The sequence below is a fragment of the Mustelus asterias genome, chromosome 4 (assembly GCF_964213995.1).
Source record: "Mustelus asterias chromosome 4, sMusAst1.hap1.1, whole genome shotgun sequence".
NCBI lineage: Eukaryota > Metazoa > Chordata > Chondrichthyes > Carcharhiniformes > Triakidae > Mustelus > Mustelus asterias.
The window spans coordinates 94,711,698-94,825,947 of NC_135804.1; the positions used below are offsets into that span (position 1 = coordinate 94,711,698).

The 114,250-nt window shown below is 43.6% G+C and overlaps 1 protein-coding gene across 1 annotated transcript; it reads left to right on the forward strand.

Moving 5' to 3' along the window:
* The first annotated feature begins 32,968 nt into the window (after nt 1-32,968).
* Nucleotides 32,969-113,672, forward strand: zc3h12b (zinc finger CCCH-type containing 12B). The gene is made up of 6 exons (XM_078211377.1): nt 32,969-33,218; nt 102,956-103,740; nt 106,636-106,775; nt 108,748-108,982; nt 110,335-110,441; nt 111,509-113,672. Exons 1-6 carry the CDS (start codon nt 33,048-33,050, stop codon nt 112,933-112,935), a joined length of 2,865 nt encoding a protein of 954 aa, XP_078067503.1. The 5' UTR covers nt 32,969-33,047; the 3' UTR covers nt 112,936-113,672.
* The last annotated feature ends 578 nt before the right edge of the window (nt 113,673-114,250 follow it).

Below are 114,250 nucleotides of genomic sequence, written 5' to 3' on the forward strand. Positions count from 1 at the left end.
TGTATCCCTTGTTTAAAGTACCCAATATGTTCCTTGCAGGGTGCCCCCGATGTGTCAATAATGAATAACTCTTGTGGGAGCCACCCTGGTGTTGCGATGAATAGGGAGTTTACTGATCGCGCTGAAGGGTAACAAGCGGTCCTATTCCCATAGATCTGGATGTGTGTTTTCAGGAATAGGTTTTCTTCCATGATTGGTGGTTCTGCTCCCCTAACCCCCATGTGTTGGAGCGTATTTACAATGGTCATGGTTATTATCAAATATGTCCCTGTTCCCATATCGTTTTTTTTTTCAACAGTATTTTTACAGTTATAGTATATACAGAAAATAAACAGGCAATTAAATTAAAAGTAGTTTGTTCCGACGTCTTGATAGTAGATCTGGTCCTGGTTCCTGTGGAATTTGAACGAACGAAAACGGTATCTTTAGTTCATTTGTCTTCATACAGCTTTAATTGGGTCCAATGTTTCCAGACCCCCTGTCCCCTTATATCTAGTAAGAAGTTTAACAACACCAGGTTAAAGTCCAACAGGTTTATTTGGTAGCAAAAGCCACAGCGCACACAACAGCGGATACAAGGAAGGTGTTACCCTTATATCTATACAGGCACAGGTATCTCCGCTAATAATGACCTCGTAAGGTCCATGCCATCTTGGGCAAATCCTGGTTTTGCAGGAAGCACTTTTGTTAATACCCGGCTCCCGGCTTTTGGGACCTCTGGTAATATTTCTGAGTCCTCCTCTGTATCGACCTGTGCCTGATTAAAAATTACGGACCGGCGCATCCCCTTCAATTGGGTGCTAAGGTCTCGGATGTATTGACGGATCTTATCCTTTATCGGACCCACATCTGTCCAGCCTGTAATAATGTTTTCGGGTAAGTGCATTGTTCGCCAGGTCATCAACTCGTATGGAGTCAAGCCGGTAGTTCGATTTGTGGTCGCCCTAAGCCTCATCAGAACTGCGGGGAGGACTTCTGTCCAATTTCTACCTGAGGATTGCATTGCTTTTGCCATGGTTATTTTTAGAGTCCGATTCATCCTTTCCACCATCCCGGAACTTTGTGGGTGATAGGGGATGTGAAATTTCTGTTTTATTCCTAATAGTTGGCAAATGTTTTTCATAACCTTTCCTGTGAAATGTGTTCCCTGGTCCAAATCAACTTGAATTGGCATCCCCCATCGGGGAATGACTTCTGCTGCCAATATCCTGGCTACCGTTAGGGCTGTACAATTGGTTGTGGGGAATGCTTCTACCCACCTGGTGAATTGATCTACTATTACCAGGCAGTATGTTTTCCCGTGAGAGGGGGGGCAATGGTCCTATGAAGTCCATTTGTATCTGTTCCCAGGGTCCCTTTGGTCTGGGTTGGTGTCCCATCTTTACCTTTATGGGCTTCCCGGGGTTGTGCTGTGCACATATAGTGCATCTGCGGCAGTATGCGGCCACATCCCGTCCCAATCCTTTCCACCACCACTCTCTCCCCAGGCTCTGTATCATTGCATCCCTGCCTGTATGGGGAAGTCCGTGGTGTAGTTCCAGTAATGTGTTCTGGATACATCCTGGTGCCAATACCCGGTCATCTTTTCTCCACACCCCGTCAGTCCCTTTAACTGCGCCCAGCTCCTCCTATCTATCTCGTTCTTGTTGGGGAATGTCCCCATGTAATTTCTGTATGTCAATTTCTTCCAGTTCTACCACTATCGCTGCAAGGGGCAGGCTTTTAATGTCGCTGTTTTCTAGTGCTTGCTGTGCCGCTGTGTCTGCGGCTTGATTCCCTTTGAAATGAATCCACCCCGGGGTGTCCCTTCCGGGTTCCCGCTGGTGGGCTTTTATTTTAATTACTGCAGCCTCTGTAGGCTGTTCACTAGCTGCTAGCATCGCCTTTATCTGCTGTTGGTGTTTAATGGGGGTACCTCCTGTAGTAATGAACCCCCTTCTCCCCCATGCGGACATGTAATCATGGATCACACCAAACGCGTATTGGCTGTCTGTATACACATTTACTGTTTTCCCTGCTGCTAATCTTAAGGCTTGGGTGAGGGCAACTAATTCTGCTACCTGAGCGGACTGACCCCTGTCGATCCGTCCTGATTCTAGGGTTTCCAGGTTCTGGTCTACTACTGCCCACCCTGTCCTTGGTGATCCGGATACATATTTGCGGGACCCATCCACATAGAAGGTCTTATTTGCTGTTGGAAGGGGTTCGTCTCTAATCTTTCCTTCCTTGCTATCTTCGTCAATTTCTCCACAGCTGTGCGCTTCCCCAATATCTAAAATTCCTTCTGCGGGGTTTTCTCCCATGTCCCTAATGATGGTGACTGACTTGTTAGGTGGTAGGAGTGTGGCCTCCCACCTTGCCCTCCTTATATTTGAGACTGTTTTGAGGTTGCCCGTGTTTAGCATTTCTACCAATGTATGTTTTGTGTGTAGCACAATATCTCCTGTCATGACAATGGGCTCACTTATGCTCACAGCCCATGCTGCACAATCTAGGGCGGCTATGCACCTGAGCATCCCGGTGACTACTGGTCCCTCAGCCGTTGAATAATACCCTACGGGTCTCTTTCTAACTCCATGAGTCTGTGCCACTATGGCAGAATAGAAGCCGTCCTGGTTATCACAGAAGATGTGGAACTTCTTGCTTCCATCTGGCAGTCCCAGCCCTGGGGCTGAAACTAACCTAGCTTTCAACTCTGCATATGCTGTCTCTTGCTCTTGTCCCCACTCTATACTTTCCAAGGCTGGCTTTCCTCCCTTCACTAGTCTCTGAATTGGCTCCGCGATTCTTGCGAAGTCAGGGATAAAACTCCTACTGTAATTGAATAGTCCTAAAACTTTTCGGACCCCTCTTACTGTAACTGGTCGCGGCATTTCTTTAATCACGGTTTTGCGATCTGCGGGCATTTCTTTAATTCCCTGGGAAATTAGGTGTCCTAAGTACAGGACCTGGGGTTTTGCAATTTGTGCCTTATGTAGGCTGACTTTCAGCCCGGCTTTTGCCAATCCTTCTAGTACTGCATACAGGGCTGCCTTGTGCCCTTCTTCTGTTTTGGACGCTATTAACACATTGTCCACATACTGGAGGACCGTATTGTCCTCATGCAATTTCACTCTACTCAGGATATCGCTCATTGTTCTGTGAAATATGGCAGGACTGTTATGAAATCCCTGTGGGAGGCGAGTCCATGTATACTGTTTCTCTCCCACAGTGAAGGCGAATTTGTTTTGGGATTCTATGTCCAGTGGAAGGGACCAGAACCCATTTGCTATATCTAGCACCGTGAAAATTTTGTGGTCTTGTGCCAATCCGTTTAAAATAGTCGAGGGGTTTGCCACAATGGGGTGTAATTTAGGTGTTACCTTGTTCAAACCTGTGTAATCGATGGTGAGCCGGTAGCTCCCGTCAGGTTTTATAACTGGCCATGTGGGGGAATTGGTGGTACTGGTGGTTTCCCTGAGGATTCCCTTTTCTATTAAACCCTTGACTATTTCTACCACTGCCCCTTGCGCTTCTCTCTTGATAGGGTATTGTCGGTGGGGCTTGTGTTCCGGTCCTGGGACTTTTATCGGTTCTGTGTCAGTTAGTCCGGTATCTAATTTCGTCCTAGCCCAGGCTTCGGGAATGGAAGCACAGATGGCTCCGAACCCTTCTTTTTCCTGATCCCAATCTCGGGCCACGATGGTGGCTACCCCAACCGTCCCCAGGTGGCTAGCTAATGTCCCTATTCCGGTCTTCCTACCGTCAGGTTGTGGCCAAATTAGTTTCCCTTTCCCACAATCTATCAGCACCTGGTATTCCCTCATTAAATCGTTCCCCATGATTGTGCCCTCATTATTCTGACAAATGTAAAATTGCATTGGAATATACTTGTGGTTGATTTCTACTAGTGTGGTTTCGCTAAGATAGGCGGGTATTCTCTCTCCCCCTACCCCGGTTATGTGTATTCTTTTGTTGGTCAGTGGCAGGGGTAGGTTTGTAATTGATATGGCTGCCCCCGTATCTACTAACATGTGGCATTCCCTACCCCCTACCAAGGCTTCTACATATATTCTCTCCCCCTCTTTCCTGTTTTGGATGGGAGCTACGGGTTGTGAGACTTCGACCAGTGTTGGTCGATGAGTGTGGTGGACGGACACCGGCTTCTGTCGGGATTCACTGTCTTCTGTGGGCGTGGCTACACTAATCCTCTCTTGTCTCCCATCTCCCTGGTTTGGGGTCTCTTCTAGTCACCCTAGTGGATTCCGGGAATGTGGTGCCCCCGGGGTTGGTCTATAGTTGTCTTGGGGTCTCCCATGTTTCCCCCAACACGTTGCCTCGGTGTGCCCTGCCCTGTGTGTGGTGGACCTCAGTTGTGCCTTTGTCCTATATGGACCACCGTTGTGTGTGTTTGTCATACCTGGACACATCCCCTTCCAGTTTGGTTCCTCCCCTCAGCACCTAGTATAAAGGTGGCTGTCTCCTCCCCCTTGTTCAGTCCAGGTCGGTTAATTGTTGGGATCTGCTCCTGATTCTGTTGTGAATAAAAGCCTACACTTATATTGGCATATCGGTAGTCTTTCGCCTTATTGATAGCGCTTCACTGTGGCAGTGGTCACAGCGGGGCCCGCCATTCTCGGGTTTCCCTTTGAATGGTGCTTCCCTGCAGAATCTAGCCATATGCCCTGGCTGGCCACATGTGTAGCAGCTGAACCCGGTTCTCCCCTTATCTCCGTTATGGGGGGTTCCAGTTCTCTCTCGTCTGGGCTTTGCCTGGGAAACCTTCCCTTCGTTTATCCCGCTAGCCCACTCGACTAGCTCGTCATAGTCTTGGGATGCTATCACCCCCATCTTAAGGATTTCTTGGTGTACCTCTGATAGCCCGTCCTTGAATGCCTGGATAAAAGCCCTGTCTCTCCTATCCACATTGTCCTGTCCTGAACATTCCCTATATACCTGGAATAATCTCTCTCCAAATTCCGATGCACTTTCCCCCTGTCCTTGTTTAGTATTTGTGATCCTGCTCCAATTAGTGGGGGAGTTCCCTAAGACCCGTTGGATTTCGGTCTTAAATAATGTGAAGGGTGCCTGCTGGTCGTCTATCTCAGCCGTTGTAGCAATGGCATGTGTCCACCTTCCTCCATTATAGTCCTGTGCTGCTTGGGCCGCTGGCCCTCCTGCCACCAACCTCCATTTATCCGCTGGACAGGCTGCCCTGACCAGCTGGTGTATGTCCCTTAAATGTAACTGGTGTCCTACCCAGAGTGAATCTAATTCGCCCCAAAATCCCAGGTTTGCACTTCTGGGTTTTAACTTCCCCAGGGATGCCATAATCTGCTGCCTTTCCCCTGGGGTAAAAGGCTTATAGGTTGCTTTTGGTTGTGCTAATGTCCCTCCTCTGGTTACTGGCGCTAGATTATAATTTTATATGTCTCCTTCTGATACTGGAGCGGTTGTATGTTTCTGCACTGACTCGTATGAGCGCCGAGGGTCCGTTTCCTCTGATCTCTGTGTTATCTCCACAGTGTGGCTTCTGTGTTCTAATTCCCTCACTCTCTCCTGCAATACCTTAATTTGTTCTGTCTCTTTGTGTCTCTCCTCCATGGAGGCATTTACCTTCTCAATTAGTCCAGCTAACTGAGTCACTAACATTACTCCCATTACTTTTGTTTTGTCCCGTTTAACTCCGTCTACCCACTTTCTCTGATCTTCTAAAGTTTGTGATGCGTTCCACCCGTTCCGTTTCATCTTTGCAACAATCGCTTCTCTGGCTAACAGATACTTAAAAATGAGAGCTACTGCAGTTTCTCCCTCAATAACGTGGTCTGCCATTTTTCTGTCTAGCAGTCCTGCAACCCCCGTATGCTGGTTCCAACAGTAAAAGTGCCCCAACTCTCTCTCTCTTATCTCCTGTCACTGATACTGCTCCAGCACCGTCTGTATTGCTGTAGGGTCTCGTAGTGGGGTCCCAGTGGGTCTCTTCCCCTGTGCTCCCCCAACTATTCCTGACGCCTCACGCTTGGTCTATTTTATGTTGTCTTATTGGGATGTGTGCTGGTCTTTTAGTGGGTTTGTCGGCCCCTGTCCCCAGCCCCTTTAAGTACAACGCCTCCCGCTTGGCCACCACCTCCACTAGCAAGGTTGATCCGTTACCCCAAAAAGGGAGTTTCAGCTCCCTGGTACCCTGCTATGGACTGTGGTGTTCCCTACAGACGAACAAGGTTATCAAACTCCACCCGGGTCCCTAATGGATTCTCCGTCGTTGTGTCTCTTGGTCAGGATGGATCGGGTCCCCTCTTCCTCAACACTTACACATATGTATCTGTTATCAAAGCCCCTGTTATAATTAGTAACTGTATCGACTCTGAGGTTGTTCGTCCCTTCAGAGTCTGTGTTGTTACCCGATTTACACTGTCCGTGCCTTGCACCCTGAGTGCCTGTGCCTCTTAGCGCCCGCTTCAAAACCCAACCTTAGCGTGGGAGATTTCTCCTCTTAACGTCCAGTTTAGGGTAGGGCACCTTGAGTCAAGCACTCCCTTGTCCTATTGCCTTGACACAGACAGCGGTTTCGTGTACAATCCTGGGTTAGTTACACCAATTAGTTCTGCATGCGGTTCTTATCTTTATATTAGTCTTAATTCCTTATTCCCGTTATCAAATAGCCCAAAACCTGTTATCTTTACCTCTGGTCCTCTATTTCTATTAAAGTTACTTACCTTCTTCCACGCGGTCGTCCTGACCTATACCTCTTTAGTGCAGAATTCTGTTTCAATTTAAAAAACTTAGGCAAGATTATACAGTTCTACAAGACAACAATATTTAAAACAGACAAACCCTAACCCTTAAAGGTACCTCACTTTGAACGGAGACTTGTACTCGCCCTTGACTGCTCTGGATTTTTATCAGATTCGTTTAAATTTGATCCTGGCTTCCAGACCGTGGCCACCAGTCAGAAGTCAGATATCAAATCCTGAGCCGACTATGCCATTTGTTGTAGGGAAAAATCCCTTGTACCAGTGCATTCAAGGAAGTCGAGTCGCAAGGCAATGTTCAAAGCGTTTTTCTTTATTGTACAATTACTGGGATCCCAGGGAGAACAGCGTAACCAGCTTAGAAACAGTGCTTGGCCACGTTGATCTCAATAGTTATACATTTGCTCTGGATATTTATAGGGATCCAAATTCGAGCGGGAACAATTGCTCATACATTTTTACAATACTTATAAAGTGGCCTGTCTGGTCAGGAAGTTCCCTGAGAGACTTGTCAATTTGCATCTGTATGGTGTGTGTCCGTGTTAATGGGACTGCCTGTTCTTGCCCCGGTGTTTTAATGTGTTTCCCATTATCCTCTCGATGTGTCCCCTTATCTACATCGACCTCTACTGTTTTGTGTCTGTATTCTATGCTTGCGAGATTAGGTGTTAATGTCATTTTGTCCTGCTGTGTGTAGGGGGATTTAATCTAATCTTTTATTCTTTTTATCCTAGTTTATTAAGTTTCTTTGCCTGCCTTGGCCATTTTATTCCTGTAATATTTTATTGACAGTCCGGTTATGCCATATAACCCACTCCAGGTCTTGACTCGCAGATATCCCGATCTTCTGGCCAAAGGCCGGTTTAAAATGCAGCTTCGTGCTGTTGCTGGGCAGAATAAGGATCTTTTGTCGGCTTTGAAATTAAAGGTCTCTCAGCTGTGCAGAGGGGGATTTAAACGAATGTCCATTCGGGTGTTCCCCTCTGCATTGTGGGCACGTTATGAATGGTGCCAATCAGTCCAATAAATGAATATGTTTAATGAGGTGAATATTGATGAGATAATAAAAATATGGCTTTTGGAAAATGGCCTACTTCATTTTACTTCCCAACTTTCTAATCTCAAGGAAATTACAGACCAAGCTCATGTGTCTTGGAATTATAAATTAACCCTTTAAACCCTAAATTAATTCTGGTAAACCTGTGCTGCATCTCATCCAAAGCCAAAATATCTCTTCTGAGGATTGATGCCCCAAAATGAGCACAGCACTTCAGATGTGGTTTGACCAAGGGTTTTGTACAACTGAAGTTTGTACAACTGAAGCGTCATTTCCTTGTTTTTGAATTCCAATCCCTTGAGAAGAGGGCAATATTCCACAATGTTTTTGATTATTTTGTGTGCCCATGCATATGTTTTATGTACATGGGCATTTAAATCTCTTTTGCTACTCCACAGCTTCTACTCTTTCACCGTAAAGAAAATGTTATGATTTGTCTTTCCTCAGATATATATAGGTGACCTGCCATTTCTCCATATTGAACTCCATCTGCTTTAGTTTTTTTCACACTCAACTATTCTGCCTAGGTCCCTAAGCTATAGCTGAGCCATGTCAGCTGTGGCTCAGTTGGTGCTAGACCTGCTACTAAGTGAGAAGCCTCTGGGTTCAAGGCCCATTCCAGGACTTGGGCATAAAAATCAAGACTGACATTCCAGTGCAGTACTGAGTGCTATCTTTTGGATGAGACATTAAATCAAGGCTCTAGCTACCCTCTCAGGTGGATGTAAAAGATCCTCTGCTATTACTATTTCGGAGAAGTGCAGGGGAGTTATCCCTGGTCAATAATTATCCTTCAAACAACTTGACAGAAATAGATTACATGGTCATTCATGAGTGTGAGAACTTGCTTTGTACAAGTGCATGCTTGCTAGCCAGGCAGCTGCCATGATGATTTCTTTCCCAGTCAAGGGCATTGAGCCTTTTATGTCAGCAGTAAGACTCCACGGATAGATTCTAGGTGACAGAGATATTCCTTGAAGAAATGGCTATTTGCTCCTATACCCTACCCTGAGATGGAGGTATACAGGTGTAACAACTGAAGAAACCTATTCACAAGGACTACCATCAAATAAGTCATTAAGAAGTGGGTAACGGGGCTTCTGAACATGCAATACCAGTGCCTGAACTGACTGGGCCAATACACTCATATAATGTGGTAGTCTGCTGTCCTCCCAAAAACATGGCTCTCCAGAGAGGTCTGGAACTTGAAGAAAATTAAGTACTAGATTGACAAAGTTCATTGGAGAAAGAGGAGGAAGATACATCTTGAATTTTGTAACAGCTTTGGCTTTGCGACATCCATCTCCTCTGAAGACCCTAGTGATTTTGCTGCAGCACTGGCATATGGCCCTGTGGGAGATATAAGAAGGAGATCTTGAGAACCCTCTAATAGCAGATGCACTGCAGGTCTCAATCTTTCCAATGCAGCTGAAGTTTGGGCACATTGTCAGATGAGGAGGAATTGTCAGGAACATGATTTTTTTTGTCTGTAATATCACAATCATATTCTCATATACTGGTAAAAGGAAACTTTTAAAGGATTTTAGGAAACAATAAAAGGCAAGATCAATGGGGAAAAACAGATTTAAGAGAACATTGAAGACTGTGCGGGTGTGGTGGCTGGTAAGATCTCAAAGACAGTATGTGGTGAAGCCAAACCTGGGAGAACCAGTTTGTTATCATCCTCAGCGAACCCTCGAGCAGCAGGGCATTGTGTGGTAAAGTTACAGAAATTTTATAGATTACAAAATCTATCAGGACTATTGCCATCAAAAGGTTTAGCTCTGAGTTATTTAAGCCAAGATCTGTTTGGAAATGTTTAGAAATTACTTTAACTGTGTCAAGGTGTTCTTGTGTTTACAGTGTAATGTTTTCCTTTATTTTAAATAATTTTAATTGATTTGTAAAATCAGTGCAATTGGTCTGAAAGTTAATTGTTGACTTCAGAAAATCCCCTCATATTACACAAATTGCAAAACTGTTTTGATAGATATTTCAAGTTTCCCTTTGGGATTTAGCAGTTCAGCATTTACTATCTGTCATGCCATAACAGAGCGTACTCCACCCCCTCCATCTACAGATTTAAATGTTTATTCACCCTCTCCTGCAGGTTTAGTATATCCCCGTTACCCACTTCTTAATGCGAGACCACCCTCATGATGTCCAGTGCCACTTCCTCCATTCGAGTAAAGGTAGCAGGCTGGACACTCCTCCGTCTGTCTGAGCCCTCTCCCTAGCATTGTGTACCCCCATCTCCTGCAAGAACAAAAGACAGAGAGGGATTCGGCAAACCCAACCTCTCTCACCAATTCCACTGACTCATTTTAAATACATTTATCCGTGTTGCCATCTCCCTATTAGAGATTTGAGTCTCATTTACAGTCATATCTACATCTACAGATCACATTCTGGCTTTATTTTTCTTAATAAATTGGTACATTTGAAATCTCTTGCAATTTTTAAATGTGCCACTTCTTGTACCTCTTTTATTTGTATTCCTTTGTTGCTTCTGTAATCCTCCAGTGAATTTCCATGTTTCCTTGTATTCGTGTACCCACTGGTGCTGCTTCATCTGTTTAATGATCTTTGTAATCTACAATGTGCTGCATTTTAATCTTCATTTATAGGAGCTTTTGATTTCTCTGAAGAACCTCAAGTACCACTCAGCTTTCACCTAACAGCTCTCCTTTCCTTTGCAGTTACCTTAACAGGACCCTGATTACTGGATAAATGCTTAGCAGATTTTAGCTTCAGTTTGTTTAGGCTGTCAGATGGTTAGACAAGGAAACCATTGGCTACGTCATCTCCAATCAAATTTGCTCTATCAGCAATCACAAATCCCAGCCTTTGTCATCACTATAATCCTGAGCACCTTAGCCTGATTGTCCATATTAATTTGATTGGCTGTCACCTTTGTCAATCAGTGCAAAAAGACTTCTAACATGTTTAAACAATGCAATTGAAAAGCAAAGGACATTCACGATTATATGATTGATTACTGAGTCAATCTGGATTTCCTACCGAAACAATATAATTGGTGAATCCCAGAACAGAAACGTAGCCCATGATTATCCTTAGGATTGCACCATATGTTGGAAACTTTAAATGTATTCCAGTCACCTATGAGGATCATTGGATAATCAGGAAACCAATCTTTGAGATAATCGATATGCACCTAGATATGGTTCTGAGCACCAGACAGCTTTGAGAACTGCATCAATTTTTTAAGGAGAATTTTTGCTCAGACAAGGTTCACTAAAAACATCTCAACTTCCACTGCAAATAGGTCTGAGTCAATGATGAGGGCCATGCCATGGACATTATTGACACAGAAACTATTTGATAGCTAGTAGAGCATTGGTGACAGTTTTAACCACTGCAAGCAATTGTCAGTTATGTCCACAAATTCATTCTTGGGAAAAGAAGATCAAATTTCAGAATTTGTCCCACCTAAATAATTGGTTATCAGCAGGAACCCTTCATAATCTTATACTTTTTGGTGGGTTGATCATTGAAGCAGATCAAAATATTGCCTGATATGCATCCAGGTGAATGTGCGTACCACCCTTTTCATAACTAACAACCTTAAATGCACTGAACACAAAAGTTTACAACACCAGTCCGATCCAGATGTCAAACTCTGAATGTTTCAAGATCTTGCTGCTGTAGTTTCCAACCCGCATCACATGCAACATAATCATTGCACCTCTGCAATACATGATGTGGCGATGCCGGCGTTGGACTGGGGTAAACACAGTAAGAGTTTTAACAACACCAGGTTAAAGTCCAACAGGTTTATTTGGTAGCAAATGCCATTAGCTTTCGGCGCGCTGCTCCTTCATCAGATGGAGTGGATATCTGCTCTCAAACAGGGCATACAGAGACAGCCTTTTCTCCTACTGGTGCAGCCAGGTTTCACACAGGTCAGTAAAGTTGCTAAGAGAATCACTGCAGTTAAAGTAAAGAAGGCCCAAACTAAAGATAGTTGCCATACTCATGGTTTCTCTCTTGGTTCAATGCAACTGTGTGATAAATGTTTGATTTGGATTATGCTTTTTATTTACTATACCAATTAGAATGAAGAAGACGAAGAAGAGTACCAGCAACAACGGCATGGGGAGGGAGGAGCTGCACGTGTGCAGCAGAGAAGGCAGTAAAAGAATAGACATGGGCATCAGACAAAAACAGAATCAGACGCAGACCAGTGCAAGCTTCTTGACTTTGTGCAAAGTATCCATCCAGATTTACACATCAGGAATGACTAGTTGGGTGAGTGCAGATGATTGCAGTACTTGTGAAATTTGAAGTCACTTAGCATAAGTTAGGTCCTTCAGAAGACAGCATGACGAATTCAACTGTTTGAGGACTAAATATTTTGTCATCTCATTCAAAAGGTGAGTGTGCCCAAAGGAAGTGTGCCCAGGCGAATAAAATTTGGATTGTTCAAATTATGCGTTAACGTGATCTAGATTTGTCAGGTAAAAGTAAAGTTTATTTATTAGTCACAAGTAAGGCTTACATTAACACTGCAATAAGGTTACTATGAAATTCCCTTAGTCTCCACATTCCAGCACCTGTTCGGCTCAATGTACCAGTCTTTCAGATTGTGGGAGGAAACCGGAGCACCCAGAGGAAACCCACGCAGACATGGGGAGAATGTGCAAACTCCACACAGACAGTGACCCAAGCCGGGAATCGAACCCAGGTCCCTGGCGCTGTGAGGCAGCAGTGTTAACCACTGTGCTACCGTGCCACCCATATGTAGGAAAATTGATGTGTGGTTTTCTCCTTTGTGTGTCTGTATAAATTGTTTATAACCCCTTTGAGGTTTTTTTTTTATTATACACACACATTGAAGTTTATATACATTCATTATGTTTAGGAAAATAAAAAATAATAAATTGATAAAGAGAAGGAGCTGAATACAGAATTTATACCCTCTAAACAGCCAGTTTGTAATCAAATCATAAGGTTAGGAAAGTTCCAGATTTGATCCTCAGCCTGTAATAATTTAACCAATTTTAGCTCAGGCAGCATTTGGGAAGCCAAAATTAGTTTTATTGTTCCTGGACTAGGAATGTGGAAATTAGCCAAGTTTCCCACCCTGCTTGGTATTCAGCAACTCTTGTCAGAAAGAAAGAATCTGTGGACATTCAGAAAGAATACAAATGAGCTTTGACATAATACTTCCCAAAATTGAATGGGTTCTGGTGCCTGTGATCTACCTTCACCCTTCCCTGATGCCTCAACTGCATTACAAACTCCAAAGAATTACTTAAATGTACGGACCACGTGTTAGTTAGTGTCATTAACCCATTTTTGTACAAGCACATTCAACACCTAAGGAGCACTGTACAGGATCATGTTATTTCTGGTTTAGTCTTCCATTTCTATATACAACTGAATAGGAAATATCTCTGAAATGGCTTAAGCAATCAAGGAAATTCAGATGCAGCAACACTGCTTTGTAAAACTGATGTAAATCTCAGAATGTCTCAGGAGAAAAAGAACAACCCTACTCCTACACCATAGTTACATCAAAACTTACTCAGAAAATTCCAGGCCAATAATTAATTAAAACTGAGTTATAGAAGGCCTACCAATGGGTGTGATGCATTCCAAATACAATGATGTTATACAACAGGTGTTACATTATTGTTATATATCAATTATAAAACAAAAATTATATTTTGGGTTCATTACTTCAAATAAACAAGTTGCACAAAGTACTATTGGAAACATATGGAGAAGTTCACAGAGCTTAAAGCACGCATGTAGTCAGCGCATATCAGGTGGAAATTACTGTTTGAATATTATTGGATGAACATTTAACATATAAGCCATTCTTCTGTCCACATTTTAGTCAGGTAACTAAATCATTTAAAATAGTGAACAGAGGAAAGTTGCATGAATGCATTAAGTCTTTACTGCTAATGTTATTTTTTGGAAATGATGGGCGGGATTTTATGGCCTCACTTGTCCCAAAACCGCAAAATCCCGCCCGAGGTCAGCAGACATTTCCATTGTCCGCCCCTCGCTCGCTCCAATTCCATGGCGGGCGGGGTGGTAAAATTCCGGCCAGTAACTTTCTGTACCCAAGCCTCATTGCACAAACAGTATAACTTCCCATGTTTGAAAAAATGTATTATTTGTTCTTGGGATGTAAGCATTACTGGCAAGGCCAGCATTTATTGCCCATCCCTAATTGATCATGAGCAGACATTAGTGGAACACATACAACTGAGTGACATGCTAGACCATTTCAGAGGGCAGTTAAAGGTCAATCATACTGGTATGGGTTTGGAATCACATGTTGCAGACCAGGTGAAGATGGCAAGACTTCCTCCCCTGAAGCACATTAGTGAACTAGGTGGGATTTTACAACTATTTAAATAGCTTATCAATCATAATTAATAAGACTAGCATTGTAATCCAGATGTATTAATTAAATTGGAATGAAATGCTATGGTGGGATTTGAACTCATGTCTTCAGAGAATTAGTCTGGGCCACTAGTTCAGTAATATTGCCACTACGCTCCCATCCCTGTGGCACTTCCACTGCAATCATACTAATGCTTCAGTCTAATCAAACAAGAATTTTTTACACATCTGTAACTTGCCAAAAGATTCTGCTGCCATCTTGAAAAATCTACCAGTAGAGATTAAAAATAGTCATGAGCAGATGTAATGTCATTATCAATATATTTCTGCAACCTGTCACAAATCAACTTTAAATTTGTTGACTCTTTGACATTCTACATTTTACAAGGATATAAATAAATACTATTATTGCCCGCACTGCGCCTTATCAATAAAAATAACTGATGACAAGCATAAGCACAATTCCACTTCATTGTCTAATCTATTGAATTCAGATGTACATTTTCTGATAGCATTTATGTTATGTTGTTATAATGATATTTAATTTACTGTACAAGACACAAGGCATCAGTCATTTATAAGGGATTGGATAAACACATTGTGAGTTCATTTATTGAGACTAGACACATGAAAACACTGATACATAGGTATAAAGCTTGAAGACATATTGTTGTGTATGTGCTTTGCTCAAAGCAAAAATGAAACTAAGACTAGATCACATGACACATTTACCTCCTAAGAATGTTCTGCTGATATCCCTTAAAGGCATATTGGAATAGTTTATTACTGATTGGGTTACAAAACATGAGATCTAAAGCACTGGGAGACTGAGTCATGCAGATAAGTGGTATGGAAGCATTATATTACAAGGGCTTGAATGAAGAGAGATCCTCAGCACAGAGAGAGAATTTGATTCAAGATCATTGACAAGAGGAAAGAACCTGGCCAGACTTCACCTTATCCTGTGTCTTCATGTGATGTCCACTTCACCTGTGTCTTCGTGTAATGTCTATGATGTTCAATCATGGCTCAATTATACCACAATATGGTAAGTGGAAGTGACCGGCCCCAGGAACTAACAGCCAGTATGGCAATTGAACCTACCATTTTTAAGCAGCAGACTCTAACGAACAACTAAATGCCCCTACCCATGAATAGAAATCTACTCCCCAAAACTGCCTCTGATATGACATGATGTGGAAATGCCAGTATTGGAATAGGGTGGGCACAGTAGAAAGTCTCACAAAACCAGGATAAAGTCCAACAGGTTTATTTGGAATCACGAGCTTTCGGAGCGCTGCTCCTCCATCAGGTGAGTGGAGGTAGGTTCACAACCATGGCATATATAGGCAAAGACACAATTGCAAGCTAATTACAGATTGGAATATGAAGAATGTTTGGAATGCAGATCTTTACAAGTAATTAAGTCTTTACAAGTACAAACAGTGAATGGAGAGAGGGATAATCACAGGTTAAAGATGTGTGAATTAGCTCAAGCCAAGACAGTTAGTTGGATTCTGCAAATTCAGGCAGTATGGTGGGGGGTCACATGTATTGTGACATGAACCCAAGATCCCGGTTGAGGCTGTCCTCATGCGTGCAGAACTTGGTTATCAGTTTCTGCTCGACAACTCTGTGTTGTCGTGTGTCTTGAAGGCCGCTTTGAAGAATGTTTGCCCGAAGATCGGAGACTAAATGCCCTTGACTGCTGAAGTGTTCCCCGACTGGAAGGGAACACTCCTGCCTAGCAATTGTTGCACAGTGTCCTTTTTATCGTTGTCGTAGCATCTGCATGAACTCACCGATGTAGCACGCCTCAGGACATTCTTTCCCGCAGCGTATGAGGCAGACAACATTGCCAAGTTGAATGAGTGTACCTGGTGGATGGTGTTCTCACGTGTGATGGTGGTATCCATGTCGATGATCCGGCACGTTCTGCAGAGGTTGTTGTGGCAGGGTTGTGTGGTGTTATGCTCACCGTTCTCCTGAAGCATGGATAGTTTGCTGTGAACAATGGTCTGTTTGAGGTTGGGTGGTTGTTTGAAGGCAAGTAGTAGGATGTGGGAATGTCTTTGGTGAGGTAAACCTTCGCTGCACTCCTTTGAGAGCAAGAACATCCTTCCTCAGAAAAGGAGACCAAAACTGCACGCAATACTCTAGGTGTGGCCTCATCAAAGTCCTGTATAATTGCAACAACACATCCCTGCTCCTGTACTCAAATCCTCTCACTATGAAGGCCAACATGTCACTTGCCTTCTTGACCACCTGCTGCACCTGCATGCTTACCTTCAGTGACTGGTGCACAAAGACACCTAGGTCCCACTGCACACTCCCTTCTCCCAATTTACAGCCATTCAGGTAGTAATCTGCCTTCTTGTTTCTGCTTCCAAAGTGAATAACCTCACATTTATCCAAATTATACTGCATCTGCTATTGATTTGCCCACTCACCCAACTTGTCCAGATCATTCTGAAGGATCTCTGCATCCTCATCACATTTCACCCTCACAACCAACTTGGTATCATCTGCAAACTTTGAGATATTACATTTTGTTCCCTCATCCAAACCATTAACATATATTGTGAATAGCTGGGGTCCCAGCACCATTCCCTGTGGCACCCCACTAGTTACTGCCAATTTGAAGAGCATTCATTAATTCCAATTCTTTGTTTCCTTTCTGCCAACCAGTTTTCTAACCATCTCAATACATTTACCCCAATTCTATGCACTTTAATCTTGCACGATAATCTCTTATGCGGGACTTCGTTAAACTCTTTCTGAAAGTCCAAATATACCACATCGACTGACTTCCCCTTGTCAACTCTACTAGTTACATCTTCAAAGAATTCCAACAGATTTGTCAAGCATGATTTCCTCTTCATAACTTCACGCTGAGTCTGTCTGATCCTGCCACTGCTTTCTACCTGCTCTGCTATAAAGTCCTTGATAATGAATTCGAGAATTTTCCCCACTACCAATGTTAAGCTTACTGGTTTATAATTCACTGTTTTTGCTCTACCTCCCTTTTTGAATATTGGAATGACATTAGCTACCCTCCGATCTGCAGGGATTGTTTCTGAGTCTATAGAATCCTGGAAGATGACCACCATTGCATCCACTATTTCTAGAGCTACTTCCTTAAGTACTCTGGGATGTAGATTATCAGGCCTTGGGTATTTATCCACCCATCAATTTTCCCAGCACCATTTTTCTACTACTATTGATCTCCCTTAGTTCTTCCCTCTCACTAAATCATTCTCCAACATTTCTGGCATCTGATTTGTGTCCTCTTTTGTGAAGACAGAACCAAATTATGTATTCAGTTGCTCGGCCATTTCTTTGTCCCCTATTATACATTCCCCTGTCTCTGTCTGTAGTGGACCTACATTTGTCTTCACCAACCTCTTTCTCTTCACGTATCTATAGAAACTCTTAGTGTCAGTCTTTATGTCCCCTGCAAGCTTACGTTCATACTGTAATTTCCCCTTCTTAATCAATCCCTTGGTCCTTATTTGCTGAATTCTAAACTGCTCCCAATCCTCAGACCCATTATTTTTTTTGGCCAATCTGTATGCTTCTTCCTTAGATTGGATACTCTCTCTAATTTCCTTTGTAAGCCATGTATTGGCCCTCTTACCCATTTTGCCTTTGTGCCAGACAGGAACAAACAGTTGCTGCAGTTCTCCCATGCATTCCTTGAATGTTTGCCATTGCAAACTGTCATCCCTTTAAGTAATTCTTGTTAAGAGTGTAACCGGTAACCACTTTGTATTGGTTGTAATGTGACCAATGGGAACAAGATATAAGGGTCAGCTGACCAGTAAACCATGGAACCAATTACAGAGTGATGTAATAGTCAGCTGACCAGCTGGTTCACAATAAATAAGAAACCATGTAGAATTGCTGGGAGCTTGGAGTGGCCCAGGCTGAGGCCCCAAATTTGGAGTAATGATGTTTCTTTATTAAACCCTTTCTTTGATTTATAAATTGGAGTAAGTTTTGTTGCATTTTCGTTATCTGCACTTCTGAAGAGATCCTTCTGGTGAAACATTGGTAGCAAAGGAAAACCCATCCTAACTTGGTGTTTGTTTTTGAAGAATTGCTATAACCGTGGCAGAAGGTAGAAGTAAAGCAGTGGGATTTGATTGCCCCCCTGTGTTTTCAGATGTCGAACCATATCGGCAATGGAAGGCAGAGGTGGAAATGTGGACCCTTGTCACCACAATATCGAAAAAAAGCAAGGTATGGCATTAGCTTTGTTGCTTCCAATTAGGAGCAAGATAAGAAGCAAAGTATTTTCCGACTGGACAGCAGATGCGTTAAATAAAGAACGGCTACAACTCCTGCTATGGTACTTAGATAAGTTTTACCAGAAAGATGAGTTCTTGGAGAAATATGCAGGATGGGTGATGTTTGACAGGATAAGGAGACAAGACACCCAGTCCACGGAAGAGTATATCATGGATTTTGATAGGCTAATGAAATTTAATTTGGAGATTCCAGGTGCAGTATTGGCCTTTAAGTTGTTGGACTTTGCATGTCTGTCGCAAATGGATACTCTTTTAGTAATGACTGGAGTACAATTAAGTGGAACAGAGCCCCTCTTTGATCAGATGACAGCATCGTTAAAAAAGTTTTTCGGGAAACAAGCTTTCCCCGCCACCTATTCAATACAGACCGGAATGCCATAGTGCCCAGAACGGAGGAGTCAATATGGTGACTCAACCGCATGCCAGACCAAATGGTACATGAAGGCCTTTAAACAGAGACAATTACGTTAATAACAGACCTCGTGTCGAAAACGGTTATAACCGATTTGAAAATGGGGAAAGAAGACGCACTGATAAAAAATGTTTATATTGGAGGAATGCTAGAGGGATTGTGAATCGCTGTTTCCAATGTGATTTCCCATACCACTACATTGTAAACTGTCCGAAAAGAAGAAATTGTGTCTTTGAAACCACATGTGCCAGGGAATACGTGGAAACCGACAGTGACGAGGATAAGGACCAGGAAGGCATTGTTTTGGTGGCGGAAAAGTTGAGTCCCATAATGAGCGTTCTGATGATAGACTCTTTCAACTGTGCTGTTTTATATAGTGGATGTACGTCCACTGTCTGCGGCCAAGATTGGCTAGATTGTTATTTCGGGTCTCTTGATCATAAAGAGTGAAATAAAGTAAAAAAACATGATAGTTCCACCTGCTTGAGATTTGGAGATGACAACACTCTAATGTCCTCCAAAAGGGTGATACTTCCCTGTAGGATTGTGGGAATCAGTTTATTTTTAAGTACAGATGTAGTTTCCAGTGATATACCTTTGTTGTTAAGCAGGTCTGCGATGAAGAAAGCTCAGATGACCATTGATTTGAAACAGGATAAAGCTGTGGTATTTGGGAAAACCGTGGACCTACATTTTACAAGATCTGGTCATTATTGTCTTCCTTTAAGTGAACTGAAATGATCAGACCAAAGGATTCATGAGGCATTAGTGTCACTAACAGACAACAGCATAATGGACAAAAAGAAGATTATTCTGAAACTCCATAAGCAGTTTGGTCATCCAGCACCACAGAGACTGAGAGCACTGCTGCAGGATACAGGTGTGTTGGATAAAGGATATAATGATCTCATAGAACAAATATCAGCCCACTGTGAAATTTGCATTAAATATAGAAGGACACCTCGGTGTCCAGTTGTGAGTCTACCATTAGCACGGGATTTCAATGATGTAGAGGCGATGGATCTAAAGATATGGGACAAGGACAACGACGTCTATCTATTGCACTTTGTGGACTTGGCCACCCATAGCATATCCACGGTGATTTACAGCAAAGATAAAAAGACCATTATCGATAAAATTATGACCCACTGGATTGGAACCGGTTTGGGGGCACCGTCTAAATCTTTGACGGACAATGGGGGGTGAATTCGCAAATGATGAGTTTCAAGATATGTGTGAAAATTTAAATATTGTAATAATGCACACTGCAGCAGAGAGCCTATTCAGCAATGGCCTCTGTGAAAGGAATCACGTAGCTATAGATGACATGTTGCATAAAATTTTGGCCGATCAACCAGGCTGTAAATTGCAGGTTGCATTCGCATAGACAGTGCACGTGAAAAATTTGTTACAAATGGTGGGGGGCATATACCAGTTGCTTTAAGGGAGGAATCCAAAGTTGCCGTCAGTATTAACAGATGCTCCCCCGGCGCTAGAAGGGACAAGCATTAGCTCCATGTTTTCTGCATACTTAAACGCTATGCATGCAGGGAGAAAGGCCTTCATTAAGGCTGAGGTTTCAGAACGGATAAGAAGGGTCCTAAGGCATCGCATAAGAACATCGGGGGTGTACTTTGAGAAAGGGCCCATATAAGGGCCCTATAAAAGAGAGGGCAAAAATGAGTGGAAAGGGCCTGGGAAAGTGATAGGAACAGACGGCAAGGTAGTTATAGTACAACACGGTAACCAGACAGTGCGGGCCCACTCTTCGAGAGTAGTGGGACTTGGGTATGAATTTGGAGCATCTGAGCAAGTTGCAGAAGTACAGGAGGCACCTTGTACCTCACATGCACATACCCTGAGTTATTATGAGGATCAGTCAACAATAGATGAGAGGGAATCTGATGATCAACAAAGTACCAGTGAAGCAGAGGATGAAGCTGCTACTTCAAGGGTTCAGCTACACAAAGTAGGCACAGTGGTATCATACATACTCGAAGGGTCAAGCGAGTGGAGGGATGCCACTATAATTGGGAAAGCAGGAAAATACAAACACTGGCTCAACATCCAAGAGTGAGGGCAAGAAGCCAAAGCTATAGATTGGGAAAATGGGGTGGACAGATTGTGGTAAACCACTGTTATCTGTTATCTGTTGTGGTTAACCACTGTTAGTTAGTATCTACTATCACCTGTATATGTGGCACATCCCTGTTGGCTCCGCCCAAGACTCCTCCCCCTGGTCCGGGTATAAAGGCGATGGCTCCTCCCCCTAGCCTTTAGTACAGACCAGATCACTGACAGGGATGGCTCCGAGTTCTTGTGAATAAAAGCCTATTTGTCTTGCATACAACTAGTCTTGGCTTGATTGATAGTGCATCAATTTTATTAACAAGATTTTTAAAATGGAGCAGATGTTAATACCCGACAGACTGAATCTGGATCCTCAAACTGTAGGAGCGTCAAACATGTTTGATCACTGGCTGAAATGCTTCGAAGACTACATCAATGCCTCCACTGCTGTCCGTAAGGATACCGACAAAATACGGGTGCTCCACGGCTGGGTAAGCGACGTAGTATATTCTACGATTCGGGACGTGGAAAATTACAAGGACGCAATCGAACTTTTAAAGGGCCAGTATAACAAACGGCCTAATGAAGTCTACGCGAGACCTCTCCTAGCTACGTGCAGACGGCAGCCAGGAGAATCGGTTGACCAATTCCTGCGCGCGTTGCGACTGCTTGCCCGGAACTGCAACTGCAAGACTGTGACTGCCACCCAATACACAGAGGACTTAATCAGGGATGCCTTTGTCACGGGCATCGGAACTACCCATATCCGACAACGGCTACTGGAACAGGGTGCACTGGACTTAAAGAAAACGGTGGAACTGGCTGAATCCTTAGACGTGACCTCCCAATATCTCAAGGCCTACTCACCTGACCACGTGGGCGCATCATGGACACCACAGCCGTCGCTACCAGGAGGGCCACAGACCTACGCCGCACCACGCCTCACCGGTGATCTGGCCGCTGCAGCAGCCTCTGGAAGCCCGAAATGCTACTTCTGCGGCCTGGGTAAGCACCCCCGAAAATGCTGCCCGGCGAGGGAGTCGTTCTGCTCCGCGTTTGGGAAGAAGGGGCACTATGCCAAAGTCTGCCGTAAGTCCACCTCCAAATCCACGAGCGCCACGTGTGACCTGCGGGGGCCGCCATCTTGGATGACCCGGCCGCGTGCGACCCACGGGGCCGCCATCTTGGATGACCACGGCCACGTGCGACCCGCGGGGGCCGCCATCTTGGACGACTCCAGCCGTGTGCGACCCGCGGAGGCCGCCATCTTGGATGATGTCATCGGCCGCCGGCAACCCGCGGGGGCCGCCATCTTGGACGACTTCGGCCGCGAGCGACTAGCAGGGGCCGCCATCTCCTACCTCATCAGCCCCCTATGGCTATCTGCAAGGTCCAACGGTGGCGTCAGTTACCCTGGACCAGTCCAAGCCTCATCGACTCGCCAAGTCCATGATGGACATCAAAGTAAACGGGCACAGGGAGCATTGTTTGTTCGACAACGGGAGTACGGAGAGCTTCATTCACCCTGATACAATACGTCGATACGCCCTTTCCGTGCGGCCCGTCAAGCAAATGATCTCCATGGCATCGCAGTCCCGCTCTGTAAATGTCCTCGGGTGCTGCCACATCTCTGCGCTGCTGTACTCCTGAGGCTAGATTTCATGACCCATCTGAAGAGTGTCACCATACAGTACAATGGGCCTTTTCCCCCGCTCTCCGTCTGCAATCAGCGGCGTCCAAATTGCCCACCGCGCACCACCTGCAGTCTCTCAAACCTTAAAATCGTCCCTCCCTCCTTGTTTGCGAATCTCACTCCTGACTACAAACCCATCGCCACCAAGAGCAGGCGGTATAGTGCTGGAGACAGGGCCTTTATCAGGTCCGAAGTCCAGCGGCTCCTCAAGGAAGGGATCATCGAGGCCAGTACCAGCCCTTGGAGAGCACGAGTGGTAGTCGTTAAGACTGGGGAGAAACACAGAATGGTCATTGACTACAGTCAGACCACTAATCGATTTACGCAGCTGGACTCGTACCCCCTTCCCCGCATATCTGACATGGTCAATCAGATTGCACAATATCGGGTGTTCTCCACCATTGACTTGAAGTCGGCATACCAACAGCTCCCTATCCGCCCGGAGGACCACCAATATACGGCGTTCGAGGCGGATGGTCGCCTTTACCACTTCCTTAGGGTACCTTTTGGCATCACCAATGGGGTCTCAGTCTTCAGTGCGAAATGGTCCAAATGGTAGACCAGAACAGGCTGCGGGCCACCTTCCTGTACCTGGATAACGTCACCATCTGCAGCCATGACCAGCAGGACCACGGTGCCAACCTCCACAGATTCCTGCACACGGCTAGTCTCCTTAACCTGACCTACAATAAGGAAAGTGCGTGTTCCGTACACACCGCCTCGCCATCCTCGGGTACGTAGTGGATAATGGGGTCATCGGCCCCGATCCCGACCGTATGCGTCCCCTCCTGGAACTTCCCCTCCCCACTAGCCTCAAAGCACTGAGAAGATGCCTGGGTTTCTTCTCGTACTATGCACAGTGGGTCCCAACTGTGCGGATAAAGCCCGTCCGCTCATAAAATCCACCTCTTTTCCCCTGACGGCAGAGGCCCGTCTGGCCTTCGACCGCATCAAAGCTGACATCGCGAAGGCCACGATGCACGCTATAGACGAATCCATCCCGTTCCAGGTGGAGAACGATGTGTCTGACTTCGCCCTAGCCGCCACCCTTAACCAGGCGGGCAGACCCGTGGCCTTCTTTTCACGAACCCTCCAAGGCCCCGAAACTCGACACTCCTCTATCAAAAAGGAGGCCCAAGCCATAGTGGAAGCTGTACGGCACTGGCGCCACTATTTAGCTGGTAAACGGTTCACCCTACTCATGGACCAATGATCCGTTGCCTTCATGTTCAACAATACGCAGCGGGGCAAGATCAAGAACGGCAAGATATTGCGGTGGAGGATCGAACTCTCCACCTACAATTACGATATCTTGTATCGTCCCGGGAAGTTCAATGAGCCACCTGACGCCCTGTCCTGTGAAACATGTGCCAGTGCGCAGGTGGACCGGTTACAGGTTCTCCACAACGACCTCTGCCACCCGGGGGTCACCAGGTATTTTCACTTCATCAGAGCCCGTAACCTGCCCTACTCCGTTGAGGATGTCAGGTCTATAACTCGGAATTGCCAGGTCTGCGCGGAATGCAAGCCACACTTCTACCAACCAGACAGGGCACAGCTCATAAAAGCCACCCGCCCCTTTGAACGCCTAAGCATCGACTTCAAAGGCCCCCTCCCCTCCTCTGATCGCAACATATATTTCCTCAATGTCATTGACGAGTACTCACGTTTCCCCTTCGCGATTCCCTGCCCAGATATGTCCTCGGCCACAGTCATCAGGGCCCTGCGCAGCCTCTTCACTCTGTTCAGTTTCCCCAGCTATATCCATAGCGACCAGGGATCCTCCTTCATGAGTGATGACCTGCGACGGTACCTGCTCTCCAAAGGCATAGCCTCAAGTAGGACTACTAGCTACAACCCCCGGGGAAACGGACAGGTGGAGAGAGAGAACGCAACAGTCTGGAAGACCGTTTTACTAGCGCTACGGTCTAAAGGCCTTCCAGTCACCCACTTGCAAGAGGTCCTACCGGAGGCACTACACTCCATTAGGTCCCTCCTGTGCACGGCAACCAATGCCACCCCCCACGAACGGATGTTCGTGTTCTCCAGGAAGTCTTCCTCAGGGACTTCACTACCGTCGTGGCTGGCATACCCGGGCCCTGTCCTGCTTCAGAAGCATGCCAGGACCCATAAGTCTGACCCCCTGGTCGAAAGGGTTCAACTCCTCCATGCCAACCCCCAGTACGCCTATGTGGCGTACTCCGATGGACGGAGGACACGGTATCTATCCGTGACCTCGCACCTGCAGGTGACTCAGGCACCACTATGGCCCCCAACCCCTCACCCCCAATCCCCAACCGTGTCGCTACCACATCAGAACCACTATTCACTCCTCTCACCCCCGTATACAACTCGCCTGAGCCCCAGGAGTTGTCACCACGCACTCGACGATCGGACGAGACTACGATGACAACAACGTCCTGGCGCTTGAAACGACACCGCGACCTGAACCTACATCGGAACCGGCACTACGGCGGTCGCAGCGGCAGAGCGAGCCTCCAGATAGGCTGAACCTGTAAATATTGTAAATATTGTTCACTCTGCCTCACCCACGACGGACTCTTTTTTTAAACGGGGTGAATGTGGTAAACCACTGTTATCTGTTATCTGTTGTGGTTAACCACTGTTAGTTAGTATCTGTTATTACCTGTATATGTGGCACATCCCTGTCGGCTCCGCCCAAGACTCCTCCCCCTGGTCTGGGTATAAAGGCGATGGCTCCTCCCTCTAGCCTTTGGTACAGACCAGATCACCGACAGGGATGGCTCCAAGTTCTTGTTAATAAAAGCCTATTTGTCTTGCATACAACTAGTCTTGGCTTGATTGATAGTGCATCACAGATGGAAACAAAAAAAATGAGATCTAAGTCCTGAGGATGAGACAGTAAGCATTCGTGAACCCAGGAGAAAGTCAAGAATCTGTGTCCGAAGGTATGTCAACAGAGAACAGCGGTCTGAGAGTAGCAGCCCTGACAGAAACAGACACGGCAGCAGAGGCCGCAGTTTAATGAGGAAGGCTAGGAATCAAACCAATGATAGGAATAGGAGTAGAAGCCTCCGTGATAAGGAAGTATTGATAGCTGCAAACAAAATGGAGCTCGTGGAAGTAAGAGAGGACAAACAAAGGGAGCTGGACAATTGGAAGGAGTTTGGAGTGTATACCGAGGTACCAGATGAAGGGCAGCCTGCTTTGTCCCATAGGTGAGTTTGCACAGAGAAAGTTTTGCAAGATGGAATGTATAAAGCTAAAGCCAGATTAGTAGTCCATGGGTATGAGGAACATTTGGATGGGAGAGACATTAGGGTTGATTCACTCACAGGAGGGAAAGTGACACTGACATTTTTTTTCACTGTTCTAGCATCTCATAATTGGATGTGTAAATCAATTGATATCAAAGTATCATTTCTGCAGGGCGGAACATTTCAAAGAAAAGTTTTTTTGAGGCCACCCAAAGAAGCAGGTAATACACAGGGACATTTGTGGAAATTAAATAAATGTGTATATGAGTTAAGTGATGCATCAAGGGTTTGGTATTTCTCTGTACGATCTGTATTACTGAAGACTGGCTGAGTCCAGTTAAAAGCAGGTAGATCAATGTTTTACTGGAAGGCTAAAGGAAAATTAGCTGGAATTTTTATAATGAATGTGGATGATTTCCTATGGAGTGGCATAGAAGAATTTGAAAAAAGGATAAGTGAGAAGCTGAAAACAGAATTTAAAGTAGGAAGTCAAGCAACTGGTGCTTTTCGATATCCGACAAAGTACATCTGGTGTACTTTGATGTATATCTAAACAGTTTTGACCCCATTCCCATCACCAGGGAAAGGTCAATGGAAAATGAGGAATGGGCCAACGAAAAAGAAACAGAGTTGTTGAAGAGTATGATAGGACACCTAAATTGGCTATGCCCACAGACAAGACCGAATGGGAGCTATGATGTTCTAGAGCTCAGTAATATGTTGTGGTGTGCCAGAGTCAGAGAGATCTTGCAGGCTAATAAATCATTATAAAAGTTAAAATTAGAGGAGTGTGTAATTATATTCCCAGCACTAGGAGAACCAGAAGATATGAAATTGGTTGTGTTTAGTAATGTTTCACATGCCGATCTACCAAATGGACATTCAAGCGATGCTGGATTCATAATATTCCTGGTAGGTAAAGAAGGAAAATGTTACCCCTTGGCTTGGGAAGCAAAGAAAATAAAAAGGCTGGTCAAAAGCACATTGGCGGCTGAAACCTTAGCGTTAGTGGAGGCGTTATGGGGATTTATTTATCAGACACATTACAGAATTATTTTTTATGGGCACATCGGGTAAAAGAAGTACCAATTGAGTGCTATGTGGACAATCGGTCTTTATGGGACAATGTTTACTCAATAAAAAGTGTAGTGGAAAAACAATTAAGAATTGATTTGGCCAGCATTAAGCAAATGCTGGAAAACAAGGAAGTTTCCAAACTTAACTGGGTCGGTACAAATCTGCAGGTATCCGACTGTTTTACAAAAAAGGGTGCAGGTACTGGTAAGTTATTAAGAATACTGGAGGATGGTTGTCTTAAATTATTTTGAAGAAAAAAAAATAAAATAAAAGGAATCTGTTAGAGTGTAACTGGTGACAACTTTGTATTGGTTGTAATGTGACCAATGGGAACAAGATGCAAGGGTCAGCTGACCCAGTAAACCATGGAACCAATTACAGAGTGATGTAATAGTCAGCTGACCAGCTGGTTCACTATAAAAAAACATGTAAAATTGCTGGGAGCTTGGAGTGGCCTAGTGTAAGGCCTGAAGTTTGGAGTAATGATGTTTCTTTATTAAACCCTTTCTTTGATTCATAAGTTGGAGTAAGTTTTGTTGTATTTTCGTCATCTGCACTTCTGAAGAGTTCCTTCTGATGAAACAGCTCTGCCCAATCTATCAAGGCCAACTCACACCTCATATCTTCATAGTTTCCTTTATTAAGATTCAGCACCCTAGTCTCCAAAATCAACTACTTCACTTTCTATCTTGATAAAAAATTCTATCATGTTATGGTCACTCATCCCCAAGGGGTTTCGTACAGCTAGATTGGCGATGATTCCTTTCTCATTACAAAGTACTCAGTCTAAGATGGTCTGCTCTCTAGTTGGTTCCTCCACATACTGGTCAAGAAAACCATCCCGTATACACTCTAGGAATTCCTCCTCTATGGCATTGTGGCTAATTTGATTTGCCCAATCGATGTACAGATTAAAATCATCCATGATCACTGATATTCCTTATCTCATGCATCTCTAATTTCTAACTTGGAATCTCTAACTTGTGGTGCAACTTTTACTGATGGATGTATTTTTGTCAACGATCCCTGTGTTCTACTCTATCAAGATTTGTAGCTTCCAAGTAATAAATGCCCTCCCTATTCTTCCTACTAAAATGTATAACATCATATTTATCTGCGATTAACTTAATTTGCCAATTATCAGCCCATTTGGCAAGTTTATTAATGTCCTGGAATTTTTTTGCAGTCCTCCTCATTATTAATGACACCCCCCCCCCCCCCCCCCCAACACATACACACATACACATGCACAATTTGGTGTCACCCACAAATTGAGAAATTGTGTTTTTGACTCCAGAGTCCAAATAATCATTAATGCAATTGAAAGGCAGAACAGGCTAAAGAAGCTGAATGGTCTACTCCTGTTCTATGTTCCTAAACGTTTAATGCATTCACAGACTTTCCTCTGTCCGTTATTCCAACAATGGTCATTTGATTTGATTTATTATTGTCACATGTAAAAGTTAAAGTTTATTTATTAGTCACAATTAGGCTTATATTAACATTTTTGTAATGAAGTTACTGTGAAAATCCCCTAGTCGCCACACTCCGGCACCTGTTTAGGTACACTAGCATGGCCAGTGCACCTAACCAGCATGTCTTTCGGACTGTGAGAGGAAACCGGAGCACACAGAAGAAACCCATGCAGACACAGGGAGAACGTGCGATCTCCGCACAGACAGTGACCCAAACCAGGAATCGAACCCGGGTCCCTGGTCCCGTGAGGCATCAGTGCTAACCACTGTGCCACCGTGCTGCCCTAGTATTAGTATACAGTGTAAAGTATTGTTTCTTGTGCAGTATTTAGACAAAGCATACCATTCATAGAGAAGGAAAGGAGAGAGAGTGCAGAATGTAGGATGACAGTCATATCTAGGGTGTAGAGAAAGATCAACTTAATGCGAAAGTCTGATGGCAGCAGGGAAGAAGCTATTTTTGCATCGGTAGGGAAGTGTCCTCAGATTGTTGTATCTTTTTCTCGACGGAAGAAGGTGGAAGTGAGTGTGTCCGGGGTGTGTGAGATCCTTAATTATGCTGGCAGCTTTTCCGAGACAGCGGAAAGTGTAGACAGTGTCAATGGGTGGGAGGATAGTTTGAGTAATGGACTGGGTGTCGTTTATGACCCTTTGAAATTTCTTGCGGTCTTGGATAGAGTATGAGTCATACCAAGCAGCGATACAACCAAAAAGAATGCTTTCTGGTGTATCTATAAAAGTTGGTGAGTGTCGTATTGGACATACCAAATTTCTTTAGTCTTCTGAGAAAGTAGTGGCATTGGTTGTCTTTTCTTACAATGAATATATTATACTTTATGAAAATGGTCGACAGATCACCTCACCAGTCAAGATTTCTCGGCTCAAAATATTGGATGGTATAATGGGGGTGGGTCTATTTTGTGGAAACAAGGTGGGTGGACACTTAACTGCACTGGAGCCATCGGGACCTGACCTACTCCATTCCCCATTTTAACTGGCTTCACTCTACGGCAGCAAGAACACCCCCAAATCTGTGATTTTAAAAATGTGTGTTTCAGGTCCTTGTCATGTCACCAGCATCCAACTGAAATTTTTACTCGGATGCTTTAGCAGGAAGCCACAGTGAGGTTAACACGAACGAAGATCAAGGCTAGAAAAGGCTCAAAAAGAATAAAGAAATATCGATGAAAGGAATGGCAAAAGGGTTGGAAAAGTTTTTGAAATAGAAAATGCAGATGGCCGAGGCTTAGTTAAGAAAAAGCAGATTTAAAGAGGGTCTAAAAGGAGGGCAGGTAGAAGGGTTTGGGAGAAAATTCCAGAGCATGGAGCTGAGGTAGCTGAAAGCATGTTGGGTGAAGGAATCAGCATAACTTATCTTCATGTAATTTTTTTATTCGTTCATGGGACATGTGTGTCGCTGGCTGGCCAGCAGTTATTGCCCTTCCCTAGTTGCCCTTGTTCAGAGGGCAGTTGAGAGTCAACCACATTGCTGTGGCTCTGGAGTCACATGTAGGCCAGACCAGGTAAGGACGGCAGATTTCCTTCCCTAAAAGACATTAGTGAATCAGATGGGTTTTTCCAACAATTGACAATGGGTTTCATGGTTATCAGTAGATTCTTAATTCCAGATATTTTTTAATGAATTCACATTCCACCATCTGCCATGGTGGGATTCGAACTCAAATAAAGTATCCAAAACAGTGAATATATTGGCCTTCTCCATACCAGTTGATCATCTTACTTGGCTTAAATAATATAGTTCATAACTGTTCACTGAAAGCTAAATTTCTGAGCCTGGTGAAAAGAAAGCAAAAACTACTCACATTTACATAGTGCATTTCATAACCAACATGCATCTCAAAGCACATTACAACCAATGAAGTGAAGTGGGCTGTAGACACTCTTGTAATGTCAGAATTGTGTAGCCACATTGTGCACAGCAAACTCCCACAAACAACAATGTGATAATGACCAGATAATCTGTTTTAGTGATGCTGATTTAGGGATAATAATTGGTCAGGACATAATTTTCATGCTATTTGTTATGACAACCACAAAGGCCACGAGGGATCATCAACAGATCTACCCATGGGCTTTGTGGAGTATGAGCTGCCTTATTGAATGCACAGAGGCTCACCCAATGGAAATCAGCCAGCAGGGGTTTTTAAGCTTGTAACTTTACCCAGACCTGAGTGTAGGTCCGAAGGTGAAACTACCTGACTGTAAACTGCGCGAGCGGCCTTTTCCATTGGTGCACAATAAAGGGTGTTGGTGACAGCAAACTGGTGTTTGGCTCTTCTTTTGAATTGTGCCATGGGATCTTTTACATCCACCCAGGCAAGCAGATGGGGTCTCGGATGAATATCTCATCTAAAAGTTGGCACTTCTGCTTCCCTCTGAAGTGCCAGTGTGGATTGCTGTGTGGTACTCAAACCCAGAATTTTGTGCATCAAGGCTAGAGTGCTTCCAACTGAACCACAGCTCTTGCAGCTCAGAGTTTAAAATCCTGACTGACTTCCTATTGTTTCCAGCTCTTTCCCCCCCCCCATTGTCTTCACAACCCAAGTGAAGGACCAATACATGCTAATCTCTCCTGAGCACCTGGAATCAAGGACCTTCCAAAACAATGGGTATAGGATGTTTAATGAGTGCTGAGACAGGCTAATTAATCACTAGAGAGAAAAAAAAGAGATAACGGCCAGGTCATTTGTTTAGAAATATTGGTTGAGGTATTAAATATTGGCCACGACACCAGCTGTTCCTGAGAGGTTACATGAGGCCTTAATTTAACATCTCCTGTGAAAGACAGCAGCTCGGATAATGCTCTATTTCCACAGCACAGCACTGAAGTATCAGCCTAAATTATGTGTTCAAGTCACTGGAGTTGGACTTGAATTCATAATCTTCTCATTTATAGGCAAGAGCTCTACCACTTAGCCAAGGCTGAACACTGAAGGACTCATGGTGCTACTTTTAAAAATTAGGAAGTTTTTTGGCATCCTGACCAACCTTGCATTAGCCAATACTACCAAACACAGGTTAATTGGTTATTCATTGCACTGCTGCTTGTGGATCCTGCTCTGTATAAATAGTGGTTGCATTTGTCTATACAACAGGGGTCGCTGCTGGATTTCAAGATAACATTTTATACGTAAGATGAAATGTTTCTACAAGGTGAAAACATGAGTATTTCTTTCAAACTGAAAAAATTTGTAAATCCTCCAATTTATTGAAATCCTGCCCATTTCAATATTTCAAGGTTGACATTTCAAGGTTGAGAGGTGGTAAATTTAACAAAATGAGAAGGAACTACTTCTCACAGAGGGTGGTGAATTTGTGGAACTCACTGCCCATAGCGCGGTGGAGTCTGAATCGTTGAATGGTTTCAAGGAAAAGATAGATATATTTCTAATTTTAAAAAGGGATAAGGGGATATGGGGAACGGGTGGGATGGGGAATTTGAGTCCAGGGAAAGATCAGCCATGATCTGATTGAATAGCGGAACAGGCTCAAAAGGGCTGAATATGCCTATTTCTGCTCCTAATTCCTATGGCATCAATGAGGGCAGCATGGTGGTACAGTGGTTAGCACTGCTGCCTCACAGCGTCAGGGACCTGGGTTTGATTCCCAGCTTAGGTCACTGTCTGTGTGGAGTTCATACATTCACCCCGTGTATGCGTGGGTTTCCTCCGGGTGCTTCAGTTTCCTCCCACACTGCAAAGATGTGCGAGTTAGGTGGATTGGCCATGTTAAATTGTCCATTAGTGTCGGGGGATTAGCAGAGTCAATATATGAGGTTACAGGAATAGGTGGATTGGCTATGCTAAATTGACCTGAGTGTTAGGGGGATTACCAGGGGAAATTTGTGGGGTTACGGAAATAGGGCCTTGGTGGGATCGTTGTCGGTGCAGGCTCGATGGGCCAAATGGCCTCCTTCTGAACTGTAGGGATTCTATCTATGTACACTGGTCATTATTTTGATCAGTAAGATGTGAAACTGATCAGGCTATTCCAATATATCGATAATGTGGAAATTGAGATTGTGGATGAATACGATTTATAAACATAATCACAGGATTGCAGTGTTAACATGAGATACACAAATGCAGACAAGCACACACACATATTTTGCTTTGTTAATATACAATTCACCATGGATTTTATCACCAAGGCAAGTTTTGATTTTCCTAAAATCTACATTTTGCAGCTGGCCAAGCAAAAAGAAAATGGGCAAGTCAGTACGTTGGGGTTGTAAACAAATGGGCAGATGAAGCTGGTTTTGTGCCTGTAGAGGGAAGTGTCGAGTATTGAAGGTAAGGGGGGGAAAAGGCAAGAGAGAGAAAGAGACGCAGGATCATGAAGGAGGGAGGGAGCAGTGAGGGGAAGAAGAGGCGGAGGAGGAGGCAGAGGATGAGCCGTTTGCTGCTGTAGTCATCCTCTTGCTGAGGGAAAGAGCAGGGGGGGTGGGGGGAGGGGAGGGAAAGGAGGGAGGGGGGGGGGGGATTCATCTGTCTCTTGGGGGCTGTCATCCTTTTGAAGGAACACGGGCCCCGGCTTTCTAGCGGATCGGTGGAGGTGGCTGGGCCAGAGGAAGAGGAGATCATGTTGGATTTCGTGATCCCGCTGAGTGCCAGCGCCAGGCTGGAGAAGCTGATCCCTCACATCGAGAGGCTGTTCAGGGTGAGGATCAGCGCCGGGCCTGCGGCCGAGAGCAGCCGGTGGATCCACATAGAGCAGGCGGCAGAGGCACAGGAGGGGCTGAGGAAAGCAAAGGTGAGTGAGTGAGTGTGTCCCCAGAGAGAAAACAACATCGCTAACCCCTTTAATCCCCCAAAATAATGATCATCTACTTAATTCATTTTTAACTGTCCCTTTCCTTTTTATACCTGAAATTGTCTGCCAAGGTTTGAGGGTGAGGAGGGATATGAAACTGTACTTGTTGCTATGAGACGCACAAATAGCACCACCGGGGCCTTTTTGTGCTGCATAAGTCATCCAGGCCTCTACTGTTGGTTATTGCTGGATTTTGCTCTTTGTGCTTGAGCTTGGAGGAATAAGCAATACATTTAGATTTGGTCTTTGTATATGAGCTTGGAGGAATAAGCGATACATTTAATGAAATACAAACACGGGTGGCACAGTGGGTTAGCACTGATGCCTCACAGCGCCAGGGACCCAGGTTCGGTTCACAGCCTTGGGCCACTGGCTGTGTGGAGTTTGCATGTTCTCCCCATGTCGGCGTGGGTTTCCTCAGGTGCTCTGGTTTCCTCCCACAGTTCAAAGATGTGCTGGTTAGGTGGATTGGCCATGTTAAATTGCCCCTTAGTGTCAGGAGGACTAGCTAGGGTAAATATATGGGGATTGGACCTGGGTGGGATTGTGGTTGATGCAGACTCGATAAGCCAAATGGCCTCCTTCTGCTCTAGGGTTCTATTCTATGATTTCTATTTTTATTAGGATGAAGGTAATTATTTATTATTTTGATGTATCGTTTCAAATTTTGCCTCTGTTTCAGATTTTGTTTGGAATTATCGAAATGTATGCTTCAGAAAAATCTTATTTTAATGCAGTTACTTTTTTTTTATCTGTCAAGATGGGTTACAGGACCTTTGAAATGCCACAATATTTTTTTTAACTAGACGATAGTTTGAAAAATCAATGCAACAGCTGGCTATCCTGCCAGTAGAACTATCACATCTTTAAAAAATACATTTTGAAAATAACACTTAAGTTTGAGTATTTGTATTTATTAAAGATTCAGAGAATATTAATTAGAAATCAAACTGTGAGTGATGTTAAAAAGTGAAGTTGATAATGACTTTTTATACTTCATATCCTTCAATAGAGGGAGAGAAAGATGTTCTTCGAGATTAATACAATTACACTATCGTTAAGATGGAATCTTGCACGTGGAAAGATTATGGGTTTATTTTGTATAAGGTCTGAGGATGAGGTGATTTGTTTATCATTTTTGAGTTTTTTGTCCGAAATCTCCTTTTTTTGTTCTTTCTTGGCATATGGGTGTTGATGGCTAAGCCAACATTTTTATCGCCCATCCCTAATTGCCGATGAAGGTGGTGGTAAGCTGCCAGCAATGTGGTGAAAGTACACACATGATGCTGTTAGGAAGGGAGTGCCAGGATTTTGACCCAGTGACAGTAAAGGAATGGCAATATAGTTGCAGGTGTGGCTTAGAGGTATACTTGCAGGTGATGGTGTTCCCATACATCTGCTACCCATGTCCTAGATGGTAGAGACAGTAAGAAGTCTCACATCACCAGGTTAAAGTCCAACAGGTTTATTTGGCAGCAAAAGCCACACTAGCTTTCAGAGCGCTGCTCCTTCGTCAGGTGAGTGGGAGTTCTATTCACAAACAGGGCATATAAAGACACAAACTCAATTTACCAATATAATGGTTGGAATGCGAGTCTTTACAGGTAATCAAGTCTTAAAGGTACAGACAATGTGAGTGGAGAGAGTGTTAAGCACAGGTTAAAGAGACAGGACAGTTAGTGAGATTTTGCAAGTCCAAGCAAGTCGTGGGGTTACAGATAGTGTGACATGGACCCAAGATCCCGGTTGAGGCCGTCCTCATGTGTGCAGAACTTGGCTATCAGTCTCTGCTCAGCGACTCTGCGCTGTCGTGTGTCGTGAAGGCCGCCTTGGAGAACGCTTAACAAAGAACAAAGAACAATACAGCACAGGAACAGGCCCTTCGGCCCTCCAAGCCTGCACCGCTCATGTGTCCACTAGACCATTCTTTTGTATTCCTCTATTCCCAGTCTGTTCATGTGGCTATCTAGATAAGTCTTAACTGATCCCAGCATGCCCGCCTCAATCACCTTGCTTGGCAGTGCATTCCAGGCCCCCACCACCCTCTGTGTAAAATACGTCCCCCTGACACCTGTGTTGAACCTTGCCCCCCTCACCTTGAACCTGTGACCCCTTGTGTTCGTCACCTCCGACCTGGGAAAAAGCTCCCCACTGTTCACCCTATCTATGCCCTTCATAATTTTATACACCTCTATTAGGTCGCCCCTCATCCTCCGTCTTTCCAGGGAGAACAACCCCAGTTTACCCAATCTCTCCTCATAGCTAAGACCCTCCATACCAGGCAACATCCTTGTAAACCTTCTCTGTACTCTCTCCAAAGCCTCCATGTCCTTCTGGTAGTGTGGCGACCAGAACTGGACGCAGTATTCCAAATGTGGCCTAACCATCGTTCTATACAGTTGCAACATCATATGCCAACTTTTATATTCTATGCCCCGTCCAATAAAGGCAAGCATGCCATGTGCCTTCTTCACCACCCTCTCCACCTGCGCTGCCACCTTTAAGGATCTGTGGACTTGTACACCCAGGTCCCCTGTGTGTCTATACTCCTGATGGTTCTGCCATTTATTGTATAGCTCCCCCTTACATTAGATCTACCGAAATGCATCACTTCGCATTTATCTGGATTAAATTCCATCTGCTATTTCTCCGCCCAATGTTCCAGCCTATCTATATCCTGCTGTATTCTCTGACAATGTTCATCACTATCCGCAACTCCAGCTTACCCGAAGATCAGAGGCCGAATGCTCATGACCGTAGAGACCATGGGTTTGGAAGGTGCTATCAAAGAAGCCTAGGTGAGTTGCTGCAGTGCATCTTGTAGATGGAACAAACTGGTTAGCACTGCTGCCTCACAGCACCAGGGCCCAGGTTCAATTCCAGTTTCGGGTCGCTGTCTGTGTGGAGTTTGCACATTCTCCCTGTGCCGGTGTGAGTTTCCTCCAGATGCTCCGGTTTCCTCCCACACTCCAAAGATGTGCAGGTTAGGTTGATTGGCCATGCTAAATTGACCGTAGTGTCAGGGAGATTAGCAAGGTAAATGTATAGGATTGTGGGGATAGGGGCTGGATGGGATTGTGGTCGATACAGACTCGATGGGCTGAATGGCCTCCTCTGTACTGTAGGGATCCTATGTATGCCGGTGGCGGAGGAGGATGTTGAATGTGGTGGATGGGGTCCAGTTAAGTGGGCTGCTTTGTCCTGGATGTTGTCACACTTCTTGAGTGTTGTTGGAGCTGCGCTCACCCAGGCAAGTGAAGACTATTCCATTGCGCACCTGACTTGTGCATTGTAGATGGTAAACAGGCTTTGGAGGAGTCAGGAGGTGAGTTGCACTCCACAGAATTCTCAGCCTCTGGCCTGCTGTTGTAGTCATGATGTGGAGATGCCGGCGTTGGACTGGGGTAAACACAGTAAGAAGTTTAACAACACCAGGTTAAAGTCCAACAGGTTTATTTGGTAGCAAAAGCCACACAAGCTTTCGGAGCTCTAAGCCCCTTCTTCAGGTGAGTGGGAATTCTGTTCACAAACAGAGCATATAAAGACACAGACTCAATTTACATGAATAATGGTTGGAATGCGAATACTTACAACTAATCAAGTCTTTAAGAAACAAAACAATGTGAGTGGAGAGAGCATCAAGACAGGCTAAAAAGATGTGTATTGTCTCCAGACAAGACAGCCAGTGAAACTCTTCAGGTCCACGCAACTGTGGGGGTTACAAATAGTGTGACATGAACCCAATATCCCGGTTGAGGCCGTCCTCGTGTGTGCGGAACTCACAAGTTCCACACACACGAGGACGGCCTCAACCGGGATATTGGGTTCATGTCACACTATTTGTAACCCCCACAGTTGCGTGGACCTGAAGAGTTTCACTGGCTGTCTTGTCTGGAGACAATACACATCTTTTTAGCCTGTCTTGATGCTCTCTCCACTCACATTGTTTTGTTTCTTAAAGACTTGATTAGTTGTAAGTATTCGCATTCCAACCATTATTCATGTAAATTGAGTCTGTGTCTTTATATGCTCTGTTTGTGAACAGAATTCCCACTCACCTGAAGAAGGGGCTTAGAGCTCCGAAAGCTTGTGTGGCTTTTGCTACCAAATAAACCTGTTGGACTTTAACCTGGTGTTGTTAAACTTCTTACTGCTGTTGTAGCCACAGTAAGAAGTTTAACAACACCAGGTTAAAGTCCAACAGGTTTATTTGGTAGCAAAAGCTACCAAATGTGTGGCTTTTGCTACCAAATAAACCTGTTGGACTTTAACCTGGTGTTGTTAAACTTCTTACTGTGTTTACCCCAGTCCAACGCCGGCATTTCCACATCATGACTGCTGTTGTAGCCAAAGTATTTACATGGCTGGTGTTTAAAACAACTCAAACACTAAGCCTTCCTAAATACAAAATATAACTGCCTCATTAACACTTTGTTTTAGTGAGAAGTAAAAGTGAAGGCCCAAAGTGCAGGACACCACTGAGGTTAAATTAAAAGAGAAAATTCATCACATCAAGAATTATCAATTGAGCTGTGTCAAGCATGTGTTTAAATGCTTGGGGTTTATAGAAGCAAAGAAAGAAGTGCAGAGGTCTGTGCTTTGAGGTCCTGCATTAGTTATAGATTGCATGATAATCGATGAGTACCATGGAGTTGGACTGACTGAGGTGCAACCAGCAACAATCACCACCCCACTTCCCTGACAGTAAACAAAATGGTTTGTTGGCAGACTCTGAAAATTAATCAAAAGAGTCATATTTGTTTGTGGTACATTGGTTAGTGCACTTCAGATCCTTGAAAGAATTGGCCTCTGTACATTGATTGCAATGAAGACTGGTTTCATTTTTATTGAAGTTTTTTCTCTAATCGCCACATTCTGTTTAAAGGAGATGAGCAGTGGATTCTCAGAATTAAACATTGAAGGACTTGATTAATTATTCGATCTTATCTTCTTGTAAGGTGCTCAAGTCTTAGAGGCTGTGAGGCTTCGCTGAGCGGTGAATAGTTGAAACAAAGATAAATGTTATGCGCAAAATGTAGATGGGAATAAATGGCAAAATTGTTTGACTGCCTTGTTGGGTTTTTGCTCAGAAATGTTTTGAAAATCATTTGTAAAATAATGTGTTTGCTTCATTATAAATATTGAAACTATTAAGAACAATGATGATTTGAAGAGCTCTGAGTAACATTAACTGATAGAAACAACATACTTTGGATCATTGGGAAAGAATATAAAATCTTCCAAATTTGCATATTTCCAATCTGTGAACATAAATACAATCACAAAGGTCTGCTGTGAGATTTCACTTTGAAACTGTAGGTAAAAATCAGAGGTCTTTGAAAATTCCTGACAAGTATGATCTTCATGATGTGGAGATGCCGGCGTTGGACTGGGGTAAACACAGTAAGAAGTTTAACAACACCAGGTGAAAGTCCAACAGGTTTATTTGGTCGCAAAAGCCACACAAGCTTTCGGAGCCCCAAGCCCCTCCTTGAAGAAGGGGCTTGGGGCTCCGAAAGCTTGGGTGGCTTATACTACCAAGTATGATCTTAACAGCAGTTAATGTAGCTGTTGTGAAGCCTGAGTAACTTCCCATCTTGTCTGTTTTACTGTCCATTCTTAAATGTTACCGTATTTTTTCTATGCCCTGCATTCACCTATTTGAAGTTAGCAGATCTGCAGATTTAGTAAGTTCTTTCCTCACTGTTACTACAACACTGACAGGTAAATCCCAAATGCTTTTTAGCAATTTCTCAGTCTTGTCCTCTATAAAGCAGGGCATTTTCCATTATGTATATTTCATTTTGATCAAACTTTGTTAAGGGCAAATCATGTTTAACTAATTTGCTTGAGTTTTTTGATGAGGCAACAGAGATGAATGTAATGCTGTTGATGTAGTATTATATGTTTACTTCCAGAAGACATTTAACACAGTGCCATGGACTCGTGAGCAAAATTATAGCTCATGGAATAAAAAGAACAGTAGCAACAAATATACAAAATTGGGAGAGTGACAGAAAACAGAGAGTAGTGGTTAATGGATGTTCCTCAGACTGGAAAAGCTGACATCGTGGAGTTTTCCAGGGGCCTGTGTGAGGAGGCAGGAGAAGAGGAACCTGGGTGCATTTGTGCATAAGTCATTGAAGGTAGCGGACCCAGGTTGAGCGAGTGGTTAAAAAAGTATTTGGGCAATAGGGCATATAATATAACAACAAGGAGGTTATGTTAAACTTGTATAGAACACTGATTCAACCTTAAATTGACTATTGTGTCCCGTTTTGCCCACAGCACTTTTTAGGAACAATAAGAAGTCTCACAACGCCAGGTTAAAGTCCAACAGGTTTATTTGGTATCATGAGCTTTCAGAGTGCTGCTCTTTCATCAGCTGACTCATCTGATGAAGGAGCAGCGCTCCAAAAGCTTGTGATACCAAATAAACCTGTTGGACTTTAACCTGGTGTTGTGAGACTTCTTACTGTGCCTATCACAGTCCAACGCCAGCATCTCCACATCATCACTTTTTAGGAAGGATATGAGGGCATTCGAACAAACGGAAAAGATTCACAAGGTTGGTTCCAGGGATGAAGAACTCCAGTTATGTAGATAGATTGAAGAAGCTGAGACTATTCTTCTTGTAGAAAAGAAGGTTGAGAGGAGATTTGATAGAGATGTTCAAAATCATGAGAGGTCTGGACAGAGATGGAGAGAAATTGTTCCCATTGGCATAAGGATTAAGTTCCAGAGGGCACAGATTTAAGTTAATTGGCAAAAGAAGCAATTGTGACATAAGGAAAATCTTTTTCATCCAATGTCAACATCATGCACTTCCTCAGGCAGTAAAATCCCTAGACTCTTCCACAACAATGTAGCTTAATTTCAATCTTGAAGGAACTCCTGCTATTGCAGCATTGTGATATTTATTTTCCATATACAATATCCTTTTCTGGTGAAGTTAGTGGCAGTTTTATGCCTAGTTCCATGTCTCTGGAAACGAGGCCAGCAGACCGAGTGGACTACTTCTATACCATTAGAACGTAATGGATTTGGACACAGGCAACAGAGTTAAAAGTCAACGCCTAGTCAGCTACTTTTCCAAATTTCTCCAGATACTTCATTCCTTATGGGAGAACTATCAAAAAGCAGGGAATATTATTAAAGGTTGAGAAGTACAATTTCAAAGTCTGTAAGTGACTGAATTTTATATCTACACGTACATCATTGCAGTCATATGCCAAAGCTTCTACTATACAACTCATACTTGCTCTTTTTACCACATAATTTTAATTTGGTGAATAAAATGAATGAGACAACAATACACTGTCCCACTATTTGGAATCTTGCATTCTTATCTATTAAATGAATCCCAGGAAGCTCATCTGGTTGAGTATTGGACTTCGGGCAGAGAGGGTGCTGATTGAAACCAGAGAATACAGAGCTAACCACAAGTGATGTCTTTGGATTCTTAGAGCCTTTGGCAGTGTTTGCCCTGTTTGTCTTAATTTTCTAATATAATGTGCAGAACTGCAGTTGGTGGGCAGCAAGTCAGGCGTTATAACAGACCTATGCCTCAAACTGCTGTAAGTGACTCTGTCAGAAGCAGCCCTCTGTTGGATTGTATAGAGAATAATATAAACCTCACAATAAAGCTTATCAATGTGTGGAAAAGGGATGCTGTCAAAATATCAGAACAAAAGTCCAAATGGTTTGTAACCTTAGATTGCAATCTTATTGTTGGTTCTTGAATAACTGTACATTTTTGTGATCTGTGTGATTGAGCTCACTCACATCATTGAACAGGGTTTTTTTTTCCCCTTCCCATCTTCTCTGCCAAATGTGTAAGCTCAGGCTAGGGTAGGTTCACAGGTGCTAACTATACAATCATAGTAGTTACATCCCAAAAGGAGGATATTTATCTTTTGTTGGTGTCTGGTCTTCAGCTGGAGATGCCTACTCAAATCACATTTCCCTGCCCTATTTTCTGTCTCATTTTACACCCTTTGAGTACCTTTCACTTTTCTTTTACATAGTATTATAATCTCTGCTTCCATTTTCACTTGTAAAGCAGCCTAATCTTCAGTACATACATTGTTTTGTCCATTGTTTCTTATGATGATCCTCAGTCAGTATCCTTTGTACCAATTCACCAAATACTGGGAACAGTCAGTCACTGTAATGTATTAGATTCATTGTAATCTATTAGATCCCTTTCAGCAATATCTATTGCAATTAAAATACTATAGCCACTTATTCTTGTAGTGAAAGTAATTCTCCACTTTACATTTTCCATGGCTCTAATATTCTCCTATAAGAGAAACTCAAAATGGCATGCAATGCACTAGCTGTAGCCAAAGCCTTGTACAAATTTAACAATAACTTTTGTATTTATTCATGCATATGAAACCCAGAATGCCAATTCCCATTTCCATCTGAATAATGGTCTTGGAAAATCCGTGTATTAATATCTGTAAATTTCTCAGTTCTTCAACACTATTAAGAATCTCGTGTTCTGAAGATACTTTTCCCAAAACAAGCTAATTCAAATTTCTTTGCTTTAAACTGTCTGCCACCTTCCTTCTCCTCACTCTGCTAACCTGACTGTTTCTGCAATTTCCTACATTCTCCCTCACAATTCATCATGCTGCTTAATTTGATGTGGACTGTGAACTTTTGCTCTTGACACAAGAGGAATGATATCCATCCTGAGACTTGTTTATTACTTGGGGCACACAATTACTATCCTCCCATTTGGGATGAAAAATAACTCTACTTATGGTTCCTTTCTCTCTGGGTTTATTTCAGTCCACGTGACTAGAATCTCTTTAATATCATGTATCTATCATTTCATACCTCTGAACATCCCATCATATTCTTGTTTTTTTTACACTCTCAAGAATGCATGATTTGCCCTTAAAAAATCATTGCTAACTCTCACTGACTTGCCCATAAATGTTGACTAATCTTATTCTTGATATCACAACTGAGTCCAAGACTGATTGGCCATGACTTCCTAACTTATCCCTTTCCTGAACAATGTGCTCCCTTCAGTGGCACCATCTTGTAGGGACTTCTTCCACCATTGTGGAATGCAAACCAACTTGACTTGATGACTCTACTGCTTTATAATTTGACAATTTGTAGTATTTGAAGAATTGCAAATGATGCTGAGCATTGTGCACTCATCAGCGATCACTCTCGCATCTGACCTTATCATGGAGGGAATGACAGTGATGAAGCAGCTGAATTTGCTCGACTGTTGGACACTATCCTGAGGTACACCTGCAGCAGTGTCCTGGGACTGAGATGATTGACCTCCAATCACCACAGCCATCTTCTTTTGTGCTAGGTATGGTTCCAACCAGTAGGAGTTTTCTCCCCGATGAGTTTTCTCCCAGTTTTGCTCCTTGATGCCACACTTGGTCAAATGTGGCCTTGAAGTCAAGGGTAGGCTTGACCTTACCTCTTGAGTTCTACTCTTTAATCCATGTTTGGACCAAGCCTGTAAATAAGGTCAGGAGCTGAGTGGCCTTAGCAGAATCCACACTGAACATCAGTGAGCCGGTAAAAGCAAAATACTGCGGATACTGGAATCTGAAACAGAAAACAGAAAATGCTGGAAAATCTCAGCAGGTCTCACAGGTGTTGTCAGACTTGCTGAGGTTTTCCAGCATTTTCTGTCAGTGAGCAGATTATTGCTGAGTTTGGGTTTGGCTTGCTTCTTTCACAATAAGAGTTTTAACAACACCAGGTTAAAGTCCAACAGGTTTATTTGGTAGCAAATGCCATTAGCTTTCGGAGCGCTGCCCCTTCGTCAGATGGAGCAGATATCCACTCCATCTGACGAAGGGGCAGCGCTCCGAAAGCTAATGGCATTTGCTACCAAATAAACGTGTTGGACTTTAACCTGGTGTTGTTAAAACTCTTACTGTGTTTACCCCAGTCCAACGCCGGCATCTCCACATCATTGCTTCTTTCAGACAGAACATGCCGTGGCAATTTTCCATATTGCTGGGAAGATGCCAATGTTGTAGATGTACTTGAACAGGTTGGCTAGATACATGGCTAGTTCTGCAGCACAAGAGTTCTGTTGCCAGAAGGGGTTGTCAGACCCTGTAGCCTTTGCAGCATCCACTGGGGGCGATTCTCCCAAAAAAATTCCAAGTGTTGAATTCATGTACAAGCTCTAGTAAATCCCGCTGGTTTTTTCAGCAGGATTTTCAAAATGAATCGCCCACAATCTGTGCGCTTCAGATTGCACTAGCGTGAATCAGGCTGAAAATGCTATGGGCGGGGTTTATTCCCGCTGGAGAGGCCGGCAGCAAAGTGCTGAGTGGGCCACTGTGCATGCGCCGATCTATCAGCGCCGATTGCTGATCAGCCCCGCATCGCCAGCCGTGCAGCCCTGCCACGGCCCAATCGCTGGCCCCCTGAACATGTCCGGGCCAGCCTTCCCCACCGATCCTGAATGCAGATTGGCAGTGGGACCCCCTGCCCCCCATTAGGTCTCTCCCTGTCCCCATTAGGCCTTGCCCCCTTGGCACTGCCCATTACCTGGTGAGCAGTGCCAAGGTGTCCCCTGGGCATTGGCACTTTGCCCGTTGGGCAGTGCCAGGGGCCCAGGCTGGCACTACCAAGGTGCCAATGCCCAGAGGGCAACCCAGCCCATGCTGGTGGAGAAGGTGGTGAAGAAGGCATATGGTATGCTTGCCTTTATAGGACGGGGTATAGAGTATAAAAGCTGGAGTCTGATGATGCAGCTGTATAGAATGCTGGTTAGGCCACATTTGGAGTACTGCGTCCAGTTCTGGTCGCCGCACTACCAGAAGGACGTGGAGGCATTGGAGAGAGTGCAGAGAAGGTTTACCAGGATGTTGCCTGGTATGGAGGGTCTTAGCTATGAGGAGAGATTGGGTAGACTGGGGTTGTTCTCCTTGGAAAGACGGAGAATGAGGGGAGATCTAATAGAGGTATACAAGATTATGAAGGGTATAGATAGGGTGAACAGTGGGAAGCTTTTTCCCAGTTCGGAGGTGACGATCACGAGGGGTCACGGGCTCAAGCTGAGAGGGGCGAAGTATAACTCAGACATCAGAGGGACGTTTTTTACACAGAGGGTGGTGGGGGCCTGGAATGCGCTGCCAAGTAGGGTGGTGGAGGCAGGCACGCTGACATCATTTAAGACTTACCTGGATAGTCACATGAGCAGCCTGGGAATGGAGGGATACAAACGATTGGTCTAGTTGGACCAAGGAGCGGCACAGGCTTGGAGGGCCGAAGGGCCTGTTTCCTGTGCTGTACTGTTCTTTGTTTTGTTCTTTGTATGCCAGACCCTCTAGGGGGTCCTCGATTACCTGGCCCTTCACTCGAGCAGGGATGGGCCGCTAGCTCCCCGCAAATGGGCAGATGCTGTAAACCCCGCTGGAGTAAACCACTCTTGGTGGGGGGGAGATACTAGCTGGCTGCTAATGGCATTGAAATTACATGCAAATTACCTGATGCATGATGCATTAAATTCCGCGCCTATTTCTGGTGCAGAGCTGACAACGCCGGATATCTGGAGCTGGGAGGCGTACTCAGGGCCGGGCGTCCAGCGTGGATTGCGCTAATTGAGCGCTGCTTGAATCTCCTGGCCTGCTGCGCTAAAAAATTAGCGCAGCGTGATGGGAGAATTGCCCCCACTGAGCGAATTGAATTGGCTGAAGATTGGGATCTGTGATGCTGGAGACCTGAGGTAAAGATCGAGATGGATCAGCCACTTGACACTTTTGGCTGAAGATTGTTAGAAATGCTTCTGTCTTGTCTTGCACTGATGTGCTGGACTCCCCCATCATTGAGGATGGGATTTTGTGGAATCTCATCCTCCAGTTAGTTATTATTATCCAACACCATTCATGGTGGCACAGTGGTTAGCACTGCTGCCTCACAGTGCCAGGAACCCAGGTTCGATTCCCAGCTTGGGTCACTGTCTGTGTGGAGTTTGCATGTTCTCCCTGTGTCTGCATGGGTTTCCTCCGTGTGCTTTGATTTCCTCCCACAGTCTGAAAGAGTTGCTGGTTAGGTGCATTGACATGAACAGGCGGCGTAGTCTGGCGACTAGGGGATTTTCACAGTAACTTCATTGCAGTGTTAATGTAAGTCTTACATGTGACTAATAAATAAACTTACTTACTGAATGCAGCAGGAATGCGGAGCTTAGATCTGATCCATTATTTGTGGGATTGCTTAGCTCTGTTTCTTGCATGCTGCTTCTAATATTTGTCATAGTTCTCGGTTGTAGCCTCACTAGTTTGATACCTCATTTTTAGGTATGCCTGGTACTGTTCTTGGCAAAAACTCCTGTACTCTTCAGTGAACCAGGGGTTGTTTCCTGGCTTGATGGTAATGGTAAAGTGGGAATATACCAAGCCATGAGATTGGGCGGCACAGTGCCTCACAGCACTGGAGACACGGGTTCAATTCCAGCCTTGGGTCACTGAATGTGTGGAGTTTGCACATTCTCCCCATGTCTGCATGGGTTTCCTCCAGGTGCTCTGGTTTGCACCCACAGTCCAAAGACTGTGGGTGCAAACATGGCTTGGGTGGGATTGTGGTTGGTGCAAACTCGATGGGCCGAATGGCCTCTTTTTGCACTGTAGGGATTCTATTACAGATTGTGGCTGAATGTAATTCTGCTGCTGCTGCTCATATTCTGCAGCATCTCATATATACCCAGTTTTGAAATGCTAGATGTGTTTGAAATCTATCCCATTTAGCATGATGGTAGGGCCACACAACATGATGGAGTGCATCTTCAATGTAAACATGGGACTTTGTTTCCATAAGGTTTGTGCGTGCAGTAATTACTCATACTGTTATTGTCTTAGACAGATGCATCTGCAACAGATGGATTGGTGAAGTTATGTTGATGTTGTCAATGAAAGTTATGTCAAAGATGTCAAAAGGCATTTGATACAGTGCCACATAACAGACTTGTGAGAAAAATATTTGCTCATGGTATAAAAGGGAAAGTAGGGACTTAAAGTTTATTTAGTAGTGTCACAATTAGGCTTACATTAACACTGCAATGAAGTTACTATGAAAATCTCCTAGTCACCACACTCTGGCGCCTGTTCGGGTGCACTTAGGGAGAATTTAGTTTGGCTAATGCACCTAACAGCACGTCTTTCAGACTGTGGGAGGAAGCCCACACAGACATGGCAAGAACATGCAAACTCCGCACAAACAGCGACCCAAGCCGGGAATCAAACCCGGGGCCCTAGCATTTTGAGGAGTGACAAGAAGCAGAGAGTAGTTATAAATGGTTTGTTGTTTTTCAGATTGGAGGAAAGTTTATAGTTTAGTTCCCGGGGTCAGTGTTGGGAGCCTTACTCTTCCTGATACATGTTAATGACCTAGACTGTGGTGTTCAAGGCATGATTTCAAAATTTGCAGATGATAACGAAGATTGGAAATGTTGTTAACTGTGATAAATAGCAGATGAATGAAGTTCAATACAGCAAAGTGTGAGGTGATTCATTTTGGTAGGAAGATTATTGCGAGACAGTATAAATATATGTACAAAAGTCTTTGAAAGGGCAGTGCATGTTGAGAGACCAATTAATAAAGCATTTAGTATCATAGGTTTCATTAATAGGGTCGTGGAGTACAAGAATGAGGAGGTTATGAACTTGTATAAAACATTAGTTAGGCCTCATCTGGAGTACTGTGTCACATTCTGGGTGCCTTACTTGAGGAAGGATGTGAAGATGTTGGAAAGAGTCCAGAAGAGATTCACAAGAATGATTACTGGGATTAAGAACTACCTATGAAGATGGATTGGAGAGATTGGGATTGTTTTCCTTGGAGAAAAGAAGGCTGAGAGGAAACTTGATAAATTGAAACTTGACAAGATCCTGAGGAGAATGAACAGGGTAAATAGTAAGAAACCGTTTCTCCTCAAGACCGGACTAGAGATAACAGATTCAAAATAATTGGCAAAAGCAGTAAAAGTGATGCGAGGAAAAACTTGGTGGTTGGAGTCTGGAATGAACTTCCCAGAGGGTGGTGGTGGCGGGTTCGATCGAGGTGTTCAAAAGGGAATTGGATTGCCACTTGCAAATAAAAAATGTACAAGGTTACTGGGTTAAAAGGCGAGTGGGACTAAGTAGAATGCTCTCAGAGAGCTAGTGTAGACTCAATGGACCAAATGCCTCCTGTGCTGCAAACATTCAGTGATTCTGAGTCTTGCCTGCAGAATAGCAAAAACCGTAGAACAATGCCCGTGATTACCCAAAATTCCACACTAGTAACTCTGGATTGGTCAAAATTGTCTGAATGTGTCAAATTATCACGCCGACCAATCAGAGTGGAGTTAGCCCATACAAGACTGTGTGGAAAAAAAAAGTGCAAAACCTACAGGCTAAACCTGTAAGAAAATTAAAAGTGTTGTTTATCAGAGAGAAGATGAACTTGTTACAGAAAGTGAAAAACCGTGGTGTGAAGAGGGAAGCGGATATCGCGAAGGAATGGACGATTCCACCATCGAGTTTGCACAGCATTATGAAACGCAACACAAGGATCTTGAAACAGTTTGATAAACGGGCATTCTCTGCAGCAAGGAAGAGGATAAGAATGACTGCCAATGAGTCCAATGCAGGTTCATTTGCTTGTTTCCCTAGCCAAAGCTGCAAAGATGTGGAGATGTCGGCGTTGGACTGGGGTGGGCACAGTAAGAAGTCTCACAACACCAGGTTAAAGTCCAACAGGTTTATTTTGAATCACGAGCTTTCGGAGCACTGCTTCTTCATCAGGTATACTCACGTGATGAAGGAGCAGCGCTCTGAAAGCTTATGATTCCAAATAAACCTGTTGGACTTTAACTTGGTGTTGTGAGACTTCTTACAAAACTGCAAAGGCGGGACATTTCAAACTGCAGCCCAAAAACACTGAGAACATGTTTGACTGCATTAACGACATGGTGGACTGTATCGCACATAGAAAATAGAAAAATAGGTACAGGGGTAGGCCATTCGGCCCTTCGAGACTGAATGTCTAAAGACAACATGTTAAGTAGAAAAAAGGCGACAGTTTCTCCGGAGCTAGCTCACAATATTTTGCGATGCAAAGATCTCTTTTTTTTACAAGGTCAGGCCACTGTAAGGTGTGAACAATTGAATAAAGATCTTTTTGTACTTGCAGATTTACTGTGTGGCATTTGAATCTGTTGTTTTTGACATAGATCGCCTTTGTAGGGATATCAGGTTGCAGAGAAACTCATTCATGTGGGAATGGGGCCTCCTCGGCTATCACAAAGCTCCGCTTAATACCGATTTGTTGGGTATTGAATTGATTCATCAGGATTTTATTATAAGGGCAAAGGGTGGTGGCTAGGTTGGCAAGAATTGACATTAAATTGGCACAGAAACTGTAAGAGGTCATGGGGGTGGTTGGGGGAAAGAATTGGCATAGATGGGGACATGGGAGATGGATGGGAGGTGAGAGGGTATGAGGGTGAGAGTTACAAGGCCTAATATTTAACAAACAACTGGGACAAAGTCCGAGAGAATCAAGGGAGGCTAATTAAACAGCCTGGCTTAGCACAGACCAACTCCGTTCTGCATCCACCCCATCGTCCTCCCTTCTCTGTTTCCTCTCAGCTAACCAATCCTCTATTCATGCTAATGTGCTACTTGTGGCACCATGAGCTAGTATCTAGTGCAGTAACCTTTTTATGTGGCACCTTATTGACGTTTAGAATTCAAATACACTACTTCTATTCGTTCCCCATTACCCACCTTGCTTGTTACTTCCTCAAAGAACCCATAAATTAGTGAAGCGTGATTGCCATTTTCACCTAATTATATTGTAATTTTCTAAATGTCCAACTATTACCTTCTTAATAATGGATTCAAATATTTTCCCTATGACAGATTTTAGTTTCCTGTTTGATGTCTGTCTCCTTTCTTGAACGGAGATGTTACATTTGGGGTTTTCCAATCCACTGGGACCTTTCAGAATCCGGGAACCAATACCTCTGTTGCCTCTGCTGTCATGGGAGGCCTTATGAAATGCAAATTCATGGTGTTTAGATCTTTGTGCCTGAACATCATGGGTAGGACATTTTTGTGTTTGGTGTTAGTTTCTTAATTAACTCGGTGTAAAGTGATGAGATTACTGAGCTCTGAGATGCAGAAGGATCTAAGTGTCTTAGTACATGAATCACAAAAGGCTAATTTGCAGTTTCAGCAAGTAAATAGGAAAGCTATTAGAATGTTGCTGTTTATTGTGAGGAAAATTGATTATAAAAGTAAGGAGGTTATGCTTTAGCACGAATTAGACCACATCTGGAGTATTGTATACAGTATCGGTCACATTTAAGGAAGGATAAAAATGCATTGGAAGCATTTCAGAGAAGGTTTACCAGACCAATGCTTGGAATGGGCATGGTATCTTCTGAGTAAAGGCTGGACAGGATAAGTTTGTATCCATAGAAGATGTTTCCATTGTGGAAGAATCTAGAACTATGGGTCACGATTTAAAAATGATGGGCTGCCCCCGAAATGAGGCAAATTTTCTTCTGAGGGTTGTGAGGCTTTGGAGCTCTCTTCCTGAAGAGGTGCTGGAAGGAGAGTCTTTGAATGTTTTTAAGGCAGAGGTGAGATTCTTGGTAAGCAAGCAATGGGATGATAGGTATTGGGGGTAGGCAGGATGCAGATTTGAACTTACTATAAGATCAGCCATGATCTTAATAAAATGGCAGAGCAGGCTCAAAGGGCCAAATATGCTATTCCTGCTCCTTGTTTGTATGTTCTTATTATATGTGATCCCTTAAATTCCGAGGAGAAAGATGAGTAGAGATGTCTATACTGCAATAACTATTAGGACATAGAATGCATTGACAGAGGAAATAGTTAAGGAAAAGACCATTTCCATGAAGCATAATGAATCATTTGATGCAGAGGAAATGATCCAGAACTTTGATGCTTAGTATTCTTCCGTCTGATAGTATTGTTCATAGCACAATTATGTTCTTTTCAAGCTGGAAACAATTTCTCACAGTCACGCTAAGCTTATAATTTCTTTCTTTCTCCTTGACAATTTTCCAAATTTCTATTCTTTTTCTGAAATAATTGATTCTTTGAAGGTTGTTGTGATTTTTTTGCTCTACCTGGCCAAGTTCCTTCACTGTCAGATGTCCTTTAGTATCATACCAAGTGGCTATTGTCCACATTCTTATGATCCTAGACCAGGCTTCCAAATTTTTGGTAGGGACCAATAACAGTTTGTTTAAAGTAGACAAAGTTTTGAGATCCCTACTAAGAAAATAAAGCCGCAAGATTCCACAGGTTTTGAACAAGGAAAAGTAAGCCTTATTGTACAAGATCAGAAGGTTAGGACAATTTACAATATTCATCTTATACACTGGCATTCAGGGAAAATATGAGGCACACAGGAATTAACAGGCAAACTATCATTGAACATACCACATTGCACAATAGATGGCAGATGAAACCAAGGCAGATTGTACAGATTTCTCATCAACCCACCCAGATATCAGTAGACACTGTGAGTCAACCAATCTCATGAAACCCTACCTCCCTCAAGAGGGATTCTACTCTTCCCTCTCAGACAGTGTCAACGATGGGTCTCCTCACAGGGTTTCAATCTTGTTTTACGGAATTCTATTCCACTGTATTCCTGAGTATCCATTCCTAGAACAATTCACAAGCACAACTTTGGTCCTTTGACCATGCTGAGCAAATCACTGCTGCTCCAAAGGAGTTTTGTCCCAACGGAATCACCAATCTTCTTCCCTCTCCGATTGCCGGGACCTCTCCTGTGTCCTCTCTGATTGCTGGGCCCTCTCCTGTGTCCTCTCCAATTGCCGGGCCCTCTCCTGAGCCCTCTCCAATTGCCAGGGCCTGTCCTATGTCTTTCCTGAATACTGAATTGTGTGTATACAGCCTATTCCTGGTCTGCACATGAATGGAAACTCTGGTCTGCCAGGATGTGGAGTTCCTGACCTCTACTCTCGACGATGGCCAAGTTGGCTTTCATAGCAGAATGTCAAGCCAATCTTTGAAACTTTGGTACGAGTAAATAATAAAGATTTTTAAACCTGAATTCTGTTTTTATTTCTTTTAAATTCCTCTTCTGTCTGAGCTACTAACGACATTGCCCACTTAACTAATATCCATATCTTTCTCTCGATAGTGCTAATGTACTGACATAGGGCTGGTATAGGACTTGTGAACTTTAATGGCCATTTGCTTGATGTGTAATAAGCTCCCAAGTTTTGTTTGTTTTAATCAAATTTCACCATGATTTTGCATGTTCTGTTAATTGTTAGGCCACTTACTTTTCCATTTCAGCGAGAACTTTGTTGTGAGCATTGGCTCTAGAACCACTTAACTCTGTCCTAGTTGACCTTTGATTGCTGGCATGCAGCTGTGTTACAGCTTCACTATAGTTTGTGCCTCAATCTCAAGTTTGTCAGTTGGTGCTCCTGTCATGTACATTAACAATCTCCATTGAACCATTGTTGGTTTCCAAGCTTAAAGTTGATAGAGTAGTAAAGGACTCTATGTCCTTCAGGACTCGGTAAGAAGTCTCACAACACCAGGTTAAAGGCCCAACAGGTTTATTTGGTAGCAAAGGCCACTAGCTTTCGGAGCGCTGCTCCTTCGTCAGGTAAGTGGGAGTTCTGTTCACAAACAGGGCATATAAAGACACAAACTCAATTTACAAAATAATGGTTGGAATGCGAGTCTTTACAGGTAATCGAGTCTTAAAGGTACAGACAATGTGAGTGGAGAGAGGGTTAAGCACAGGTTGAAGAGATGTGTATTGTCTCCAGCCAGGACAGTTGGTGAGATTTTGCAAGCCCAGGCAAGTTGTGGGAGTTACAGATAGTGTGACATGAACCCAAGATCCCGGTTGAGGCCGTCCTCATGTGTGCGGAACTTGGCTATCAGTCTCTGCTCAGCGACTCTGCGTTGTCTGCGCTCCGAAAGCTAGTGGCTTTTGCTACCAAATAAACCTGTTGGACTTTAACCTGGTGTTGTGAGACTTATTACTGTGTTTACCACAGTCCAACGCCGGCATCTCCACATCATGACTATCTTCAGGACTCGGCCAGCTCAGTTAACTGTGAGACCACTGAGTCACTCTTGGTAGACCTTGGATCATATAAACTAATTTCAAAGCTGCCTAAATTTATGATATTTAACATAAAGGCTGGAATTTTACCGTTTTATTTCTAAGTGCTGGGCGGGCGACGAACTGAGAGAGTTTCTGATCCGTTTTTTGGGCACGTTTTCAGGCCCCCGCCCCCTGAGTCTGGGTGCAAGTCTTTTGCTCACTGCAAAAGCCTGTGGGCGGGGCTTAACACACCCGAAAGCCTGGAGAGGGAGCTAGAGCGCATGTGCTGCACATGTGCGTTAGCAGTAGCAGGGGTCTGACAGACAAAGAGAGCTGTTAGGCCCCTGCTACAGCAGGCAACCTGAAGCAGCTTCCCTCCCCCATCCACCCTGCAATCGCGGGGGCCCAAAGCCCGAGATGCAGCCCCTCCCCCGCTGCCCTCCCTCCACCAACCACTGCAGAGTGGCAGCAAGCCCCCTCTCCCTTCCTCCCTCCATTGATTGCTGCGGAGTGGCAGCAAGCCCCCTCTCCCTTCCTCCCTCGTCCACCAATCGCTGCAGTGCAGCAGTGGGCCCCTAGCACTGTCAGGTGGGCATTGCCCAGGTGCCAGGCTGGCATTGCCTAGGTACCAGAATGGCACTGCCAGTTTGGCACTGCCCAAGTGGCACCACCCCCCCCTTTGCCCTCAGCCTCCTCAGGGGGCCTCAGTGGCCTTCAGCTCCACCGGTGAGGCCATGTCGACTGCTCCCCGTTCATGGGGAGCATGTCTAATCCTTGCCGGCAAGAACCTCTGCCAGCGAGACCATAAAGACAGGCAAGCCCAGATGATTGAGCGCCGGGCTCGCTAAACACATTCAAAACATCATTTTAATAAATTTAAATAATCGGCCCCTCGCCCATTTCCAGCGAGAGGCTGACCGTGCCGGAAATCCGGCACTTGTAAAATGGCGCCGGTCATGAAAACCGGCGGTAATCATGCTATTCGTTTTGCGCCCCATTTTACGACCACATCGTGCCCAAAAATAGGCATGACGCGGTCGTAAAATACAACCCAAAGTGTCTGCCATGCTTGGAAACCATCATTTGGAAGTGTCACATGGCTTATGTCACACCTGCACCTTATTAACTTACGTCATTCATAAAGCAGCAAAAATCATAATTGACGAATTTCGCTTCAGCAGCAACTGGTCCACAGTTGGCCTGCAGTTGCGTCAATTTCAAGTAAACTTTGTAGCATCAAAGGGATAAACTGTATCATGCACAACCCCACCTTAGCAGCAAACAACTAGGTTATTAGAAAAAGGATTTTAGGATGTAAACTGTTCCCACCTTGTTATGTAACCCATTTTATTACATAGTTAATTGTTCTGTTGCGATGTGTCGTATTGCTCAGATATCATAATCAATGCTAGAGGAAGAATAATGGCTTGTTCAAATAGGGCTGTCAGAGCCTTGTACAGTTTCTGTTGATGGAGGCAATGTGCCAATTTGATGACTGTATACAGAAGACTGTTTTGTTCAAAGCCACCCATTTTACTGGTGTAACTCAGGTGGCTGGGAGTGGAAAATGGGCAGGAGTTCAGTTTAATTGGAACACCACCCACCCACATTAACACCTTTCAATTTGTCTGCTGTTATTTTTCCCTGGTGAGGGGTAAAGAAACACCTCCTTTGTATAAGAAGACATATACAAATGACATGCTGCCTACACGTTTTCTGTCAGCTGCGGACTATTCGTGCCAGATTACATGGGACATCTAGGGCTATTGGGCATGAGGGAAAATGGCAATTAAAAGGGAGCAGGGGCTAGATTTGTAGAAACTTTGATTTTATTTTGGTGGCTTTAATTTCCTTTTTAACTTGCCAAGTAGCGTCGTGCTAGCCTTTTGTATCATTTACTGTGGATCAACCCAAAATTTATTAACAAATCCTTATCGTACAAACTCTATTTGAAAACAACTCTTAACTCCCAGACTAACTTAATACTTTATGCTATATGTCTGAGATTTCTGATACTACCCGTGTCAATGAACTTGACCAAGCTACAGGGTCTGGTTTACTGAACTCTGCCCTCTCTCGCCTTCAACTCAGGGTTTTCGTTGCGAAGGTTGGTCTCGCATGCCTTTTTCTGTCTTCATTGTAGGTTGAGTCAAATCTTTGCTGGGGGTGGCCTCCAGGTGTCTCTTCTTATCCCCCTCTTCACACCGTTCTGGCAGATTCTCTGGCTTTCAACCAATGAGGTCATTGGGAGGGGGTCACAGCAGCCAATGAGTTTGCCGATTCCATATATGGAAAACGCCAGGACCCCCAGGTGCCTATCCCCAGATGCACAGGGTGCATGTAGTCCTTTTCTATATAAGGTAATGGAGGGAATCCCCAGAGAGTATGGCTGAAATTGGGGAATACACAAATGCTGCCCTTATTTGGTCAGTTCCAGCCTCCAGGGCAAGTCCAGGTTTGGCCTTGCTCGCTGCTGACCTGTGTTTCTGTTTTAAACTTGGCCTGTCCGAATTCCCATCAGGCCTGGTTGAGGAGGCTGTTGACTGCTGTTTAATATAGAGTGTCCAATTCTGTGCCGGGCCTAGTTGCTCAGGCCGTTGGCCACTTGGCCACACCACCAACAAGGCTCAAGTCAGGAGTGTGATAGAATATTCTCCACTTGCCTGGAGAAGTGCAGTTCCAACCACCTCAAGAAACCTGACACTATCCAGGACAAAGCAGACCACTTGATTTGCACCCCATCCGCCACCTTAAATATTCACTCCCTACACCACCGCCACAGTGACAGCAGTGAATATCACCTATTAGACACACTGCAGCAACTCATCAAGGCTTCTGTATGTGAACACTGCCACCTGAAAGTTCTCCTGTAAGCCACACACTACCCTGACTTGGAATTATTTTGCCTTTACTGGGTCAAAATCAATAAACTCCCTTCTTAACAACACTGATGAATGTATAAAGACCACTTGAACTACAGGTTTCAAGAAGGTGGCTCACCACAACATTCTCAAGGGAAATTAGGGATCAGCAATAAACATTGGCCTCGCCAGCCATGCTTATATCCAGTAAATGATTTTTTTTTTAAAATGAGGTCACCTTTTGCATTCTCAGATGATTCTGGGATTGCAATCATACTGTCAAATCGATTTCCATGGATAAAAGCAGAACTTGTGTGGTCAAGCCAGATCTGGCAGTGGTCTGCGACCCTTGGACTTAAAGGAATGGAGGTAAGGGCCGAGTAAAGAGCCAGAGTAAGAGGTGGTCATGGATTTTATGGGGAACAAAGACGCAGAAAGTTCAGGTAATGGTGTAGTTGAGCAAAATAACAGCTGCAGAAATGCTGTGGTCAACAGACGACCAAAGGCTAGTCAGGTGGGATTTTGAAAATGCAGCTGTAAATGGACTGATTTATGGTGGCAAGAAATGCATGAAGATTGCATTACTGAGCAAAAGTCATATCCTTATCTATGATTACTGGATAAAAGTTGTGAAGCATTTATTCTGTAATTTCATACCTCAACCGTCTTATGCTCAGGGGATCAGATTTCTGCACATTATATGACACAATTTCAGAGCATTAGCTAAACACAGTGATGCCATCCTGTAAGTCAATGAGCTAAGCACAGATGTGCCTGAATGTCGTAAATCTTTATGATTTTGTGGTTCCATGTATTAAGTGAGTTACCACTGCATTGTTTTCTAAAGCAAGTAATTTCTATCTTCAAGGATAGCTGGCAGCAGCAAGACAGGATATTATAACTTTCTGAAATGACAGGGTTTCAACAGCCCGTGGCATCATAGTGCAATATGCTGCTACCTATGTGCTTCACTGCTTAATGCCATTACCTATGCCAACAGGGAATGGTTTTATTCAGTTTAACTGAGTGATGCCACAGTATGCCAGTTTAGCATTCCACCCATTCTTCTAGCTTGCAAGAGGGAGAGAGGAGGCGGTGCTACTGGATTAGTAATCCAGAGGTCAAGGTGAATACTCTGGGAACTAGTGGAATTTGAAATTAATGAATAAAAACCTGGAATTAAAAGCTAGTCTCAGTAATGGTGACCAGAAAACCATTGTTGTAAAAACCCATCTGGTTCACTAGTGCCCTTTAGGGACGAAAATCAGTTGTCCATCTCTGCTTTGGGCTACAAGTGCCTTCAGAGCCACAGCAATGTGGCTGACTCTTAAATGGCCTAGCATGCTACTCAGTTGTAATAAACTGTTACAAAGACTATAAGGAATAGAACATAGAACAGTACAGCACAGAACAGGCCCTTCGGCCCACGATGTTGTGCCGAACTTTATCTGAAACCAAGATCAAGCTATCCCACTCCCTATCATCCTGGTGTGCTCCATGTGCCTATCCAATAACCGCTTAAATGTTCCTAAAGTGTCTGACTCCACTATCACTGCAGGCAGTCCATTCCACACCCCAACCACTCTCTGCGTAAAGAACCTACCTCTGATATCCTTCCTATATCTCCCACCATGAACCCTATAGTTATGCCCCCTTGTAATAGCTCCATCCACCCGAGGAAATAGTCTTTGAACGTTCACTCTATCTATCCCCTTCATCATTTTATAAACCTCTATTAAGTCTCCCCTCAGCCTCCTCCGCTCCAGAGAGAACAGCCCCAGGTCCCTCAACCTTTCCTCATAAGACCTACCCTCCAAACCAGGCAGCATCCTGGTAAATCTCCTCTGCACCCTTTCCAGCGCTTCCACATCCTTCCTATAGTGAGGCGACCAGAACTGCACACAATATTCCAAATGTGGTCTCACCAAGGTCCTGTACAGTTGCAGCATAACCCCATGGCTCTTAAACTCCAATCCCCTGTTAATAAACGCTAACACACTATAGGTCTTCTTCACAGCTCTATCCACTTGAGTGGCAACCTTTAGAGATGTGGATATGGACCCCAAGATCTCTCTGTTCCTCCACAGTCTTCAGAACCCTACCTTTGACCCTGTAATCCACATTTAAATTAGTCCTACCAAAATGAATCACCTCACATTTATCAGGGTTAAACTCCATTTGCCATTTTTCAGCCCAGCTTTGCATCCTATCTATGTCTCTTTGTAGCCTACAACAGCCCTCCACCTCATCCACTACTCCACCAATCTTGGTGTCATCAGCAAATTTACTGATCCACCCTTCAGCCCCCTCCTCTAAGTCATGAATAAAAATCACAAAGAGCAGAGGACCAAGCACTGATCCCTGTGGCACTCCGCTAGCAACCTGCCTCCAGTCCGAAAATTTTCCATCCACCACCACCCTCTGTCTTCGATCAGACAGCCAGTTACCTATCCAATCGGGCAACTTTCCCTCTATCCCACACCTCCTTACTTTCATCATAAGCCTACCATGGGGGACCTTATAAAACGCCTTACTAAAATCCATGTATATGACATCAACTGCCCTACCTTCATCAACACACTTAGTTACCTCCTCAAAAAATTCTATCAAATTTGTGAGGCACGACTTGCCCTTCACGAATCCGTGCTGACTATCCCGGATTAATCCGCATCTTTCTAAATGGTCGTAAATCCCATCCCTAAGGACCTTTTCCATCAATTTACCAACCACCGAAGTAAGACTAACTGGTCTATAATTACCAGGGTCATTTCTATTCCCTTTCTTAAACAGAGGAACAACATTCGCCACTCTCCAGTCCTCTGGCACCATCCCCGTGGACAGTGAGGACCCAAAGATCAAAGCCAAAGGCTCTGCAATCTCATCCCTTGCCTCCCAAAGAATGAATGAAACAAGAATGAAACAAAGCAGATTGCCTGGCATTAACTCAGGCACCAACAATGACAAACCCAGTCCTTTGAACCTTGCAAAGTCCTCCTTACTAACATTTGGGGGCTTGTGCAAAAATTGGGAGAGGTGTCCCACAGATTGATCAAACAGCACTATGGCATAGTCATACTCAGGGAACCGTACCTTACAGATAATGCCCCAGACTCCACCGTCACCATCCCTGAGTATGTCCTGTCCCACTGGCGGGGCAGACCCACAAGAGATGGTGGTGACATAGTGGTATCGAATTAGGAGGGAGTTGACCTGGAAAAACTCAACATTGACTCCAGATGCCTTGAGGTCTCATAATATCAGGTCAAACATGGGCAAGGAAACCTCATGATGATTATCACCTACCATGGCCCCCTCAGCTCATGACTCAATACTCCTCCATGTTGAAGACCAACTGGAAGAAGCACTACACTAAGGGTGGCAAAGGGACAGAATATACTGAGTGGGGGGATCTCAATTTCCAGTGCCATGAGTGGCTCGGTAGTACCTCTACTGATTAGGCTGGCCAAGCCCTGAAGAACATAACTGTTAGATTAGCAGGTGGTGAGGGAATCAATAAGAGGGATAATCTACTTGACCTCATACTCACCAGTTTATCTGTCACCGATGCAACTGCCCATGGCAGTATTGGCAGGAGTGACCACTGCACAGTCCTTGTGGAGACAAAGTCCCACCTTCACATCGAGGATACCCTCCATTGTGTTGTGTGGCCCAACCACAGAGCGAGATGGGATAGATTTCAAACAGATCTGCAGCTCAACACTCAGCCATCAGCAGCAGCAGTATTGTGTCCAACCACAATCTGTAACCTCATGATCCAGCATAACCCCACTCTACCATTACTGTCAAGCTAGTGGATCAATTCTGGAACAGTGGAGGACAGCAAGCCAGGAGCAACACCAGGCATACCTAAAAATATTTGTCAACCTGGTGAAGCTACAACAGTGGAAGCAGCAAGCAGTAAACAGAGGCAAGCAAGAGTGCTAACAATTTTCAAGTTAAACTGACAGGCCCCTGTAATATGCCACCTCTGTGCCACCATAGTACAGGGATGGCATATTACAGGGCCCTAATGTCAGTTTAACTTGAAAATTGTCCTTGTAGGACATGGCCTGTGAAATTGATCATTGTTGTCCCCTTTTCCAATCAGAAAGTGTGACAAAGGACAATTTCTCCCCGAACATGTTGGTGTGAATTTTAATTTGAAGAATACTACCCAGATTATAGTTCATGCAAAGTAAAATGTTGGCCTTGAATATTTGCTAAGGTCTTTGGAAAACGTATGAAGAATCTGATGCTGAGAAAGGTATGATAGTTCACGTCCTGGTCATTAACTGAATTATCTTATTATGGTGCTAATTCTCTGGCTCATTATCTGGTGATGTGATACATTTTATGAGCAAACATTTGTCAAAGATGCCATTAAGTTGGTCACCCCACTTTGGCCAATTATGTTGGATAGTCATGCAGTAAAATGTTCTGTAATCACATTTGCCTTCTGCATTGATTAAAGAGGATAAAACGGAATTATAAATGTTGAATGGAACAATTAGTGATGGTTAATTGTGCTGTAGAACTATGCCAAGCTGGCCAGAGCTTTGGAAGACAAAAATAACATAGCACATGGGAAATGTGTTCATTATGTGGTTGGCTGCTAATTATTTTCTTTCCATGATTCTTGTAAATCTATTTACTCATCTTGTCTGAGACACAGTTTGGCTATTCAGTTACTACGGTTATGGTCCGATTTTGTTTAGATTTTGGATTCTTGCACATTATCTATTTCCTGGACAAGTACAGCTTTTCTCTATCCCCTGAAGATGCCTTGATTAGGAAAGAATACAGATGATGTGTTACAAAGGAATTTATTGGTTTGTCTTTTAATTCCATTCATCATATTTTCCTCTATTTTACCTCTCTGTAAATTGATTGTTTCTCTCTGTTTTGAAGGATGGTCAGTCATCTTTCCATTGGTCTTCTTAACACATTTCATATAACACTGACATCCAATTTAAGATAATCAGTCTGGCCCTCAATGTGGCTCATTTACAAATACTAGAAATAACATATATTCACACAGGACACTGTCCTTTTGCAAACAGGAAGAACATTACACCTTTTTTGACTAAACAAAAGCTTGGCGGACAGCCATCCCCTGGTTAATTTCTCACAGCAATGTCTTGACCAACCAGAACCAACCTGCCTGGTTTGAATTTAAAGAAACGTTTGGCAGTTAACTTTTCCCTGGTGCATTCTCCATGGCAATTAGTACCCTCTTCTCATGCAGTATAAATAATTGTTCCCTTTTGAGCTTTGGCATTCGTATGAATCTGTCCTGATGAGTGCAAGATGAAAAGCTTCAACACCATGTCTCTTTTTCAGCAAATCTTTCACATTAGTACACCAGGTATGTCTCAATGTTACTTAACTGTGGCTATGAGGATTTCTTCCCCAAGTCTCCTCTGTGCAAAAATATGTTTGTGTAAAGGGACTCTAAATTAGTCAAATCATCATTGCAACATTTATTAATTGCCCAATTTATATATAATTAGAAGTATAGAGATATAGATTTATGTTTTATATATTGCCTTATCCAGTCCAGGCAAGTTCTCAACACATCTTTCAGTTGGGAGTTGGATGATCTTTTAACTTATTGTTTTTTTTGGGGGGGAGAACTTTGTGCTTATGAAATTAAGGGATGTTTGTCGTGCTAGAATTTTTTTTCCATTTAGTGTGCCCAGAATTTGAATTTAGCACTTCAACATCAGTTATTCAAAAGTTAGATGAAAAATAACTTTCCTCATAAATATCAGAAGTTAGGTAATTATTTCTAACCTTATAGTTTACTGCTGAATCTTGAATGTTTCTTTTTGTCTTTTTCTTTTCTGGCTGGTTCCTTTTGGAGGTCCCCAACTGGATCTCTCTGCATCTCTTTCCAGTTGGCTAGTTTTCTAGTGGTGTTCATTAACATTATTCTTCACCTTTGTTTCAGAACTGATTTATTTTGTTCTATCCTACCCTGACTTAGTGAAAGTTTGATGGAAACAATAATTATCTCTAAATGAATGAACAATAGCTAAAGAAAGTCTTTGAATGTTACAGAAAATATAGAAGTGATGAAGCAGATTGTAATGAAAGATATGACAGAATTAGACACATTAAGAAACCACAAAGTAAGTTATTGGGGCAGCACCTGCAGGAAAAGTTAATTGTAGAAGATCAACACGCAATTTGGCTAGATAATGGAATGGAATGCCATCTTTGCAAACCTCTGTTGGCATCTGATAAGTGAAAAGATACCGTAATATTTTGGAAAAAGATATTTTGTTGGAGGAGTGTTGGGAGAAATTATGCAATCAGTGAGTAGAGTTTCCTTCCGTTGTCACCTGAGTTGAACTGGAGAGTGACACTTGGATTGGACAAAAGACAAAATTATGTTTTCAAGTATGAAACTGAGGCAATTGTAATTTTAATTTTCCGTTTGCAAGCTAGAAATTGCATGATATTTGTTTTAGGAAATTTGGATTTCAATGCAGTCAGTACTCAGCTAGTTGAAGAGAATAGAGAACTGTGCATTTCAGGGTTATTGTAATTGGTGTAAGCACCCTTGAGCTAAGAAGTGGAAAACAATGGGTGAAATTTTCTGCTCCTGCCAGCAGCAAGAATTGTGGCGGGCAGGTGAACTAATTTTGGCATGATAGAAAAAGTCAGTTTCCTGCCGATGAGAAATTAATTTGGAATTTTGTTCTCTTGACTTAGGTGGTGAGTTAAAGGCAGGGCGAGTTTCTGATCTATGTCAAGAACTACATTTGCGTCTCATGAATTCTCATTCAAAGGCCAACTTGCTGGAATTATGTGCCCCCTCCAAATTAAGTGTCCCGCTAACAGATAATTAGCACAGTCTGTTTTCCAACTATAAATAAGTGGTATACATCTGGTGAGCTTCACTTAATCAATGACATCAAGGTCAATAGATGTTTGCATCTACCTTTAAGAGCATTGCTGTGAGAATTTGAGTGTCTATTTCACAAGCTGTGCCAAGGCTGGACACGGGAGGCAATACTAGCTTTAAGGGGGAAACGGTGGCATTACAAATGGAGGAGGGAGCACAGGAAGAAAGGGGGAAGATCGAGATGCAAGCAGGGGGTGATGAAGGAATAGAGTGAGAAATGAAAAACAGTGCTGGGGCAAGAGTTATAAGACTATCCTAGGAAGAGTCTACACTGAGACTACACTGTCAAGGGAATATTGAAGAGCCTGTCCTGGGGCTGAGGCCCACGTTGCTGAGTCCATATTGAAGAGATTGTCCTGGGCTGTGTGGGCCATATTAGATGACTTTGCATAACACTCATGTCTTGGTCCCAGTCTAAGGCAGAGGCAGGCCTCTGGACAGTGATAGTCATGCGCAGTGTGGTGTGCAATATGTTGTCAATCACCTAAGAAATTTGGTCCTGAGGATTAGGGTCATGACGATGAGTCTACGGCACAGTCATGTTCAGGGCAGGCATCCATATCCTGTAGGTTGGTGTAAGTCAAGGGGGTTGTTTTAGATGATCTCACAGAGGCAGTCCCAAAACAGTAGGGTGCATGTGGTCTGGAGAAGGGGAAGGGCAAAGTCGATAAAGGGCACGAGGACATCAACATTATAGGAAAGGCAATGTTAGGAACAAAGGGTGGAATTCCCGATAACAGTCGGGAAAGTCGGCATGATTTCTGCTGGGTGACAGGGCAGGTGAACACATGCGGTCTTCCACTTTTCAGCTCATGCATTAGTATGGAGCTTGGCAAATCTCTTGGCAGGGTCGGCAGGAGGTTTCTTGCCCTGCCATCACCTCATGGGATGGAGATGCTGGCATTGGACAGGGGTAAACACAGTAAGAAGTCTCACAACACCAGGTTAAAGTCCAACAGGTTTATTTGGTAGCACAAGCCACTAGCTTTCGGCCCTTTGTCAGGTAAGTCATGGGGCCAAAGGTCCTGGTATCATATTTAAATGGCGCCCAGACTGACATTCACTCATCGCAGATCAGGAGCTCCATACTGCTCGTCCAGAGCCCTTGCAGCTGCAGATCTTAGTGGAGAAGCTGGCAGATATGAGCAACTGCATCACAGAATGTACAAGGGTTCCTCTGGCGTTGTCTTTCACTCATCTCTAGATAAGAGCACCAGCTGCGATCGGGTCAATGTTCAGCAGCCTCTTGACTGTCTAGAGGCCCTGCTGCTTCTTGCTGCTCAGGTCTTTGCACTTCCTAGCCCTGTCAGCCTGTGGTGGGTCTTCCTTCTCCTCATCTGGATGAGAGTCATTGCCATTGTGGAATTCGCTTTCAGAAGTCAGATCAAAAACTGATGAGACACAGGTTTCTCTGCAAACCTTCTTTATTGCATCGGAGGAGGGATCGCTAGACCATGCGCATCAAGCATGGGTTCGTGAGTCTCTGTCTGGCTTACAAAACAGTTTCAGTTATACACGACGGAGATACATCCATATCCTTCTGTTAGCCAATAAGGGCATAGCTGTATTGTTACATTTTGATTAGATTACTTTCAAGAACAAAAGGCGATAGCCACGTAAGGACATGGCTATTAAAGTTTCTGATTAGATTATTTTCAAGAACAAAAGGCCAATCGATAAGGCCCTGCCCTCCAAAGCCAGAACCACAATTACCTATTAGCAGTTTCTTTAACGTGATCATTAGTTTCGGTGGGCCTTGTCGCCCTCGCCTCAGGCCCTTTCCATAACCAGTTTATCCCTCAACTGATTCCTAGTTACGTATCCCAATTTTAACCCTTTCCTCTTCTCAATCTATCTTATACACATTCTCAAGGGGGTTGTTTTAGATGATCTCACAGAGGCAGTCCCAAAACGGTGGGGTGCATGTGGCCTGGAGAAGGGGAAGGGCAAAGTCGATAAAGGGCACGAGGACATCAACATTATAGGAAAGGCAATGTTAGGAACAAAGGGTGGAATTAAGTCCGATAACAGTCGGGAAAGTCGGCATGATTTCTGCTGGGTGACAGGGCAGGTGAACACATACGGTCTTCCACTTTTCAGCTCATGCATTAGTATGGAGCTTGGCAAATCTCTTGGCAGGGTCGGCAGGAAATTTCTTGCCCTGCCATCACCTCATGGGATGGAGATGCTGGCATTGGACTTGGGTAAACACAGTAAGAAGTCTCACAACACCAGGTTAAAGTCCAATAGGTTTATTTGGTAGCACAAGCCACTAGCTTTCGGAGCGCTGCCCCTTTGTCAGGTAAGTCATGGGGCCAAAGGTCCTGGTATCATATTTAAATGGCGCCCAGACTGACATTCACTCATCGCAGATCAGGAGCACCGTACTGCTCGTCCAGTGCTCTTGCAGCTGCAGATCTTAGTGGAGAAGCTGGCAGATATGAGCAACTGCATCACAGAATGTACAAGGGTTCCTCTGGCGTTGTCTTTCACTCATCTCTAGATAAGAGCACCAGCTGCGATCGGGTCAATGTTCAGCAGCCTCTTGACCGTCTAGAGGCCCTGCTGCTTCTTGCTGCTCAGGTCTTTGCTCTTCCTAGCCCTGTCAGCCTGTGGTAGGCCTTCTTTCTCCTCATCTGGATGAGAGTCATTGCCTGGGCAGGGTTGCCTGCAGCCTGTATCATCAAAGCCTCAGTGGATGTATGAACCAATTGAAGTGATACATTTAGTGAGCATGTCCTTTACAGGTTTCCCTCCATCTCAAAGCAAACACATATGTGCTAAGCCCTTCACCTGGCCTCTGTCTAGACATGACATCCCCATCCCTACCCTTCCAGATAAAGGGCATCCTGGAGGAACAGAGATGGATGTTCCCCCTGTTCATACATGACTGTGAATGGAGACATCGCTCTTTGGCCAGGGTGATGAGACTATGTGCAAGAAGCCTTACACGGACAGTTTTCTGCTTGTCTCCGTTACCTTGGAAACTCTATAGAGAGACCATTGTCTTGGCAGCACAAAGTGCATGATCCCTTGTCAGTCATGACCATTCACCTGGAAGGATAGAAATTTGGAGTCGCGAGTTGCATGCTGTTCACTACTTGTGTCCCTTTGATGCATTCCACCTCCCTCCCTTCACCTTTGCCTCCGACAGCAGATGGCACACAATGAGCAGCAGTGCCACACCTTGGAACTCAAGGTCAGTTTGAAAAAAGTGGTGTGTGACACCTTTCAAACTCTTTCCATCACCTTCTACCATCTCCTGTCACCCACCAACTCTCCCCAACACCATATATCTTCCAATATCACTATTCTTCTCATTTTTCTCACCCTTAAACCTCCTCCCATTAACATTGACTCTATCACAATCCATCTCCACATGCCTTTCCTCTCCTCAGACCCGACACCAATTTTCATCCCTCTGTCCATCCTGACGCCTCCCATTATCCGAGCCACCCATCTTGTTCCCCCTGCACAACCCATCCCAGACCATCACCTACCAGATTCCCCACCTCCATACCCCACCCTGCCCATAGAGATTCCCTTCTCTGGACATCCCCCTTTCCCTTCCCTAGATTCTCCTTCCCCCACTACCCCCCTGGCCCCTCCCGGAAAATCTGCCTCCTGTGTCCGGCCTTGGTGCAGCATTTGCTAATGGTGAAGCTATGCAAAGTCTCCAAGAAGAAGAAAGCAGTATCTTAGGATCTCAAAGTTGTGGAAGAGGCAAAGCTCGCCAGGTGCATGCCACTTATATATAGTTGTAAAATTGAATGTCCCAGATTCTCGCTGGCGGGGACCTTAATTTGCCGGGCAAACTTTATTCTGGCACGGTGACGCTTTTAGGAGTATACGTGAGTTGCTAATGTTGGGAAGTTCAACCCGCCTTTAACCCATCTTGAAAGTCGGGAGAATAAAATTTCAACTGTTTATCCTGCCAATGGGAAATAGACTTATTCTGTCTCCCACCAAATTATATGCCCCCACCCGCCATGATTCCCACTGCTGCTGAAAATGGAAAATTCTACCCAACGCTTCTCTTGAGTAGCAATGCGGGAGTCAGACTTAACAATCCATGGGGATTACTTATTTGTCAGATCAACTCTGCATGCTTGTCCATAACTTGTCTGCATTGTAAAATATTGTTTCCATTCTCATGATTAAAACCTGATGACACTCACTTATTGTCTATCATAATCATTAAGAATGGCACTTGGGGAGTCTGCCAATACTTGTGAAATCATTTCTCAGTAAAGGTAAGGAGCAAAGGAGCAAAAGTAGTTATAGACCAGATTCTAATGTTTTAAGGAAAATGTCCATTAAACTCTAGACAGATCAGTTTTTCGTAAATCAACAGCATCAAACCGTTCCCTCACTGTGGATCTCTCCTTCAGTGACATTCCCTAGTAACTTATTACACATGTCCATTAGCCTTTGGATGGAAAGTTCTGCTTGATTTCCCTTTTATTCCAGTCTTCAGTGTGAACGCATCATGATGGCAAACAATTTGGCTGGATCAATTTTGTCAATTCCTTTTGTAATTCTGAGAAATTAGATCAAAATTTATTTTCCAAAAATACTGGATTGTGGTATAGAGATTGACATAAGACAGTGTCCTTTAGTCCTGAAGCATCTTATACACTAATGTAATCTCTTAATTAGACTTTTCAGAGATTTGAAAAAGCTGCTTCGACAGAGCCGTAGTCATCTGCATTCTCAATTATCTGCATGAGAATTTAGTTTTTTTTCAAGTATCGGTTAAAACACAATTTCTTTTGATACGTTTTGAATTGTTCTTCCACAGTGTCTTGATCCGGCAGGATATCAAGTTGTGTGGGGGATGGAACGTATTATTTCTGATCTCTGATTGATCTGTTAAACATTGCCATTACCCAGAGATACAATCAGCTACATCTGCTGGTTCCCTCCCTTCCAGTAGCACACTAGCTCAAACTTCCTCTATCACATCGACATGTTGCATCTTGATCACATTTTCCGAATGCACAGCATTAGTTTTCACAGGTATATTGATGTCACCCATCACCCCACAAACAACTCTCTCAATTCCTCCACTGTTACCAAATGGTAAGACTGCTTTTCCAGCATCCCATACTGGGTGCACAGAGGTTTTCTCCAGTTAATTATCAGAAAGACTGAAACTATTTCTTTGACATCTCACTCCAAACCTGTTTCCCAGCTTCCAACTTCACTCCTCTCTCCCTAACAGCACTTTGAAAATGAATAGGTCTGTTCACAACTTTGATGTCACATTTGTCCCCAAGATAAGCTTCTAACATATTTGCACCATCACTAACACTAACATTTCCTTCTCCATAACATCGCTCAATTTTGTCTCAGTTCATTAGAGGTGAAAACTCTCTCATTCATTATCATTACCTCTAGGTTTGGGTATTTTAATGCATTCCTGGTTGGTCACCCAGTCATGCCATGTTCCTTTTCCTCTAGTGGCGAAAATGGGATCTGCCGGAAACGGGGTGGAACTTCTGGATCCAGTTCTCGTCAGCCATTTTTAGTCCCCACAACTCTGCGAAATTCCGGCACATCACATTTAGCCAACCAGTTACATATCCTTCCAATCCTTTTCCTTCTTCCATCTAGATAATCTTGAATGTTCACATGACTTTTGCCTCAACCATGAATCTTTTAAGTTAATTGCGAGGTCTCATAAGTCTCCACCTCAAGAAAATTCTCCTTGAGCCTGCTCCAGATCTTATACCCTTTAATCTTGTGCCTATTGCCATTTATTCTTTTCCCTTCAACTTCTGGAAATGGGCTGCTTATAACTACCCTGTTTCATCCTTTTGTAATTAAACATTTTCTAATACATTTTCCAGATAAGGATTTTCATTCAACCTCCAGGCTCATTACATTACCAGATATTGCATGTGTAAAGGCATACTTAGTTTCCAAGGATGTTGAGGGTTCGCATATGGGGCTGGTCTATGGCACTGACAGATCAAGAAATATCAGAGTACAACCTAGAAGCATAACACATTCTACTTTTTTATATGTTTGTTGAAAATGTTCTTATATTTTACATAGCAAACAAACACAGATACAGATCCACATAGTGCCCGGGTGTACATTCCAACGCGACTGGACTCAGGGCTCCCCGTGGCCAGGGGACAAGCCCCTGGGTAATACATTCTTTAACTGATCCTTCCAGTAGTATTACTATAGTTTATGAATGCATTGTAATAAGCAAGCTACAGAAATAGGTAGATGTCGTCAGTGATGGTGTTTGTAACCATAAATAGTAGCTGACCAACTATAAAAATAGCCATTTCTGTTGTTTCTAATTATAAAATCTGTGACTTGTATTGGTGCATGTTCCTATCACACACAGCACTTGATAATTACGTGTTATTCCCTTTCCCCAAAAGCATCTTGTATTAGTGTGTGTGCGTATATTATTACCTTAGATAAAATCTTGAATAGAAATCTCTAATAGAACTCTGGCAAGATGTGCTAACTACACAATGCACTTCACAACAAAGGTATATCTCTTCAAGGATTATTTTGATCAGCATTCATGTAAATGCATTATATGTAATTTGACATGCATTATGTGAAGATTTTCCCTGTTTCACTGGGCTTTACAGCAAGCTTCTTTCATCACTCTCTGTGCATTCACTCCCTGTCATTTTGCATTGCTCCAAAAACAAAATCACGCCGATGTGTCATACCAGTGATTCGTGACTGTAGTCAGATAGTGTTCAAATACTTGCAGCCTGGTTGCTAGGCAGTAAAGATCATTCAACTGCAGCACATTTCCTGAATGCCTAACTCTAGCCTAATTCCTGCTTTTCAAGAAGCAAGATTTCAGGTGTATCAATGATGTGTTTTGTGGAGAAAATACCCATCAATACTTTAGTTATCCATTATAATACATGTTCCCAAAGTGTTTCTGGAACTTTTGTAGAAGTACTCCCCCATCCTCACCAACCACCCCCACCATCCTCAACACCAAACCGTCCCCCACCCCCATCCTCACCAACCACCCCCCTCCCCCATCCTCACCAACCACCCCCCTGCCCCATCCTCACCAACCACCCCCTGCCCCATCCTCACCAACCACCCCCTGCCCCATCCTCACCAACCACCCCCTGCCCCATCTTCACCAACCAACTCCCTCCCCCATCCTCACCAACCACCCCCCTCCCCTATCCTCACCAACCACCCCCTGCCCCATCTTCACCAACCACCCCCTGCCCCCATCCTCACCAACCCCCCCCCCCCCCCCCCAGCTTATCCAAATAGAAATACTACGTGAATGGACCTCGACAGTGAGTTTCAGTAGGCTATTTGACTGTGGATGGAGGACCCCTGCTAAGTGAGATCCAGCCTTCTGATGTTCACACAAACCCACATTTATCATGGATCACTGGTTAGAAATTAGGAGGAGGAAACCTAGCATTTTTACTTCGCTTCCCTTCCTAGTTCAGAGAAACTGAGGTGGATTGCAATGTACTTAATGTTGCACCAGGTGCGATCACTAAACTCAACACAAACTGTTAGCCAATCTGGTGCTTCCTGATCGATAGTAATTACAGTAAGAAGTTTAACAACACCAGGTTAAAGTCCAACAGGTTTATTTGGTAGCAAAAGCCACACATCTATAGTATCTCCACATCTATAGTAATTACACAGTCTTAACCATCTGAGGGAGCACTTGGAGAATGTTCTCAGCTTATTGAATGAAATATCTTGCCAATGTGTTACCATGTTCATCATTTTTGGTTTCATTTATTTAACTGTTCCTGTTTGCTCGTTCACCTTCCCATTGCTATTCATGGAATATACTGAGGAGTTATATCAGGATTTTCTATTTTTAGTAAAAGGAACTGGCCTTTACTCCAGGAATAACTAATACTACCTCACACCATCAGTGTGGTAAAATATGCTGAGGCACTTAACAACGAGCAGGATCAAACATCACACACCATGGAATTGGGAAAAGGGTTGGCGTGTGAATAATGGAAGAGATAAATTGATGAGGCTTTTGAAGAGAGGAAAAGATGTTGAAAAGTGGATCGAATGAAGAATAAATGTCCAGTTCTCGGTCGAGGGCCACAATAGATGAAAAACTCCGAACTGGAGAGAACTAAACTCCGAACGGAAATAGCAGCCCAGAATCAGAAGAATGGAGGCTGTAGTTCCAATGGTATAGGGCGCAATGCCCAATCTGTTTGTAAATAATGGTGAAGATTTTGAAATCTTTATGTTAGAAGATGGCAAGCCAGTGGGGGTGATGGTTATTGCAGGAGTTCATAGACTATGAGATTGATAGTTATGTCTGTTATGACTGTTGATGTATGCAGGTTGCCTCTGTTATATTCCAGCAAGCCAAATGGTGAAGGATAGAACTAGAGCCAATCTTAACGCGCTTTTATAAGCATTTATTTACAGGTAAACATTACAAACACAGACCTGCTAACCTGCTCACCACCTGCATCTAATTAAACACACATAATATACAATGAACAGACTCCTTGGGTGAAAATGAATCTGGGTCAATGAAAAACAGGACACAAGTGCAATGAGATTGAGAATGAGAATGAAACAGGACACAAGTGCAATGCCTGAGAGACAAAATCAATCTGCAAACCTTTACAGATCAATAGATAATTTTTAACTGGGAAAGCATCAGCTCATCTTCCACTCACCAAGCTCTCTCTGGTCTACATAACATGTTTGTCCCTCCTAAGTAGCTGCCACATCCTAGTCCCAAGTTTCACAATCGGGTTAGTACCTGTTCCCCAACCAGACATCAAACACTCCTTGTGTCGTTTATTCTACTGATTTTTTTGCAACAATAAAAAAATGCTTGGCAGCTCATCAGCATTTGAAATAGAAAGGAAAGTTTTATATTTTGGGTGAACCCAAATTGTCAGGGAGTGGATGAGCCACAACTTTCTTCAATTTCAGACTGGTGTGATCAAAGCTCAAAGAAACCTGTTTTGTTACAGGCTGAAACTCTGCTCCTGATTCCATTCATATCAACATTTGTCCACTTAAGCTGAATCTGACAGAAATTTAATCTTGGTGTTTGAAGCCCATACCCTACCCATTATCAAAAGCCTTGCTTGTCTCTGCCCATATATCATCCCATCTGACACTTAAACCTTCACCTATACTTTAATCTTCCTCAGATTTGACTACTGCAATTTTGTCAGGTTTCATAATTCCACTACATACAAACTTCAATAAAAGCCAAATACTGTGGATGCTGAAATAAAAGCAGAATCCTGCCCACCCATCATTTGACTTATTTAAAATGTCTTTGTTGCCCACCCCCCCTCCACTCCCCAACCCCCCCACCCCCCTATATCCTCCAGTTCTTTGGCACATCTTTCCATTTTCTTCAAGAAGAACTACCTGGGGCATGGTTGATTGTAATCAATACTGGTTGTTAATTTATTTTTCGAGGTAACATCGATCCTTCCTGCTGAAAATAAATTAGGTAAGAAGTCTCACAATACCAGGTTAAAGTCCAACAGGTTTATTTGGTCGCAAATACCAAAAGCTTTCGGAGCACTGCTCCTTCGTCAGATGGAGTGGAAATTTGCTCTCAAACAGTGCAAACAGACACAAAATCAAGTTGCAGAATACTGATTAGAATGCGAATCCCTACAACCAGCCAGGTCTTAAAGATACAGACAATGTGGGTGGAGGGAGCATTAAACACAGGTTAAAGAGATGTGTATTGTCTCCAGACAGAACAGCTAGTGAGATTCTGCAAGCCCAGGAGGCAAGCTGGTGGGGTTACTGATAATGTGACATAAATCCAACATCCCGGTTTAGGCCGTCCTCATGTGTGCGGAACTTGGCTATCAGTTTCTGCTCAGTGACTCTGAGCTGTCGTGTGTCGTGAAGGCCACCTTGGAGAACGCTTACCTGAAGATCCAAGGCTGAATGCCCGTGACTGCTGAAGTGCTCCCCCACAGGAAGAGAACAGTCTTGCCTGGTGATTGTCGAGCGGTATTCGTTCATCTGTTGTCGTAGCGTCTGCATGGTTTCCCCAATGTACCATGCAGACGCTACGACAACGGATGAACGAACACCGCTCGACAATCACCAGGCAAGACTGTTCTCTTCCTGTGGGGGAGCACTTCAGCAGTCGCAGGCATTCAGCCTTGGATCTTCAGATAAGCGTTCTCCAAGGTGGCCTTCACGACACACGACAGCGCAGAGTCACTGAGCAGAAACTGATAGCCAAGTTCCGCACACATGAGGACGGCCTAAACCGGGATGTTGGATTTATGTCACATTATCAGTAACCCCCACAGCTTGCCTCCTGGGCTTGCAGAATCTCACTAGCTGTTCTGTCTGGAGACAATACACATCTCTTTAACCTGTGTTTAATGCTCCCTCCACCCACATTGTCTGTATCTTTAAGACCTGGCTGGTTGTAGGGATTCGCATTCTAATCAGTATTCTACAACTTGATTTTGTGTCTGTTTGCACTGTTTGAGAGCACATTTCCACTCCATCTGACGAAGGAGCAGTGCTCCGAAAGCTTATGGTATTTGCTACCAAATAAACCTGTTGGACTTTAACCTGGTGTTGTGAGACTTCTTACTGTGTTCACCCCAGTCCAACGCCGGCATCTCCACATCATCGAAAATAAATTAACCAGCTTGATCTGACACTTCCTGTCATTATTTGTGGAATTGCAGTGGTTCAGGAATAAAATAGGGTGTATGTTTAGAGTGATAATGAAGAAAGTACGAAGATACATACTTTGTGTAGGTCCCAAAATTCCAGTCATTGGTTTTCACTTGTTATTGAAGATGGCTGCTTCTCACATACACACAGTCATTTGTTGTGCATTCCAACATGGCTGATGGCAGATTGTAGCCATGCATGGCTTTCCACAGTACGGGCAAGGATGAATTGTCTGATTTTGTTTAAACAGCCTGGTATTTCTAGCTTGCCTTTGTCCTTAGCTGCCAGTATTCTTTGCTATTCTAAGGAAACATGACATGAGATTGCTCTCTAAGGAGTTCTTTCTTAAACTTATTTTTCTCCCAACCTGGAGTGGACGTGCCACGTTTCCTGAGGTTAACCTTCAAGGACTTTTTGAACCTTAATCTTAGCCTACCTCACAGGCAGTATTCAAATTTAAATTGTGAATACATGACTACCTTAGGGATTTTATTGTCAGACATATGTACTGCATGTCCACTCCATCTTAGTGGGCGGTATGGTGGCACAGTGATTAGCACTGCTGCCTCACAGTGCCAACGACCAGTTTCAATTCTGGCCTTGGGGGACTAAGTATGTGGAGAGAACAAAGAACAATACAGCACAGGAACAGGCCCTTCGGCCCTCCAAGCCCGTGCCGCTCCCTGGTCCAAACTAGACCATTCTTTTGTATCCCTCCATTCCCACTCCGTTCATATGGCTGTCTAGATAAGTCTTAAACGTTCCCAGTGTGTCCGCCTCTACCACCTTGCCTGGCAGCGCATTCCAGGCCCCCACCACCCTCTGTGTAAAATATGTCCTTCTGATATCTGTGTTAAACCTCCCCCCCCTTCACCTTGAACCTATGACCCCTTGTGAACGTCACCACCGACCTGGGGAAAAGCTTCCCACCGTTCACCCTATCTATGCCTTTCATAATTTTATACACCTCTATTAAGTCTCCCCTCATCCTCCGTCTTTCCAGGGAGAACAACCCCAGTTTACCCAATCTCTCCTCATAACTAAGCCCCTCCATACCAGGCAACATCCTGGTAAACCTCCTCTGTACTCTCTCCAAAGCCTCCACATCCTTCTGGTAGTGTGGCGACCAGAACTGGACGCAGTATTCCAAATGCGGCCGAACCAACGTTCTGTACATCTGCAACATCAGACCCCAACTTTTATACTCTATGCCCCGTCCTATAAAGGCAAGCATGCCATATGCCTTCTTCACCACCTTCTCTACCTGTGACGTCACCTTCAAGGATCTGTGGACTTGCACACCCAGGTCCCTCTGCGTATCTACACCCTTTATGGTTCTGCCATTTATCGTATAGCTCCTCCCTACATTATTTCTACCAAAATGCATCACTTCGCATTTATCAGGATTGAACTCCATCTGCCATTTCTTTGCCCAAATTTCTAGCCTATCTATATCCTTCTGTAGCTTCTGACAATGCTCCTCACTATCTGAAAGTCCTGCCAATTTTGTGTCGTCCGCAAACTTACTGATCACCCCAGTTACACCTTCTTCCAGATCGTTTATATAAATCACAAACAGCAGAGGTCCCAATACAGAGCCCTGCGGAACACCACTAGTCACAGGCCTCCAGCCGGAAAAAGACCCTTCCACTACCACCCTCTGTCTTCTGTGACCAAGCCAGTTCTCCACCCATCTAGCCACCTCCCCCTTTATCCCATGAGATCCAACCTTTTTCACCAGCCTACCATGAGAGACTTTGTCAAATGCTTTACTAAAGTCCAGATAGACGACATCCACGGCCCTTCCCTCGTCAACCATTCTGGTCACTTCTTCAAAAAACTCCACCAGGTTAGTGAGGCATGACCTCCCACTCACAAAACCATGCTGACTATCGTTAATGAGTTTATTCCTTTCTAAATGCGCATACATCCTATCTCTAAGAATCTTCTCCAACAACTTCCCCACCACGGACGTCAAGCTCACTGGCCGATAATTACCCGGGTTATCCTTCCTACCCGTCTTAAATAACGGGACCACATTAGCTATCCTCCAATCCTCTGGGACCTCACCTGCGTCTAGTGACAAGACAAAGATTTGCGTCAGAGGCCCAGCGATTTCATCTCTCGTCTCCCTGAGCAGCCTTGGATAGATTCCATCAGGCCCTGGGGATTTGTCAGTCTTTATATTCTCTAACAAACCTAACACTTCCTCCCTTGTAATGGAGATTTTCTCCAACGGTTCAACGCTCCCCTCCGAGACACTCCCAGTCAACACATCCCTCTCCTTTGTGAATACTGACGCAAAGTATTCATTTAGGATCTCCCCTACTTCTTTGGGCTCCAAGCATAATTCCCCACTTTTGTCCCTGAGAGGTCTGATTTTTTCCCTGACAACCCTTTTGTTCCTAACGTATGAATAAAATGCCTTGGGATTCTCCTTAATCCTGTCTGCCAAGGACATTTCGTGACCCCTTTTTGCCCTTCTAATTCCCCATTTGAGTTCTTTCCTACTTTCTTTGTACTCCTCCAGAGCTCCCTCCGTTTTTAGCTGCCTGGACCTAACATACGCCTCTCTTTTCTTTTTGACCAGTCCCTCAATTTCCCTGGTTATCCACGGTTCTCTAATCCTACCCTTCCTATCCTTTTTTACAGGCACATGCCTGTCCTGTAGCCCTAACAACTGTTCCTTAAAAGACTCCCACATGCCAGATGTGGATTTACCCTCAAACAGCCTCTCCCAATCAAGAGCTGCCAATTTCTGCCTAATCCCACTAAAGTTAGCCTTCCCCCAATCCAACACCTTACCCTTGGGACACCACTCATCCTTTTCCATCACTATCCTAAAGCTAACAGAATTGTGGTCACTATTTGCCACATGTTCCCCTACCGAAACTTTGAAGACCTGACCGGGCTCATTCCCCAGTACTAGGTCCAGTATAGCCCCCTCTCTAGTCGGGCTATCTACATATTGTTCCAAAGAACCCTCCTGTACGCATTTTACAAATTCCTCCCCATTCAGAGTCCCAGCTCTCAGCGATTTCCAGTCTACACCAGGGAAATTGAAGTCTCCCACTACAACAACCCTATTTTTCCTGCACCTATTCAGTATCTCCTGACATATGGAGTTTGCACGTTCTCCCGTGTTTGCTCGCGTTTCCTCCTGATGCTCCAGTTTCCTCCCACATTCAATTTGATTTGATTTGATACTCCAAAGATGTGTTGATGTGTTGTAGGTTGATTGGCCATGCTAAATTGCCCCTTAGTGTCAGGGGGACTAGCAAGGTAAATACATGGGGTTATGGGAGATAGGGTTTGGGCGGGGTTATTGTCGGTGCAGGCTCGATGGGCCGAATGACCACCTTCTGCACTGTAGGGATTCTATGATTCCATCTGAGTTGGGCTCTGATGATAAGTACTTCTGTTTCAGACATTCCTGTCCTTTGAAGTACCTCAGTTTTGGACACTTTTTCTCCTCACATTTGATGCCAGTGATGTTCAGAATGTATTTCATGTGGAACCTGTCCAACTGTTTAATATGTTTGGAGTAGGTAGTCCATGCTTCATAGGCATATAAGAGGGTAGGTGTGACAACAGCTTTACGCACTGCAGGTTTTGTTGTAAGTTTGATACCTTGTTGCTGTCAGTGCAGACATTTCTGAAGATGGTGCTTCCAAGATGGATGTAGTTAACTATAGCCTCCAGGGCTGTGTCATCGGTTATGGCAGACTCCGAATTTGGTGGTGGTTGAAGAAGTATATCTGTCTTCCTTAAGTTGATGGTGAGCCCATAGTCGTCGGCCACTTATGCAAAACAGTCCATGATTCTTTGAAGGCCATTCTTACATTGTACCAGGCACATTCATCAGAAAACAGCAATTCCCATAGCAATACCCTAGTTGAGGATTTCAGCTGCCTCAGGTTGAAGAGGTTTCCATCTGTTGTGAATTGGATGTGTTTTCATTCCATTGACATTTCCATCAAATGCTCCAAAAAGCATGGCAGGAAAGAATATACTGAACAACACAAGAACCATGGCATACCCCCTTGCTACTTGTTACATCAGAGGACTTATGTGTTCACCACGCTCAGCAAATCTGGCTGTCGTGAAACTGCTGTATCAGATTTACAGCTCTTTCAGAACATCCATGTTTGGCTAAGATTGTCCACAAGGCCTCACTATTTACTGTCAAAAGGCCTTTGTTAGAACATCAAAGGCAAAGTAGAGTCCCATCCGTTTTTTGTGGCGTTTCTCTTGTATTTGGCAAGTGGTGACAATCATGTTGCCTTTGCCTTTCCTGTACCCATTTTGACTTTCTGGTAGTACACGTTCTTCCATGTGGCTTGCCAATCTGTTGAGTAGAACTTTTGGTAGAATCTAGCAAAAATTCCAATAAATACGCTGAAAAGTGTCAAGAAACAGAATATTCTTGGATGGAGTGAGTGAGGTTGTTAAATTCCAATGGAAAATAAATCTCATGATCTCAGAATTCACAACTTCCTCAAAGTTGTGCTTTATGGACTATAATAATGGTGATAGCAGGTTAAATGTGTAAGTTATGTGAAGTCTGTGACCCACCCACTAGCAACGGTGGCACAGTCATTACCTAAGCCCTATATAAGGCAGGTCCAAGACTGGGCCTGCTGAACTGTCGTCCCAGCCAGGGACTAGTTGTGTATACCACGGCAGTAGTTTTACTTTGCATTCTGTAATGAACTATGTTCCTTTCCAGTCGGACTTTCTGAGTTATTACAATGGAGCTAGACATTCTAGCCTCAGGCCTGCTTCCATCTCTTGCACTGCCTCCCCAAAGCAAAAATGCTGTATGCAGTGGTCCTTTATATAGAGTAAGAAGTCTCACAACACCAGGTTAAAGTCCAACAGGTTTATTTGGTAGCAAATACCATAAGCTTTCGGAGCAATGCTCCTTCGTCAGATGGAGTGGTCTCTGTTCTCAAACAGGGCACAGACACAGAAATCAAATTACAGAATACTGATTAGAATGCAAATCTCTACAGCCAGCCAGGTCTTAAATGCACAGACAATGTGGGTGGAGGGAGCATTCAACACAGGTTAAAGAGATGTGTATTGTCTCCAGACAGTACAGCTTGTGAAATTGTGCAAGTCCAGGAGTCAAGCTGTGGGGGTTACTGATAATGTGACATAAATCCAACATCCCGGTTTAGACCGTCCTCATGTGTGCGAAACTTGGCTATCAGTTTCTGCTCAGTGACTCTGCGCTGTCGTGTGTCGTGAAGGCCGCCTTGGAGAACGCTTACCTGAAGATCCAAGGCTGAATGCCCGTGACTGCTGAAGTGCTCCCCCACAGGAAGAGAACAGTCTTGCCTGGTGATTGTCGAGCGGTATTCGTTCATCCGTTGTCGTAGCGTCTGCATGGTTTCCCCAATGTACCATGCAGACGCTACGACAACGGATGAACGAACACCGCTTGACAATCACCAGGCAAGACTGTTCTCTTCCTGTGGGGGAGCACTTCAGCAGTCGCAGGCATTCAGCCTTGGATCTTCAGATAAGCGTTCTCCAAGGTGGCCTTCATGACACACGACAGCGCAGAGTCGCTGAGCAGAAACTGATAGCCAAGTTCCGCACACATGAGGACGGCCTAAACCGGGATGTTGGATTTATGTCACATTATCAGTAACCCCCACAGCTTGCCTCCTGGGCTTGCAGAATCTCACTAGCTGTTCTGTCTGGAGACAATACACATCTCTTTAACCTGTGTTTAATGCTCCCTCCACCCACATTGTCTGTATCTTTAAGACCTGGCTGGTTGTAGGGATTCGCATTCTAATCAGTATTCTACAACTTGATTTTGTGTCTGTTTGCACTGTTTGAGAGCACATTTCCACTCCATCTGACGAAGGAGCAGTGCTCCGAAAGCTTATGGTATTTGCTACCAAATAAACCTGTTGGACTTTAACCTGGTGTTGTGAGACTTCTTACTGTGTTCACCCCAGTCCAACGCCGGCATCTCCACATCATCGAAAATAAATTAACCAGCTTGATCTGACACTTCCTGTCATTATTTGTGGAATTGCAGTGGTTCAGAATGAACACCGCTCGACAATCACCAGGCAAGACTGTTCTCTTCCTGTGGGGGAGCACTTCAGCAGTCACGGGCATTCAGCCTTGGATCTTCAGGTAAGCGTTCTCCAAGGCGGCCTTCACGACACACGACAGCGCAGAGTCACTGAGCAGAAACTGATAGCCAAGTTTCGCACACATGAGGACGGTCTAAACCGGGATGTTGGATTTATGTCACATTATCAGTAACCCCCACAGCTTGACTCCTGGACTTGCACAATTTCACAAGCTGTACTGTCTGGAGACAATACACATCTCTTTAACCTGTGTTGAATGCTCCCTCCACCCACATTGTCTGTGCATTTAAGACCTGGCTGGCTGTAGAGATTTGCATTCTAATCAGTATTCTGTAATTTGATTTCTGTGTCTGTGCCCTGTTTGAGAACAGAGACCACTCCATCTGACGAAGGAGCATTGCTCCGAAAGCTTATGGTATTTGCTACCAAATAAACCTGTTGGACTTTAACCTGGTGTTGTGAGACTTCTTACTGTGCTTACCCCAGTCCAACGCCGGCATCTCCACTTCATGACTACCTTTATATAGAAACAGATCTGCTAAGTTGGGAAATTTCCCGACTCGACCTTCCCGCCTTGTCACTTGTGTTCTCTTATCATACATCCATATTCAGAGCTGTTTTTCAGCTGTTAGTAGTCTTGAACCTATGTCAATATTTTAAAAGTTGTTGGTGAGCTTTTGCTAGTTTTTGAGGTTGGCCAATATATACAATTTAATTTCTTCTAGATTCTACCATTTCCATATATTAAAGCCTATAAACAGCCCATTCAGAAGTGGATGTTTTTTTATTGATGGATTGAAAAGCTTTAGCTAATTTAGATTGGTTCTGAATGTAGGGACACTGTTGGATGTTGGAAAGTCTGATTAAAATACTATGCTTTCCCCACCAAGGGGTGCAAGTGAGCTGATGCAGTAGCTAGTAGAAACTTCATACTATATTCATTTCAAACTGCTATAGTAGAATTTAACATGAATGTGAATGTTGAAGTGTGCACAAAAGTAATATTCATTTCACATTAAAACCCAAAGTTGAGCACTTTGCTCACCTCTCAGAACATTTTATTTGAAGTTAGTAGAAGGGGCTTCCAAACATGTTACATTTTATGTGGGAAGACATTCCAAGTCTTTGCAGAGGCATGTTAAAAACTGGACACCGAGTCAAAGGAAGGAAGGCTTGATAAGGGGGACCAAATACTTGATTTAAAGAGGTGAGTTTTAAAAGAATAGGAAAGTTGAGGTGTTTTTAGGAAGGAAATATGAGAGAGTTGGACCTATAACTAAAGGAAGAGCTCCCAGTGGTGAAGTGAAGGAGGGGATGTATACAAGGTTGGATTAAGAAGAATGGAGAATTGTACAGCCAAAGGAAGAAACCGAGATGGAGAGGATGCAACCTGAAATATGTTTATCTTGGTAATTTATTTCATTTATGTGATGTGAACATAGCTGGCATTTATTGCCCAGTGTTGATTGCCCTTGAGAAGGTGATGGTGAGTTGGTTCCTTCAGCCTATGCAATAATGATGCCCCTACAGTGCTGTTAGGTACAGAGTTCCAAGATATTGAATCAGCAACAATCAAGCAATGGCTATATATTTCCAAGTCAGGATGATGTGTGACCTGCATCCTGATCCATAAGCATTACCTCCAATGAACTGAATGTGGGATCACCTGAGGCCTGCCACATATGTTTTGTCCACATGTCCGTACTCAATACTAGCTCAAGGTCATTCTCATTCTTGACCATAATTTTGAGAAAAATGATCTGATTTAATTGTATACTATAACTTCTTGGGTTGTAACTCATAAAAATCATCCTACATAGAAATTACAGTGCAGGATCAGACCATTCAGCCCATTAGGGCCATGCCAGCATTCATGTCCAATGGAGGACTCTTTTGACCATTCTCCTCTAACCCTATCAACATATCCTTCTATTCCTTTCCCTCTCATATTTCTCTAACTTTTCTTTTTCTACATTAATGCTCATCGTCTCAAATATTTATTACCGTAGGGTGTTCCACATTTGGGTAAAGAAGCTTCTCCAGAAATACCTATTGGATTTATATAGTTACTGTTTAGATTTATTGCTCCTTGTTCTGATATCTCACACAGATGGAAACATTGGCCAAGATTTTCCTGGCACTATGAGGATGGGTTCAGACATGCGAAGGCTGCCAGAATGGCATTTGAAAGTATCAGGTGATAAGACATTTGGTTCTGCCCTGAGCCCGATTGAGCACTTAATGACGAATTAAGGGCCTCTTCCTGCCTCTGGTTGCATTTTGACTCAGTGAACCAATGATTCAGTTACTAGCCCTCCTACCTCTAAGCCAGAAAGCCCTGGCCCCCACTTCAGGATTTGGGTGGCCACAGTGCATTTGTGCAGCTTTAAGTAGATTGGTAATCAGCTTGCAACTTATTTCCAACATTCCACACTGTTCTCTAATGGAGAAAAGAATGTGAAGACATACGAAACAAGCAAATTTTTTGGCTACAAAGAGCCCCATATCTACTGTGACTTTGGTGCCACTTGCCCTCCCTGTTCCCTCTCTGTTTCCTATCCCAGCCCCCAGCACCCATGTCTGTCCCTGGCAGTGAGTGTACATGTCTCTCTCTCTCAATGTGTCCTCTTCCAGTTGCAGTTTGAATAGTGGCCATGGCTGCTGGTGACATTGCTGAGATGCTGGCCCTCTGACTGGGCTGGCAACTTTTCTTGGCAGACCGTTGTCTTCAATGGACAGTAGTCTCTGTGGCTGCCACCTGTAAAGTGTGGCTTTGGGTCCTGCACTCTGCTTTTGGCCCTGGCGGTGGGGGGACCCATACAGTGATGTTCTTTGTTTCGGCTGTGCTTTCAGGTAGTGAGTTTCAGACCCCTACCAGCCTCTGGGAGGAAAAAAGTTTTCCTCAGCTCCTCTCTAATACTTCTGCCAATTACTTTAAACCCTTGATATTGGTTTTTCTAATAAGGGAAATAGGTCCTTCCTATCCACTCCCTCTGGGCTCCACTTTGCCAGCCCCTTGGGACCTCTCCACCTCTGGAAGCTGTATGCACCTGCCCTCCTCTAGTGGGTTCTGTTCTCCCACCGGGGGCCCTGTCATGACGGACAATCTAATGGGAGGGGGGTGTGTCTGTGTGTGTGTCTGTGTGTGTCCATGTCCCCAGAGCAGTAGCCTGGCCCTCTACGTTACTAGCCCAACCATCTCCCCCGTCAGCAGGCTTTACAGCAAGTGTATGTGCAAACTTAACAATCTCAGTAGAGGGATTTTACAAACCAGTTTTGCAGAGGAAAAAAAATAAAATGGAAGCAGCCTTTTTAAGAAAGGCTCAGAAGAGAGACTTTTGTCTTTAAAAAAAAGGCCACAATAAAGAATTTTAGAAAGCCCATGTTGTGATGGCCGCAGGGATCGTAGAATACGAGCTCCCCTATAAGGCAAGTGGACGGCCCACCAAATTGGGAAAGAGTAGTGGGGAGTTTAAAACCAGCTGGCTTCACTCAAGCCAACAGTCGAAAGACTTGAAGCTGATCTGTACACTGCAGTCGCTGAGCGAACTTTGAACAAGTTGTTAACTTAGGGTAATGGTGACAGAAGACGGGCCTCGGTAAGGTTATTACAGCCTGAAAGGGGGATTTTAAAAATAAAAAGCTTGGGAGAGGAATTTTTAAAAAACAAGTTCAGGAAAGGAGTTTATTTTTTTAAAACCCTTGAGTGAATTTTAACAACACAGGAAGGGCCTTTTAAACTACAGAAGTGGCATTTTAAACAAAACTAGAGCATGGGAGAACAGAGCTATCTAACTCCTGCTTACAACCATCCTAAGTATTGACTGGATCATTTCTTTGAGCTGAGGTCAAAGTACTAGAGAGGTTACAGGTCTATCGCTAATTGTTACACGGAGTAATTTCCTTCCATTTCTCTTAGTTATAAAATTATAGGTTAATTCTTTATAAATGTGTTCATAAGTTTGTTCAAGCTAACATCTGGTGAAACTATCAGAGCTTGTGCTAAGTTAAAGATATAGTGGGCAACTCTGCAGCGCAGCGGGCCGGGAGACTCGAGCAGAGGCCGTTTAGCGGGCTTCCCACTGGGTGCCATGGCCTTCACAGTCTCCGGCCACCCGATCTCCAGTGTCATCAGCTCCGTGCCAGAAATGGGCACGGAGCTGAATAAAATATTTAAATAATTTAAAAACCATTAGTGGGCCCGGAACTGAAGTCTCCAGGCCCGCTAGCTTCTCCACCCCCTTCAGGAGTGGCTCATTCCAGCGGGGTTTACAGCAGTTCCCCACCAACGGGGAGCTTGCGACTCGACCCCGCTGGAGTGAAGGGAGGCCAAGAAGGCCTTCCAGGAGGTCGGGGTAAGGAGGGGTTGCCCCATGGGCATACCAGCATGGCAGTGTCAGCCTAGCCCCCGGCGCTGCCCAAGGGGTAAAGTGGCAATGCCCAGGGGGCAACTTGGCACTGCCCACCGAGCATCGGACAGAACAAAAGGGGCGGGTCCTAATGGGGCATGGCCTCTGGGGGCAATCAGTGGGCTTGGGGGTCCCGCTGTCACTCTGAGGTTGGGATCGATAGGGGAGGGAAGGAAGGGGCTGATCGGGGATGTACATCGGGGTGGGGTGGGGGAGGTCGGTCTGCTCGGGGGTGGAGGGGGATCGTGCCTGATGGTGGAGAGGAGATCAGGAGATTGGGCTTGGCTGGGGGGAGGGATGGTGGGATCGAGCCGGGCGTGGGTGAGGGGGTTTGCAGCTGGTCCGGAGACATTCAGAAGGACAGCGATCGAGCTGTGGGGGGGATCAGTGGGACAGCGATTGGGAGTTGCTGTGCTGGCCAGCAATTGAGCAGTGAGGGACGACTGTGCATGCGCCAATCTCCGCTCTGACAGATGGACATGTGCGCAGTGGCCCGCTCAGCGCTATGCTGCCAGCCTCTCCAGCGGGAATAGGCCCCGCCTACTGATTTTTGGAGTGATTCACACTAGGGCACTCTGCAGTGCACAGAGTGTGGGAGATTCATTTTGAAAATCCTGCTTTAAAAAAACAGTGGGATTTACTCCAGTTTTTATGCAAATTTGGCACTTAGAATTTTTTTGGGAGAATCCCAGGCTTATTTCTGGTAAATCTGGGTCATATGTGGCACCAAACTGACCTCCGTACTTAACTATTCTAATTTACACTATATTCTCCTGTCCCATTTCCTAAGCCCATTGGAGGCCAATGTTGAAATTGATCTTTCGAATATTGCAGCAGAATAGAACCTGTTTTTTTAAACTGGCCTCCCGCAGGTCTACAAGAAAGCAGAAGCAATGGATGTTGAACCAACATCCTGAACCTTTTGAAAGTGAGGGTTCCAGAACTTTCCTACCCTTTGTGTGAAAATGTAGTTCCTGGTTTCACTTCTACAAGGTCACATTGCTCTAATTTTAAGAATTCATCCTCTTGTTCTGGATTTCCTCATCAGAGGATAGTTTATTTTCATCTAACTTATCAAATCAACACATTTTAAACACCCTGATTAGATCACCCTCAGCCTTGTAAACCCAAGACAATACAAGCCAAATTTATACAATTTGCTCTTATAATTTGAGTCTTTAAGCTCTATAATTCAGGTGAGTCTGCACAGTACCCCTTCCAAGACCAATATATATTTCCTGAAAACTAAATCCAGTTCTAAAACATCTAAAACTAAAACATCACTTCTCACTTCAGCCCCCGGAGTCATTTGATTACTTTTTGTACCTGTTCATTAGTTTATAGAAATTTGTACATCTTCATTGCATCTCATTGCTTCTCCAGAGCCCCATGTGAGATCAGGGAGGATAGTGACATTCATACGACTATACCATAGCAGGAATCAACGCCTAGAGGAAACTAGGAGAAGGCGGGGGGAATAAGAACTCATTCAAGTATATAATAATATTCATTGTGATTACGTATACTGTAAAGAATACTGCGCAGTTACAATGAAACACAAGTGTAATTTAATCTTTTGGTTTAGCCAATGTATACAAACCTAAGGGGTGAGGTTCTTAATGTCATCTGAACCCTGTGATTAGATTCTTGCCTTACGAGTCACTGACGGGGATCCCCATCTCACTTCCACTGTTCCTCCTTTTTTGAAGAGTGTCTATACAGATGATAATGTGAAATTACAGTGCAGTTTCAATCACTTTGAATTGCAACCACTAACTGCATCTGAGGATTACATGATAATACGTCAGTAGTACGAGGATTTCGTGCGAGTGATTAACGCAGTGTTGTCACTAGGTTTATTCAATCCTCTGAAGTCAATATGCTGAAAGAAGCTTTAATATTATGAGATGTGCTCCTTATATCACATGTTTAATTAGGCATGGTGATCTTTTTAATTTTTAAACTTGGCATTGTTTGTGATTTCAGTGCCATTGGTTTGCAGAAGTGCCTGGCACAATGCAAGTGCTAGTTTCCAAGCAGACCTGGGTAAATGAAAAATGACTTGCTTTCAATCAGTTATTGCTCCTCTTCTAATTGATCTTTGGTGCATCCAAAACTATTCTTGACAGGCCTTTACATATTGTTCTTACTCTAGTGCTGAACAATTCAAAGGACCCTCTCCACTTAACCTGCATTTAGAAAATCAGAGTGTAGAATTATATTGTTGTATAATCTGAACAGTTCAAGTTGACATAGTACAAAAATGTCACTGACTGAAATCCAAGTGATACGTATAAAGATATGTTCGTATCCATGGGTTAATTATAACGGGGACAGATATCTAACTTCAATAGATTTTGGTTGATGAGTTAGAGAAAGCTCTGGAGAACTGGTACTCTACAGAGGATGAATCATAACCAATTATAGGAAAGTTAAATGAGGCGCCAAAATGACTTGAGAGAGTGTTTCGAGTAGCAGAGATGTGGGCTCCTATATTTATGGGGAGGCAAAGAGAATGTGGGGATAGCCAGAAAAGCTGAAGGATCTGGCAAAAGATACAAAAGTCTGAGGTCATATACCAAGCGACTCTTCCCTGCAGCCATCAAACTTTTGAATGTATCTACCTCACATTAAGTTGATCTTTCTGTATACCCTAGCTGTGACTTAGCACTACATTCTGCACTCTCTCCTTCCCTATGTATGGTATGCTTTGTATAGCGCACAAGAAACAATACTTTTCATTGTACATGTGACAATAATAAATCAATACTTTTCATTTTACATGTGACAATAATAAATCAAATCAACTCACGCAGAACTGCTGGTGAATTTAATAGCAGCACCACATTACCGTTCTTTTGTTCTGGTTTCCAACTGGCAGCTGGGTATATTGACAGCCTGGCCAGGTGACCAGGAGCGAAGACCATTGGTGGGAGACTGCAGTGAGGGGCCTTTTGGTTTGGTCCCCAGCAATCAGGAGGTGGCAGCGTTGGCAATTGAGTTGGTGAGGGGCATGTCAGTAATAAGTGGGGAGAGAGAGATATTGCAGTTGCAAGGGGAGAGAGAGTGACAAACAGTGGGGGTAGGGGGGAGAGAGAGAGAGAGTGATCAGCAAGGGGGAGAACTTTAAGGCACCTCTGAGATGCTGGGGAAGAACGTCTACCATTGGCTGAAAAGAGCACTTACCTTGTCCAGCCCACATTGACCCCAAGCCAACCCATGCAGCAGCATTGAATTTGAATCAGATGCCCAGTTGTACTGTGTTGAGTTGATTTAAAAATGCTAATAAAGTGTCCCATTTCCAATGTGGTGGGTTATTCTGATACCTGCTGCTATAAACAAGGCTGCAGCATTTGCATGGTGTGTTGGAAACATGTTCTGATATTTACCCCCCACTAATTTCTCCCGCCTTTCATTGGGTGGGTGTCAATATTGAGACTGTAATGGCTGAAGGATTGGTTTAATATAATGGAATGGAAGATGCAGGAGAAGCACTATGATCCAGGGTTAGAAAAGTGGAGGTTAGGATGTTAGTGTGGCAGGGTAAAGAATATTACGGGCAAAATCTTGCCAAAAAATCAGTGTTGTTTTATGACAAGCCCCCAGCCCCACCCACAACCAGCAATCTCTTCTCTCTTTCTCTTCCCCCCGAACCCCCAGAATTGGAGCCAGCACCCCTTCCGCAACAGCCATCGCCAGTATCCGGCATCCCCTGCTTGTTGGACCGCTCCCAGCCCAGAAGCACAGCAGCATTAATGCCCTCCCATCCCCCCAGCCCATGAGGCTCCCATCAGGGCCCAGAACTTGGCACTGGTTGGTACTGCCAGGGGCACTGCCTAGCCATGTGCCTTGTCCCCTGGGGGCTGTGCTTAACTTTGCACCCCTGGGAAGATCCTCACTTAGATTCACATCTGCGTGAGCCTGTTGTGAATGTCAGAACAGTGTCACGATACGGCGGGGGAGCAGGGTCATCGTATTGAAAGTGCCGATGACATCACTGGCAAGGGGCGGGAAAGATCCGAGGTTGCATTACTGTGACTTCTGGATCTTGAGCCCCCGGCAGCAACTTCACAGTTGGCTCAAGATTTTGCCCTATGTAGACAGGATGGAAGTTCAAACCTCCTGGATCTTTCCTTTTTGACTTTTCAATCCCTTCTCTCTCCCTTCCTTTATCTCTCAAGTTCTTCCTCATTTATCAAATAAATTTACCTCTTACTTTTCAAATGTTCTTTTTTACTGTATTTATATATGTTGAAGTAGTATTCTCAGTTTATGTATATCATTCAGTGCTTTACATACTTCAATAAAGTCTCCTTCGCACTGCTTCAATGCACTCCAGGCTGGTTTCCCACATTTTGCCCTCTGTAAAGTGAATATCATCCAAAACACTATTGCCTGTGTCTTAACTTGCACCAAGACCCTTCTACCTTTTATGCCTGTGTTCACTGATCTAGTTCGGCACCTGGTGAAGCAGCATCTTGATTTAAAAATTCTCATCTTTGTTTTCAAAACCCATCATGGCCTCACCCTTATCTATCTTTGTAACCTCCTCCAAGTAATCTGACCTCCTTTATTCCAGCCTCTTGAGCATCCCTGATTTTATTCACTCCACCCTTGATGCCTTCAGTTGCCTATGCCCTAAGCTCTTGAATAGCCTCCCTACACCTCCACAATCCTGTCCCTCAGTTTCCTCCTTCAAAACATTCCTTAAAACCAACTGTTTGACCAAGCCTTTGACCATTCAATATGTCTCCTTCTGCGGCTAGATGCCATACTTTGATTTATTATGCATTTGTAAAGCATCTTGGAACCCATCCGCCCCATTGTCCTTCCCAGCATGGACACGGTGTTTTTATGTGCATTAATTTATTTCACTGGGGTGAATCATGAACAAACAATATCATGGATGGAATTTTCCATTCGCTGCACAGAATACCGGTTCTGTGCAGAAAAAATCTTCAGGCATGGTCCAAACTGTCACGCCGGCAGGGTCAGAAAAAGCTGGCAGTCGGGAATCCTGAAAGGGCAACTTGATTTCCGATGGAGAACAGGAATCCCACATGCACAAGGGGAAGCCCCAGCCCTCCCCCACCACCATGGACATAAGGGTCCTCCCCACAGACACGGGGAACACCCCTCCCCCCCCCCCCCCCATCTACAAGGGGAACTCCTGCAACTGATCAGGGGTAACCACCCCCAAATGGAGCTCTCCAGAGGGATCCCCCTCGTCGCACTGCTCCGTAAAAAAGGGGCAGCGTCAGGGTACTGCCCAGGCGTGTCGGTCTCCCACTATGGGCTACACTTACCAGTGGGTTCCCCTCGCTTGGTTCCCATTTTTAAAAGCCAGTTGTATGCCTCGCCGATGTAATGACGGGGTTGGGAAGGGGGTATTTCCCAATGTGGGCGATGATATGCCGGGAAGGCTGCAAATTATATTTAAATGTATTGAAATGAGGTTCCCGATCCTCCTGGACAGGAACCTCGTTACATCACTAGCAAAGCCGGGGTTGGGGGGAGGGGAGGAGGATCTCGTTTTCCAAGTCTTGCTCGTGGCGAACACAGACACAGAACCACAGCACATGAAAATATGCACGGTGAAACATCCAACCATTTGTATGGCTCAGTTATACTTGGTTTTCCCAGTGGAGCCATCAGGGAAGCTGTGCAATTTTATTTTAATTTGAGGCAGATGCTAAAATTGTATTCTGGTAAATTGCCCAACTGTCTAATGATAGCATGAAGTGTATAGCTAAAATGGATATGCAAGCAGTATTAATTTTTGTGGGTTTTTCAGGCGCAAGATATTTCTACACTATACTTTGAGTGTCTCATATTCTGATCTTTGTTCCTTGCTTCACAATCGAAAACTGATCATTTGGTCACTAGATCCCAGCCTTCTGGACTTTTCCATTTAACCACTTCTGTTCCATTATCTCTAGCCCTGCAAAAGCTGCCTTAAAATCACAATCCTTTGAACATGAAGTCAGTTCCCCAGTTCACGCTTACTTCATCTGATCCTCGCTTGGTATCCTCAGAAACATTCTTCCAACAGGAAGATCATTTACATAAACGTAGGGCATTTTCTAAAGTCGCACATTTGTGTTTTATGTTGATTCTAACTAGAGAAAAAAAATGCACAGATTGAGAGCACACACTTTAATTAGAATTTAAGTTTGTGATGCCGTTCCTGTTTCATTATTGCTCCACCCTCACATAATCCATCTGACTGTTTACTATTGTTTTTACACTAGGCTATATTTAACACTGTAACTAAGTAATTCAAACATGCACACGATGAGATGACAGTTTCTCTTTTGTAATCCTCGTGCTCAGGGTAAAGCTTTGTCAGACAATTGGAATCCTTTAGTACACTGTCTTGAATAAAATGATTCTGACGCATTGGAATTTTCTTTGCGTTAAGCTTGGCCTGTGAAGGCCGTTCTTTTCATACTTTCGCAATGTTTACAAGACCTGAGGCAAAATAAAAGTGCCGCATGTTTCTGGGAGTATAGTCACCTAATTTTTAAAATTGGATTTAAAGGCAGGGCATCCATTTTTTTTAAAAATCCACTTTGTTTTTTCTGAAAGCGCTGCTTGCGATTTTCAATTGTCATCTGGCCCTGGGAAAAAGCCCTGGAAAATATGTCAGTTAAAAACTGGAAAAATAAAATTTACCTGCCCCTTAGATAATCCAGAGGCAAGAACCTAACTGCCTCTGTAATTCGGGATTCTGTTCTTTGTATTTAGTGCCTCCTGTAGACCCCATGAAGAAGTCGAAAGCTGTAGCCATTGAAAATCAAATCTGGGATCGATTTTTAAAATCTAATTAGTGATGGTTTTAAGATTCCTGAGAATTCTCGATTGGGAGTCCGCTTCATCCCGCCCAGGTACATCTCAAAATCTCACAAACAGGAACCTAGGTATCTGACAGTGGGTGATCCTAGCATGTAGCGCTGAACTTCAACATTGTGAGGACAAAGTTAGCTCTCAAAGGTAGCTCCATCTTACAAGCTGATCTTCCGTCCTGTTTTCAAATGTCAGTCAAAAAGCTGGTGAGGAAAGTCTTGCCTACTGGAGGCTGAGCATGAACTCATGTAATCAAGGGATTTGGTTGCAGGGAAGCAAACCTTTGCTGTTGAAGTAACTGATGAAACTGCCATGATGGAGATGATAACAGCAATACATTCAGGTATTGCTGTTATCATGAGCAGTTATCATTGCTGTTATCATGCATGTAGCTGCTCAGGAAGAAATTCTGGTATAATTTTCCTGCCAAGCAAGAGCTCAAATTCACACTTGTTATTATTAAATGATCATTTCTTGATTATTGCGTCCCATATTGGAGGTAAGCAGAGCTGGAGGATTGAGTTAGCTTAAGTATGAAAAATTAGTTTGGTGTGAGCCTGTGTTTTACTCTGTAATCTGATATCTGAACCAGTCAGGTCCTCTGTACTCCAGAATAAAGTTGATAATTGATCAGTCAATCTGGTTTATAATGGGACCTAAAGGGATAATCCTACCAGAACTCTCATTACTTGCATTTATGGAGCATATCTAACATAATGAAATGTACCAATGTGCTTCACAGGAGCTTTATAAAACAAATGCGATACTAAGGCACGTAATGAGATATTAAGGCAGATGACCAAAAGCTTGGTCAATGTGATAGATTTTAAGGGACATCTTAAAAAAGGAAACAACTCTTCTAACATCTTTTACATAATGAAATGTACCAAGGTGCTTCACAGGAGCATTATAAAATACAATCTTAAGCTGCACTAAATATGGAAATAATTAGGTCAGATAACTAAAAGCTTTGTGACTAATAATATATATTATTAGTCACAAGCAAGGCTTACATTAACACTGCAATGAAGTTACTGTGAAATTCCCCTGGTTGTCACATTCCGGTGCCTGTTCGGGTCAATGCACCTAACCAGCACGTCTTTCAGACTGTGGGAGGAAACCGGAGGAAACCCACGCAGACACGAGAAGAACGTGCAAACTCCACACAGACAGTGACCCAAGTCAGGAATCGAACCGAGGAACCTGGTACTGTGAAGACAGCATGGTCAAAAGCCCAGGTGGAGCATCTTAAAGGAGGAATGTGAGGGAAAGAGGCTTGGAGGGGGAAATCGAGGGCAACACAGTGGTTAGCACTGCTACCTCACAATGCCATGGATCTGAAGGCATGGCCACCAGTGGTGGAGCAAATTAAATCAGGATTGCTCGATGGGGCAGAGTTCAGTGAGCACAAGTATTTTGAAGGATTGTGCAACTGGGGGGTATTATAGAGAAAGAACAGGGCGAGGCCATGGGAAGATTTAAAAGCAAGCACGAGAATTTTAAAATTGAGGTTGTGAAGGACAAAGAGGGCTAGATTACCACTGTCACTCTCCCATAGGGTGGTGTTTATGACATTGATAAGAAACAGCACATTGCTATGGTAGGAACATAAGCCTGGCTGGAGAGAATCACAGTAAGAAGTTTAACAACACCAGGTTAAAGTCCAACAGGTTTATTTGGTAGCAAAAGCCACACAAGCTTTCGAGGCTCTGAGCCCCTTCTTCAGGTGAGTGGGAATTCTGTTCACAAACAGAACTTATAAGACACAGACTCAATTTACATGAATAATGGTTGGAATGCGAATACTTACAACTAATCAAACATAGAGGGGGCAATCTTGCCATTGCACCCTGCTGGCCTATGGGCGGGGCGAGCCAGTAAGATCACACGAGAGCCGAGAAATCAGGTTCACATCCACTTTCTCATCACTCGCGATCTTGCCAGCACCGGATATCCAGCACATTCAGCCTCACATCCATTTCCAACATGAGGCTGAATAAACTATATAAATCCATTTAAGTTCTAATTTTAATGTGATTAGTGAGCTCAATTCACCAGGCTCACTTACCTCTGTGACCTTGCACAGGGACTTTCACTCTGATGAGGATCACATATGGTCCCCCATCAGCGGGGACCAGATGTGATGGCCTCACGGGTAGTACTTGAGGACATTGAGGCCCCCCCCAGAGGTGGGGGCATAGGGGGGAGCTCCTTGGGCAGTGTTAGCCTGGCACCCTGCCACTGGGAAGTGCCAGGGAGCGGGGCCTACTGGAGAGGGGGCAAGGCAGGAAGGTGGGACTGCTATCAATCTGTCTAGTGTTTGGTGGGGGAGGAAGGGCAGCTGCCACTCTGCGTAGTGTTTGGTGAGGTGGGGGTAGGGTGGTGAGCGGTCGGGAGTGAGGTAGGGGGGTGCAGAGACCTGCATATGCACAATGGCGCTCTCTGCTGCTATCAGCTTTCTTTCTGGCGATTTTAAGACCCGCCCACTTCTCCTGTTGGCGGGAAACAGATTTCACGATTTTTTTCATGCACTAAGTGCATAAGATTTGACATTTGGACTCACCAAAAAAAAACAGATCTGAAACTCTCCCATTTTCACACTCATTCTGGACTTAGAATTATTTTCATGAGATTGCCCAGAGTTTCGTGCAGGATGGATGCAGATTTGTGAGGCAAGAGCAAATCCAAGGATTTTGGAGAAGAAAGGGAGGTTGGAAATGAGGGAGTAATTTACAAATATGGAGAGATCTACGCATTTTTTATGGAGAGAGATGTTGATGGCAGATTTAAAGGAGAAATAGACAGTACCAGAAGAGAGCGAAGTGTTGAGAATATCAGTTAACATGAGAACAAGGAAGGTCTGCCGTTGGAAATAATTTAGCTCCATTCAGCTCCAGATAATTGTACAAACTAAGATGAAGAGGTAGGTCAAAACTAGAAATTGGAAGCTTACCAATGATAAGCTGAAAAACTGCCCAGCTTGATGCATAAAATCCAACAGTGCTCCTGTGCATACTTTGGAGTCCATAAACCTGATTTTTAATCTATATCTAAGGACTTTGAATCTAGGTTAATAGCGTGCGTCAATGGGAAAAGATATATTCTTCATTAGGGAGAAACATATTTCCTCAACTGTCCTTGAAAACTACCATCCCAACTCTAACCTTTCCCCGCCAAAGTCTTGAATGTTTTGCCACCTCCCAGTGGTTAGCACTGCTGCTTCACAGCTCCAGAGTCCCGGGTTCGATTCCGGCTCGGGTCACTGTCTGTGTGGAGTTTGCACATTCTCCTCGTGTCTGCGTGGGTTTCCTCCGGGTGCTCCGGTTTCCTCCCACAGTCCAAAGATGTGCGGGTTAGGTTGATTGGCCAGGTTAAAAAATTGCTCCTTAGAGTCCTGGGATGTGTAGATTAGCAGGTAAAATATGTGGGGGTAGGGCCTGGGTGGGATTGTGGTCGGTGCAGACTCGATGGGCCGAATGGCCTCCTTCTGCACTGTAGGGTTTCTATGATTCTATGATTCTATGAAATGTGTGCCCACCTTTCCTGGAACTTCACATTTGTATCCTTACAATCATATGCTACACAAGGAGACGTTATGTAGTTCCAATGAAAGATCATCACTGTGAAACGTTAGGCTACATGTACAAGGGATTTGAGGGGGAGCAAACCACCTCCCCGCCCCCCGCCCTCCCCCCACAGCTGGAAGCAAAGTTGGCATGGAGCCAATTTGCTCCCCACCAGCCTGCCTTGCAGACAAAACGTGCTTTTGGTGGAGCAGGGGGTTAACTTGCCTGCCAGTGGTACTTCTGACCCTTACTGAGGAGGAAGTCCCAGCCCTGGGTAGCTGATTGGCCTGTAACTCCAGCAGCGCCAGAAACACATTTGTGGCCACTGCTGGGACAGCAAGCAGTTCCAAGAAGGTGGCCCAATGGGTCCAGGAACAAGCTATGCCAAGGTATGGGAGCAGCGGGATGGAGATGGATGGTTTTCAAGAGCAGGCAGTCAGCTTGTGGCACCTTGATTGCCATTTGTTCTGAGAGCTTGCCATGGAGCAGGGAATTGAATCTGGGGTCGTCTCGGTCTGTAGATTTTGACAGTAAGGTTTACTTGCCAACAAAAGATGTGTAGAAACCTAGCAAATGTGAAAACAAATAAACACTTTGATTTATATGAAGTTAAAGGTTCTGTGCAACATATTAATTTCATTGAATGGTGAAATCTTTTTTTTTAATGATTCTGTTTGGTCAGTTTGTGTGCCGTAATTATTTCTCAATGCCTGAGTAAACCACAGCAAATTAGTCTTCATTACCTAGCCGAGGGCTTGGCGTATGAAAGTGCTGATACAGACATAGACGTCACTGAAATAGCTCAGTACTAGAGCACGATTCGTTGTTGTCTGAATTTCATTGCGTCATAGCTGTGGGCGGGTATGAGTGTAATAAAGAGGAATGACTGGTAATCCCCCAAAGCAGTCAGACGTGGTGCTTGCCAGAACAGAAGACGTGTAGTTGTACAGCTCTCTAGAATGGATTACAGACCCTCAAAGCACTGTTTAGACTTGCTCTAAGCTAGACTTTACTGTGAGTATATTATGCACTATGAAAATATATTATCAACAGATTTAAGTAGTTTGTCTCCCCCAACTCAACATCTAGACTTTTTAATATTATTTGATAGTGGAACATACGGTGATAGTGTTACGTAGGAAACCAGCTGCATCAGTGGTTTTAATAAAAGGTGTTAAAAATAGAAATGGCTTGTGTTTCATTTGGTTTTCGTATTTCAGATCCACAGAGCTGCAGATCATTCGCCCTCTCTCAGTTTAATCATGTTGAACACTAGAATGATACCAAGGATGAGAGTTTAGAGTGTGAAGAAGGAGGGGGTGAATACTTAGGCACAGATTTTATAGACGTTTTTGAAATTGTGACATGCTTTGAGAGGGTAAATTCTGCTAGATCATTCCATTGCTGGGTAAATTGATGGCAAGACAGCACAGGCTCAGGATTATCAACAGAAGAATAAAGAGGGAATCTGGAAGACATTTTCTTTCTCATTTCTTAGGCAAGGGAATGTCTAAGCCACAAGTGGCTATGGAACATTTAACAAGGAAGAGTATAAAAGGCCAGGACAAAGAAATGGGATCAGACAGCACTAGTTCAAGAGCTAGTGTTGGCACAAGTGGGCCAGATAACTTTCTCCAGTGCAGTCTGTGAATACATTTTCTTGATGTGGATATGGAAAAAAATAAATTTTCTTGTCACTAACATATGTCTGTTTAATCACATTGATCTTTGCGTTATTCGTTTTATAAATCAGTCATAATACCAATATATTAAACTTACATAAGTGTGTGTCACAAGCATTTCAGTAATGTATAACGGTTAGCTTATAGCATTCTTATGGCACATCCACTTTAACTATGATGAAATTACAGAATGAAATAACATATATGAGGAAATGCTGCTTATAACTTGATGTTTAGGACTTCTTAATGGATTTAAGATATGTGTTTACACATTGTTAACAAAATCTTGTGTACTTATAATGTAAAGGTGCCCCTGAACACCAGAGTGTGCTTGATGTTAGAGGTAATGAAGCTCAGTTTTTGAAGTGCATAATGCAGTTCTCAAACAAGAGGTTCTGTTTTACCTCCAGCAGTTAAAAATTAGAGCAGTCACCCACCCCACTCTGATCCTGTTGCCTTCCTACTGTATCTCAATATTAGTTGAGGCAGACTAACTTTCTTTAGGTTTTCTTGTTGGTCAGAAGCTGCAGAAGTGTTCCTCCAAAGCTTCTTAAGGAGGCCTTGGACCTGCCTTGCTCTTTTCCCCCAGCCCCAACTGACTGGGTGGGTCCATTCCCGGGGTTCCCGGTTGTGGCCTCCCACCACCAAATTTTAGTACTTTTGAAGTGATTGGTATCAGGATTTAGTATAAGCATGATTTGTTAGGAATGTTAATTATATCAAGGAGAGGCAGTGGCATAGTGGTACCGTCACTAGACTAGTAATGCAGAGACCTAGGGAAATGCTCTGGGGACCTGGATTCAAATCCCACCACTGCAGATGATGCAGATGTGGGAAGGAACCATAAAATCCAGCACAATATTTCAGAAAAAGATACAGCTTCCTCGTGCAAACAATCTTCAGCCAAAATGCACCTGTTAATTTCATGCTTGGCCATTTTATGCTGTCTCATTGTGAACTTAACAGAATCTTTTTTGTGTCGTTTAATTTTACAATAAAAATGGAGATGTGAAATCCAGGACAATAAAGCAGTCAAAAACCTTTTCCTGTGAATAAGCATTGAATGAAATAATATTAGGAGACAGTTATAATTAGGATTTTTTTCAAGTACAGATACTATGATGCAGGGAGATGCTTTAAATTCTATGATTACACACGCTCTCTAGATGTTTATTGATTTCGTAATAGTATGGTTTTTGGAAGCAGAGCACATGAAAGAGGACTGTGTAAGAGTTGATAGTTCTGGTTAGTCAGCTCAAATTCGTTAACTGTGAACTTGCCAGCTGCATTAACAGAACAGCTGTTGCACTTCAAATCGTGCCATTGCAAAACTGCTGATATTTTCCTTTACTTGCAAGCTGTCTTCAACTGCTTGTTTGAATTGTGATTGCCTGCAAACAAAAACTGTGTTTAAGGTAGCATTTTGCTAATAATTCTTGTAATTATTGACTTTGTTGGAAAGTAACAACACTTTTCTGGCAACTCCTGGAAAGTTCAAGATTTAAAATGTCGGAAGGCAAACTTTGAAATAATCAGATTTAAAAGGTGTTGAATGATGCAGTTATTGCTGTCAGGGAAGAGATAAATAAATTCAGTGTCTAAATTAATCAAGCTACTGAAAGTTTCAAGACCTCGATGAAATGCAAGGCTCAGGCTAGCACTTGCCTACAGTGCACCATCGGCACAATCTTCCCTGAGACAACCTCCTAATTGGCTACCTTTGTGTTGACTATCCTGTTAAGGACAGCAGGAGGGCTCTTGATGCTGCAGGCCCAGTCAGAGTGCTGGAAGCACTGGAGCTTCAGCAACCCCACTGGAAGGATTGGACACTGCTGAGGTGGATTAGAGACTGCGAGGATGCCTCAACATGGAGCCTTCCTTGCAAGGCTTTGTGAAAATTAAAAATGGTGAGGAAGCTGGCAGGCTCCTCAAAGCAGAGAGGAAACCGCTCCCAGCGAAGTGTTTGGGCGCTGGATGCAGCCTTTCCTGCCAAAGGCTCTATCATCGTGGCGTGGAGCCTCTGGCTCAGATGTCCTCCTACCTACTCCTCCCACCCTAGCAGTGTAAATATGTGGGGTTAAGGGAATGGAGCCTGGGTGAGATTGTGCTTGGTGCAGATTCAGTGGGCCGAATGGCCTCCTTCTGCACTGCAGTGATTCCACCGCCGCCCCCCCCCCCCCCTCTCTACTGTCCTCCACCTGCCAGGAGGTGCCACCTCCATTGATCTGGCAGCTTCTGCACACAGGAAAGGGTTGCCCTGCTGGTGGCAAAATGTTGGCAAGGCCACAAAATAATTTGGACTTTAATCACATTCATTCGTTGCCCACCTTCATGGTGTGGCCAGCTAATCCTATCCCTGGAAACAGTGGTGGGAATGCATCAGGGAATCATCCTGACTTAGCCCAACTATTTTCCCAGGTTCTTGCTTCTAATCCTGTACATGTTGGGCCAGGAAATTCCAGCCCATATGTGAATATCAGTAGCAGTGGGAAGAGAAAGTTATATATCAGCACAGTCTTACCAAAATAATTTATTTCACAACCTCCTGATTTCTGGGGAAAGACATCTTCAAAGACAAAGGCAAATATTTGTATTATTTGTCTTAAATTATCTGATGTTGGGAGTCTATGCGTTCCAGCAGCAGAATTAAATGCAACCAATTCTCTTCCTCCCCCCATCATATGCACCCTGTGGCCCACTAAGGGTCCTGTCGGCAGCAAGGTGGCCCCCATGGAAGCACTCCTCCCAGTCCCTCCACACCGACTCCCATATCCCAACCACATGGGCCTGCCTGACTGGCCCTGATGAGACCGCGCCATTTATCTGGTTTTGAGGACTCTTGTAGTTGTTTCTTGTCCCGGGCCTCCTGCAGTCCCAGCATGACACTCCCATGGCACTGTTGGGACTGAAGATCTGCCAGCTCTTTGACTGGGTCATAGAATCCCTGCAATGCAGAAGGCCATTCGGCCCATCAAGTCTGCACCAACAACAATCCCATCTAGGTCCTACCCCCATAACCTACTTATTTACTCTGCTAAGCCCTCTAACCTATGCACCCTGGGACATAAGGGGCAATTTAGCATGGCCAATGCACCTGAAAGGTTTAGCTGAAAGTGTGTTATATTTTTCTATACCTAACCACATAATGCTGACTAGCTTATATGAACGCACTAATTTGTATTCATACAAGCTAATACCAGCATCAATTGTCACTAGCATCTCAGTAAAATGTAACGATGGATGCGTGGGGTTCCTCAGCTATGTCCACTTGACCTATAAAAAATGTCCAATGATCCAATTGTAGACATTCTGCTGAGAGCAGATTGTGTCTGGAATGTGTACTTTGAACTGCCTGAATGATGATGTAGGTGTGATCACAGTAAAGGGAGTTAATTAGGATATTGAAATAGAAGCTTTATTGACCTTATGAAATTTTTCCTGAAGTGTATTGGTACCAGTATTGAGACTCTATTATTGTGCAGTGAAAGACCATATAGAATATTTGAGTTTGTTCTCTGAAGTAATTGATTAGAATGAATCTCTAAGTCAACAGATACATTTATACACAAGTCCTTTGATAGAAAGGCAGAAGAAATGTGACAGTGCTTCTGGTGTCGTGGTCTTTTGATTGCATGCCTATTTTTCTTATCTAAATAAGGTTAAGAGATGGAAGTCATATTTTGTTTTAATTTTTTTTCTTAATTTTCTTCTATTTCCCTCATCTTCTGAAGAGACTAACGTATCAATTGCCTTCCCAATATCTCATTGAAGTGAGTTAGTGGCAGGCCAGAATTCAACTGAAGGCATTTTGGTTGAGTCTGATCCTGTGGTCGCAGTTTTTCAAGTGGGGATCACACAGTGGCAATCTGGAGTGAGGCTCATGACTAACGTACATGTCTGTAATCTGGGGAATTGAAATAAATAACAGCACTCTTACATTACCTTGATCATAATCAGATATTTCTACAGAAATCGAGAAGAAATGAATCTTTTTAAGAATAAAGAAGTTCCATATCCTATATTTATATACTATATATGTATGTTTAACATGGATTCTTCACCAGTATCTGGATATTTACTAAACCACTTGACTGAAGCTCTTTTTTAAAAATTACAAATAAATTTTAATAAATTCTATAAATGTCTGCTGATTTATCTCGGTAGCTATAAAACAGATTTGCATCATGTATGATGTGTCCAGAGGGGCTTCCCTTGTGTTTGATTCCCTCTTCACTTGATCTGTGGTTACTTGCAGTCAGTAAATTCAATCCATGTGACAACCAGTTTCAGAGCTATCAGCTACATGTGGGTTGCTCTGAAGATAACACACCTTTGCCTATACTCTCTGCTGCCCCGATGCCTCAAGTGTCTTATTATCATCAGTGCAATAAATACCTTGGGGACCAAGTGGCATTGAGGTTGCCAGCACAAGCTTTGAAGTGTTAGTAAATTTAAATATTTCTTGGCCCGGTTGACCCTGCTTTAATGTTACTTTTCAAAGAATTGTAAATTTTCCTTGGTGCTTAGTGTCACTTTCCTATCTAGTTTATGTTGTTCATTTTAATGAGAATCCTTTCTGTTTAAAAATATGAAATGTTGAAAATACACAGCAGTCGTCAGCATCTGTAAAGAGTAAGAAAGACTGATGTTTTGGATGTTTGTTTTTTTCTGGAGAGAGAGAACAGGCATTTAGTAAGGGTTTATTTTTCTCCCTATTTTTCTTCTTTTAGTTATATTTACATTATTAGAAAACCAACTTTCTACAATGTGATCATTAATTTAATGTAATAAAGACAAAAATGTTGGAAACTTACAGCTGGTGGGCATGTGCAATTAAAGTTATATTTTCAAACACAAAAATGTTTCAAGAGAAAAACTATGTATTTTAATCCTACAGTTACAGTAGGTAATACCTCCTAACTTTTTATTAAATAGACTAAGGATACAGATTCAAGCCTTTTGTGTTTCTCTCTGTGCTGCTATGGGTATTTGCTTTTGCAGAATACAGTTTTAGAAAATAGGTGAAAATTAAAACAGCTCTAAATGATAACAGAATTTGACTGTGTCTAGTTCGCACTTTTTGATTCACTTATTTACAAGCAAGGGTTCCCGCAGGAGTAGCTTTCTGATGCCTGTCAATCTTAACATCTCCCTTGTCACACCAACCTGGTATCAATGAGATGTGGATATTTGCATGGAGATGAAAACGATTGCAGGTGTAATGAGAGCAGGGAATTGGGACTCATTTGACAATTCTTTCACAAAGATGCAGCAGGCATAATGGGCCAAATGGTCTCCTGCGCTGTATGATTCCGAGGGATGTTTTTACCATTTACTGAGTTTTTTTTGTAATCTTGATTTGCAAAATGTTTGTAAGTCAGGCTTGCATTTATATATTAGCTTATCATATCTGAAAAATGCCCCTTTGAAGTTCAGAAGGTGTAGTTGTATAGGCAACAAAATGCTGTTGAGGAAGGAACTGCCTCAAATACAAGATATGGAGATGCCGCCGTTGGACTGGGGTGGGCACAGTAAGAAGTCTCACAACAACAGGTTAAAGTCCAACAGGTTTATTTGGTATCACGAGCTTACGGAGCGCTGCTCCTTCATCAGGTGAATCAACTCGCCTGATGTAGGAGCAGCACTCCGAAAGCTCGTGATACCAAATAACCTTGTTGGGTTGGACTTTAACCTGGTGTTGTGAGACTTCTTACTGTGCTCAAATAAAAAATTAAAGGGATGAAATTGGACCATGGCAGCAGCCTGAAATGGGCTTGTGGTGAATCAGCTGCTGATCACTTTATCACATCCGATCTTCTTTCCACTGAAATTCACAGAATGAGTTAAACACATTTCCTGATTTCACTTTTACTGAGTTTGAAATGAAAGATCTTGACAATATTTTCCAAGTCAATACAAAATACAACCTTTGCTGTGTATAACAAGATGCCAATTCATTTCCATTCCTTTTTGTGCTATTGCTATTGACCAGTATCACCCCCTTATAGTTTAAGAACGCTATGTGAAAGCTTTCTCAACAGGATACTGAAACAAAGGCAGGAATTGTCCCGCCTCGCCCGCGGCTGGGATTCTCCGGTCCCGCTTCAGTGAATGGAGTTTTGGCTGAGTGCCAAATTCTCCATTCTCGCTGGTAGCGGTAGGAGATCAGAGAACCCTGGCCAAAATCTCTTACTGACTTCACTTGTCTTATGATCTGATATAGTGATCTCCCTTCCCCACCACAGCTTCCTCTTTTACTGAAGGAACAGATCTAAATATGGAAATAAGTATACTTTTATCGATGATTGTCTTTAAGGTTAGGGTTCCAAACCTGCTAGTTTTGAACACAGTCTATTGGAATGAGTGATTTCTTTTGTTAGATCTTAAAGTTCAAGTTTATTTATTAGTCACAAGTAAGGTTTACATTAACACTGCAATGAAGTCACTGTGAAATTCCCCTAGTCGCCACAGTCCGGCGCCTGTTTGAGTCAATGCGTCTAACCAGCACGTCTTTCAGAATGTGCGAGGAAACCAGAGCACCCGGAGGAAACCCACGCAGACACGGGGAGAACGTGCAAACTCCACACAGACAGTGACCCAAGCCCGGAATCAAACCTGTGTCCCTGGCACTGTGAGGCAGCATTGCTAACCACTCTGCTACCGTGCCGTCCCACGGAGATCTTTTGCAGATTATTACCTGATGGCTACAAATTAAGGGAGGGGAAACCATTTGCTGAATGCAAGCATGCAGGTGCAGCAGGCAGTAAAAAAGGCAAATGGTATATTGCCCTTCATAGTGACAGGACTCAAGGAGCAGGGATGTCTTGCTGCAATTCTCCAGGTAAAGCCACACCTGGAATGATGTGTGCAGCTAAACAGACTTAGTATGCACAGACCTTTAGTGCCTCAACTGACAGATAACCTTCACCCTATCAGTACTGCACGGAAGTTTCAGTGAATGTTATGAGATCAAGACTTGCATTGGGGCTCTCACTCATCTTTTAATGCAGGCGTTAACATTTTAAGAAGTTAGAGGAACTCAGGCAGAAGTTGTTCCCTCAAATGGGAAATAGAGTTGTAGATTACAGTAATTAAAAACAGAAAGTGATGGGAAAAAGCTCAGCATGTTTCACAGCATCTGTGGAAAGAGAAAGAGTATTAACGTTTTAAGTCCAATATGACACTTGAATATGAAACTCTGAGTACCAAAAAAAAATCATAGTGGACTCAAAAGGTTAACTCTGTTTCCCTCTCCACAGATACTGCCAGACGTGCTGAAGTTTTCCAGCATTCTGTTTTTATTTCAGATTTCCAGCATCTGCAGTACTTTGCTTTTATTGGAGGTAACCATGCCAACTGACTCAAAGTGACCATTAGATTCAAACAAGTGGATTGCTAAATTATGAGATGCATTTTTCTGTGGGTGTGGTTTTCAGTGTTTTTAACAGACTTCTCTAAACTATCTGTCTTCCTCTTCTCCAGGATTATATACTATCCCTGTGCTCCCCAGAACATAAGAAGTGTGAGAGTATAACATCAACATTGCGGAAAAAATTAATTGAGCTGAAGGATACCATTGAATATGAAAGCCAAGCTGTGTTGGAAATAAAAGAGAACAGTGTGGAGATAACAGGAGGACAGATTAACGTAATGACTGCCTGGTCAATGTTTGAGAAGTTGAATATGGAGAACAGTTCCTCCAGAGAAGCCAGGAACCTTCGTCTCGAGATTGGTGACTGTAGCGCAGATTCTGAGGACTGGACGAGCTCTGAAAGTGATTCCGAACAACCCCCTAATAAGAAGAAAGGGACTGAGGTTGTGAGCAAACCACATCGGCAGCTCTGTCGCTCTCCTTGCCTCGAACGGCCAGTTCTTTCCAAATGCAGTGTCCTCCAGGACTTCCAGAGTGAGGACAGTAAATCCAAACTTGATGATGGATACAAGGCTGCTAGTTTAGATAAGGAATACCAGGCCAAAATGGAGTTTGCCTTAAAACTAGGATATTCAGGAGAACAGATTCAAACTGTGCTGAACAAACTGGGGTCAGATGCTCTTATTAATGACATTTTAGCTGAGCTGGTCAGACTTGGGAACAAAAGTGAATCTGAACCACAGCCGCCCAGTATGGGTAATACAGGCACCCTGGTGTCCAGGGGCCAATGTGTGAAGGAGATCACTAGCCCAGAGCTGTCTTTGGAAGATGAGGTTGTGGATGATTCTGACAATTTGAGACCTATAGTCATCGATGGAAGTAACGTGGCCATGAGGTATGTCCAGAGATTTTCGCCAAAAGTTTCATTTTTGTTCATTAATGGGATATGGGCATTGTTGGCAAGGCCAGCATTTATTGGGGTATTCATCCTTGAGAAGGTAATGATAAGTGTCCTCCTCGAATCTGTGCAGTCCTTGTGGTGTAGATACAGCCAAAATGCATTAGGGAGTGGGTTCCAGAATTTTGACCCAGTGACAGTGAAGGGTTGTCCCAAATCGGGATGATACGTCACATGGAGGAGAGCTTGGAGTTGGTGGTGTTCTTATGCATGTTACCCTAGTTCTTCAACGTGCTGGTCATCGTGCATTTGGACAGGTGCTGTCCAAGGAAGCTTGGTGGGTGTCAACAAGTGGGCTGCTTTGTCCTGGATAGTGTCGGGTTGCTGAGTGTTATTGGAGCTGCACTCATCCAGGCAAATAGAGAGGCATCCCTGAATCCCTGATATGTGCCTTGTAGGTGGTGGAAAGGCTTTTGATAGTCACTCACTGCAGAATCCCCAGCCACCAAAGGTAATTTATGACATACTGCAAATGTTCGTTTTTATTTTTTCCATGAATTGTCAGTGTAATGTTACCATCTACCTTTCTGTTTACCTTGGGCTCCTTCCAGATGGTTACAGGCGAAATCACTTGCTTCTCTCAGTCTGTGCACAGCTATATTAAGCAAGTCACCAATACTCTATTAGCCTATGTGCCACACCAACCACTACATGATCTGTTTCGTAACCCACAATAGCTGGAGTGGCTGGTGTCTCTCATGTCCAGTGTATTATAGACTGCCCTTCTATAGCCATAACAAATCACCAGCTTTTTAAAATAGGAAGACCTGAATTAATGTCCAGCCGGGAATGTGAATACCCCAAAATAATCAGGTCACTGTCTCAGTGTCACAGATATCTGTCATGACACCTAAGTTCTGCAACATGGAACCATTGAAAAGCCATGCGCCTGCCAAAAAAGAGAAAAAAGAAACTCGCTGCTCATTTTAATCCCACTTACCGGTACTTGGTCTGTAGCCTTGCAGGTTACAACTCGCAGATCCAAGTACCTTTTAAATAAGTTGAGCATTTCAGCCTCAAACACCGACATAAGCAGTGAATTCCAGGCGTCCACCATCCTCTGGGATTTTATAACTTGAAATATCTGTAAGCAAGTTAATTTACTATACAAGAACATTGCATTTATCTGGAGATTTGCTATAGTATCAACCAAGTGTAATTAATTAATGCAGTCTTTAATCATTCCAATTCTGTACTGCATTGGGCTTTTATCACTATATGTTGTAAAAATCTTTATAATCCAATCTGCTGGACAGATCTCTGTCTCAGAAAATATAGTTAAAATACAACTAATTATGGCTTGTTATCGGCATAACATTGGAGAGACTTGCTTGCTTCTTAGTCAGTGCTAAAGATGATTTTTTGGAACACTGATCAAACAACTAATTTCAAAAGGTTTAGGAAATGAGAAATGTTGACATTGCCAGCCCAGTGGGTAAAGGCATTATTCAGTGTTACATTGAAGCCACATTAAACAAAAAAGCCAGGTTTAATCCCTGTTCTGTGATGAAATGGCTGGCTTCAGATGAACCAGCGATTGGGTGAAACATTTAGACTCCGCGTTCTGGGCTGGTCCAGTAAACAAATCAATTTGCAATCCTGATTATTACCTGGTTTTGTTTGATTCTGCAGTACAGAATTATCTGAGTGCGTGAATGTCAAGTGAGGGTAGGATTAGGCTGGGCTATGATGCCCTTCAATGTGAACAGCCCATCATTGCTCTCCATCCAACTTTGCACATGAAGAATAGTAAGGCAAAGTTTCAGGGACAGAATCAGGAAACAACGTGCCATCCACACATGCCCACTTTCTTTCAGACTCGTGCCATCCACACATACCCACTTTCACACTCGTGCACAGTCAGGACACTTGATTCCTCTTTCATTTTTTAAAACCGTTTTCCAGTTCACCACTTCACCGTCTTGCGCTGCCTTTCTGCCCCCATGGCTGCATCCTTCCCCACTGTCTTAAGCTTCCTGTACACCGAGCGACAGAGGCAAAGATTAGCGATGCAACGGCTCCTCCCTGGAAAATCTAGTTCTGGCAAAGAACTGTCTGAAATGGGACAAAAGGTGAGGGCAAAATGAAACAGCACAGGATAAAATCCTCTTTCAGTAAGAATTCCTGCTGAGAAGCAGAAATATGATGCTGTTTTCCCACCGTAATTAGTGATGGTGTATTGACATTGCAGTGCGAATGCAGTTAAGAAATGAAGACACTGGTGCATGCAGCACTCTGAGGAATGCATAATACCCCAGTTGGGACTATTTTTATAAATCCTTTGCTATTCTAGCAAATATAATTAATTCCTCCCACGAAGGCCTACGCACGGTGATGCTCTTCATGATGTCATATGCGTCTTCCCTAAATTTCAAGGTAGTTGATAATGAGCTGGGCTGCAACATCTGCTCCCTTAAATCCAATTTTTCGGAGTGGCCGAGGAAACATGTTTCGCCCGCTGCTTTGTTAAAAACCCTTTGTTTCTTTTTTATATTCACAGTATGACCCCCAGCTGCATGCCAAAGAATTTAGTTTATTGTAAAATAAAGCATAATGCCTTTTTCCCCATAAGATGTAATTACTTTGTGCATCTAATTTGCAATCCCATTGAGAAATAGTTAGCGTGCAATGAAAAAAACAGTTAATTTCCTTATCCCACTTCAAAAATGCAATCATTTGCCTTGGTTGTGTTATAAGTGTTCAATAATGATAATGAGTCGCTGTACCAAAACTATCCCACTTGTGTACCTTCACGATTGCAACAACTACAATGTCAGCCAAGGTCAAACTTGAAAACAAGAAATTGATCCAAGCTTTAATTTCCTCTTGTAGCCATGGAAACAAAGAAGTGTTCTCTTGCCTTGGGATTCAATTGGCTGCAGAATATTTCCTGGAAAAAGGACACAAAGACATCACAGTGTTTGTTCCTGCGTGGAGGAAAGAGCAGTCTAGGCCAGATGCACCTATTAAAGGTAATTAAATTTATCACGTTGTGATGATGTTTGATGATCTGATCATATAAAAATAGATTACTTTTTTTCTAAAATGCGAAAACTGAAACTTCTGAAATTAAAAATAGAAAATGCTGGAAATACATATTGATTCCATCGGTATCTGAAAAGAGAGTGGGGGTGGTGGGAGCGATGACATATCCAGCTCATGATCATACTCACACATTACAGGTTGGATAACAATATCCCCAATCACTGTCACTATTCACTGGATTTTCTGCTACAGGAGACCATGACGGTGAGTTTGCCCATCCACATTAGGTTGCCGTATGCAAGGTAATGGATGTTGATGGAAAATCATCTTCTGACCTATTTCAGAATGCTGGGTGTCAGAAATATCTTTCCTTTCTTGGCATCCAGCATTACTAAATGGTAACGGAAGCAGGAGAATCACAAATAAGAGGTTGTCTTGCTTAATCCATCGTGGAAACTTAAAAATAGATTAAAAATATAGACGGGGAGAGTACTTTCAAATCTGACGACCCTAAAACCTCAGCAACCGAACCAGCTGGGGAACGTTCTGAGTGCTGATAGCTTCACTCATCTGATGTTTCTTGCACGCCAGTGAACCTTGACCCCACACAACACAGTGCAGATGTGACAGGGAAAGTTGAACTCGCCCAGGAAGAACAAAATACTCTTGCAGAATCCAATGAGGTAGAATATTTATCTATATATTGTACTTGGGACCAGGACATATACTTCTTCTCACTACGATGTGATGTACTGAGTTTTGATGCCATGAAAACCACCCAAAGCCCACAGGCTTAAATTCAAAACATTGTACTTGATCCCCAAAAGCCTTTAAGTTCCATGGGCACTGGTTGCTTACTTGTAGCTTGACCAAGTCAAAAAGCTAAAGAATACTGTACAACCTTGCACAAATAAAGACAAATCGTTTTCAGTTACAACTAAAGGTTATTTCTAACATCATTTCAGTTTGATCTTCTGAAATGAGATCTTTTCTCATTTTAAGCAGGGTGAGCTGATGTACGAGAGTGGGGGAAGCAGGAAAGAGTTATTAAATCCAATGCATAAGAAGTAAATTAATATCAGCAGAGTCATGGACATTTATGTCAAGTACTTTGCAATCATATCATTTGGTTTCATGTGTCCCCAGTTCATTGAATTAAGGTGTTCTGATTCCTTTTCTGAAAACCAACAAGTTTTGAAATCTGGCATTGACTCGGTCCCAAGTTTGCCAGATTTGAGATACTCTACCTGTATCTTTTTAAGCTTGCACAGCTGATGATACTGTACGGCAATAAGAGCTGCTTTCCCTCCTGCAGCAGATGGCTGATCTGACAATCCCAGAAACACTGCCAGAAGCTGAGTACCATTATTCAAATGAGCCTGACTCTTAAAGATCCGGCAGGCTTGAGGCATATTCACACCAACAGGTGGGAATCCCATTGTGATACTCTGCCAAAGAGGAAGACCCAAGCCTACATGTTAGTAGGCTATTCAACTGTGGATGGCATCAGAGGGAAATCTGATAATGTTCCCAATATGACACTTTTCAACAGCAGTCACTGAACGGTGATCAGGAGTGATAATAGTACTAGACCTATTTTCATCATTCTCTAGCCCAGAAAGTCTAGCTGAATTTAGCTAATGGAATCAAACGTGAAATACATTTTGTTTATGATAGAATAAGCCAGACAGTTTTTAAAATTTGCTTTGAATAGTGAATAGTCCCTTTTTATATTGTTTCTATTTTGTACTTTTTATTTTGATGTTTTATGTTCTGAATTAGTGCCCCACTGGCCCTTCTAGTTTTGATTCTCAGTGCTGCTTAGTATGGATGACAATTTTAATGCACTTTTAGAGACTAGTCAGAAGTTCTATTTGACACATCTCATCAATACGGAGTTGAATGTGTTTGCATGATCAAAAATTGAATTAATATCAAAGTAATTGCTCAATTCTACAGATCAAGAACTATTGCGCAAACTTGAGAAAGAGAAAATCCTGGTCTTCACACCATCTCGACGGGTGCAAGGGAGGAGAGTGGTGTGCTACGATGATCGATTCATAGTGAAACTGGCCTTTGACTCAGATGGCATTATTGTGTCGAATGATAACTACAGGGATCTGCAGAATGAGAAACCTGAGTGGAAGAAATTTATAGAGGAACGTCTTCTAATGTATTCCTTTGTGAATGACAAGTAAGTGTTGTAAACACAATGGGCGGGATTCTCTGGCTTCTCCTGCAATGTGTTACTCGTGGCGGGAGGCAGCACGTCATTGGCTGGCGGTGGGATCTTTTAGACATTCAGTGTATCAAGCCATCTGAGAACAAGAACAAAGAACAATACAGCACAGGAACAGGCCCTTCGGCCCTCCAAGCCCGCGCCGCTCCCCGGTCCAGGATTGAATCCTGAATCCAGGATCCCCGCCCAATTTTCCAGCCTATCTACATACCAATATCCTATCCACTGAGCTGTCCCTCACAGCTACGATGCTTTGTTCATTACAACCTATTAACTCACCCCCATCCCCCCATTCCAGACCATGTGATCTCCAGGGAGAGGCGAAAACCCAGAGTGAAAAACCCCAGGGCCAATATGGGGAAAAAAAATCTGGGAAATTCCTCTTCGACCCCCTGAGGCGATCGAAACGAGTCCAGGAGATCACAATGGCCCCGATCGGAAAATGCTTCCCAACCCTAGTCATTTCCACTTCCACGAACACCATATGAATTCCCTGCCCCCGAGACAGGTTCCCAACTATCCGCAGTCTCGCTCTGTACTGGCACCAGCAAGATGATCATAGAATGAAGCCTTGAAACGAGAAACAAGGAACAATTAGCCCGCGCCGCTCCCTGGTCCAAACCAGACCACTCTTTTGTATCCCTCCATTCCCACTCTGTTCATATAGCTGTCTAGATAAGTCTTAAACGTTCCCAGTGTGTCCGCCTCCACCACCTTGCCCGGCAACACATTCCAGGCCCCCCCTCACTGAGATGAGACACTGAAATGGATTAGATGCAAAATAAACCCCAATCCACTGTTCCCCATCATCTCAGCCTCCATTTTCGAAGTGAAGATTTTCTAGTCCTAACAGCACTGTGGGTATACCTACACCACATGGCCTGCAGCAGTTGAAGAAAGTGGCCTAGCACCACATTCTCAAGGGCATTTAGGGATTGGCAATAAATGCTAGCCTAGCCAGCAATGCCCACTTCCCATGCAGGAATAAAATAAACTTGTATAGTGCTGTTGGGTGGTATGATCTGTTCCTGTGTGGCAAACACTATTCAAATCTAATGTTTCTCTGACCATCCATGCTGTGGGACTGTGACTTTATTTTCAATTGGAGTCAGTTCTTTGCTGAACTCTGAGAGAATGCAGTTAGTTTAAGGCGCCTACATCCAGCAGACAGTGAAGAAATTAATCAAATTTCATCCGTTCGAACTTGGTTCCAAAAATGAATGACCAGTCTGTAACTCATCCCTATGCTATATAAAATTTGTATGAATTGAATTGAATTGACTAGTGGTTTATTTTGTCATTTCAAGGTTCATGCCACCTGATGATCCCTTAGGACGTCATGGTCCCAGCTTAGATAATTTCCTGCGAAAGCGTCCTGTTATTCCAGAACACAAGAAACAGCCTTGTCCTTATGGTAAGCATTTATAGCTGGTAAAAAGCAAAATACTGCGGATGCTGAAATCTGACACAAAAGAGAAAATGCTGGAAAATCTCAACAGGTCTGACAGCATCTGTGAGGAGAGAATAGAGTTAACGTTTCGAGTCTGGATGACCCACTGATGAAAGGTCATCCAGACTCGAAACGTTGGCTCTATTCTCTCCCCACAGATGCTGTCAGACCTGCTGAGATTTTCTAGCATTTTCTGTTTTTGTTTATAGCTAGCTGTTAGTTAGATCAGTGAATCTAGTTGGTTCTTAACTGATTTGACCAATTTTGCTTTGGTTCAAAAACTGGTAAGAAAACATAATTTGATACATTGCCAACACTAAATGGTGCTGTCTCTTGCTGAGGCACAATTTCATGAATGCTGGCAGCCCAGTTGTCACATCATTGAGATGATTCTTCATATTTGAGGCTAAGTAGTTATATGTGAATAAGCAATTCGACTGTTGAGAAATTCACAAGCACTCCTACAAGCACTGCTGCCTCACAGCGCCAGGGACCCAGTTCGATTCCCGGCTTGGGTCACTGTCTGTGTGGAGTTTGCACATTTTCCCCGTGTCTGCGTGGGTTTCCTCTGGGTGCTCTGGTTTCCTCCCAGTCTGAAAGATGTGCTGGTTAGGTGCATTGGCCGTGCTAAATTCTCCCTCAATGTCCCCGAACAGGCGCCGGAACGTGGCAACTAGGGGATTTTCATTGCAGTGTAATGTAAGCCTGCTTGTGACACTAATTTATAAACTTTAAACTTAACAGTCTTGGCTAATACCTACAGAGATGCAATAGCCAGCATGGATCATTGGATATGAACAGGAACAGGACCTGAGATTAGATCACTACCTTGTGGTACAAATAATTAATAGTCCTTCTGATCTTAGGAATGATATCATTACTCATTACACCACAAGGGTTGCAGAAATCAACAGCAAGCTACCCTGGAACAATGTAAATTGCTTTGAAGATAAGAGCATTTTGTGGGTTTATGATGAGGAAGTTTGTTTATCAGTCGTGATCTTACTTGGTTTCTGGTTATGATTTGACAGGGAAGAAGTGCACTTATGGACACAAGTGTAAATACTACCATCCAGAACGTGTTAACCAACCACAGAGATCAGTTGCTGATGAGCTTCGTGCCAGTGCTAAGTTGTCTGCTGTTAAAACTATGAGTGAAGGAGCCCTGGCAAAATGCGGCATTGCTATATCGGGTGTGAAAGGAGAAGCTGTCTCTGAAATCAAGCGTGTTGCCCCAAAGCGCCAGTCTGACCCCAGCATACGGTCTGTAGTTTGCGAGCCAGAGGAGAGGTTGACACCAGCTCGCAGACTTGAAACTAACTCTGTGCCTTCTTTGGTCACTGCATCAAGTGTACCTGCATTTCAGCCCAATAAAAACCATGCAGCTAGTGCTATGAGTACCAGATCTGCAAGCAGCCCAGTGCCATGTTCCAAACAGTTCACGCACCAGAAATCCTCACAAGATCATATGTCCACTTTACATTATCCACCCATCCTTGTAACCAACAGCCATGGAAATTCTGTGAGTTATACAGAACAGTATCCAAAATATGACTCAACTTTGGACACTGGCTATTACTCTATGATAAGTGACTTTTCAAATTTAACTATCAGCAGTATGCGTAACCATGACAGCTATTATGGGTTGGAATCAGATCATGGATTGTACTCCAGAAACACTAGTCCTCATTCAGAAACTTGCATTACAAGTAACGATTCCTACTCTTCGTACAGTGACCTGGCATACCTCGGCACTGTAGAGCCAGGTCCCGAAGATAATGTGAAAACCCATCAGCCACAATCACAGAACAGGCTCCAGCCTTTCGTTCATGGCTACCATGAACCTATAACAAGAGTACAGAGCTATGGACCAGAAGAGCCAAAACAGCCGCAGCGCAAACAGTCCATCTCTCATTTAGTTCCTCACATCCAGCATTCTGCTGTTGGAGCTCGTTCCAGTTGTCCTGGGGATTACCCTGTTCCTCAAAACATTCATCCGTCTGCTAACAACCAGTCAGGGCGGGCTCTGGTAATGACTCGACTGGACAGCATTTCTGATTCCCGACTCTATGAGAGCAATCCAATGAGGCAACGAAGACCTCCACTCTGCAGAGAGCAGCATACTAGTTGGGATCACCTGCCATGTGCCACAGAATCATATAGATACCCTTCATACCCTTTGACTAATAATCTCATGCAGCCCAGTTATGAACCTGGTATGTTTCGAAGTATGCCAGAAAAGATTGAGCAAATCTGGAGGTCGCCCTGGCAGGGGATGCCCACTGAGCAACAGGACCATCTGGCAATCCGGGAACATCAGTATCAAACCTATCGAAACCTCTGTAACATCTTCCCAGCAGACATAGTTCATGCAGTAATGGAAAAGAACCCTCACGTGACTGATCCCCAATATCTTGCTGCAGAGATTGTTGCCAAACAGCTACGTTCTGGACGGTGAAACACAAACTGTTTGTTAGATTGAAGACCGATTACGTATTGACAGGATGAACAAAAATAAGTCTGTTTAGTGCACAACGTTTGTGAAATTCAAGTTACCTAATACAGTGGGTTTAAGAACGTTATAAATAACTTTATGATGTTTGATCATTTTGAGGGGTTTGGTAGCTTTGAAGAGGAAATGAATACCTTTTTTTATAAAACTACAACCCATCTACTTTGGACTTTTATAATTTTCCAAGTTACTAAGATGTGTTTGAATTTTTACTCTTTCTTGAAGAGTTATCTTTTCAATATAAATTTTCAAATGCTCTATTATAAATTGGATAAATTGGAATTATAAAAACATTACAAGAGGAAGCAAATGCAATTTTAAAGAGAATGTTTGCAAATGGTGCAGACAAAAACATAATAGTGTTAAAGACTACATGGAGCAAATTAAATCCATAAATAATTGAACATTGCAAATGACTTGCATAGGTTCAAACGATCACCCTTCATGTAAGGTATCTATTTCTCGCTTCAGGTTCTCAACCAGAAGAGTTTTCTTGGTGTTATGGCACTTCAGACCATTTCCTTTAAGTCATCTTTTAAGGGTGGAAAATATGCAGCCAAAAAAAACCTTTTTAAAGCATTATTATATGCTGTTTTCAGGCTGCACTGATGTGCCACTATCTTTAAAAGCAATGTATATTGCTAAAATTTGATGAGCTTGATATGTTTCAAGCTGGGTCTTGTTGATTTAAAAAAAAAAGTTTTTCATGAAAGTTTGGAAGGCCTTTCGGGGCTTTTTTTTTCTTCATGAGAAGGTCTGACACTGCCTAAATGTTTCTTACTGTGAAACACATGGAATGTGAGGCTGCAGTCAGGGTTGTTTCTGTCATTTTGCTAATGGCTTGCGAATGCTGTGTAGTTGTTTCTATTTCCTACAAAGGCAGCATCACCACTTCAGTTTAAAATTATCAGTTTGTTATAAAGTTTTACTTCTGTCGGTGCACATTTTTAATGTTTCTAAACCGTAAACATTTTTAAATTGTGTACCCACTCATATATAGAGTACACTAACTTTCTTGTACTGTCTCTTTTTTAAAAAAAGCCTTTGTGGCTAATTAATAGACTGTAATAATCACCCTGCTCCACTGATGACTAGCATATTAATGCACTGAGTATCTAAATTCTATAGACCATTAGAATCCAAGTTCAGACTCTGTGCTGCGTTGGCTGATTGGTAGTAGGGCCATTACAATTGACCTTAGAGATAGGGAGGGAAAAAAGCAGCAGGGATCCTTGTCCCAGTTGTTAACCACCAAACGCAC

What these genes read in the sequence shown, in the direction of transcription:
- zc3h12b (XM_078211377.1), top strand. Translation starts at nt 33,048, where the DNA reads ATGTTGGATTTCGTGATCCCGCTGAGTGCCAGCGCCAGGCTGGAGAAG. An exon ending in GCCAGATGCACCTATTAAAG is followed by an intron (nt 106,776 to 108,747) that starts GTAATTAAATTT and finishes TCAATTCTACAG; the next exon opens with ATCAAGAACTATTGCGCAAA. An exon ending in TATTCCTTTGTGAATGACAA is followed by an intron (nt 108,983 to 110,334) that starts GTAAGTGTTGTA and finishes TGTCATTTCAAG; the next exon opens with GTTCATGCCACCTGATGATC.